This window comes from Monodon monoceros, unplaced genomic scaffold (genome assembly GCF_005190385.1).
Source record: "Monodon monoceros isolate NGI ecotype Baffin Bay Population unplaced genomic scaffold, NGI_Narwhal_1 Contig174_ctg1, whole genome shotgun sequence".
Taxonomy (NCBI): Eukaryota; Metazoa; Chordata; class Mammalia; order Artiodactyla; family Monodontidae; genus Monodon; species Monodon monoceros.
This window is the reverse complement of record NW_021697627.1, coordinates 1,499,385-1,643,563: the sequence shown is the minus strand read 5'-3', so window position 1 is coordinate 1,643,563 and position 144,179 is coordinate 1,499,385. Positions and strand designations below refer to the sequence as shown.

The 144,179-nt window shown below is 38.5% G+C and overlaps 3 protein-coding genes and 2 pseudogenes across 11 annotated transcripts in view; 3 read left to right on the top strand and 2 right to left on the bottom strand.

Moving 5' to 3' along the window:
• The window catches only part of LOC114891678 (BCL-6 corepressor-like), a 43,791-nt gene extending 12,090 nt beyond the window's left edge, over window positions 1-31,701 (top strand). The window contains exons 7-11 of the mRNA XM_029215926.1: window positions 8,321-8,487; window positions 27,942-28,087; window positions 29,827-29,904; window positions 30,132-30,288; window positions 31,413-31,701. Of these exons, the coding sequence (XP_029071759.1) occupies window positions 8,321-8,487; window positions 27,942-28,087; window positions 29,827-29,904; window positions 30,132-30,288; window positions 31,413-31,701 (837 nt within the window). The remainder of the gene's footprint in view (window positions 1-8,320; window positions 8,488-27,941; window positions 28,088-29,826; window positions 29,905-30,131; window positions 30,289-31,412) is intronic.
• A 15,954-nt stretch (window positions 31,702-47,655) lies between these two features.
• LOC114891740 (lysine-specific demethylase 5D-like) lies at window positions 47,656-92,015 on the bottom strand. 9 transcript variants are annotated; one of them, XM_029216128.1, is made up of 28 exons: window positions 91,766-92,015; window positions 91,480-91,647; window positions 90,213-90,290; window positions 89,079-89,201; window positions 88,461-88,631; window positions 87,501-87,635; window positions 83,951-84,074; window positions 83,661-83,845; window positions 81,982-82,140; window positions 81,466-81,585; window positions 81,192-81,350; window positions 80,475-80,591; window positions 69,829-70,010; window positions 69,572-69,734; window positions 56,768-56,887; window positions 56,451-56,645; window positions 55,998-56,179; window positions 55,791-55,915; window positions 55,518-55,665; window positions 54,265-54,361; window positions 53,345-53,703; window positions 52,781-52,919; window positions 51,934-52,113; window positions 51,645-51,779; window positions 50,876-51,466; window positions 50,519-50,597; window positions 50,190-50,389; window positions 47,656-50,078 (listed from the first exon to the last, which is right to left on the bottom strand). In XM_029216128.1, the coding sequence occupies exons 2-28, from the start codon at window positions 91,627-91,629 to the stop codon at window positions 49,674-49,676; spliced, it is 4,821 nt and encodes a 1,606-aa protein (XP_029071961.1). In that variant the 5' UTR covers window positions 91,630-91,647; window positions 91,766-92,015; the 3' UTR covers window positions 47,656-49,673. The 9 variants fall into 9 exon arrangements, with proteins under 9 accessions (XP_029071961.1, XP_029071884.1, XP_029072135.1 ...); XM_029216051.1 differs by having other exon boundaries at window positions 91,774-92,015; XM_029216302.1 differs by having other exon boundaries at window positions 83,661-83,824; window positions 91,774-92,015.
• An 80-nt stretch (window positions 92,016-92,095) lies between these two features.
• LOC114891607 (solute carrier family 10 member 6-like) lies at window positions 92,096-109,614 on the bottom strand. Its single transcript, XM_029215840.1, has 5 exons — window positions 109,207-109,614; window positions 99,629-99,747; window positions 97,974-98,062; window positions 93,551-93,719; window positions 92,096-92,199 (listed from the first exon to the last, which is right to left on the bottom strand). Exons 1-5 carry the CDS (start codon window positions 109,581-109,583, stop codon window positions 92,096-92,098), a joined length of 858 nt encoding a protein of 285 aa, XP_029071673.1. The 5' UTR covers window positions 109,584-109,614.
• Window positions 109,615-113,230: 3,616 nt separating this feature from the next.
• Window positions 113,231-113,986, top strand: LOC114891536 (annotated as a pseudogene).
• A 2,595-nt stretch (window positions 113,987-116,581) lies between these two features.
• LOC114892406 lies at window positions 116,582-117,451 on the top strand (annotated as a pseudogene).
• The last annotated feature ends 26,728 nt before the right edge of the window (window positions 117,452-144,179 follow it).

Here is a 144,179-nt window from a genome sequence, read left to right as displayed (position 1 = left end):
TTTTAGCAGCTTTAGGTTTTTAGAATTGAGCAAAAATACAGAGTTCCCTGTATTTGTACAAACTTCTCCCCCCCCCAAATTCCTATTATTAATGTTTTGTTACAGTTGATATGTTGATAATGACACATTATTAGTAACTAAAGTTCATAGTTTACATTAAAGTTCACTCTGTTTTCTACAGGCTCTGGTTTTGATTACTGATATTATACCAAAGAAATGAAATTAGTAACAGTGATTCTAATACAAACTCTTTATATTCTGTTCACATTCTGAAAAGTAGGAGGAATACACTTTTACTTAATGCCTGAAATGCATAGGTTGATTCCTGTCACCAACATAAGTAAATATGAAATATTACATTGATTCAACCCCAACTGGGATGGAGAATGAAGCAAAATACAGCACTTTATGTAGTCCATGGGAAGAGCCTCTTCTTTTTTTTCTGTATTTTTTTATTGCAGTATACTTGCTTTACAATATTGTGTTAGTTTCTGCTGTACAGCAAAGTGAATCAGTTATACATACACATATATCCGTTGTTTTAGATTTCCTTCCCATTAAGGTCACCACAGAGCATTGAGTAGAGTTCCCTGTGCTATACAGTATGTTCTCGCTAATTACCTGTTTTATACGTAGTAGTGTATATATGTCAGTCCCAAACTCCCAGTTCATCCCACTCACCCCCCATCCCCCTTGGCATCCCGTATGTTTGTTCTCTACGTCGGTGTCTCTATTTCTGCTTTGTAAATAAGATCGTCTATACCAGTTTTCTCAGATGCCACATATATGAGTTAATATACGATACTTATTTTTCTCTTTCTGACTGACTTCATTCTGTATGACAGCCTCTAGGTCCATCCACGTCTCTACAAATGACCCACTTCTTTTTATGGCTGAGTAATATTCCATTGTATATATGTGCCACATCTTCTTGATCCATTCGTCTGTCTGTGGACACTTAGGTTGCTTCCATATACTGTCTATGGTAAATAGAGCTGCAATAAACATTGTGGTACATGACTCTTTTTGAATTATGGTCTTCTCAGGGTATATGCCCAGTAGTGGGATTGCTCGGTCGTATGGTAGTTCTATTTTCAGTTTTTATAGGAACCTCAATACTGTTCTCCATAGTGGCTGTATCAGTTTACATTCCCACCAGGAGTGCAAGAGGGTTCCCTTTTCTCCACATCCTCTCCAACATTTATTGTTTGTAGATTTTTTGATGATGGCCATTCTGACTGATGGGAGGTGATATACCTCCTTGTAGTTTTGATTTGCATTTCTCTAATAATTAGTGACGATGAGCATCTTTTCATGTGCCTCTTGGCCATCTGTATGTCTTCTTCAGAGAAATTTAGGTCTTCTCCATTTAGGTCTTCCACCCATTTTTTGATTGGGTTGTTTGTTTGCTCCATGAACTGTTTGTATATTTTGAAGGTTAATCCTTTGTCCATTGCTTTGTTTGCAAATATTTTCTCCCATTCTGGAGCATTGTCTCTTTGTCTTGTTTATGGTTTCCTTTGCTGTGCAAAAGCTTTTAAGTGTAATTAGGTCCAATTTCTTTACTTTTGCTTTTATTTTCATTACTTTAGGAGCTGGGCAAAAAAGATCTTGCTGTGGTTTATGTTAAAGAGTGTTTTTCCTATGTTTTCCTCTAAGAGTTTATAGTGTTCTAATTTACATTTAGGTCTTTAATCCATTTTGAGTTTATTTTTGTGTATGATGTTAGGGAGTGTTCTAATTTCATTCTTTTACATGTAGATGTTCAGTTTTCTCAGCATCACTTATTGAAGCGGCTGTCTTTTCTCCATTGTATATTCTGGCCTCCTTTGTCATAGATTAGGTGACCATAGGTGTGTGGGTTTATCTCTGGGCTTTCTGTCCTGTACCATGGATGTATCTTTCTCTTTTTCTGCCAGTACCATACTGTCTTGATTACTGTAGCTTCATAGTATAGTCTGAAGTCAGGGAGCCTGATTACTGCAGCTCCATTTTTCTTTCTCAGGTTTGCTTTTGCTATTTGAGGTATTTTGTGGTTCTATACAAGTTGTAAAATTTTTTGTTCTAATTCTGTGAGAAATCCCATTGGTAACTTGATAAGGATTACATTGATTCTGTAGATTGCTTTGGGTGGTACAGTCATTTTCACAATGTTGATTCGTCCAATCCAAGAACATGGTATATCTCTCCATCTGTTTCTGTCGTCTTTGACTTCTTTCATCAGTATCTTGTAGTTTTCTGTGTACTGGTCTTTTGCCTCCTTAGGTAGATTTATTCCTAGGTATTTTATTCTTTTTGTTGCATTGGTAAATGGGAATGTTCCCTTGATTTCTCTTTCTGATCTTCCATTGTTAGTGTACAGGAATGCAAGAGATTTCTGCACATTACTTTTGTATCCTGCAACTTTACCAAATTCATGGATGAGCTCTAATTGTTTTCTGGTGGCATCTTTAGGATTTTCTAGGTATAGTATCATGTCATCTGCAAACAGTGACAGCTTTTCCAATTTGGATCCCTTTTATTTTTCTTCTCTGATTGCCACGGCTAGGACTTCCAAAACTATGTTGAATAACAGTAGCGAGAGTGGACACCTTTTTGTTTCTGATTTTATAGGAAATGCTTTCAGTTTCTCACCACTGCGAATAGTGTTTGCTGTGGGTTTGTCATATCTGGCCTTTATTATGTTGAGGAATGTTCCCCCTATGCCCACTTTCTGGAGAGATTTTATCATAAATTGCTGTTGAATTTTGTCAAAAAATTTTCCTGCATCTATTGAGATGATCATATGGTTTTTGGGTTTTTTTTTTTTTTGATCATATGTTTTTTATCCTTCAGTTTGTTACCATGGTGCATCACAGTGATTGATTTGCATATATTGAAGAATCCTTGCATCCCTGGGATAAATCCTACTTGATCATGGTGTATGATATTTTTAATGTGTTGTTGGATTTATTTTGTTGAGGATTTTTGCATCAGTGTTCAAAAATTTGATATTGGTCTGTAATTTTCTGTTTTTTGTGCTTTCTTTGTCTGGTTTTGGTACCAAGGTGATGGTGGCCTTGTAGAATGAGTTTGGGAGTGCTCCTCTGTGTAATTTTTTCCAGAGTTTTAGAAGGATAGGTGTTAGCTCTTCTGTAAATGTTTGATAGAACTAGCCTGTGAAGCCATCTGGTCCTGGACTTTTGTTTGTTGGAATATTTTTAATCACAGCTTCAGTTTCATTACTTGTGATTGGTCTGTTCCTATGTTCTATTTCTTCCTGGTTCAGTCTTGGAAGGTTGTACTTTTCTAAGAATTTGTCCATTTCTTCCAGATTGTCCATTTTATTGACATACAGCTGCTTGTAGTAGCCTTTGATCCTTTGTATTTCCTTTGTATTTCTGCGGTATCAGTTGTAAGTTTTTTTTCATTTCTAATTTTGTTGATTTGAGTCCTCTCCCTCTTTTTCTTGATGAGTATGGCTAAAGGTTTATCAATTTTGTTTATCTTCTCAAAGAACCAGCTTTTCGTTTTACTGATCATTGCTATTGTTTTTTTTTCATTTCTATTTTATTTATTTCTGCTCTGATCTTTATGATCTGATCTTCTGATCTTTATGATCTTTCCTCTACTAAATTTGGGTTTTATTTGTTCTTTTTTCCCTAGTTGTGTTAGGTGTAAGTTCAGTTTGTTTGAGACTTTTCTTGTTTCTTTCTTTTTTTTTTTTTTTGCGGTACACAGGCCTCTCACTGTTGTGGCCTCTCCCGTTGTAGAGCACAGGCTGTGGATGCGCAGTCTCAGCGGCCATGGCTCACGGGCCTAGGCCGTTCCACAGCATGTGGGATCTTCCCAGAATGGGGCACAAACCTGCTTCCCCTGCATCGGCAGGCGGACTCTCAACCACTGTGCCACGAGGGAAGCCCTTTTCTTGTTTCTTGAATTAAGAGTGTGTTGCTATAAACTTCCCAGTTAGAACTGCTTTTGTTGTGTCCCATAGATTTTGGGTTGTCATGTTTTCATTGTCATTTGTTTGTAGGTATTTTTTTGATTTCCTCTTTGATTTCTTCAGTGATCTCATTGGTTATTTAGTAGCATATTATTTATCCTCCATGTGTTTGTATTTTTTACAGTTTTTTTCCTGTAATTTATTTCTAATATCATAGCATTGTGGTTAGAAAAGATGTATGATATGATTTCAGTTTTCTTAAATTTACCAAGGCTTGATTTGTGACCCAGGATGTGATCTGTCCTGAAGAATGTTCTATTGCACTTGAGAAGAAAGTGTATTGTGCCATTTTTGGAAGGAATGTCCTATAAATATCAATTAAGTCCATCTTTTTAATGTGTCGTTTAAAGCTTGTGTTTCCTTATTTATTTTCATTTTGGATGATCTGTCCATTGGTGTTAGTGGGTTGTTAGAGTCCCCCAGTCTTATTGTTTTACTGTCAATTTCCCCTTTTATGGCTGTTATCATTTGCCTTATGTACTGAGGTGCTCCTATGTTGGATGCGTATATATTTATAATTGTTATATCTTCTTCTTGCATTGATCCGTTGATCATTATATAGTGTCCTTCCTTATCTCTTGTTACAGTCTTTATTTTAAAGTCTATTTTTCGTGAAACGAGTATTGCTACTCCAGTTTTCTTTTGATTTCCATTTGGATGGAATATCTTTTTCCGTCCCTTCACTTTCAGTCTGTATGTGTTCCTGAGTGAAGTGGGTCTTTTGTAGACAACATATCTAAGGTCTTGTTTTTGTATCCATTCAGCCAGTCTGTGTCTTTTGGTTGGAGCATTTAATCTATTTACATTTAAGGTAATTATTGATAAGTTTGTTTCTATTACCATTTTCTTAATTGTTTGGGGTTTGCTTTTGTAGGTCTTTTCCTTCTCTTGTGTTTCCTGCCTAGAGAAGTTCCTTTATTATTTGTTGTAAAGCTGGTTTGGTGGTGCTGATTTCTCTTAGCTTTTGCTTGTCTGTAAACCTTTTGATTTCTCCATCGAATCTGAATGAGATGCTTGCTGGGTAGAGTAATCTTGGCTGTAAGCTTTTCTCTTTCATCACTTGAAGTATATTCTGCCACTCCCATCTGGCCTGCAGAGTTTCTGCTGAAAAATCAGCTGATAACCTTACGGGGATTCCTTTGTATAGTATTTTTTGCTTTTCATTTGCTGCTTTTAATATGTTTTCTTTTAATTTAATTTTTGTTAATTTGATTAATATGTGTCTCGGCATGTTTCTCCTTGGGTTTGTCCTGTATGGGACTCTCTGCACTTCCTGGACTTGATTGACTATTTCCTTTCCCATGTTAGGGAAGTTTTTGACTATAGCCTCCAAATATTTTCAGACCCTTTCTCTCTTTCTTCTTCTGGGACACCTATGATTCGAATATGGTGCATTTAAGGTTGTCCCGGAGGTCTCTGAGATTGTCCTCATTTATTTTCTTTCTTTTTTCTTTGTTCTGCTCTGCAGCAGTTATTTCCACCATTCTGTCTTTCAGCTCACTTACTCATTTCTTCTGCTTCAGTTATTCTGCTATTGATTCCTTCTAGAATAGTTTTAATTTCAGTTATTGTTTTGTTCATCTCTGTTTGTTCTTTAGTTGGTGTGTTTTGGGGTGTCTGTGGGCTTAGTACTTTAGGCAGCCTGTCTGCTGGTGAGTGGGTTTGTGTTCCTGTCTTGCTTGTTGTTTGGCGTGGGCCGTTCAGCACTGGAGCCTGCAGGCAGTTGGGTGGAGCTGGGTCTTGGAGTTGAGATGGAGACCTGCAGGAGAGCTCTAGGAGAGCTGTTTAATATTCCCTGGGGCTGGGAATTGTCTAGTGTTCCAGCATCCTGGACTTGGTTCTCCCACCCCAGAGGCTCAGGCTCGACCTCCAGCCTGGGAACTAAGACCCAGCAAGCCACACAGCTTGGCATAAAAGGGGAAAAAAAAAGAAAGGGTTGAATGAAAGCAAACATTCAACCCCAAGACAAATAGCAATGACAAAACAAGCAAACAGCAACAACAATTAAGAACAAACAAATGAACAGACAGACAAGACCCCAGACAGATGGTAAAAGCAGAACCAAACAAGAACAACAAAAAAAGAAACACGCAAACATACAAAAAAAGAGAAACAAAAACAGGGAAACCAAAAAACAAGAGAAAAAACAGAAACAAAAGAACCCCAAAATGAAATCAGACAATTAAAAACAAAACTGACAAAAACAAAAAAGAAAAAATGGCAGAATGCAAACTGAAGGAAAAAGGAAAGAAAACAAAGCAAACAGAAAAATGAGTAAACAAAAAATAAAGATGAGAACAAATAGAACATAGAAAAAAAATAACAAAATAGAACAAAGGAAAGGAAAAAAACAAGGCAGAAAAACAGAGTGAGAAAAAAGTAACAGAGAAATAGAAATATAAAAACAATTTTAAGAATCTGAAAAAATTTTAAAAGCTAAGTGAAAATAAAAACAAATAATTTTTTAAAAAACCAACAGAACAGAACAAAACATACACACATACAAAATAAGAAACAAAAACAGAGAAAACAAAAAACAAGAGGACAACTAGACAAACAAAAGTATCCCAATATGAAATCAAACAATTAAAAACGGAACTAAGAAATACAAAAAACAAAAAATACAAAAGCAGAATGCAAACTGAAGTAAAAAGCAAAAAAACAAACACACAAATGATAAAAGTAAGAAAAGATAAGAACAAATTGAAAAAAGGAAAAAGATAGAAAGTAGAACAAAGAAAAAGAAAAAACACAAGGAAGAAACAGAACAAGGAAAAAGTAACAGAGAAATAGAAACATAAAAAATTAAAAATATATGGAAAATATAAACAATAGAAATAAAAATAAAAACAAACAAAAAACAAGGGAACAGAACAAAACATAAAAAATAGTAATAATAGTATTTTCCTGGGTCTCAGATGTCAGTGTCCTTGCCTCCACCATGAGGCACGGCGAACCTCCGCCTCCCCAGGAGGCCCTCCAAAACCTCTCAGTAGGTCTCTGTTTCCCCTGTGGGCACGGTGGAGGCAGCTCGGACTCTGTCCTGGCCCAACTCCTGCATGTACTAGTACCCAGAGTCCACAACTGCTTAGAGCTAGACCAGTGTCATTTGTGTGAACACTAATCCATTCAGTTATTCCATAGATGCAGGGTTTACCAAGCTGATTGTAGGGACTTAATCTGCGGCTTGTGCATTTGCTCAGAAAGATTTTTGTTCTTGTTCCTTAGTTGCCCTGCTCCTGGGGCTCAGCTGTGGTTTTAGCCCCACCTCTGTGTGTGGGCCACCCACAGGGTTCTGCTTCTGAGGCTGCCCTGGAGCACTCGGGTTTGCCCCTGTGAGGGCAGGTTGTGGAGGTGGCACAACTCCCTGGGTTGCGGGAACCCTGGCAGTGACAGGTGCATGAGAAAGATGGAGGCCATGGGCACAATAGATGTAGCCCTAATACCTGGCTGTCTGTGCGAGAAGGTTAGCCCTGGAGGGGGCTTTTCTTAGCCCTAGCTTCAGGCACAAGAAGCTCAGCCCTGGTGGGGGCTTTTCCTTGTGCCTGTGGCAGGTGTGACAAAGTCAGCCCTGGAGGAGGCTTTTCTTAGCCTTGGCCGCAAGCATGAGAAGACCAGCCCTGGAGGGGGCTTTTCCTAGTTCCTGGTAGCAGGCATGAGAAGGTCAGCCCTGGAGGGGGCTTTTCCTAGTTCCTGGTAGCAGGCATGAAAAGGTCAGCCCTGGTGGGGGCTTTCGTAGTGCCTGGTGGGGCATGGGGCCAGCACATGGAGAAAGAGGCTGTGATAACAGGCTCCACTCCTGCGTGTCACTCAATGGTGGCTCCTTGCTTCTGTGACAGTCTGGGTTTTCTCTACGATCATTCTCGAGAGAGACTCTTCTTTAATATAAATACAGAAGCATTTGCTTCCCAGGTTCTGATCTTTACAGGAGCGTGAGGACCTGGCTAACCTCCTGGGTTTCCCTCCCTCTTTAAGGTTAGGGACGTTCTTTACCTCATTTACTCTCTTCTTGTGTGTTGGTTTTCTATATTTTTATCTAAACTTGTATTGTCATCCACTACCACCTACCAAGTATACCCATCAAATGGGAGTGCTTTTGTACTTACCAATGCATCGTCTAAGGTGTTAGCAGCCCTTGACAACACTGTCTCCATCATCAAGACTTTCACACACACACCTTCCACCAAGATGGGTATTGCCTGCCCATGCTACAGTGGGTTCTCAGGCCTGAGGGTGGACGTCTTTGAAAATGGATACTACCAAGCTATGGAGAGATCATTATTATGAGGTTTATTGTGTGCAATCTGATGGCATCCCCTTTTCTCCTGCACGTAGGAATTGGTCTTGTACTGCCTGAAAAACAAGATTTGTGACATTAATCATCAGGACAATGCAGGTTACTGTGCTCTACATGAAGCTTGTGCAGGAGGGTGGCTCCATATTGCTGAACATCTTCTTAAATACGGTGCTGACGTCAACTGCAGTGCCCAGGATGGAACCAGGTTAGTGTTGTGTCTTGGTAGGGCACTAGCAGTGGTCCTCAGGTATGTGGGAAACACTTAAGGAAATATGAGTAGTCACATTGATGACAAAGTACTCCAGAATTGAATCAAATGTATATTTCTGGCCAAGTTGAGTATTACTTCAATTTTTCTTATGTTTTTCAATTGAAGTATATAGGTGATTTACAGTGTTGTGTTAGCTTCAAGTATACAGCAAGGTGATTCAGTTATACCTATAAATATATGTATATTTTTCTGATTCTTTTCCATTCCAGTTTATTGCAAGATATATATATAGTTCTTTGTGCTATACATTAAATCCTTGTTGATTATCTATTTTATATATAATAGTGTGTATATGTTCATCCCAAACTCCTAATTAATCCCTTCCCCCCTTTCCCTTTTGGTAACAATAAGTTTGTTTTCTATGTCTTTGAGTCTATTTCTGTTCTATAAATAAGTTCATTTGTATCATTTTTTAGATTCTACATATAAGTGGTATCATATGGTATTTGTCTTTGACTTCACTTACTATGACAATCTTGAAGGTCCATCCATGTTGCTGCAAATAACATTATTTCATTCTTTTTTATGGCTGAGTAATATTCCATTATATATATGTGTCTCATTTTCTCTATCCATTCATCTGTCAGTGGGACATTTAGCTTGCTTCAGTGTCTTGACTATTGTAAAAGTGCTGCTGTGAACATTGGGGTGCATGTATCGTTACTAATTAGAGTTTTCTCCTTATACATGCCCAGGAGTGGGATTGCAGGATCATGTGGTAGTTCTGTTTTTAGTTATTTTTAGAAACCTCCATACTGTTTTCCACAGTGGCTATACCAATTTACATTCCCACCAATGTGCACAAAAGTTGTCCTTTAATTTTGTGGTTGGCTTCCTGTACTGTACTAAAGTCTAATTACGTTCTGCTTGTTAATTGTTGCTGTTGTTTCCTTTACTTTAGGAGATAGAACCAAAACGATATTGCTGCAATTATGTCAAAGAGTGTTCTCCCTATGTTTTTCTCAAGGAGTTTTATACTGTCCCACCTTACATTTAGGTGTTTAATCCATTTTGAGTTTATATTTGTATATGGTGATAGACACTACTCTAATTATATTCTTTTACATGGAGCTCTCCAGTTCTTCCACCATGCCTTATTGAAGAGGCTATCTTTTCCCTAGTACATATTCTTGTCTCCTTTGTCATAGAGTAGGTGACCATAAGTGCATGAGTTAATTTCTGGGCTTCCTACCCTGTTCTGTTGATCTCTTTATCTGTTTTATGCCAATACCATACTGTTTGGGTTTGTTTTTTTTTGGGGGGGGGTTAAATTTTTATTTATTTTTATTGGAGTAAAATTGCTTTACAATGTTCTGTTCGTTTCTGCTGTACAAGGAAGTGAACCATCTATGTGTATACGTATATCCCCTCCCTCTTGGACCTCCCTCCCACCCCGCTCATCTCACCATCTCAGTTGTCACAGAGCACCCAGCTTAGCCATGTGCTATATACAGCACGACCCACTAGCTGTTTTACACATCTGTTTTACACATGGTAGTGTATTTATGTCAAACCAAATCTCCCAGTTTGTCCCACCCTCCCCTTCCCCGCTGTGTCCACATGTCCATTCTCTATGTCTGTGTCTCTATTCCTGCCCTACAAATAGGTCCATCTGTATCATTTTTTTAGATTCCACATACATGCATTAATATATGATATTTGTTTTTCTTTTTCTGGTTAACCTCACTCTGTGTGACAGACTCTAGGTCCATCCATGTCTCTGCAAATGACCCAGTTCATTCCTTTTTATGGCTGAGTAATATTCCATTGTATATATGTACCACATCTTTATCTATTCATCTGTTGTTGGACATTTAGGTTGTTTCCATGTCCTGGCTATAGTAAATAATGCTGCAATGAACATTGGGCTATATGTGTCCTTTTGAATTATGGTTTTCTCAGGGTATATGCCCAGTAGTAGGATTGCTCGGTCCTATGGTAGTTCTATTTGTAGTATTTTAAGAAACCTCCATACTGTTCTCCAGAGAGAACTGTATCAATTTACATTCCCACCAACAGTGCAAGAGGGTTCCCTTTTCTCTGCAGCATTTATTGTTTGTAGAATTTTTGACGATGGCCATTCTGACTGGTGTAAGGAGATACCTCATTGTAGTTTTGATTTACATTTCTCTAATAATTAGTGATGTTGCACATCTTTTCTTGTGCCTCTTGGCCATCTGTGTGTCTGCTTTGGAGAAGTGTCTGTTTAGGTCTTCTGCCCATTTTTGGATTGGGTTGTTTGCTTTTTTTTGATATTGAGCTTCATGAGCTGCTTATGTATTTTGGAGATTAATCCTTTGTCAGTTGCTTTCTTGGCAAATATTTTCTCCCATTCTGAGAGTTGTCTTTTTGTCTTGTTTATGGTTTCCTTTGCTGTGCAAAAGCTTTTAAATTTCATTAGGTACCATTTGTTTATTTTTTTTTTATTTTCATTACTCTAGGAGGCAATCTCCCAGCACCACTTATTGAAGAGGCTCTGTTTTCTCCATTGTATGTTCCTGCCTCCTTTGTCATAAATCCATGCACATATGGTCACCTAATCTATCTCTGGGCTTTCTGTCCTGTACCATGGATCTGTATTTCTGTTTTCGTGCCAGTACCATACCATCTTGATTATTGTAGCTTTGTAGTATAGTCTAAAGTTGGGGTGCCTGATTCCTCCACCTCCATTTTTCTTTCTCAAGATTGCCTTGGCTATTCGGGGTGTTTTGTATTTCCATGCAAATTGTAAAATTTTTGTTATAATTCATGAAGAATTCCATTGGTAATTTCTGTAGATGGCTTTGGGCACAATAGTCATTTTCACAATATTGAATCTTCCAATCAAAGAACATGGTATATTTCTCCATCTGTTTATGTCATCTTTGATTTCTTTCATCAGTGTTTTATAGTTTTCTGAGTACAGGTCTTTTGCTTCCTTGAGTAGCTTTATTCCTAGGTATTTTATTCTTTTTGTTGTGATAGTAAATGGGATTGTTTCCTTGATTTCTCTTTCTGATTTTCCATTGTTAGTGTATAGGAATGCCAGAGGTTTCTGTGCATTAATTTTGAATCCTGCAACTTTACCCAATTCATTGATTAGCTCTAGTAGTTTTCTGATGGCATCTTTAGGATTTTCTATGTGTAGTATTATGTCATCTGCAAACAGTGACAATTTTACTTCTTCTTTTCCAATTTGTATTCCTTTTATTTCTTTTTCTTCTCTGATTGCCGTGGCTAGGACTTCCAAAACTGTGTTGAATAAGAGTGGCGAGATTGGACATCCTTGTCTTGTACCTGATCTTAGTGGAAATGCTTTCAGTTTCTCACCACTGAGAATAGTGTTTGCTGTGGGTTTGTCATATATGGCCTTTATTATGTTGAAGTAGGTTCCCTGTATGCCCAGTTTCTGGAGAGTTTTTATCATAAATGGATGTCGAATTTTGTCAGAAGCTTTTTCTGCATCTATTGAGATGATCATATGGTTTTTATTCAGTTTTCTTTCGGGGGGGGCGGGGGCGGTACGTGGGCCTCTCACTGTTGTGGCCTCTCCCATTGCGGAGCACAGGCTCCGGACGCGCAGGCTCAGCAGCCATGGCTCACAGACCTAGCCGCTCCGCAGCATGTGGGATCTTCCTGGACCAGGGCATGAACCCGTGTCCCCTGCATCGGCAGGCGGACTCTCAACCACTGCGCCACCAGGGAAGCCCCTTCAAAGTTTTAATATGGTGTATCACATTGATTGATTTGCATATTGAAGAATCCTTGCATTTCTGGGATAAATTCCACTTGATCATGGTGTATTATGCTTTTAATGTGTTGTTGGAGTCTGTTTGCTAGTATTTTGTTGAGGATTTTTGCATCTACATTCATCAGTGATGTTGGTCTGTAATTTTCTTTTTTTGTGATATTTTGTCTGGTTTTGGTATATCAGGTGGTTGGTGGTTTCGCAGAATGAATTTGGGAGTGTTTCTCCCTTTGCAGTTTTTTGGGAAGGGTTTGGGAAGGATCTCTGTTAGCTCTTCTGTAAATATTTGATAGAATTCACCTGTGAAGCCATATCTGGTCCTGGACTTTTGTTTGGTGGAAGATTTTAAATTATGTTTTCAATTTTATTACTTGTGATAGGTCTGTTTATATTTTCTAATTCTTCCTGGTTCAGTATTGGAAAATTGTGCCTTTGCAAGAATTTGTCCATTTCTTCGTGGTTGTCCTTTTTATTGGCATATACATGTTTGTAGTAGTCTCTTATAATCCTTTGTATTTCTGCATTGTCAGGTGTGATTTTTCATCTTTCATTCCTAATTTTATTGATTTGTGTCCTCTCCCTGTTTTTCTTGATGAGTCTGGCTAAAGGATTATCGATTTTATCTTCTCAGAAAACCAACTTTTAGTTTTATTGACCTTTGCTATTGTTTTCTTCATTTCTATTTCATTTATTCCTGTTCTGATCTTTATGATTTCTTTCCTTCTGCTGACTTTGGGTTCTCTGGTTGCTTTACATGTAGGGTTAGATAGTTTATTTGATATTTTTCTTGTTTCTTGAGGTGAGATTGAATTGCTATAAACTTCCCTCTTAGAACTGCTTTTGCTGCATCCCATAGGTTTTGCGTTGTTGTGTTTTCTTTGTCATTTGTTTCTATGTATTTTTTTATTTCTTCTTTGATTTCTTCAGTGATCTCTTGGTTATTTAGTAGCGCACTGTTGAGCCTCCATGTATTTATGTTTTTTAGTTTTTTTCCTGTAATTGATTTTCAGTCTCATAGCATTGTGGTCAGAAAAGATGCTTGGTACAGTTTCAGTTTTCTTAAATTTTCCAAGGCTTGATTAGTGACTCAAGATGTGATCTTCCTGGAGAATGTTCCGTGTGCACTTGAGAAGAAAGTGTGTTCTCACACCTTTGGGTGGAATATCCTATAGATATCAATTAAATTTATCTGGTCTATCATGTCATTTAAAGCTTGTGTTTCCTTACTTAGGTTCTGTTTGAATAATCTGCGCATTGTTGTAGATGGTATTAAAGTCTCCTAATATTATTGTGTTACTGTTAATTTCCTCTTTTATGGTTGATAGTATTTGCTTTATGTATTGAGGTGCTCCTTTGTTGGTGCATAAATATTTATAATTGGTATATCTTCTTCCTGGATTGATCCCTTGAGCATTATATAGTGTCCTTCCTTATCTCTTGTAACAGTCTTTATTTTAGAGTCTATTCTGATACAAGTATTGTAGCTCCAGCTTTCTTGATTTCCATTTGCATGGAATCTTTTTCCATCCCTTCACTTTCAGTCTTTATGTGTCCCTAGGTCTGAAGTGGGTCTGTTGCAGACAGCATATATATGGGTCTTATTTTTGTATCCATTCAACCAGTCTGCGTCTTTTGGTTGGAGGTTTAACCCATTTACATTTAAGGTAGTTATCGATATGTATGTTCCTGTTACCATTTTCTTAATTGTTTTGGGTTTGTTTTTGTAGGTGTTTTCCTTCTCTTGTGTTTCCTGCCTAGAGAAGTTCCTTTAGCATTTGTTGTAAAGCTGGTTTGGTGGTGCTGAATTTGCTTAGCTTTTGCTTTTTTGTAAAGGTTTTAGTTTCCCTGTGAAATGTGAATGAGATCCTTGCTGCGTAGAGTGCGGTAAGTTTTTCTCTTTCATCACTTTAAGTCTATCCTGCCTCTCCATTCTGGCCTGCAGAGTGTCTGCTGAAAAATCAGCTGATAACCTTATGGGGATTCCTTTGTATGTTATTTTTCACTTTTCCTTTGCTGCTTTTAATGTTTTTTCTTTTTATTTAATTTTGATAGTTTGATTAATATGTGTCTAGGAGTGTTTTTTCTTGGATTTATCCTGTATGGGACTCTCTGCGCTTCCCTGACTTGATTGACTATTTTCTTTCCCATGTTAGGGAAGTTTTCCACTGTAATCTCTTCAAATATTTTCTCAGACCCTTTGTTTTTCTGTTCTTCTCTGGGACCCTTATGATTCGAATGTTGGCATGTTTAGTGTTGTCCCAGAGGTCTGTGAGATTGTTCTCAATTCTTTTCATTCTTTTTTCTTTATTCTGCTTCTCGGAAGTTATTTCCACCATTCTGTCTTCCAGCTCACTTACTCGTTTTTCTGCCTCAGTTATTCTGTTATTGATTCCTTGTAGTGTATTTTTCATTTGTTATTTTGTTGCTCATCTCTGTTGGTTTGTTCTTTAGTCCTTCTAGATCATTATTAAACATTTCTTGTATTTTCTCAATCCGTGTCTCCATTCTGTTTCTGAGATTCTGGGTCTTTATTGTCATTACTCTATATTCTTTTTTCAGGTTGGTTGCCTATTTCCTCTTCATTTATTTGGTCTTGTAGGTTTTTGTCGTCTAATTTTTTTTTTTTTTTGGATGGGTGAGACTGTGTTCCTGTCTTACTGTTTGGCCTGAGGCTTCTAGAACTGGAGTTTGTAGGCTGTTGGGTGGAGCTGGGTCTTTGTACCGAGATTAGGATTTCTGGGAGACCTCACTCTGAGGAATATTCCTTGGAGTCTGAGGTTCTCTGTTAGTCCAGTGGTTCATACTCAGTGCTTCTACTACAGGAGCTCTGGCTTGATCCCCGGCTCATGAACCAAGATCCCAGAAGCCACATGGGGTGGGGAAAAAAAAAAAGAAATAAAGGAGCAGAAGAATAACAAATAGTAAAAAAATAAAATAAGATTAGATAACTAACAGATATGTTACAAAGAATTAAAAAATAAAAATATAGATGACAAAATAACCGTAAGATAAAACAGAACCACAATAGTGAAAAAAAGAGGAGTAAAACCAAACCAAACAAAACAAAAAGCCGGAAAAGACCTTGGCTGTGTGGGGCGGGGCTTAGGCAGGGGCGGGGTTTAGGCCATTGTGGGGAGTCTATGCTTAGGACCCGCAGGGCCGGAAAAGGTCCTGGGGGGCTGTTGGGGGTGCGGCTTAGGCTCAGTGCAGGAAGAGGGTCCCAGGAGTGCCTCTGGCCTTGGAGGGCAGAGGACCAGGTCCAGGACCCAACAGGCTCATCACTGGGCCCAAGCGGGCATGGGAAACACTAGGTGCGTTCCCCCCGATCCTCCGATCCTAGAGGGCCTCTTCCCCTTGGGCTCTCTTCTTGCTCCTTCCTCCTATGCCCCCAGGACCCATGCAGCTAGAGGGGGCCCCAGAAGGCAGAGGACCAGACCTGGAAGCCCAAGAGGGTTCCTGGAGCTGAGTGGGTGGGGGAGCGCCCGCTCCACCTCCTCTGGTTCTCTGGTCTTGGAGGGTTTCCCCTACACTGTCTGCCTCTGCTCCCCATCCTCCTCCTGCCTCCCTCCCTCCCATGCCCTTATGACCCAAGAGGCCAGAGGGGGCCATGGAGAACCGAGGACCAGGTCTGGGCACCCAGCATCCTTCCCTGGGCCCAAGTGAGCAGGAGAGACTCCCTCCATGTCTCCCCTGATGCTCTCCGGTCCTGGACGGTTCTGCCCCAACCATCCCCCTCTGCTCCTCTTCCCCCCTCCTTCCTCCCGCCCACGCCTCTAGAACCCACGAGGCCGGAGGGGGCCCCAGAGAATGGAGGACCAGGCCCAAGAGCCCGGCAGGCCTCCTGGGGCCCCAGTGGGTGGGAGAAATGCCTGCTGCACCTCCCCTGATCCTCCAGTCCTGGAAGACCCCTCCCACCACCTCTTCTCTTCTCCTCCCCCTTCCCTCCTATGCCCTAGGATCAACACGGCCTGGAGGAGGCTTTGGAGGGGGGGAGTACCTGGCCCAGGAGCCCCGCAGACTTCCCGGGCCCGATTGGGCAGGGGAAATGCCTGATTCTCCAAGCCCCTGAGGGTCCCTCCAGGCCTGGGAACCCCTCCCCCTCCCAGCCACCCCTCAGGGGCACTGGTGCTGTCTGGTCTCCACTTTTCTCCTACCCCTGCATCCTACCCAGGCACTCGGGGGTTCCTCCTGTCTCCTTGGGCGTCGAGGGCACCCACCAATGTCCAGCAGGTGCCCTATTTGTGGGGAGACGCAAACTCTGCGTCTTCCCCGACTGCCGTCTTGACTCTGCCCTACCATACTGTTTCGATGAGTAGCTTTGTAGTATATTCTGAAGTCAGGGAGCCTGATTCCTTCAGTTCCATTCTTTTTCATGATTGTGTTGCCTATTCCATGTCTTTGTGGTTCCATACAAATCTAAACATTTTTTGTTCCAGTTCTGTGAAAAATTCTATTAGTAATTTGGTAGGCATTGCATTGAATCTGTACATTGTTTTGGGTAGTATAGTCATTTTGACGGGATTGATTCTTCCAATCCAAGAACATTGTATATTTTTCCATGTGTTTGTGTGGTCTTCAGTTTCTTTCATCAGAGTCTTACAGTTTTCTGAGTACAAGTCTTTTGCCTCCTCGGTAGGTTTATTCCTACCAAGGAGGCAAAAGGTGTTTTATTCTTTTTGATGCTATGGTAGACGGTATTGTTTTCTTAATTTCTCTTTCAGATAGTTTGTTGTCAGTGTATAGAAATGCAGCAAATTTCTGTGTATTAATTTTGTATCCTGAAACTTCACCAGATATATCTCAACATAATAAAAGTCATATGTGACAGATTGATAGCTGATATCATACTCAACAGTGAAAAGCTGAAAGCCTTCCCTCTAAGATCAGGAACAAGAGAAGGGTGTGCCCACTCTTGCCACTTTAATTCAATGTATTCTGCTGCTTTTGGATGGAATGTATATATCTCTGTTAGGTTCATTTGATCTCATGTATGATTCAAGTCCAATGTTTTCTTGAGGATTTTCCATCTGGATTTCTGTCCATTGCCAAATGTGTTGTTTTGAAGTCCTCTGATCTTACTGTATTGTCTATTTCTTCTTTCAGATGTTAGTATTTGGTTAATGTATTTTGGTACTCTTATGTTAGGTGCACATGTATTTACCATTGTTATGTTTCCTTGATAGGTTGACCCTTTATCATTATATCGTGACTTGCTTTGTCTCTGCTTACCCCTTTTGGCTTAAAATCTGTTTTTTTCTTATATGAGTATAGCTACCACTACTCTCTTTTTCATTTGTATGGAATTCTCTTTTAATCCCTTAACTATGAGCCTGTGTATGTCCTTAAAACTGAAGTTACTCTCTTGTAGATAGCATACAGTAGAGTCTTGTTTTTTTTTTTTATGCATCCAGCCACTTTGTACCTTTTGATTGGACAACTCAGTCCATGTAAATTTAGAGTAGTTATTGATACGTAGGGACTTACTATTGCCATATAACTGTTTTCTGGCTGTTTTGTAGTCATCTTGTTACTTTCTTATTCTTTCAGTATGTTTCTTTGAACTATTGATTTTCTGTGATAGTTTGCTATGATTTCCTGTCTTTATTTTTGTGACTCTATAGTTAGTCTTTGCTCTGTAGTTACCGTGAGACTTACATTAAACATCTTTTAGGTATAACAGTCTATTTTATGTGGTTGGCAACATCATGTCTATGCCTTACAAACACATTATCCTTTTATGCACTCCTTCAAGTGCTTAGAGTTGCAATTTGATTTTTATATTATGTATTCTTCAACAGATTATAGTAGCCTGAGTAATTTTTGATACCTTTAACCTTTTTAATACAGTTAATTGGTTTAACACACCCTCATGTTACAGTATTAGAGTTTCACAATTTGACTATGTATTTGCATTTACCAGTGTGTTGTATATTTTCATATGTTTTCATTACTAGTTAGCATCCTTTCGTATCAGCCTGAAGAACTCCTTTCAGCATTTCTTTTAAGACAGGTCTGGTGGTGATGAATTCTCTCATGTCTGTTTCTAAAGGATAAGTTGGCAGCTTTTCTGTTTTAACACTATGAGTATATTATCCTATTTTTTTCCCTGGCCTATAATTGTGCTCAGAAATCTGTTGGTAGCCTAATGGGATTTTCTTGTAGGTTACAATATTTTTTTCTCTTGCTTCATTTAGAATCTTTGATTTTTGACAGTTTGCTAGAATGTTTCTCAGATAAGAACATTTTGAACTGAAATAATGGGGTGATATATATCTTCACGATTTTTGGATTCCAAGTCTCTCCCCAGGTTTGGGAAGTTCTTGGCCTTCCATTCATTCATTCATTCATTCATTGAATTATAGTTGATTTACAATATTGTATTAGTTTCAGGTGTACAGCATAGTGATTCAATATTCAACTTTTCTGTTCCCTTCTCCCTCTCTTTTCCTTTTGGATTTTCGGTGATTTGGATGTTGTTGTTGTTGTTAGCTTTATGGTATCTCTTTTCCTTTCATTGACTCTATCTCACTGATTCTGTATTCTGTTTGGTCTGTTCTGATATTGGTGCTGTCTGTTGCATTTTTCATTTCATTTATTGAATTCTTCAGATCCAGAATTTCCCTATGACTCTTTTTATGATTTCTGTCTCTGTTAAATTTCACATTTGGATTGTGTTTTGTTTTCTTTATTTCATTGAATTGTTTTTCCGTATTTTCTTGTAGCTTATTGAGTTTCCTTAAATAGCTCATTTGAATTCTATAATTAGTAAGTATAGATGTCTGTGTCTTTGGGTTGGTTACTGGAAGATTATTGAAATCCTTTGGTGATTTTATGTTTCCTTGAGTTTTCAAGTTCCTTGGAATTTTGTGTTGCGGTTTTCATGTTGGCACAGTCACCACCTCCATTTTTTAGCTAATTTCCTTCAGGGTGGAAATACATTTAACTCAGTCCTGCTACAGATTCTGAGGCTTTCTTAGACCTTGTATAGATAGGCCATACCTGATCCATGCTTCTAGCGCTGTCTTGAGGCAGAATTCTTAAGCTTGTATGCATTCTCCTGATCCTGCAAAGCTGGGCCATGAAGTTTGGAAGTGATCCTGCTTTCCATTTTTTTAGAAGGAGTTGAGGGGTATGTTGTTAATTTGACTTTAAATGTTTGGTATTTACCAGTGAAGTCATTTGACCCTGGGGTTTTCTTTGTTGGGAAACTTTTGACTGCTTACTCATTACTCGTTCAGATTTCCTGTCTCTTCACGATTCAGCTTTGAAGTGTTTCATGTTTCTAGGAACTTATCTTTTTTTCCAGGTTATCCAATTTGTGGAAATTTAACTGTTTATATTAAATAATTACAGAGCAAATTATTTCTTTTTATTTCTATAGCATCAGTTGTAACATTTCCTCTTTCATTTCTGATGTTATTTGAGTCTTGTTAAAGGTTTGACAGTTTTGTTGATCTTTTCAAACAACTAGCTCATTTCATCCATTTTTCATATAGTATAAATTGAAGAGGTAAATAATTCACATGGTAACCACGAAGAAAAAACAATACGACATGAATAAAAGGAACTGAGGTCATAAGAGTAGGACCCTAATACAATAGGCCTGTGGCCTTCTTAAAAGAGGAATCTCTTTTTCTTTCTATCATATGAGAACACAGTGAGAAGGTAGCCACCTGCAAATCAGGAGGTGAGTCAATCACTAGGAATCTTAATCTTGTACTTGCCAACTTCCAGAGCTGTAAGAAATAAATTTATCTTATTTAAGCCACCCATTTTGCTTTATTAATTTACGGTAGCCTGAACAGACTAATATAGCATCCAAAGAATACCTCTGTTCACTTCAGTGTTCTGAGTCAGGCATATAGACTCAGTCCCTCAGGTAGACCCACTGCAATGCTAGAACATTTGCTACACATTCCATTCTTGCCTTTCCCTCTCTAGGAAGAAGCTGAGAACTTTTTCCTGATTGTTCCTGCATTGTGGTAAGTGTAGGGGGTGGGAGTCCCCTCACATGTAAATGGAACAAATATTCTTACCTGCTTCATTGCAGCTCTTCTTGATTTTGCACTTGCTTGGGTTGCTACAGCTTCTTAACCAGTTTCTGGTATTATCATAAAGACAATTTAGTCTGTATATTGTTGTTAAGTCAGTGTCTCTTGGTTGGGGAATGATAGCCTAAGGCTTCTGATTCCTTTGTCTTGTCAATGTTACTCAGTTCTATGATTTTAGTGCAGTCTTATGAAAGTACCAACAGTATTTATTGAAGAGAGAGAAAAATCCATCTTACAATTCATATTGAATTTCAAGGAGCCCTGAATAATTTTAAAAATCTGTTTTAAAAGGCAAGGTTTGTTTTTTTTGTCTTGATTTGTCCTATTTCAACATTTAGTACAAAGCCACACTAATGAAAGCGGCATGTGAGTAGCATAAAGACAGCCATATTGTCCAATGGAATAAAATAGAGAAATAAACCATTGTGTATATAGTCAAATGAGGCTCTGCAGGTGTGGCCAGATTGCTCATGGGATGGACAAATTTCTTCATCCACAGTTGCAAGTAAACCTACACGTCCGCATGCAAAGCAGTGAAGTTGAATCCCTACCTTACTCCATATACAAAAGTTAATTTATGATGGATTAGGTATGTAAATGTAAGACGTAAAACTATAAAACTGCTAGAGGAAAACTAGGGATAAAGCTTTATGACATTTGACTTGGTATTGATTTGTTGGATATGACATCAAAAGCAGAAGCAGTAAAAGCAAAAACAGATAAATGGGATTATCTAAATTTCTACTTGTCAAAGGATACATTCAGTAAGAGGGAAAACAACGGGAGAAATTATTTGAAAATTTGTACCTAAGAAGGTGTTAATAAAAAGGGTTCGACAAACCTCTTAGATAGCCTCATCCACCAGAGGGCAGACAGAAGAAGCAAGAAGAACTACAGTCCTGCAGCCTGTGGAACAAAAATCACATTCACAGAAAGATAGACAAGATGAAAAGGCAGAGGGCTGTGTACCAGATGAAGGAACAAGATAAAACCCCGGGAAAACAACTAAATGAAGCGGAGATAGGCAACCTTTCAGAAAAAGAATTCAGAATAACGATAGTGAAGATGATCCAGGACCTCGGAGAAAGAATAGAGGCAAAGATCGAGAAGATGCAAGAAATATTTAACAAAGACCTAGAAGAATTAAAGAACAAACAAACAGAGATGAACAATACAATAACTGAAATGAAAAATATTCTAGAAGGAGTCAATAGCAGAATAACTGAGGCAGAAGAACAGATGAATAACTTGGAAGACAAAACGGTAGAATTCACTGCTGCGGAACAAAATAAAGAAAAAAGAATGAAAAGAAATGAAGACAGCCTAAGAGACCTCTGGGACAACATTAAACGCACCGACATTCGCATTATAGGGGTCCCAGAAGGAAAAGAGAGAGAGAAAGGACCCAGGAAGATATTTGAAGAGCGTATAGTCGAAAACTTCCCTAACATGGGAAAGGAAATAGCCACCCAAGTCCAGGAAACAGAGAGAGTCCCATACAGGATAAACCCAAGGAGAAACATGCCGAGGCACATAGTAATCAAATGGGCAAAAATTAAAGACAAAGAAAAATTATTGAAAGCAGCAAGGGAAAAACAACAAATAACATACAAGGGAACTCCCATAAGCTTAACAACTGATTTCTCAGCAGAAACTCTACAGTCTAGAAGGAAATGGCATGACATATTTAAAGTGATGAAAGGGAAGAACCTACAGCCAAGATTACTCTACCCGGCAAGGATCTCATTCAGATTTGATGGAGAAATCAAAAGCTTTACAGACAAGCAAAGCTAAGAGAATTCAGCACCACCAAACCAGCTCTACAACAAATGCTAAAGAAACTTCTCTAAGTGGGAAACACAAGAGAAGACAAGGACCTACAAAAACAAACCCAAAACAATTAAGAAAATGGTAATATCGATAATTATCTTAAATGTGAATGGATGAAATGCTCCAACCAAAAAGACACAGGCTTGCTGAATGGATACAAAAACAAGGCCAATATATATGCTGTCTACAAGAGACCCACTTCAGACCTAGGGACACATGCAGACTGAAAGTGAGGGGATGGAAATGATACTCCATGCAAATGGAAATCAAAAGAAAGCTGGAGTAGCAATACTCATATCAGGGAAAATAGACTTTAAAATAACAAATGTTAAAAGAGACAAGGAGGGACACTACATAACGATCAAGGGATCAATCCAAGAAGAAGATATAACAATTAAAAATATATATGCATCCAACATAGGAGCACCTCAATACATAAGGCAACTGCTAACAGCTGTAAAAGAGGAAATCGACAGTAACACAATCATAGTGGGGGACTTTAACACCTCACACCAATGGACAGATCATCCAAACAGAAAATTAATAAGGAAACACAAGCTTTAAATGACACAGTAGACCAGATAGAATTAATTGATATTTATAGGACATTCCATCCAAAAACAGCAGATTACACTTTCTTCTCAAGTGCGCACGGAACATTCTCCAGGATAGATCACATCTTGGGTCACAAATCAAGCCTCAGTAAATTTAAGAAAATTGAAATCATATCAAGCATCTTTTCTGACCACAAGGCTATGAGATTAGAAATGAATTACAGGGGAAAAAAGTCAAAAACACAAACACATGGACGCTAAACAAGACGTTACTAAATAACCAAGAGATCACTGGAGAAATCAAAGAGGAAATCAAAAAATACCCAGAGACAAATGACAATGAAAACATGATGATCCAAAACCTATGGGATGCAGCAAAAGCAGTTCTAAGAGGGAAGTTTATAGCTATACAAGCCTACCTCAAGAAACAAGAAACATCTCAAGTAAACAATCTAATGTTAAACCTAAAGGAACTAGAGAAAGAAGAACAAACAAAACCCAAAGTTAGCAGAAGGAAAGAAATCATAAAGATCGGAGCAGAAATAAATGAAATAGAAACAAAGAAAACAATAGCAAAGGTCAGTAAAACTAAAAGCTGGTTCTTTGAGAAGACAAACAAAATTGACAAACCATTAGCCAGACTCATCAAGAAAAAGAGGGAGAGGACTCAAATCAATAAATTTAGAAATGAAAAAGGAGAAGTTATAACAGACACCGCAGAAATACAAAGCATCCTAAGAGACTACTAAAAGCAACTCTGTGCCAATAAAATGGAAAACCTGAAAGAAATGGACAAATTCTTACAAAGGTATAACCTTCCAAGACTGAACCAGGAAGAAATAGAAAATATGAACATACCAGTCACAAGTAATGACATTGAAACTGTGATTAAAAATCTTCCAACAAACAAAAGTCCAGGACCAGATGGCTTCACAGGTGAATTCTGTCAAACATTTAGAGAAGAGCTAACACCCATCCTTCTCAAACTCTTCCAAAAAATTGCAGAGGAAGGAACACTCCCAATCTCATTCTACGAGGCCACCATCACCCTGATATCAAAACCAGACAGAAATACTACAAAAAGAGAAAATTACAGACCAATATCACTGATGAACATAGATGCAGAAATCCTCAACAAAATACTAGCAAACAGAATGTAACAAAACATTAAAAGGATCATACACCATGATCAAGTGGGATTTATCCCAGGGATGCAAAGGATTCTTCAGTATACGCAAATCAATCAGTGTGATACACCGTATTAACAAATTAAGGAATAAAAACCATACGATCATCTGAATACATGAAGAAAAAGCTTTTGACAAAATTCAACACCAATTTATGATAAAAACTCTCCAGAAAGTGGGCATAGAAGGGACTACCTCAGCATAATAAAGCCCATGTATGACAAACCCACAGCAAACAACATTCTCAGTGGTGACAAACTGAAAGCATTTCCACTAAGATCAGGAACAAGACAAGGTTGTCCACTCTCACCACTCTTATTCAACATAGTTTTGGAAGTTTTAGCCACAGCCATCAGAGAATAAAAGTAGATAAAAGGAATCCAAGTCGGAAAAGAAGAAGTAAAGCTGTCACTGTTTGCAGATGACATGATACTATACGTAGAGAATCCTAAAGATGGTACCAGAAAACTACTAGAGCTAATCAATGAATTTGGTAAAGTAGCAGGATATAAAATTAATGCACAGAAATCTCTGTCATTCCTATACACTAATGATGAAAAATCTGAAAGTGAAAGAAATCAAGAAAACACTCCCGTTTACCATTGCAAGAAAAAGAATAAAATATCTAGGAATAAACCTACCTAAGGAGACAAAAGACCTGTATGAAGAAAATTATAAGACACTGATGAAAGAAATTAAAGATAATACAAGATGGAGAGATATACCATGTTCTTGGATTGGAAGAATCAACATTGTGAAAATGACTCTACTACCCAAAGCAATCTACAGATTCAATGCAATCCCTATCAAACTACCACTGGCATTTTTCACAGAACTAGAACAAAAAATTTCACACTTTGTATGAAAACACAAAGACCCCGAATAGCCAAAGCAGTCTTGAGAACGAAAAATGGAGCTGGAGGAATCAGGGTCTCTGACTTCAGACTATACTCCAAAGCTACAGTAATCAAGAGAGTATGGTACTGCCAAAAAAACCAGAAAGATAGATGAATGGAACAGGAAAGAAAGCCCAGAGATAAACCCACGCACGTATGGTCACCTTATTTTTGATAAAGGAGGCAAGAACATACAATGAAGAAAAGATAACCTCTTCAATAAGTGGTGCTGGGAAAACTGGACAGCTACATGTAAAAGAATGAGATTAGAACACTCCCTAACACTATACACAAAAATAAACTCAAAATGGATTAGAGACCTAAATGTAAGACCAGACACTATAAATCTCTTAGAGGAAAACATAGGAAGAGCAATCTTTGACATGAATCACAGCAAGATCTTTTTTGATCAACCTCCTAGAGTAATGCAAATAAAAACAAAAATAAACAAATGGGACCTAATGAAACTTAAAAGTTTTTGCACAGCAAAGGAAACCATAAACAAGACAAAAGGACAGCCCTCGGGATGGGAGGAAATATTGGCAAATGAAGCCACTGACAAAGGATTAATCTCCAAAATTTACAAGCGGCTCATGCATCTCGATATGACAAAAATAAACAACTCAATCCAAAAATGGACAGAAGACCTAAATAGACATTTCTCCAAAGAAGATAACACAGATTGCCAACGAATACATGAAAGGACGCTCAACATCACTAATCATTAGAGAAATGCAAATCAAAACTACAATGAGATATCATCTCACACCAGTGAGAATGGCCATCATCAAAAAATCTACAAACAATAAATGCTGGAGAGGGTGTGAAGAAAAGGGGAAGCGTCTTGCATTGTTGGTGGGAATGTAAATTGATACAGCCACTATGGAGAACAGTATGGAGGTTCCTTAAAAAGCTAAAAATAGAATTACCATATGACCCAGTAATCCCACTACTGGGCATATACCCAGAGAGAACCATAATTCAAAAAGACACACGCCCCCCAGTGTTCACTGCAGCACTGTTTACAATAGCCAGGACATGGAAGCATCCTAAATGCGCATCGACAGATGAATGGGTAAAGAGGATTTGGTACATATATACAATGGAACATTACTCAGCCATAAAAACGAACAAAATTGAGTTATTTGTAGAGACGTGGATGGAACTAGCACCTGTCATACAGAGTGAAGTAAGTCAGAAAGAGAAAAACAAATATCGTATATTAATGCATATATGTGGAACCTAGAAAAATGGTACAGATGAACTGGTTTGTAGGGCAGGAATTGAGACACAGATGTAGAGAACAAACATATGGACACCAAGGTGGGAAAGCAGCCCGGGGGATGGGGGTGGTGGTGGGATGAATTGGGAGACTGGGATTGACATGTATACACTAATATGTATACAATGGATAAGTAATAAGGACTTGCTGTATTAAAAAATACAATAAAATTCAAAAATTGAAAGAAAAAAAAGCATTCTGTAAGTAGTTACCCTCATAGGATTGATTGTGGTTTCTAAGTTAAGTGTATTTGTGTATTCATGTGTGCACGTGTGTGCTTGTTCAGGCCAGTTAGGGATGCTTCAGTGATGGACTCTTAATTTTATTGTTCTGATTTTATAATATTATTACTTACTGTTGTTTTTAAAAACCTTGATCATTTCCACTTTAGTTCTTGGCCTTTCAGTTTTTTTCTTTCCAAAAGTCAGTAACTAAATTATTTCACTGTTCAAAACCAATAAAAAGTAAGATACAGTTCAGTTCAGGGCAACGAGACATTATTTTGACCACTTTCCCGCCCCCCCACCCTGAATTTACGTACCTTTCCGCTGTGTCCAGCAGAAGAAACTTTCTGCTCCATGAGGTATGCTTGGCCTCCATAATCCTTCTCCACACTTTATGCCTGCTCTCAGTAATTGCAAGCTCCTACTCCAACGTTCAGTACCAGCCTTTGTTTTGGGGCCTCCTCTTGCACATTATTGGCAATTTGCACTATTGTTTCTTCTTAATTTTCTGTGTGTTTATTTCTTCTCCTCAGATGGCTTATTAGAGTCAAGGCATAAAACATTGGTCAGTCGTACAACGCCCCCGTAGGTTAGTCCCTGAAATAATCAAGGGCTATATGAATAAATAGTAGTGCTAAGTTTTAAGACACTGAACTCTTTAATCATTTCTTTAAATCACTGTGTTCAAAATATATATGATCTTCAAGTGCCAATAGTACAGAGTATAGACCTGTGTTGGCTTTGTGTACAACCTGATGTCATAACCCACATCCTCAGACCTGGCCCCATCCCCAACATGATCACAATTTATTGGCCTGAGGACCAAGTTTGTGCTTGTGTCCACGAAATGCTACCAAGAGGCAATGTACTAGGGCTCTCCTCACAGTTATAAGCAAAATTGAAATGTTTGTGGTATTTTATAGTTTCAAATTACTACCCATTCAGGTTGGGAATGCAGGCAATGTTTCATCCCCTAGTGCAAATGGATGGAGGAGTCTGTATCCTCATGAGAACTCACCATAATGACTCTGGTTCTGGGCTGACTCTGGACCCTGTTTCTTCTCTCCCCTTCAGTCACTGAGGTTCTGAGGCAGAGAGTTCATCATTAATGTCTATAAGTTCCTAGAGCCCAGCTTCCAAGAGAAATTTTCACTGATCACTGATACTTGTACCCTGGTTCTTTTTAAAATGGAGTAGGTATTTTAAAAAATTGTGTAACAATTGATACTTCTGTTGGCTTCCATAACGATGGGATTTTTTTCTCTCTGATTTATCTTTATACAGTCTGTCATTAGTTAAATTCCTTCAAAATATTTTCATCTTTGTCTTGAATTAGGTCTTGGACTAGAATAGATTTTCATTTGAGAATTATTTCTGAAATTGTTTGTTCACCTGTCTTATAAATGACTGATACAGAACTAATAGTAATTTATCATTTCATCTTGGGTCAGTTATCATGCCTCAGTTTCCCTTTGTGTAGAATGGTTTGAAAGTACATACTTTCTTGGTGAAATATTCCATGTAGGAGGTTTATCACACATAGTACACACACCGTATTTTTGCTTATTGTTAAATGAAACTACTCCAGAAGCAAGTATGTGTACACAAGGTTAATCCCACTGCGCATCTCTTCCTAGGCCTCTTCATGATGCAGTTGAGAGTGATTTCTTGGATATTGTTCGCCTGCTTCTCTCCTATGGTGCTGACCCCACTTTGGCCACGTATTCCGGTAGAACTGTCATGAGTATGACTCACAGCAAACTTATGGAAATGTTTCTGGCAGGTAGGTAACTTCAAAGAATAGGAATGACAAAGTTTAACAAATGTTTTAAATTAAAAATTAGATGGTAATTTGCAACACTTCTAATTTCTCTAGATCCTCACTCTCACTCACTGTTTTTTGTTCTAATTGATGTGAGGTGGTATCTTACTATAGATTTTATTTGCTAATTAATGAAAATGTGCTTATTGGCCATTTATAGATCTTCTTTGGAGAGATGTTTATTCAGGTTCTTTGCCCATTTTAATATTAGATTATTTGTTTTTTGTTGACTTGCAGGAGTTCCTTTTATATTCTGGCTATAAACCCCTGTCAGACTTGCAGTATTTTCTCCCATTCGGTAGATTGTCTTTTCACTGTATTTCCTTTGATACGGAGAAATTTTTTAGTTTGATGTAGTCAGATTTATCTGATTTTGCTCTTGTTGCCTGTGTTTTGGTGTCATATCCAAGAAATGTTGGTCAAATTCAATTTCCTGAACCTTTCCTCCTATGTTTTTATGGCGATAGGTATTTATTATATCCATTTTGAGTTAATTTTTGCATTTGGTGTAAGGTAAGGGTCCAGCTTCATTCTTTCCCCAACATCGTTTTTTTGTTGCTGTTGTTTTGTTTTCTTGGCCACACCACATGGCTCGTGGGATCTTAGTTCCCTGACCATGGATTGAATCGGGGCCACCGCAGTGAAATCACGAAGTCCTAACCACTAGACCATCAGGGAGTTCCCGCAGCACCCTTTGTTGAAGAGACTTTCTCCACGTGTAGCCTTGGCACTCTTGTCAAAGATTATTTGACAGTGTATTGTCTTTATGTCAGTGCTGTATTGTTTTGATTACTTTGTTTTGTGGTGTGTTTTGAAATCAGGGAGTGTGAGGCCACCAACTTTGTTCTTTTTCAAGATTACTCAGGCTATTCAGAATCCCTCGAGATTCCACGTGAATTTAGAATTAGACTTTTCTAATTTTGCAAAAAAATAAAAAATAAAAGGCTGGGATTTTGAGAAAGATTGCCTTGAATCTGTAGACTGCATTGGGTAGTATGGACATTTTTAACAATGAAGTCTGCTTAATCTGTGAACATGGGATATCTTTCCATTTATCTGAATCTTCTTAGATTCCTTTTAGCTAAGTTTTGTAGATTTTAGTGTACAAGTCTTTGTCTCTTTTTTTTTTTACATCTTTATTGGGGTATAATTGCTTTACAATGGTGTGTTAGTTTCTGCTTTGTAACAAAGTAAATCAGTTATACATATACACATGTTCCCATATCTCTTTCCTCTTGTATCTCCCTCCCTCCCATTCTCCCTATCTCACCCTTCTAGGTGGTCACAAAGCACTGAGCTGATCTCCCTGTGCTATGCGGCTGCTTCCCACTAGCTATCTATTTTACATTTGGTAGTGTATATATGTCCATGCCACTCTCTAACTTTGTCACAGCTTACCCTTCCCCCTCCCCATAACCTCAAGTCCATTCTCTAGTAGGTCTGTGTCTTTATTCCTGTCTTACCCCTAGGTTCTTCAGAACCATTTTTTTTTAGGTGCCCCTTCGTTATTAAGTTTATTCTTAAGTATTTTTTCAGTGCTACTGTGAGATTGTTTTATTTCCCTTTTGAATTGTTTGTTGTTAGTATATAAAATTGCAACTCATTTTTGTATGTTGACTATGTATCATGCAACTCTGCTGAAATCATTTATTACTTTTAACATTTTTTTAAAAAACCCTTTTATTTTGTCATCTCTCTAGATTATTTAAAGGACCTACAGGGTCACAATGATGATAAACTTGGTGGCCCTTGGGAGTTCTATGGAAGCTCTGTATGTGGTGAGAAACATTTTTCCTCCACATTTTTCTTTCAGTGGGAAGTGAATGAGGAAGTGAATGAGTTACAGAATATTTCTCCCTGGTATGGGTGAGGGGATGATGGGTGATGGGTACTGTAAGCAGGGATCATTAGGAAATTGTCTGTTTTTATTTAGAATTGTTTAATTATTGAGAGCTGAAATGTGGTAGAGCCTACTGACTCCTTTCTTTCTTTTTACCTGCATTAGAACCAGATAAAAAGGCTGTATTTAATGTTTTGACAGATCCTCCAGGACCAGAGGATGAGGATGATGAGGATAAGGCTTTCAGCGATGTGTTTGAATTTGAATTTTCAGATAGTCCTCTCTTACCTTGTTATAACATCCAAGTGTCTGTTGCTCAGAGGTAAGGATGTATATATCATGTAGTTGAAAAATAGCTTGCAGTAGTTTTCTTGGGGAAGCAGGACCTAAAACCCCTTTTAAGCAGATGAGGGTGGGTGAATGATTTCTAATTCTCCATGAACCTCACTTAATGAAAATTTCTGGAAAAGATTAATTATACACAGTGGGGATCAGATTCATAGCACAGTATAAACTATCTTCAATAGAACACCACCAACGCAAATAAGACCCTGGGCCCAAAGTGTTGAAGTTGTCATTCAGTGGAATTTCACAGAATAGTTGCTCCCTTGGAGACTTCGGTCACGAAATCTTTGGGAAAGAGTCCTAGGAGCTCCCAACATAGGGGACTCCTTAGGCACACGAAGTGTGTAACAGTGTATTGATAATCTGCCTTCTCGTGTAGGATTAGAAAAATCATGTATTCATGGGCTTTTATATACCATATACACATAAGAGATTAATCCTTTGCTGTGTAAACAAAGGTACTTAATAAATAAAAGTATATATGCCATTAAAACAGTGAAATTTTATAGTAACAGAAAACATAAAGTTGTGTTGCACTGTGCATGTAAAGAATGTCACAGTTTGCTTCTAAAAACCATCAATCCCGAAAGAGATGAAATTTAGTGTGTGGCATGTGTGAAAAGAAATGTGGTGTAATGTGTGTTTAAAATGTGTTCTATTGTTGGGGTAGGAAGAGGGATCAGAAAAGGTGTTTGTAATCAATCCTCTTGGGTTGGGATACAGACTTCCCTCAGTGAATATAGTGGAACACATAGAGAGTTATAACTTGAATTGTGATAAGAGCTGAGTGAATAGGAATTAACCCGTTTGTTAGCAGTGAGAGTAGTGAGAAGCACATTTGATGAATCTCATTAAGATGTTCCTTCTGCTTTCTAAAAATCAGATGGCCTTCTCTAGATGTTCTCTTAAAACCAGATGAGTTCTGAGTTACTCATACTAGAAGTAAATACTTTCCCTTACTTTGATAAGAGAGCATTGGTCAATGATGGGTATAGTTAGAAAAAGCTATTGGCTCTTGTTATGGCTGTAGATGGGTTTATTCAGGATAGTAGTCAGTAATTTTTGCCAGAAACTTGAACCACTTTCTTTTTTATTTTGTAGGCCACGAAACTGGTTATTGCTTTCAGATGTGCTTAAAAAATTGAAAATGTCCTCCTGTGTATTCCGCTGCAATTTTCCCAATATTGAAATTGTCACAGTCGCAGAGTCAGAGTTTTACAGGCAGGTTTCTGCAAGTCTCTTGTTCTCTTGCCCCAAAGACCTGGAAGCCTTCAATCCTGAAAGCAAAGAGCTACTAGATTTGGTTGAATTATCAAATGAACTTCAGACTCTGCTCGGCTCCTCTGTGGAGTGGTTAAATCCCAGTGATGTGGCCCTGGAAGAATGCTGAGCAGTTTAGTTTCACTGTATACAAAATGTGTTGTGGTGTTAATCCTGTGCATTATTGTTTAAATACAGCTTTGTCTGTAAAGAAGGGACATTATTACATATGAAAATATATATCTGCTTTATCTAAAGCACGATTTGGAAAACGTACAAGCTTGTCTTTCTTTTTAGTTTTTATGAAGTTGAAGTGTTTTACCTTTATTTTTTTATTATTATTTTTTTACATCTTTATTGGAGTATAATTGCTTTACAATGGTGTGTTAGTTTCTGCTTTATAACAAAGTGAATCAGTTTTACAGATACATATGTTCCCATATCTCCTCCCTCTTGCATCTCCCTCCCTCCCACCCTCCCTATCCCACCCCTCTAGGTGGCTGCTTCCCACTAGCTATCTAGTTTACGTTTGGTAGTGTATATATGTCCATGCCACTCTCTTACTTTGTCCCAGCTTTTTGTTGTTTTTATACAGCAGGTTCTTATTAGTTATCCATTTTATACATATTAGTGTATATATGTCAATCCCAATCTCCCATTCATCCCACCACCCTCCCCCCAGCCCTGCTTTCCCACGTTGGTGTCCATGTTTGTTCTCTACATCTGTGTCTCTATTTCTGCCTTGCAAACTGGCTCACCTGTACCATTTTTCTAGATTCCACATATATGCGATGATAAAAATAGGTTTCACTACATGCAGGAAAGTAAGCTGTTAATTCTACTGGATGCTTTCCCATGCTTTTCTCTCAATTGCCTCCAATTTTATTCCAATTTATGCTCACTCTTGGTATCCCATCTTCATCTCTTTATACACTATCTTTAGTCTATAATCAGCTCCATACAAACTCAGATGTTAAACGTGAATGGTGAACCAAACACACTTCTTCAAAAGTTTTCCTCTAGTACCATTTTTTTTAACATCTTTATTGGGGTTTAATTGCTTTACAATGGTGTGTTAGTTCTGCTTTATAACAAAGTGAATCAGTTATACATACACATATGTTCCCATATCTCTTCCCTCTTGCGTCTCCCTCCCTCCCACCCTCCCTATCCCACCCCTCCAGGCGGTCACAAAGCACCGAGCTGATATCCCTGTGCTATGCGGTTGCTTCCCGCTAGCTATCTACCTTACGTTTGTTAGTGTAGTACCCACTATTTTTAAATAGTTTTGAAAAGCATACTTCTGCACCTATTTTAAAGTCGCCACGCAAAATGTTCATATGCTGAGCCCTGGCAAATCATTTCATTATCAGCATATTATGTATGGATTATACATATATCAGGTATATTTCTGCAGAAGTACTGGACCAGCAGATTCAGATATATTGATGGAAAAATGTGCAGTATATAATGAAACTTGTAAAAACCAATCCCTAGTCCCCATGGTCTGATCCAAAATCCAGATTAGACCTATTGTCTACCAAAATATGGGATTCCATTTTTCAGTTCAAATAAAGGTGTTGATATTGTGAGGGAGCAGTGTCATTCTAAATTCTGAAAGGTGTTTGATCAATAAGGTGTTTTATCCTTGGATGAAATAAAACACTGCCATGAGGAGGGTGGAGCAAAATGAAGATAATGAGTTGCTTGGAGAATGATGACCAGGTGTTGATGCCCTTTCCATAGTCTGCATGGCACTTGGGAGGTGACTAGAGTGAGTATCTGTCACAGATCTTTCCCCTGAAAGACGAACCTCCATTGCCACTGATTCCATCTGGATGTCCCATTGGCCCTTCAACCTACATCGTCCCCTGGGCATTCCTACCATCCTCTGGCCACCCTGACATCAACAAGAATAGCCCAAGCATTACCTTGGCTAGATAGTCAAGGTCAAGTACAAGATCAAGGTCATTACCAGTGATAAGTCAGGTTGCTCTTCTGTCCCCCATGGTATGAAGTGACCAGAAAGACCCTTCATCTGTGGTCTTCACCCCGAAGCCCTAAAACCCTGTCTAATGATGAGAAAAACTTCAGGAAAACTCAAAATAAAAAATGTTCTACACGATACCTGCACATTACTTCTCAAGTCTGTCAAAAGTATGAAAAACAAGGAAAGTTAGAGAAATGGTCACAGAGCAGAGGAGACTAAGGACAGAAATACGGAATTAGGGCTCCCCTGGTGGTGCAGTGGTTGAGAGTCCGCCTGCCGATGCGGTGGGCGCGGGGCGTGCCCCGGTCCGGGAGGATCCCACGTGCTGCGGAGTGGCTGGTCGCTGAGCCATGGCCGCTGAACCTGCACGTCGGGAGCCTGTGCTGCGCAACAGGAGAGGCCACAACAGTGAGAGACCCGCGTAATGCAAAAAAAAAAAAAAAAAAGAAATACGGAATTAGTGAAATCCCAATGTACAGAATTTAGTTAGCACGAATATACAGTGTTGGTTTTTTAGTTGTGACAAATGCACCATAGCTATGTAAGGTGCTGACACTAGAGAAATGGGTGACAAGTACACGCACTATCTTTGTAACTTTCCCATAAATCTAAATGTATTCCAAAATTAAAAGTTCATTTAAAAAATCCAAAAAAACCGAATAGGAAACCTTGACTCTGAGGCTTTTGCATCAATTTTGCAGCTGTCGCATTACTTCTGTTTGGGAGGTGTTTCTCTGGCCAGGTCATCAAAGCCCCAGTTGAATTCCCACCCATCCCTTAGGATATTCTCAAGATTTATTGCCACTCTAAGCTCCATGAATGCAAGGATAAGTGGGATTTTTTTTTTTAATTTTGCATGTGCATCCAAGGATATGCTCTTTTTCTAAAAATTAACACCCAAAGTCCATAGTTCATGTTGCATTCACCTTGCTATTATACCTTGTATTATACCTAGGACAAATGTATAATGACATGTATCCACCATTATAGTATCATATAGAGTAATTTCACTGCCCTAAAAATTCTCTGTGCTCCACTGATTCATCCCTCTTTCCCCCCTAGACCGCTAGCAACCACTGAGCTCTTCACTGTCTCCATAGTTTTGCCTTTTCCAGAATGTCATCTAGTTGGAATCGTACAGTGTGTATCCTTTACAGATGGGTTTCTTTGCTTAGGAATATGCATTAAGGTTCCTCCATGTCTTTTCCTGGCTTGACAGCTCATTTCTTTTCAGTGCTGCATAATATTCCATTGTCCAGATGCTTTACAGCTTATTTATCCATTCAGCTCCTGAGGGACATCTTAGTTGCTTTCAAGTCTTGGCAATTAGGAATAAAGCTGCTGCAAGCATCCACATGGATGTAAGTTTTCATCTCCTTTGGGTAAATATTAAGGAATGAGATTGCTGGATCATCTGGTAAGAGTATGTGTAGTTTTGCAAGAAACCACCAAACTGTCTTCCAAAGTGTCTGTACCATTTTGCATCCTCTTTGCTGTTTTATACACTTTTATCTTTAGGACCTTGAATGGCATCTGGTGCACAGAGGATACTAATAAATATTTGTTAAGTACTGAATGATAAGAAGCACCTGGGCCGTGTATTTAAAATGTGCATTTTCCCAGCCAAGTCCCTAGAGACTCTGATTCAGTGGGTCTGGAGTGGGTCCCAGGAATCTGCCTGTGTATCAGTGCCGGAGGATGCTGGTGTGCCTGGTCTGAAAACCACACTTTGAGTATCACTGCTTTCCGAGCTCATTCTGGAGAACTTCCTTCTGCTGCCTAGTCGAAGAGGAAGGTTTTCCCCACTTCTGAAAAAGGTTCTTTCCTGGTTTATGCCATTCATACGTCACTGTGTTCTGAAGTTGCTGCTAGGTTGTCTTGAAAATAAACCAGGCTGCTATGATGGGAGATGGTACTGTGCTTCACTACCAAAAAATATTTAGTTGAATGAGAATCATTGCACATAAATGTAAATTCAGAATCGAGAACTCTGGGAAAGCATGGGAGACTGCAAAGTTAGAAGGGATACATTTTTCAGACATAATATAGACAGTTGAATCCTACAGAAGTATTCAACAGCACTTTCCTGCAACACGTTCAAAACTTGAGCAGATACAACACGTTCAAAACTTGCACAGAGGGCTTCCCTGGTGGCGCAGTGGTTGAGAGTCCGCCTGCCGATGCAGGGGACACGGGTTCGTGCCCCGGTCCGGGAAGACCCCACATGCTGCGGAGCGGCCGGGCCCGTGAGCCATGGCCGCTGAGCCTGCGCGTCCGGAGCCTGTGCTCTGCAATGGGAGAGGCCACAACAGTGAGAGGCCCGCATACCGCAAACATAAAAAAAAATTAAAAAAAAAAAAAAAACTTGCACAGATAAGAGCAGTAGGAATAGTACACTAAAACGAGGCCTTGTGTTACGTAACCACAGTGCAATGATCAAAATCGGTAACCTAACATGGATCTAATACTATTGTCTCTGTGGAGACTTACTCAGATACTGCCAATTGTAAGAGTAATGTCCAAGTTATCCTTCAGCTGTCCTGTCTTTTAATCTGGAATAACTCCTGAATCTTTCCTGGTAATGTAGGACTTTGACACTTTTGAAGAGAGCAGGTTAACTCTTTTGCAGAATGTCTTTAATTTAGGCTTTTTTGATCTCTCTTTAGGTTCAGGTTAGACTTATTTTTTTTAAATAAAAATTTTAAGTTTACAGGGGATATACTTATCTCCATAGTGCAAGATCCCAATCTTAATGGAAGATGGGTGGCCAAAAAATGTTGGAAAGCTTTCAAGATGAAATTCTGATTTTCTATAAGATGAAAGATTTCCATGAGGAATAAGAACTTTCTTCATTTTATCTGTTTTCCAAACTGGGAGCACAGAGATGAACACATTGCTGAAATGTATCTTTTTGTTATTTAAACTTTTATTCCCTCCCCCTCTGCCTTTTTCCGTGCCACCCATTTGTTGGGGAAGCCAAGCCATTTGCTGTAGAATATCCACATTCTAGGTTTTGAAGGATGTATTTTCCTGGTATCTTTTCACATGGAATTCCTCTCCATAGACTAAATAGTACATGAGTGACACAAGTATCAAATTCTGCGCCAGATTCTAGAACAGTTACTTAAGCAATTGTCTTGTAAGCATTTAGCAACAGTTAGACACTGGCCAAACGTTAGCATGGGTTCATTAAGGACATATTTTGTGCGAAGTTTCTGTCCATTTCTTTTTCTTGATGCAAGACTAGGTAAGTCTTTAGTTACATGGTTTCTGGTGATCCTGGGAAATCCTGTAGTTATGTTATTTCTGGATTTCAGGAAAGTGGCATAATTTTCCTTTTTTTAAAATTGGGATATAGTTGCTTTACAATGTTGTGTTAGTTTCTGTTGTACAGTGAAGTGAATCAGCTATAGGTATACATATATCCCCTCCCTCTTGGACCTCCCTCCCATCCCCCCCCATACCACCCATCTAGGTCATCACAGAGCACTGAGCTGAGCTCCCTGTGCTTTACAGCAGGTTCCCACTATCTGTTTGACACATGGAAGTGCACATACTTCAATCCCAATCTCCTAAATCATTACCCACACCCTCCCCAGGTCCACACGCCTGTTCTCTACATCTGTGTCTCTATTCCTGCCCTGCAGATAGGTTCTTCTGTACCATTTTTCTACATGCCACATTCATGTGTTAATATATGTTTTTCTTTTCTCTGACTTGCTTCACTCTGTATGACAGACTCTAGGTCCATCCACATCTCTGCAATTGACCCAATTTCGTTCCTTTTATGGCTGAGTAATATTCCATTGTATATATGTACTTTGTAATGATAACATCCATTCTCTCGAGCACCTCCCCTATGTCAAGAACTTTGTAAATACCATCTGAATCTCATGATTCTGAAAATTAGAATTCAGGAATCAGGCAAATTTACATTCACATCTCAGCTCTGACTCTTTCTACTATGAGAGCTTGGGTGTGTGACTTAACCCCCAAGTCTCAGTTTTCCTATCTGTAAGGTAGTGATAATGATAAGACCTGTTTCAGTTAGTATTTGTGAAGATTAAATACTTTGAAAATTAAATGCAGGTGAAAATCTTAATATGGTGCCTCACACGTAGTAAGTTCTCAGTGACTGCTTTCTGTTAGCATTGCTATCACACAGCTGAGGAGACTGAGGGTCAGAGAAGCTACATATCTAGGATAAGGTCTCCAGTACCAAGGTCATTACTGTAATGCCTTCTTGCTTCCTTGCAGACAAGCCAAAAGAAAACGTGAGCTGGGAAACAATACAGATTTGTTTCAAGTAGAATAACCCTCTGAGGTTATAAAACAAGAGGAATCAATGCCAAAAATAGAGTGTGGTGTCTATATCATTGCTATTGGACCTTACCACCATTTCACCCTTCTGAAAATGTGGCTTCATGGAAGGTTTTACAAATGGAAGATGAAAAGAAACTACTCCAGATAATGCTATAAATTAAGATTTTAAAAAAAGAACATATACAATACAAATTTGAGTTATGTTTTAATTAAGAAAACATGCATATTTCTGACTTATTCTCCAAAGAGAAAAACTTTACAAAAACCAGGTCAGTAAAAAACCACCACAACAACAAAACACCAGGTAAGTTATTGTTAGGTTTTGAACTTGCTATGAAAAGTAATACGGGATTTTTGTTCAACTGTCTGAACCCCTGTCTGCTCTTCTGTGAGATTATGGTTTCTGCATGTGCTAAAGGCCCAGGTTCAGGAATTCAACAAGACTGGGTAACACCGAGGCCCTCCATCTTTATGGTCATCGTATGGAACTGAGGGAGAAAGACATGCAACCTCGAAGTATGAGCTATGATGTCACCAGCTGGTGATCAAACAGAAAATATGGTCCAGTTCTGCTATGGAGAGAACCCCTTGGGGCTTCTTGGTGCCACCTGCATCCTGGTGAAGTAGAATACCCTACACAGCCAATCAAGGGGAATGCAGCTTCACCATGGCCATCCAGTGAAGGTACATCTGAGTGCTTCTCTCCTGCCTTTCTGTCTGGACATCAGAAGAACTATTAATAGTATTGGACCTGAAAGTCCTCCTTGATTATCACGGTGGTGCTCTGGGTGGAGACAGATAAGTTGTTCCAACACTGGTAGTCCTGCAAAATATGGAATTATACTGAGATGTTGTTATAAGGGAAAATTCTGTGATGGGCTGAATAGTTTTCCCCAAAACCCAGACATTGAAGCCCTGATGCCCAGTACAGTCATCTCTCTACCCACATTGGGATTGTCTTCAGAATCCCCTCGGACACCATAATCCATGGATGCGCAAGTCCCTAATATAAAATGTCATGTACAGGACCTCAGAGTGTGACTGTATTTGGAGATGAAGCCTTTAGAGAGGTGATTAAGGTACGATGAGGTTACTGGGTGGACACTACTCCAATCTGACTGGTGTCCTTATGAGAAGAGAAAATTGAGACACACAAAGAGACACCACGGGCACTTTGCATAGAGTAAAGACCATGTGAGGACAGAGGCAGAAGACAGCTGTCTGCAAGCCAAGGAGAGAGGCCTCAGGACAAACTAACCTTGATCTTAGACTTGTGGCCTGCAGAACTGTGAGAAAAGAGATTTCTGTTGTGTAAGCCCCCCAGGCTGTGGTATTTTGTTATAGCAGCCCGAGCTAATTCACCTTCCCAGTTTGTGTAAACACAGAATGATTTCATGTTGAAACCCTGTGATGGTTAACTTTAGGTCAACCTGAGTAGGCTAAGAGATGCTCAGATCGCTGCTAAAACATGATTTCTGAGTGTGTCTGTGACGGTGTCTTTGAAAGAATCAGGCTAAAGGCACTTTGAAGGGCATAGAGGCTGCCCCTCCCACCTCCCCATCCGCCTTTTCTCCACACCTGGGGCCTTACTGAGAGCAGGCGGCCACGAAGTACAGTCTGCAGGTTTAATCTGGCCCCTCATTTTTAAGAAGGCTGCCTGCTATCCACTTCAGGATATCTGCTTCGATTTCAGGATCCACTAAGGTTTGAGGTCCACATAGGGAAAATTACTACTCTGAATTATCTGAGGAAAGGAAGCCTGTACAGCCCAGATCCACGACTGAGAAATCCCCATCATTATACGTGGCAGACAGTACTGTGCATTTCGACAAACCGGAGTTTTTCCCAGAGTGGGTGCTCTGTGGTGGGTGACCCCTCGCATGAATGAGGGTCACACCAGATCCAAGATTCTGAGAGCCCCGCCATGTGTAGTCTTCCATTCACGACGCTGGAGCCTTCCTCCTGCCAGCAAATCCCAGTGCAGACATCTGAGGACCACCTCTTCTGAGCCAGAAGCATCTCCTCTATTGTTGGGTCGTATCGTGCAATGTGATTATGGTTGCTGAAATTCGGCCTCTGTATTACCGGTGCTGGATTAAGACTTGGAGATAGAGGTTTGGGTGAAGTAGAAAGAAACAGCTTTATTGCTTTGCTAGGCAGAGGGGGCCACAGTGGGCTAATGCCCACAAGACTGGTGTGTCCCGCCCTGGAGGGTGTAGCGTGGAGTCTTACAGTGTTCGAGGAGCAGGGCGTGGTCAGCTTACGGACACTCTTCTGATTGGTTGGTGGTGAGGTCATCGGGGGTCGGCATCATCAACCTAATGGCTCCATCTGGTCTGGGGTCTGCGTGCTGGTGGGCAGCATGCAGTTAACTTCTCCCGCCTTCCACCTGGTGGGGCTTTCAGTAGCTGCAAAACAGCTCAGAGGACATGGCTCAGAATATGATCTATGGTCCTTGAGATAGAACTCAACGTCCTTGATTTTGTTTAGTGGCTAAGTATTAACATTTTGTCTTGCTTGGCTGTCCTCCTTTCTTTCTGCATTTTCTCACTTCTCTGATTAAATGTATTATGTTTGAATTAATTAATTATGTTCACTATTTTATATTGGAGTATAGTAGGTTAGCAGAGTTGTGGTAGTTCCAGGTATGCAGCCAAATGATTCAGTTATATAATACATATACATGTGTGTCTTCTTTTTCTTGTTATTTTCCCATTTAGGTTGTTAGGTAATATTGAGCAGAGTTCCCTGTGCTATGCAGTAGGTCCTTGTTGCTTATCCATCTTAAAGATAGCAGTGTGTGCCTGTCAATCCCAAACTCCCAACCTATCCCTTCTTTGACTGAAGTTTTTCTACAGACAAAGGCAGGCAGAGGTGGGTGGGGCCCCATTCTGAGGAGGCCTCACAGGGTCCTGCTCAGGTTCAGCGTCAGCAGGAGAGCCATCGGTAAGGGAACTCGGACCCTTGACAGTAGACTAGACGCTTAGAATAGCTAGTGCCCCATGTGGCTGGGATAGGACCTTGATATCTGTGCCAGCCGCCTGCTCCCTAGCACACTGGCTAGCCATGAGTATTTCTCAAAGGAAGTCTCATACCAGCACGGTGAGGAGTTATCCACTGGGTATTTTTCTATCTCAGTCCCCTGGAAGGAAGAGCATGCCGTGTGTAGATCCTCAGGGAAGCCCTATATTTCCTCGTGAAACCTCCACGGGGATCAAATTCTAACTCTCAGCTGTCACATGGGTGGGCTCCTTTTATGACAGTAATGGCAGCCCTGAGTTCCTGGTGAAATAACGCATCACCTGCAAAAGGACAGCGGAGGTGGACTCCATGGTGGCTCTTCTTAGGTGTGCCCGCTCACAACGCGAGGCAGAAAGTCATACAGAGATTACGGAGATTGGTCTGCGGCAGCGGCCCTATAATGAGCCTTGTAGAACAATCCCTTCCGCCTTTTGGGTCTGAGCGAAGCACCCAAGTACTTGAACTCAACACTCCCGGCTGAACTCCATCTCCCATCAAAGCCGTTGGAGAGTGCATTTCATTTGCTCCCATTTTGCCAAAAGGTCTCGCTGTCAAGGTAGCTCTGATGTCTTTGCACTTCTTGTGCTAAGATACGGGCGTGACTTCAGATGAAAAGTCACAGTTATATCCATTCGGGGGTAGAATCGGAACGAGGGTAAAGAGAGATGGGGAGAAATTTCTGCTTTAAAATGTTGCCTTTGTGCTATCTTACTTATCTTTGAGACGATGGTGAAAAAGTGAGATGACGGAAATGGACATTAGTTTTATCATTCAGTGAAAAATTTTAGAGATTCTGGAAATGCATACTTAATAAGAAATAAACCCATAAAATGATATTTCTCCTTTCTTTAAATGCCGGTGACCAAATTTGTTAATTTAAATTTTTGTCTATTTCTAGACCTATTTTTCCCTAGGCAGGTAGTGCTGAGAAGAAGAAAAGAAAATGATGACTTTGAGGTAGTCCTTTTTGTCTGATATTTTTAATGTTTTCTTAGATAATGTCATGCTATATCTTGTAGATGACTTGGAAACAGACACACACACACAACCCCATGTTTATTTTATCCGTATAGCATTAATGGAAAGATAAAGTATAAGGGAAAACAAGATCACAACTTGTTTTAAATCCTAGGAAAGCTATAATTCAATTCACTCTTTTAAGTATTTTGAGAGGATGTCATAGCTGTGTCAATATATGCAATTAAGTGCTGTTTCAGTGACTCTATAATTCATTTATACTCTGAAATCTCTGATGTTTCCTTAATTGATCAATCTTGTAGTCACTTGAAATATACATGAATTACTTTTATTTATATTTGAACTGCCACCAACTGGGTTTGGATTTTCATTTCCTTAAGTGGAAATCTAACATTTTATTACAAGAAAAGTGTGTGGGTTTGTACTAGTGATTGCCTGTAGGGGTGAATCACTTAGACTTTATCTCTAGCTGTGGTAGATTGAAGATATGGTCACACATTTTTGGCAGTTCCCAAGAGATGGAAGCTCTTTCCCTACCCCTTCCATTGGGACTGGCCTAATGGTTTGCTTCCACCAATAGAATGCAACAAGTGATGTTGTTAAAAATCCAAGCCTGAACTTCTAGAAGGTACATAGCCTCCCCTTCTGCTCTTTGACCCTGTAGTAACGTGAACAAGCCCGGGCTACCCTCCTGGAGGAAGCGACACCCTAAGGACAAGGGGCAGAGCTATTTTACCTGTCCCAGCCGAGGCCCCAGAAATAAGATGCAGAGATCCCACAAGCCACAGAGTTGAGCCATCTCCTCTGCGCCCCACCCAAATGATCACCCCACAGTATCACGAGAAAAATAAACAATGGCTGTTTTGAGCCATTACATTTCGAATGTATGATTCTGCATCTCTACAGAAATGAGACAGTATCCCTCACCAAACATGCCCAAAGAGTTCACTACAAAATAAATGTAGGCAAAGGCTGATCAAAGATAACAGCGTTAATTCAGACCTCAGTTGCTGTAGAAACTGTAGTTATGTGCTAATATTTGCTCTGTTCTTTTTGCAGTAAGGTAAGGCACACAATTATCTTTTTTTATAAGTTTGATCAAGGAAGGAAACAAGGTTGTCAGATAAATTTTTCTTTCTGATGCCACATTTTAAGAGGGATTTGTCTCATGGGCAGTTTATATAGTAGCTATGTTGAAAATACAAAAAAAATGTTTTTATATGTCTCATTCTAAAAACATATGCTTAATAATCAAAGGGAGATAGTCTAATCTGAGAGGGGTGAATATTTCTGAGGACATATTTCGGTAAAGGAACTACTTAGAAAGTATAAAGGTTATGTGTGATAATATGCCACTTAAAATACTTTCTCCCACAGATGCATAATTTCAGTTGTGTTTTTGTAAGAAGTTGTATACTAAATTCCACATTGTCCAGTTTGTCCCTGGATTAATGCCTCTAATAGACTTATTCTGTGGGTGATGGACTTGATGTTTTATTATTGAAAGAAAGATCTTTACTTACATGGTTGTCAAGAAAGAGAATCAATCCCAGTTTTGTCCACACACCCGATTTTTATCAATATGTATCTCATGAAACGGTAACCGTTCAACAGTGCGTGCACTTATTCACTTGAGACTTCTCATTTCTGTGACTTAGAGCAAGAAGGTACTATTTTGGCTTAGATAGTATTGTGCGTGGGTTACCCGTGGATCGTTACAAATGTAGAAGCGCAACTGCGTCGTGCTTTGGTGGTTCCGGTTTTGTGCATCACAGTGTCCCAAGGCAACTGCCAGGATGAATTAGGTATGGGGTCCGCCCTGGCTTGCCTGCACTCCTGTTGAATTAAACTGTGAGAAGCATCTGCTCTAAACGACGTTTTGTAGGGTCTACATAGCTGTTCTAACAGTTATTTTGCACCATATTCAACTGTTCCTTGAGGTATAGAGATTGCATGAGCGCCCTGATCCGTCATCCTTTCCTGCCGACACACCCTTCACAATGGGAGTTTGTGGCTCCTTCTAGCACAAGGTGGGAGAGAGTTCCGCACCCCTTGGTAATAAGTTTGCCCCTGTTTACTTGCTTTAGCCGGTGGGTGTCCACACTTGTGATATAAGCAGAGGTTTTGAAAGGGCTTGTGCTTTTCGGTTTGCTGCCACTGCTCACCCCAGTCCTGAGAGCGTGCCTGAGCAAGCTTGTTGGAAATAAGACATCTATGGTGACATTTCTCAGCTGACAACCAGACCTAGGTAGACCCTGTGAGTGAAGTCAGTAGACAGCAAAGAACCCAACTGAACGCAATCTAAAGATCCACCCTTCTGCCTCTTTAGCTAAATAACTGTACTTTAAGCCACTGAGCTAAGGGAGGTTTGTTATGCGGCTTTATGGTGCTACTAGATAAGTGATCTTTTCTTCAGCATGCTCTTGTTTGATTGGCAATACACTGAAATCACCCCCCCTAGAATAGAGTATGTGCATCTTATTTTTTGCCATGTATGCGGGCATGCGGTCAGTCCATCTTTTGGTTAAATCAATAAACTTAAGTTATTATGAGTTAATATAACATCCTCCAGCCCTCATATATTAACATAATGTGTTAATAATTATAACAATTATGTTACTACAAGAGGGGCAGAGTTCCATCGTTTCACACCATTATGAGGTTAACAGCTGTGTCACTGAGATGAAAAGTGGGTTTAGAGGTTATCACTTTTGAGGCATGCTGGTACTACTGCGTCCTGGTGTCCTATGGAGGAAATCAACTAATAAAGGGGGAAAATCTTCAAGATATATTCAGATATCCTTAAGAACACCAGGAAATTTGCTGCTTAATCAAAGCCGATAGAGAACCTGCATTTATGGAACTTACATTCTTGCCCGAAAGATAAAGCAATAAAATGGACATTGGCTGTCGAATCCCACGGCAGTGTGGCCTGCCTTTCTCTGCAGCAAAGGAGCCCTGGGTTCAAATCCTAGCATGATCATTACTTGGTTTGGGGAAGGTGGATAAGATTCTTAGATTCTCTACGCATCCACTTTCTCATAAAAAAAAAAAAAATCAGGCTATTAATATCGCTTCCATAAGAGTTGCTTTGGGAAATGAATCGAACGGCATATTCAGAATGCTTAGCAGGCACCTGGCAGATACTTAACTGTTCAGTAAGTTGTAGTTATTATTACTAAGATGGCTCGCTGCTCCTATGAACCTGAAAATTCAGGAGCAACAGTTTATTTGGAACGAAATTCGTGTAGCATTCTGATGAGCTGTGCAGAAAAGCAGTGAATCACACTATTTGTAATATAGAGAGTTGCCTCTCTTTGAAAATGGGGCAGATTTTTAAAAAAATATTTCATCCTAAGGGACCCAGGCCCAAGGGGTTAGAAGAAGCACGGCAAGGATTGAGGTGTCTCGTTGGAAACCAGATGTGGACACATCTGGAGAAAAGGGATCATCCAGAGCAGTGCTCAGGTAGGTTATTCATCATACAGATTAGAACGGACCCTGCAGACAAAGTTACTGACGCTCCCATATCATTAGGGATTTTTGGAATCCCACGAAGACTTTAGGAACTATGGAATCACCAACTTTGGTATATATTAAATAATCACAATGATAAAAATAATTATCCATTAGGAGAAATGCAGATGTAGAAAAGTGAAAACAAGAAGAAAAAAACCCCAGAAATCTTTTTTCAGAGCATCAACGTTATGGTGTATTGTCTCCCAATCTTTATTCTTCTTGACATTTAAAGGAGAGCTACAAACTAAATTGGAAATTATTTCACAGAAACAGAACACTTTTTTCCCCCGAAAACAAAACAGGTGTTATTTCATTGTCTCTGACAGAGAAAGCTGAACAACGAATCTCAGACTCCAAACAAAGCATTTCAGAAAATTATCAGAGTTACCGTTTGTGCCCTTAAAATTGCTGTAATAGACCTCGGCATTTTTGAATCTTTGTTCTACTAAAAGGTGAGAGGAAAATGTGCACAGGTGTCTGACATAAGCAAGATGGTATTAAACGGCCCTATATTAGTGGGTTGGAAATATGCTGATGAAATAGAACTAACACAATACCTTGACTAAAAAAGAAAAGTACTTACTCGGGTCTCTGTTAGAAACAATGCACAACTCTGAAATATGCTTCCGTTTTGAGTTTATGGGCACTCCAGCTAATGTCTTTTCTTCCTTAGGGTGTTTAAAAATGATCCGAGAATGCTTCCCATCAGCATAATCCATGGATCGTAGTGGTAGAAGTTTATTCGATTCCCTAATAGCCGTTCTAATTAGGCACATGAGACTATACTGGTTGCCTCAAAGTTCTGTCCGGATCCCTCATAGGTTATGGATCCAAAAGGAGGTGGGATGCAGTACAGACTGACCCGAGCTGGGAAAGCTGTTGGAAAGCTAACGGGGCAATTGCTCTTTTAGGATTTGAGACTAACTCAGTGGATATTGGGTGGAAATAGATGTCCTGAGCTGCAGTGACTCGCTGGGACCTTATAAAAACAGCATCTTGCCCCGGAGTGATGTAATTTGGGTCATGCCGTATACTCCTAGGTCTCCAGCTTGATGGACATCCGCCCAGCATCTCGATTAGCCAGCTCTGCATGGGCACACGTGCTTCTGTTGTTCTGAGTGCACAGCCCAGAACACTGAGGACCAAACAAACCTTCCAGTACATACGGAAAATTGCTAGTGAGCCACTTCTGTGACCGAAGATTTAAGCCATATGAAGGCAAGAGAGGCCTATTCATCATCCCCACCCCTGCCTCCTGCAGAGGCAACGCAACAACTGAAGAGAACTTTTCAGTGCATGTGCTGAAGACGTGAATTTCTCTTTTCATTCTCTGTAGGATTAATTTCCAAAGATATAGCAGAATGTAACAGAACAATGAATCAGTGCCTGGAAGATCTGTAAGTCTTAACGAAGAGGCCTGACTGGTCACCTGCCAGATGACAGAGGAATCCCTCTTCCAGTCATTGCCTCAACTCAGATTTACAAACAGCTATTAAAAGTACTGAAGGGAGGTTCCAAGTCACCAGCTTTAAAAGGGATTATTCGGAGCACTCATAATCCTATTTTTTTCTAGCCAATACCTTTTTACCATATATTAACTGAGTATCTACTTGAGTCCTTCTGTGTCTTTTCTATCAACACACCATGGTTTTGGCACTTCTTAATCTGTGTCAATAAATTTGTTTTTCATTGGGGTATAGTTGCTTTACAATGTTGTGTTAGTTCCTGTTGTACAACAAAGTGAATCAGCTATATATGTACACATATCCCCTCCCTTTTAGACCTCCCTCCCATCCCCCGTCCCACCCATCTAGGTCACCATAGAGCACCGAGCTGAGCTCCCTGTGCTATAGAGCAGGCTCCCACTAGCTATCTGTTTCACGCGTGGTAGTGTATACGTCAAACCTAATCTCCGTATTCGTCCCACCCTCCCCTTCCCGCACTGTGTTCACATGTCCGTTCCCTACATCTGCGTCTCTATTCCTGTCACGCAAATAAGCTCATCTGTACCATTTTTCTAGGTTCCACATACGAGATAACGTAGTTTCTTTTTCAAAAAAATTTAATTGGGGTATAGCTGTTTTACAATGTTGTGTTAGTTTCTACTGTACAGTGGAGTTCCTCATGCTACACAGTAGGTTGTTATCTATTTTATATTAGTGTATATATGTCAATCCCAATCTCCCAATTCATCCCACCCCTCACTTTCCCACCTTGGTGTCCATACATTTGTTCTCTACACCTGTCTCTATGCCTTGCAAACTGGTTCATCTGTACCACTTTTCCAGATTCCACATATATGTGTTAATATATTGGTTTTCTCTCACTTTCCTCTGTACGACAGTCTCTAGGTCCGTCCACATCTCTACAACTGAGCCAATTTCATTCCTGTTTATGGCTGAGTAACATTTCATTGTGTGTATACACCGCATCTTCTTTATCCATTCGTCTGTCAATGGACACAGACATTAGGTTGCTTCCATGTCCTGGCGATTGTAAATAGAGCTGCAATGAACCCTGGGATACATGTGACTTTTTGAATTATGGTTTTCTCAGGGCATTCCCAGCAGTGGGATTGCTGGGTTGTATAGTTCTACTCTGCAGGCAGAAGCTCAACTCTTTCACTACATTATCAGTATTTTCCATTAAATGGTAATTCTCAAAACGGTGAGCTGCATATGTAAACTGTGAGAGAACAAATACAGGGAGCAGATGCTGTATTTAGAAGACACTCTTTAGAAAATACAAAATTTCTGAGGCCCATGGGGAGTCATAGGTCCTTTTGCCACATTGCAGAGGAAGAGGAAAGACACAAAAGCTTAAGAAATAATTCTTTTACTTCGATAAAATATCACAAGACATTCTATTTTACCTGATCCTTATGCTGCAAGAGGATATCACTTTTTTTTTTTTTTTGGACAAGTGAAAAAGGTAAAACTGGGGGAAGGAGACTATGATTAGGTTTCCCAGTAACAAAGCTATACTTTAGGATCACCTGCTGGAATAAAGAAAAGGGAAGAGAATAAAGAGGGTGGCAGTGATTACAGGCATGGAATTTCATAGAAAAACAAGTCTACACTGGCTGGGGTCAGCAGGAAGAGAGGGAGCAGCATTGACTTAAGACATTCAAACCAGGTTGACAGAATTAGATTACTGGAAAGGAGTAATAGTACAACAGCATCTATATGACTAGACCCCTTAGAAAGAAACACGAAAAACAAACTGATTAAAGGTCTTGTACTGGTGTTGCCCGAGATATTTACACATTGAAATCTTACAAAAAATACTATTAGATGAGATGTTATATTTATCATTTGAAAGCACAGGAAAAGCTTAACAAGTAGTATTCTCAACTTCAAATCTATATGAAACAGAACTCATAGCCAACTGTATATGGAAAAACAGATTGGTTCTAGGCTACTACAACGATTTGAAAAAGAAAGAAGTGGGAGGAACCACTCTACCTTAATGTAAAACTTTCTAAAATCTACATTAATCAAGACAATGGAATATTGCCAAAGGGACAGACAAAATGGAATAGGTCAAAACACAGACACACAGTAGAAGCAACATTTTTGACATAATGATAATAAAGCAAGCAAGAAAATAACTTTTCAGTAAATGGTGCTGAAACTGGCATCCATGAGAAAAAATCCTTGACCAAAGTCTAACACCTTATACAATTAACAGTCCTCCACCCCTACCAAGAAAGACATTATGCATTTTAAAACTAAATTTTTACATTTCCAAACCTCAGCCCTTCACTTTTCTTGTATTCCCAAAAGTGCTAAAAAAAAATCTGCAGTTTCAAAACACACCTGGTGATGTTTTATTTCTAAGTAAATAAATTAAACATAGACAACAGCTCTAACCAACAATTTGTTTTGCTCTATTCTTTTTTGCCTTACCAAATAATTACATCATAAATGTCTCTTATTACAATGTGAACTAAGGTGAGAAAATAAAAGGAGGTAGAATGAAGTTGGAAAAAGACTTCAAGCACCAAAATATTTTAAAGATATAAGAGGAAAAAAAGAGGAATACAGGAAGAGAAAAAAAAAAAAGAGACATTTGCCTTTCTCAAGTTTTATCTGCACCAGTCTAGGAAAAAAAGTGGCTTGGGAAATATCTCCTTATATGCTAGTCACAGTAACGTTGCTGGGAAAAGGTGCTATCCATAGGGACAGAGCTTAAAAAACATCACCTTTAGGAGTTAAGATTTGAAAACTATCTGAAGTGACAAATCCTAGATAGAAAAGAACATATAGGACCTACAAAGGTCCAGGAGGCAGTGGTATTAAATAAAAATCTTTTGTGTTACTGTCACACTCTTGCTGCTCAGGGTATGACAGGTGTACCAAAGGTGTTGAAGAAGGAAATGGTGTTGTAGGAGCTGAATCCTTCCCTTGTAAGTTATTTTGGTTCCCTTTCAAGATAGGGTTATGCTCTGCAGAAAGTGTCATGAATATATTTTCACAAACTGTTCCCTCTTCAAACTCTTCTTCCTCTTGGCCCTCCTCAGGCTTTATCTGTGAACTCCGGGCCTTTTTTGACTCCAGCTCTTCTTGAACAATACGCTCACTCTTTCTACCCAGATCTACTTTCCGCTGCCGCCGCTGTCGCTTCTCAAGTACCTGGCCCCTTATCTGACTTCCTTGATGCTCAGGCTTCTCCAGCTAGAATAATACACAGACAAGCAGAAAGGAGTTTTGGGTCAATGGCCAGGCCTGGAATTTCGGCCTACTTGGTCTGATCTCCTGGCCCTGGCCATCACCCCACCACATCACCTCCAGAAGTGTGCGGATCCGTGCTAGGTCTGGAGGCTGCCCAGCTTGCAACAGCTGCCAGATGCTGTGGTTCTCATCCAGAGTCACCTCAAGGAGATCCCCCTCCAACATGAGCTCCTCCAGCAGGGCCCTAGTTGCCTCAGGCAGTTCCAATACGGGGCCAATCAACTGAGGCAGTACTGAGGAGAGCTGTTCCAAGTCTGGGGCATGTGGAGACAGGCTGCATTAGAGTGTGCCCCTGTCTGATCCACAACACCTTGACAAAGCCAAGGACCACATGGATTACTCTGGTAGTATCTATTCAACAGCTTACCCACACTTAGACATACCTGTCTTATGTGAGTCATAACCGGCAGCTACCTTCTCAGGACTGCTTACACTGTCTCTGTTCTCCAGCAACCCCTGGACCTGCAAATGAGAGCAAGGATGAATCACAATAACAGAAGAACCAGGCCCTATTGTTCCTCCCCCAACACCAAGCATGGGATCCTCCACCTCCTGGAACAGGAAAGCAGACACAAGTTTATAAAAGTGGGAAGTCTAGGGATCTGCACAACATGAATGGGGCAGGGAGGCTAGACCAAGGGAGACTGAAAATTCAAGAACAAAAACAGGGATGAATAGTAAATATGGGTAGTGAGAGGAGACTGAAATTTAAGAACAAGAGCTGGCACACAGCTGCTAACCTTGGTCATCTCCTTGCCATTGTCTTTTCTGAGATAGTCAGAGACAGCAGCTGAAGAGCAAGTATGGGGATCCTTGGGTGCGGGTTCAAGCTGCAGCTGCTGGCGAAGCTCAGCCAGCCGTTCCAACAGAGCAGTCACATCCTTAGACGCCAGAGCTTCTCTGGCACGGCCTTGCCACCAAATGGCCCTCTCTGTGAGGCACTGCAGGGCCTCACCCTCAGGCAGCCGCACAGGCAGTCTCTGCAGTGCTACCAGCAGTGCCAGTATGGTCTCCAGGCGTGGGCGCCGTGAGCGCATGCACAGTGGACACAAGAATTTGGTGTCCCACTCCCACCAGGCCAGCAGTGGTGATGAGGTGGCACTGGGTCTCAGGGAGCTGAAGAGGTGGGGTACTGACACACATCGCCCATGGAACCAGTCCTGACATAGGTCACACTGCAGAGCTCCCACCCCGGCTGGCACCTGCCCACACACACAGATGGAGGTTGCAGAAGAGGCTGTAGCTGATGGACTGAGCTTGGCGGAGTTGGTGTGACGAAGCTGCAGGATTCCCTCCTTCTCCTTCTGTTCCCCCTCCTTGAAGGCCATAATCTGCCAGGCCCAGGACAGAAGAATGGTAGATCAGCACTCTACTCCCTCCCTCTTCTGGTGCCATTAACACCACAAACCATGAGTACTAATGCTCAGGGAGCAAGTGGTCTACCTACAGTCACACAGCTGAGACACTTGCAGGCAGGTTCTTCACCCCATCTGTGCCCAAGTTCCTTACCACGGATCCTGGGTCCCTGAGGTCCTTCGCAGAAAGTCCCAGCAGCTCTGTATCAGATTTATATAACCCCATCTCCTTCTCCATCCACCGGCGCTTGGTCCTGTCTGAACCAGTGTCTGCACATGGGCAAAGCACCTGAGGCACACAGCAGAGAAGTCAGGATTTCCCCACCTCACACTCACTTTCCTCTCCTCCCAGGACCCTCCAAGGTCCCATGTTCTCATGTGAGTCATGTCACAATAGCAAGGCCAGGGATATGACTGGTGTGGTTCACGGTCACAGGACGCACCTCCAGCAGCGTGTAGCATGAATTCTTCTTCAGGAATATCTTGGAAGCCTTCTCTCTCCAGGAGTGTGCTGTCAGTACCTGCAACTCTAGCTGTCTCAGCTCTTCCAGCCCTACCGGTAGGTCCCGGCCCACAGCTACCAAGCCCTCCAAATCATCCAAGCATGGGTAGTGGTCACCATTCTGGGACAGGGGCAAGAGAAAAGCTCACGTGAGTAATGTCAAAAACTACTAAGTGCATGGGGGCTTCCCTGGTGGCACAGTGGTTGAGAGTCCACCTGCCGATGCAGGGGACACGGGTTCGCGCCCCGGTCCAAGAAGATCCCACGTGCCGTGGAGCAGCTGGGCCCGTGAGCCATGGCCGCTGAGCCTGTGCGTCCGGAGCCTGTGCTCTGCAACAGGAGAGGCCGCAACAGTGAAAGGCCCGCGTACCGCAAAAAAAACAAAAGAAAACAAAAAAAAAACTAGTAAGTGCAGACATGCTGACCAATGTTTAGTTTCAAGCTGCATAGTCATGATAAGACTCTATAGACTATTCTGGAGGAAAAAGAGGGATAGCAACAACTTTTCTAACAGAGCTCCTAGTTTCACCAGTTCAGGAAAAAACACCTACTTAACAGGCCACTTGTTCTGTTCTGCTTTGCTTTGTCTGGCACTTTCCACACTGATACTCTCTGCTCTAGGCCCATGCACGTTCTTCCCTTTCACCTGTTCTCATGCTGATATCCTTAGTTCCTTAAGGGTGCCCTTCAACCTGCAGCTTCCACTTTCTAGCAACTGAGTTGTCTAAGACCAAAGTGTCCTTCTTTCAGCTGAATGTTTGAGGTAGGAAAAGAAACAAAGTTCTCACTTGTATCTCATCCACATCAGCAATCCAAGCCTGTGCCTTGGTCAGAGCCTCTTTGAGTGCCTGGATGTTAGGCAGGTGAACAGGGATGTTTTCTGCCTCACGAATTATGGCTTCCAGTGTAGCTGGTGGATGCTTCTGCCTAAAAATGTTTGGGGAAAACAGAACCAATCCTTAAATGTATACATATACTGGGTTCTTTTCTGGTCCTAGATTTCTTTGGCAAAATCAGAGGTAATGAAAACTTTGACAGAGAAAGTGAGCAACAATTCTCCAATTCTTAGGAACTCTCTAAACACTGAAGTAAACATGTGACTCTTTTAGAAGTCATGTCCAGTGTCTCTCATCCGAGAACAAACTCAGGCCAGGAGTATTTCCTCAATTATTGCCTTTAAACAGTAAAGTATCTATAGGACTGTATGACATGTCATATTAATCGTTTATAGTTTACTGGATGGGTAACTGGGACTCTGGTACCAGAGTCGTGCATTAGAAGCCATACTTAGGATCATCCCCAAACTACAAAGACTTCGAATCATAGTAATATGAAAAAAGTGTGGGCTCCACCTGGCCTCCAGGCAGAAATGAGCCTTTTCTTCCCAGCGCTCTGCAATGGTCAGCAGTTCCTGAAGCTCAGCCCGGGCCTTGTCCACAGAAGGGCTGGAAGCTACTTTGGCACCTGTAACCAACAGACCCTGCATGATGACCAAGGAGCCCCTTTGGGCCGAAGGGTCCAGTGCTTGCTTTACTTCATCTAGCCATCGTGCTTGCTCCACTTGCTGCTGGAGCTGACGGGCTTCAGGTACTTCCACACCCAGCTGCTGCCCCCTTTCCAACAGGGACCGCAGTTGCCCCAGACTGGCTGGCAGTGAGGCCAGGGTTTTCCGGGCCTCAGCTTGGTAGTCCTCCACCTGCTGCAGGAAATCCTGCAGAGAAATTGAATAACAAACATTCTTTATTCATCCTGATAGTCAACCAGCTGGCCTTGTTGTGCTCCCACTTATCTTCAGTGATGTCCTAAGACATGGCCTGCTTGATATCAACTCATTTATTTACCATAAATACTCCTGCTTCTCCTTTAATTATTTGAAATTTTGTTTGGCCTTTGTTTGTTTGGCCTACTTTAATAGCTACTTTTGTTTGGCCTACTTTAATACCATCTTACTCTTCTAGAAAGCTTCCTGATACTTTAAAGTAAAAAAAAAAAAAAAAAAATCTTCCCACCCCCTTCAGGTTCTCCAATGCCAGGAGTAAGACTTTCATGTAGCCCTCTGCTTAGTATGTATAGTAACTTTTGTTTGGAGGATATCACCTTGTACTGTAAGCTATCAGGATAGACATTGTTGGACCAGCCATCTCCATAGCTTCTAAGAAAGATGTATTATAAGGAGCTACTTAGAACAATCAGTTCTCACACCTTCCTATAGCATCTTAGACTTTGCTAGTATCTGATGTTAACAAGGATGCCACGCCGCGTCCCTCTTCACCTTGACAAGCCCCATCTGACGCATGGCACAAGGGAGGCTGCCCATCTGCTCAAGAAGGACCCGGAGCTCAGTCAGGGTCAGTTGTGGTGTTTCAATCCTGCAGGAGTCAGGCAGAAAAAATTCACTCAATAAACCTGTGAAGTCCATACTTCATGCATTCATGAGAAACCCATCATCCTTATTTCTCTTCCATGTAATAGTAATGCTTCCAAAGTCATTTTCTAAATTGGTACTGTGAACCAATAAGTTAAGATAAAAAAGACTTGAGGACAACTGACAGCTGACAGAAACTGTTAACGAAGAGACTGGAGATAACCTAAGTAAGAGAATCTAACTTTTTGAGGATATTTAATAGTTTGGGGTCTAGGGTAAGTGTCATTAGTTAGAAGAGTGAAAATAAATACAGAGTTTTTCTGGACATAACAAAAATATGAGATGGTCCCTAGATAACTTATTTGCTGTAGTATTCAGTTAAGACATATAAGGAGACCTAAATGTGGAATAAGTAAGACATAAAAGTAAATAGCCAGCAGGATATGAGCAGTAGTCAAGGCCACTGACCATGAGTATCCCTTGTCAAGGTGCGAAAGTTTTTATTTCTTTTGAAGTAGAAAAAGAAAACAAGTTATCTACAAGAGGGAATCACCTCTACTACTTTAACTGTTTAAAAACTTCAAGTTAAAAAAAAATGACTCTGACATTCTGATTAATAGCTCCTATTTTTCCTTTACTTAAAATTTATAAAGCATATGTATATAAATAATCACTAAGTTAATTTTTCAGAGAAGCAGGTGTATATCAGTTAATCATATACTTCTGCAACCAATTATGTAAACACAATGTGAGGATTTCTTCCAAATTCTCAAATTTTATCTACCTACATAGAAAAACATAAATTTTGTGGAAATTCCAGTGGTTGAATATCTTTATGAAATTTGCTGATAGGTCAGGACTATAATTTTTCCATTCATGACATATTATGTTTGAAGTTGCCTATTTTCAATGGTTTGTTGTTCATATCCCATTGTTTTCATGTCTTAATAAGTTCTCACTGTAAGTTACCCTATGTTGAATCCATGCCTTGTCAACTAGATTATTAACTATTGGTCACCAATAAATATAACTGATTATATATACACAGATATAGAACATATTAACTTCTGTTACATGGATTCTTCACTTACAGTCTACCCATTTTTCCTTACCGATTTTCACATATTGCCCATCCTTTTTGGGTCTCTTCTCTAACATACCTGACCTCTTGGCCACTGACCAGACCCAACACTTGGGTGACACAAGCCTCTGCTTCATTCAGGCAATTCGTCAATCGCTGAAGCAGCTCACTGTTAGGGAACCTTCTTTCACGGGCCTCAGACTCCAGTGCCCTTAGCTCTTCAAAGCCTGGAGAGACAGTTAAAGTTTCAAGAGGTAGGCAGTATTATGAACAGCTGGAGAAGAGGGATTGGGAGTACTGAAGAAAAAGAAACAGCGCTTGCCCTTGGGTTGTTCCACCTCTTATCACTTACTCCGCTTCCGGCCATCCTCTACCTCTAGGGCCTCTCGCACTTTGTTAGCCCAGGTGTCAAAGGACTCGGCGCGAACCTTCAGCTTATGTAGCATGGCGGGGAGCTCATCCAAGGTGTAACGATACCTGGGGGAATGGTGCAAAGAAAAGCACATCTGGCCCAGTTCTATAAACTCCTCTGTGTCCTCCAAGTAGGCCCCATGCTCACCGCAGGTACTGCCGGCTACTGGAACACTTGCAGAGGTCATTGATGTGGGAAAGGCAGACGAGGCCATCTGGGCAGTCATAGCAGGCCAGGGCTGATAGGAAGCATGTGGTCTTGCACTTGATGCACTGGCGTTCATCATCTGGGAGCAGCTCAAAAGCCTCTCGCTCAGCCTCCGTGATGCCCTGGGGGTGTTCAACCCACATATACTGTAAAGACTAGGAGCAGGGTTGTGGACACCCCACCTCAGCCAACACCGAGCCCTGCTGTGGGCTCAACCGTGTAAGGACAGCTGTAGAGAAATCGGAAGAAAAAAATATAAACAAATATAGTTTTTCTTCATCTTCAAAATGTGTGACTTAGAGATGAGGAACAGAATTCTTACTCAATTTCTGTCATGTCTCCCATCCATAGTCTACTTCACTGAATCCCTGAGTTCTGTTCTCCACCACGCACCTTGTCCAATAGGGACTTCCGTAAATGTCGCTCCTCCTGCACCATAATGAACATCTCCTTGTACACAGCCACAGCCAGGTTCAAGTCTAACTTCTCTGGAAAAGCAGCCATTTTGCATATGAGCTCCTCATGGGAGAAGACACAGTAGCGCCGAAGTCGGCGGTAGTGTTCGATGCACTGGCGTCCAGAAGGCAGCTGTAAGCAGTTCAAGTCTATGTTAGAGAATCTGGAGACCAGAGTGCTTACCTTCTCCACAATAACCTCTACTCATATGCTTTACACTTTTCTATCTGCAAACCCATCCATTCCAGACTCACCCAATCAGCAGTACAAAAGTTGACAGCCTCTGCAAAGTTGTAGCCTTGGTTAAAGCCGCTGTGGTAAGCTCGAGGGAAAGTGATGACAAATTCTCCTGCACACTGATTTGTACGCACAACCTGAAAAGAAGAGACAGGAGGGTGTGGGTCAGGACTAAGGATGGGATGTAGAGTCAAGAATGCCTTTCACATAAACTCTACTTCAGCATTTATGTGCCCTAAAAGAGAAAATGAAGAGTGTGATGGTTAAAAGTGATATTCAGACAAAAGTACAGACGAAAATAATGCACAATTCAAGAATTAAATACATCAGTCATCCATGAACGTGAAGAAAATTCGTAACATCAACAAATAAAGAAATGTCAATTTCAAAGGTTGGGAAATAATATCAGCACAAATGATGGAATGGGAACTCCAAACTTTTGTCCCTCTACCAATGACTAGGCTGGCAAAAAGTTTCCTAAGCATTTTCAAAATTCTGCATTAAAATCACAAACTACAAAAACCATAAATTAAAAAAAGGAAGAAACAAAGAAGAAATTTTTAAACTGTCACAAGTATACCATGGTGTCATAACTTCTCAGTCTATGACCCCTTCACCCAATCTCAACAGCTACCTTGAGGACAGCAGTTTTAAGATCCTGGTGCAGCCTGCTGGTGCCTGCAGCACAATGTAAATCTTGTTTTCAAAACACTGATGTGTATTTTGACCCGTCACATGGCTCCCTGAAAAATCAGCTCAAGTATCTCCCCTTATTTCATCTGCCTGAGGGTTTCCCCTCAAGAGTAGAAGCAGCTTCACATATTCTGTTTGTTGAAAGCATGCAAAGAAAAATGTATTACCCGCTGTCACCTTTACTATGATAAAAAAGACTGACCAAAAAATAAATTCTAAAATGCCTGGGAAGTAAAAGGCAAGGGAAAGAGATATTTGGGGAAATAAGGGCTCTGAAAAGCTCCTACTTATTTCTGAAAATTGAGAAGCCTATATGAATACTAAGGAAAAAAACCTGTGAAGACCCTAAACTCCAACCTCTGGCTGATTTTTTGGCTACAATCAGGTGATGACAGTTTTAAACAGCTTTCACTAAGCACTGAAAGAGAGCCCCCAACCAGAGCCAACCTGGGAAGACTGGGAGGATATATTTTTCTTTCTCTCTTCTTGGTTTAAGGAAAAGTCTCACTGATAGATGACTACCACTCTAATGGAACAGAGAAAAACAACAGACTTTACAAGATTACTTCAAGCCCATAAAAAAGACACTCAAAGTCATTAGTCATTAGGGAAATACACATCAAAATCACATGAGATACTTCTTTTTACCACTGTGATGGCCAAAGATTTTTTTTTAAAGAAAATAACAAGATGGGAAAGATGTAGAAAAAAATGGAACCTGTCAGTAGGAAAATATACTGGTGGATCCACTATGGAACACAGTATGGAGGTTCCTTAGAAAGATAAACGTTGAATCATATGATGCAGCATTTCTGGCTATATAACAAAGAATTGAAAGCAAGCGCTCAAGAACTTCCCTGGCGGTCCAGTGGTTAAGACTTCGCCTTCAAGGAAGACCTTCAAGATAGCGGAGAAGTAAGACATGGAGACCACCTTCCTCTCCACAAATACATCAAAAATACATCTACACGTGGAACAACTCCTACAGAACACCTACTGAATGCGGGCAGAAGACCTCAGAATTCCCAAAAGGCAAGAAACTCCCCACGTACCTGGGTAGGGCAAAAGAAGAAAAAAACAGAGACAAAAGAATAGGGATGGGACCCACACCTCTGGGAAGAAGCTGGGAAGGAGGAAAAGTTTCCACACACTAGGAAGTCCCTTCACTGGTGGAGATGGGGGTGGCGGTGGGGAAGCTTTGGAGCCACGGAGGAGAGCACAGCAACAGGGGTGCGGAGGGCAAAGTGGAGAGATTCCCACACAGAGGATCAGGGCCGACCGGCACTCACCAGCCTGAGGCGCTTGTCGGCTCACCTGCTGCGGCAGGTGGTGGATGGGAGCTGAGGTTCGGGCTTTGGAGGTCAGATCCCAGGGAAAGGACTGGGGTTCATTGCGTGAACACAGCCTGAAGGGGGCTAGTATGCCACAGCTACCTGGGAGAGAGTCAGGGAAACAGCATGGAACTGCCTAAGAGTTAAGAGACCACTGTTTCAGGGTGCGTGAGGAGAGGGGATTCAGAACACCACCTAAACGAGCTCCAGAAATGGGCATGAGCCGCGGCTATCAGCACAGACCCCAGAGATGGGCATGAGATGCTAAGGTCGCTGCTGCTGCCACCAAGAAGCCTGTTGCGAGCACAGGTCACTATCCACACCCCTCTTCCAGGGAGCCCGTGCAGCCCGCCACTGCCAGGTTCCCGGGATCCAGGGACAACTTCCCCGGGAGAACGCACGGCGGGCCCCAGGCAGGTGCAACATACCGCCAGCCTCTGCCGCCGCAGGCTCGCCCCGCACTCCAATCCCCTCCCACCCCCCCACCCCCGGCCTGAGTGAGCCGGAGCCCCCGAATCAGCGGCTCCTTTAACCCCGTCCTGTCTGAGCGAAGAACAGACGCCCTCCGGCGACCTACACGCAAAGGTGGGGCCAAATCCAAAGCTGAGCCCCTGGGAGCTGTGAGAACAAAGGAGAGAAAGGGAAATCTCTCCCAGCAGCCTCAGGAGCAGTGGATTAAATCTCCACAACCAACTTGATGTACCTGCATCTGTGGAATACCTGATAGACAACGAATCACCCCAAAATTGAGGTGGTGGGGGTGGGGAGGGGTTGTAGACTTGGGGTTTGCTTCCTGCACCTAATTTCTTTCTGGTTTTATGTTTATTTTAGTTTAGTTTTTATCATTGTGGATTAGTTTATTGGTTTGGTTGCTCTCTTCCTCTTTATTTTTTTTTTCCTTTTTTCTCTTTTTGTGAATGTGTGTATGTTTCTTTATGTGATTTTGTCTGTTTAGGTTTGCTTTTACCACTTGTCCTAGAGTGTTTTTGGTTTTTTTTACACTTTTTGTTTTGTTTCTTTTTATGAGTGTGTGTGTGTTTCTTTGTGTGATTTTGTCTGTTTAGTTTTGCTTTACCATTTGTTTTGGGATTCTTTTTTTTTTTTTCTTCCTTTTCTTCCGAGCTGTGCAGCTGGCAGGATATTGGTGCTTACGAACAGGTGTTGGGCCTGAGCCTCCAAGGTGGTAGAGCCAAGTCCAGGACACTGGACCACCAGAGACCTTCCAGCCCCACGTAATAACAATCAGTGAGAGCTCTTCCAGAGATCTCCGTCTCAACACTAAGACTGAGCTCCACCCAACAGCAAGCAAGCTGCAGTGCTGGATGACTCATGACAAACAACAAGCAAGAGAGCAGCAACCCCACCCATTAAGCAGAGGCTGCCTAAAGTCATAATAAGTTCACAGACACCCCAAAACACACCACCAGACATGGAGCTGCCCACCGGAAAGACAAGATCCAGCCTCATCCACCAAAACACAGGCACCAGTCCCCTCCACCAGGAAGCCTACACAGCCATTGAACCAACCTCACCCACTGGGGGAAGACACCAAAAAAAAACCCAGGAACTACGAACCAGCCTGAGAAAAGGAAACCCCAAACACAGTAAGGTAAGCAAAATTAAGGAGACAGAGAAACACAGAGAAGATGAAGGAACAAGGCAAAAACCCACCTGACCAAACAAATGAGAGGAAATAGGCAGTCTACCTGAAAAAAAATTCAGAGTAATCATAGTAAAGATGATCCAAAATCTGTGAAACAGAATGGAGAAATTAACAAGGACCTAGAAGAACTAAAGAGCAAACAAACAATAATGAATGACACAATAAATGAAATTAAATATTGTCTAGAAGGAATCAATAGCAGAAAACTGAGGGGAAGAATGGATAAGTGACCTGGAAGATAAAATAGTGGAAATAACTACCATAGAACAAAATAAAGAAAAAAGAATGAAAAGAATTGAGAACAGTCTCACTCAGAGACCTCTGGGACATTAAACACACCAACATTTGAATTATAGGGGTCCCACAAGAAGAAGAGAAAAAGAAAACGTCTGAGAAAATATATGAAGAGATTACAACAGTAAGCTTCCCTGACATCGGAAAGGAAGTAGTCAATCAACTTCAGGAAGCACACAGAGTCCCATACAGGATAAATCCAAGGAGAAACATGCCAAGACACACATTAATCAAACTATCAAAACTGAAGAAAAGAAAGAATATTAAAAGCAGTAAGGGAAAAGCAACAATAACATACAAGGGAAACACCATAAAAATAACAGCTAATCTTTGAGCAGAAACTTTGCAGGCCAGAAGGGAGTGGCAGGACATATTAAAAGTGATGAAAGGGAAAAACCTCCAACCAAGATTACTCTACCCAGCAAGGATCTCATTCAGATTCGACAGAGAAATCAAAACCTTTACAGACAAGCAAAAGCTAAGAGAATTCAGCACCACCACAATAGCTTTACAGCAAATGCCAAAGGGACTTCTCCAGGCAGGAAACACAAGAGAAGGAAAAGACCTACAATAACAAACCCAAAACAATTAAGAAAATGGTAATAGGAACATACGTATCAATAATTACCTTAAATGTAAATGGATAAAATGCTCCAATCAAAAGGTAGAGACTGGCTGAATGGATACAAAAACAAGACCCATATATATGCTGTCTACAAGAGACACATTTCAAACCTAGGAAAACAAACAGACTAAAATTGGGGGAATGGAAAAAGATATTCCATGCAAATGGAAATCAAAAGAAAGGTGGAGTAGTAATACTCCTGTCAGACAAAACAGACTCTAAAAGATTATTATAAGAGACAAAGAAGGACACCACATAATGATCAAAGGATGAATCTAAGAAGAAGATACAACAATTAAATATTTATGCACCCAACACAGGCGACCCTTAATAGATAAGGCAAATGCTAACAGCCTAAAAGGGGAAATTGACAGTAACAGAGTAATAGTAGGGGACTTTATACCCCACTTTCACCAGTGGACAGATCATCCAAGTGAATATAAATAAGGAAACACAAGTTTTAAATGACACAGATGGACTTAACTGATATTTATAGGATATTCTATCCCAAAACAACAGAATACATTTTCTTCTCAAGTGCACATGGAATATTCTCCAGAAGAGACCATTTATCTTGGGTCACAAATCAAGCCTCAGTATTTAAGAAAACTGAAATCATATCAAGTATCTTTTCTGGCCACAATGCTATGAGACCAGGTATCAACTACAGGAAAAAAACTGCAAAAAAATACAAAAACATGGAGGCGAAACAATACACTACGTAACAACCAATGGATCACTTACAAAATCAAAGAGGAAAACAAAAAATACCTAGAGAGAAAGGAAAATGAAAGCATAATGATCCAAAACCTATGGGAAACAGCAAAAGCAGTTCTAAGAGGGAAGTTTACAGCAATACAACCCTACCACAAGAAACATCTCAAATAAACAACATAACCTTACACCTAAAGCAATTAGAGAAAAAAGAACCAAAAAAGCCTGAAGTTAGCAGAAAGAAAATAATCATAAAGATCAGATCAGAAATAAATGAAAAAGAAATAAAAGAAACATTAGCAAAGACTGATAAAACTAAAAGCTGGCTCTTTGAGAAGATAAACAAAATTAATAAACCATTAGCCAGACTCATCCAGAAAAAAAGGGAGAAGACTCAAATCATCAGAATTAGAAATGAAAAAGAAGTAACACTGACACTGCAGAAATACAAAGGATCATGAGAGTCTACTACAAGCAACTTTATGCCAATAAAATGGACAACCTGGAAGAAATGGACAAATTCTTAGAAAGATATAACCTTCTAAGACTGAACCATGAAGAAACAGAAAACATGAACAGACCAGTCGCAAGTAATGAAATTGAAACTGTGCTTAACAATCTTCCAGCCAACAAAATTCGAGGACCAGACAGCTTCACAGGTGAATTCTATCAAACATTTAGAGAAAAGCTAATAACCATCCTTCTCAAACTCTTCACAGCAGAGGGAGGAACACTCCCAAAGTCATTCTACAAGGCCACCAATGCCTTGATACCAAAACCAGACAAGATGTCACAAAGAAAGAAAACTACAGGCCAATATCACTGATGAACACAGATGCAAAAATCCTCAAAAAAATACTAGCAAACAGAATCTGACAGCACATTAAAAGGATCATACACCATGACCAAGTGGGGTTTCTTCCAGGAATGCAAAGATTCTTCAATATGTGCAAATCAATGTGATACACCATATTAACAAACTGATGGAGCAAAACCATGTGATCTCAACAGATGCAGAAAAAGCTTTTGAAAAAATAACCATTGCAACAAAAAGAATAAAATATCTAGGAATAAACCTACCTAAGGAGACAAAAGACCTGTATGCAGAAAACTATAAGACACTGATGAAAGAAATTAAAGTGTAAATAGATGGAGAGATATACCATGTTCTTGGATTGGAAGAATCAACATTGTGAAAATGACTCTACTACCCAAAGCAATCTACAGATTCAATGCAATCCCTATCAAACTACCACTGGCATTTTTCACAGAACTATAACAAAAAAATGTCACAATTTGTATGGAAATATGAAAGACCCCAAATAGCCAAAGCAATCTTGAGAAAGAAAAACAGAGCTGGAGGAATCAGGCTCCTGGACTTCAGACTATATTACAAAGCTACAGTAATCAAGACCATATGGTACTGGCACAATAAAAGAAATATAGATCAATGCAACAGGATAGAAAGCCCAGAGATAAACCCATGCATCTTTGGTCACCTTATGTACGACAAAGGAGGCAAGAATACAAAGTGGAGAAAAGACAGTCTCTTCAATAACTGGTGCTGGGAAAACTGCACAGCTACATGTAAAAGAACGAAGTTAGAACTCTTCCTAACACCATACACAAAAACTCAAAATGGATTAAAGACCTAAATGTAAGGCCAGACACTGCAAAACTCTTAGAGGGAAACACAGGCAGCACTCTATGACATAAATCACAGCAAGATCCTTTTTGACCCACCTCCTAGAGAAATGGCAATAAAAACAAAATAAACAAATTGGGCCTGATGAAACCTAAAAGCTTTTCCACAGCAAAGGAAACCATAAACAAGACACAAAGACAACCCTGAGAATGGGAGAAAGTATTTGCAAATGAAGCAATTCACAAAGGATTAATTTCTGAAATACACAATCAGCTCATGCAGCTCAATATCAAAAAAACAATCAACCCAATCCAAAAATGGGCAGAAGACCTAAACAGACATTTCTCCAAAGAAGACATACAGATGGCCAACAAACACATGAAAGAATGCTCAACATCATTAATCATTAGAGAAATGTAAATCAAAACTACAATGAGATATCATCTCACACCAGTCAGAATGGCCATCATGAAAAAATCTACAAACAATAAATGCCAGAAAGGGTGGTGGGAATGTAAACTGATACAGCCACTATGGAGAACAGTATGGAGGTTCCTCAAAAAACTACAAATAGAACTACCATATGACCCAGCAATCCCACTACTGGGTATATAGTGTGAGAAAACCATAATTCAAAAAGAGACATGTACCACAATATTCATTGCAGGTCTATTTACAATAGCCAGAACACTCTATGACATAAATCACAGCAAGATCCTTTTTGATCCTGTTGCAGTTTATCTTATGACAGGGTTTCCGAAAGCAAGCTCATCACATGGGATGAATTGTGCCGAAGCACAGCAGTAGAGGGCTGCCGCTCGCTCAGGCAAAACAGCGCCATCTGTCCTGCTGTGGTAGTTTTTATTTAAGCATTATCTATGTTTACACCTTAAGACTTGTTTTCTTAACATTCCAGAAATGCCAAAGCAGCAACATATGTTTTTATTGATTATACAAGCAACAATGGGCTTTCCTGAAGACATGCCGTGCTTCGTCCTTGAGCTCATAAGCAGCACAAGGACATCTTGTGTTCCCATCATTCTGATTATACTAAAGTAGCACAAGGACGTTTCCTTGTGTTCTGATTATACTGAAGTCATTTCATGGATCAGTGCCCAAAGTATCCAGGACTGCCTGCAGTCCTGGCTTATTCGCCCGCCCTCGGTTTGCCGAGGGCTGCCAGCCCCTTGCTCTGCAGAGGGGTTCTGGCTTATGGGTCACATCTCCTTTCCATGTCCTCAGTTATTCCACTACAGATCCAACTCCTAGATTAATGAAAATAAAAACAAAAGTAAACAAATGGGACCTAATGAAACTTAAAAGGTTTTGACAGCAAAGGAAACCATAAACAAGACAAAAAGACAACCCTCAGAATGGGAGAAAATATTTGCAAATGAAGCAACTGACAAAGGATTAATCTCCAAAATATACAAGAAACCAAACTGAGTTATTTGTAGTGAGGTGGATGGACCTACAGTGTGTCATACAGAGTGAAGTAAGCCAGAAAGAGAAAAACAAATACCATATGCTAATACATATATATGGAACCTAAAATAAATGGATGTGATGAACCTAGGGGCTCAACGGGAATAAAGATGGAGACGTAGAGAATGGACCTGAGGACATGGAGGGGCGTGGGAAGAGTAAGCTGGGACGAAGTAAGAGAGTAGCATGACATATATACACTACCAGATGTAAAATGGATGGCTAGTGGGAAGCTGCTGCATAGCACAGGGAGATCAGCTCAGTGCTTTGTGACCACCTAGTGGGGGGGATAGGAAGGGTGGGAGGGAGGTTTAAGAGAGAGGGGATATGCGGACGTATGTATACATATAGCTGATTTGCTTTGTTATACGGCAGAAACTAACACAACATTGTAAAGAAATTATACTCCAATAAAGATGTTAAAAAAACTTCTTTGCCTTCCAATGCAGGGGTGCGGGTTTCATCTCTGGTCCAGGAGCTAAGATCCCAAATGCCTCTAGTCCAGAAAACCGAAACATAAAACATAAAAGCATAAAACATAAAAAGAGGTAATATTGTAACAAATTTAATAAAAAAACTTAAAAGAAAATGGTCCACATCAAAAAAATCCTTAAAGAAAAAACTGCTCAAACATTTTTATAGACAAATGTTGAAAAGCATTATTATTCACAATAGTCAAAAAGTGGAAAAAACCTAAATGTCTATGGAGAGAAGAATGGATAAACAAAATGTGGCATATATATACAATGGAATACTTTTAGGCCAAAAAATCATGACAAACTGACATGCTACAACATGGATAAACCCTGGAATTATAGTAAGTGAAAGAAAGTGAGACACAAAGACCACATACTGTACAATTACATTTACAGGAAATATCCAGAATAGGTAATCTGTACAGACCAAAAATAAGTCTTTGGCTCAAGGACTAGGAGAAAGGGGTGAATGGAGACTGACTAGATGGCAAAAGATTTGTTTTTGGAACTACACAGAGGTGGTAGTTGCACAACACTGTGGATGTACTTAACCCACTGAATTATTCACTTTTAAATCATTTATTTTCTACTGTGTATTTTGTATTATGTATTTGTATTATGCATTATCTCAAATGACAACCCCCAAATTAGTTCAGAAAAGTCACTAAACAACAACGCTACCACAAAAGCAGTAATAACAAATACTGAGAGGAGGTGGTAATGACACAATCTGATTTCTGGAGCTGCCACAATACAATACTCAGAAGTCCTATTTTCAAGAAAATATGTATAACTGATTCACTTTGTTATAAAGCAGAAACTAACACACCATTGTAAAGCAATTATACCCCAATAAAGATGTAAAAAAAAAAAGAAAATATTAGAAGGCAAATGAAAAAATAGGAAAGTATGGCCTATTCAACAAAACTATCCCTGAAAACTGGACCTGACAAAATCTGAAAATCAACTGTCTTAAATAAGCATAGTTAAAATACTGTTCAAAGAACTGAAGAAAAACAGGGGAATGGTGTCCCCTGCAAATAGAGAATTTCAATAAAGAAAAAAATTACAAAAAGGAGACAGAAAAGTATTCTTAAGCCATAAATGAAAATAATTAAGGGGAGAAAGTCACTGGATGGTTTCAACAGATTTGGGTAGGCTAAAGAAAAAATCAGCAAGCTTTAAAATAGGTTGACTGAGATTATTCAGTCTGAGAAGCACTGGAGAAAAAAGAATAAAGAAAAATAACCTAAAACACCTGTGGGACACCAATAACAACATCAATACATGCATTATGGAAGTCCAGAGAAAGAGGACAGAAATAAAATGGCAGAAAGACATTTGAAGAAATAGTGGCTGAACAATTCCCAAATTTTAGGAAAAAATGTGCACATCCAAGAAGCTCAATCCACTCTAAATAGAATAAATTTTAAAAGACAAAGTATAACCAAACTCTCAAAAGCCAAAACCAAAGACAGAATCTTGAGAGTAGCAAAGGAGAAGCAATTCATCATATATAATGAATCCTCAATAAGACTATCAGCAGATTTCTCATCAGAAATCAGGGATGTCAGAAGTTTGTGATAACACAGAGTGATGAAAGAAAAAAGAATGAAGAAGAAATAAAGATAACATTGCTTATATGTGGAATCTAGAAAAATGATACAGATGAATTTATTTGCAAAGCAGAAACAGAGACACAGATGTAGAGAACAAAACATAAGGACACCAAGGCGGGAAAGGAGGGGTGGGATGAATTGGGAGATTGGGATTGACATAGATACACTACTATGTATACTGCACAGCACAGGGAATTTTATACTCAGTGCTCTGTTGTGACCTAAATGGGAAGGAAATCCAAAAAAGAAGGGGTATATTTCTATGTATAACTGATTCACTTTGCTGTACAGCAGAAACTAACACAACACTGTAAAGCAACTATACTCCAATAAAAATTAATTTAAAAAAAAGAGAGCTATTCCTAGAGAATCAAAAGCTGAGGAAGTTTGTGTCTAGCAGATATGTGTGCTCTGTAAGAAATGTTAAAGGGAGTCCTTCAGACTGAAATTAAAGGACCCTAGAGTATAACCAGAATCCATACAAAGAAAGTAAGAACACTGAAAAAGGTATCTAAATTGGCAAACACAAAAACCAGTGGTGCATTTTTTATGACTCCTATTTTCTTTATAAATGACAAGTGCATGGAATGAAAATTTTAATACCATGTCCAAGGGCAAACAAGTAATTTGTGACAATAATAATATAAAAGAAGAGAGACAGACCTACATAGGAACGAAGAATTTTTTTTGAAACTCACTATTGAAAATAAATTGGTATTAATTCAGACCAGATTGTTATAAATTAAAACAGTAATTGTAATCACCAAGGTAACCATTAAGAAAATAACTAGAAAATAAACACCAGATAAGGGCATTAAGTAGAATTAAACTGGAATAAACCAATTAATCACAAAGAAGGAAGTAATGGAATAACTGAGGAATAAAAAAGATTCAGGACATGCACAAAACAACAAATGGCAGAAAGAAGTAAAGTCCTTCCTTACTGACAATTATATTAAGTTTAAAATTAAAGTTTCAAAAAGCAAAGACTGGCAGAATTAATAAAAAACTTCATTCAACTATTATCTTCTTTATAAGAAACTCACCTACACATAAGACACAAGTGGACTCAAAGTAAAACAATGAAAAAATACACTACAGGTAAATAGTGATGAAAAGAGAGTAGGAGTGGTTGTAGGAATATGAGATGAAATTAGACTTCAAGTAAAAAATTGTCATGCAATGAAGACGGGCATGATATATTTATAAAAGGGTCAATTTCTTAACAAAATAAGTAAAATAGAGAATAGAAAACCAACAGAGAATCACCAAAACCATAACCTAGTTGCTTGAAATGATTAACAAAATTGAGAAACCTTTAAGAAGAGTATGACAAAAAGAGACAAGACAAATTATTAAAATCAGAAATGAAAGTGGGTTACTGCTAAATTTACATAAATAAAAAGGATAATAAGAAAATACTATGAATAACTACATCAGCAAATTAGATTACAAAAAAAAAGATGATGCACAAATTCTAGTCCCGAATATGAATGGTAGTCCCCAATATATGTGGGGGAAAAAAAGTAAGAATCATGAGGCAAGAGAAATGGTAAAACTAGATTAGCTGTATGATCTCATTATAATCAATATTCAGGGCTATGTTTTTTAATGAAACTATAGTGATGTTATTAGGAAGAAAGGAAAAAAATTCAAGAACTTGTAAAATGTCAGAACTGGAAGAGAGTACTGGACGTGTCAAGTCCATTTTATGTGGATGGAAAAACTGAGGGAGATGGACATAAAAGTTATGAAAATGTTTTGTGGAGGTTAATCTAAATCTAAAAGTTGTTCAAATGAGAAAATGTGTAGTGTGTTGCAGACAGAGAGAGTGTGCTATTTTATCTCCTAGAAATTCCTGGCTTAGTAACCTTTGCAAAACAGGGATATATAAATGAATCCTGAAAAACTTGAAGTCTGAAACCACCCCTCCCACCTCTGTTTAAGCATTATAAAATTAGAATCTATATCCAGTAATGTTATCAGAAAATCTATTACAGACTATGAGGCAGATTAAAAGGCCAGAAACAAGGTTTTAGGTTTTACGCTGTTCAATAATTTTCTGATTTCTCTTTTCTCTTCGTCGTAAGGATACCCCACACCCTGGTGGTCTACACAGGATTGCAGCTTGAAATAGCATATAAAGGGAAAGAGAGATGCACTGCTAAACCCAGTCTCCAAAACTTTTATTTCCTCCAAAACTAAGTTTTTCATTCACTGCCATTCACTTCATGGCAAACATTAAATCCATTTGTCCCCTATTTCCAGGTACTTACTGGCACACCATGAGACATGAGGGTGTTGGGATTCATGAGGGTGACGAGCTGGTGTAGGAGGTCAGGCTGGCTATCAAAGAGCTCAGGTGTTAGCCTCTTCATCACCTCCTCCAAATGCTCTGCTGCCAGTGAGGGTACACCATACCAGGTCTTCGGCTCACCCCTGCTCAGGTAAAGAGAGACACATAAAGACTGGAAATATCCTTGCATACTGAGGGAATCTTGATATCCATCCCAGCCATTTGGAGCCCGCTCACCAGTGTAGGTAGTTAATGGAGTAACTCCAGTGATCCTCAATATGCCAACAAAATGCTGAGAATACCATGCCTACATAGAGCCAGGGAACCTTCATGCCTGAGATATCTGCATTAATGTGGCAGAGAACAGATTGATCCAGCACTGGCATCACATTCAGGTTCCATCCACTGTTTGCATACTCCTGTCAGGTCAGAGATTTACCAGAGTGAGTAGGGAGCAGGTGGGTGAAGAAAGATAACTGCTTGCTCTAGTTTGGGAATAAAAACCTAGTTTTCATGGGCCCACAGGAGGTCCACTGTGTTTTCTGAATGCAAATCATTTTTCTGCATAGAGAGGGAAGACTATGACTCAAAATATTAATTATCTATAATCCAGATTAAGATTTATCTGCCCCTGAAATTAACAAACACTCTTCATAAATGTTCTTTAAAATCACTTTATCTCAGTTACACTCCAGGTATGCTGTGCCCCAATGAAAATTTACAGACGATGTTACTCCTTAAATTACTTACATCTTCTAAATATCATTATCATATTTTTCTTTTCTTTATGCCTTTCTATTACTTGTCCAAAACAAACACACACAGATATTTTATTCTGGAAGTCTTGCCCAAACCTTAGTACTACTCTGGGTAGTTTCCATAGGATATTTTAGGCTGTCTCTTACTTCCAAACTACTAAATTATTAAGTAAATTATTTATACCATCTCATTTATTTCTTGCTTATGTTTGACACATTGTTATTAATTCATTTTTTGGAGTATCAAAGTCACTGGTGAAATCTCAGAGTAGGAAAAAGCGGTTGGGTGAAACAACAGATACTGCAGTACACTTGGGAGGAAAAACTCCAAAACTCCTGCTTTTGAAAGCTTCCTTATATTTCAAGGAATACCACCTCTTGCTATACCTCCAAGCTGTGCTTAAGTGATGAGTTGTAAATATCTATGCATTGAAAGGTCATACACAGAGCCAATCTGCAAAGAATTTAATAAGAGTATTCAGAGATCTAACAAAAAATTTTTCTTTGCAAAATCCTTTAAAAAAAGTCATATAAAACATACACACTACACAATCCCAAAAAATAGCAACAAAAAACCCCAAGGGAAGGAGAATATGATTTCCAGAGCTGTCACATTAAAATACTCAAAATGTTCAGCTGTCAATAAAAAATTATGATGCATGCAAAAAAAAAAAAAACCCCAGAAAATATGACCCATTCAATGACAGGGGGAAAAAAAAAAAGAGAAACTGTCACTGAGAGAGCAGAGACACTGGACTCGCTAGAAAAAGGCTTTCAGCATCTTAAATATGCTCAAAAAGCTAAAGGAAACCATTGACAAAGGAAACCAGGAGAACAATGTCTCCTCAAAAAACTCGAGAGACAGAAGAAAAAAAAGGTCTCAAATAGAAATTCTGGAGCTGAAAAGTATCATATTTGAAGCAAAAAATTCACTGGAGCAGTTCAATAGAATGAAAAGTCAGAATTTAATATCAGGAAATCAGAAGACAGGTCAATTGAGATTATTTACACTGAGGAGCATAAAGAATAAAGGAAAATGAACAGAGCCTTTAAGTCAGCTGTGGGAAACATTGAAGCAAACCAACATACTCTTAATAAGAGTCCTAAAAGGAGAGAAGATAAAACAAGAAATAGAATATTTCAAGAAATAACAGCTGAAAACTTCCCTAAAGATATTAATCTACACATCCAACAAGCCTAATGCAATCCAAGCATAGCCAAACTGTTGGAAGCTGATAGAGATTCTTACAAGCAGCAAGAGAGAAGTGCTATCTCTCCTACAAAGTATTCTCAATATGATTAACAGCCTATTTCTCACTAGAAACGATGGAGAAACCACAGACAGTAGGCTGACATATTGTAAGTTATAAAAGAAAAAAAAATAAGTCAAGAGTTCTATAACTGATAAAAACTATCCTTCAAAGCTGAAGGACAAATTGACATTCCCAAACAAAAACTGAGGGATCTGCACCACAAGAAATAGTAAAGAGAGTTATCTAGGCAAAAGTTCAAAAATCACTAGATGGTAACTCAAAGATTTATGAGAAAATATGATACAGGTAACTACACGTGTAAATGTAAAAGCTCAATACTATTGTATTTCTGATTTGTGACTCTTTTTACCCTTATGATATAAACACAAATGTATTAATATAAAATAATAAGTCTATGTTAATGGGCACACAATTTATGAAGATATAATTTACCATAATAACAAAGGGATAGAGAAGACTCTGTGTAGGAACAATGTTTAAAACTAAGGTGGTATTAACTCAACCAAGTGTAATATATATTAGTTGTATAAGGTAACCACCAAGAAAATAACTAAAAAATATACAAAAAGGGAAATGACATACTGAGGAAAAAAGTCAATTAAACAATCAATTAAACACAAAAGAGCAATGATAAATGAGTAATAAAGGAGAAAAATAATCAATTAAAAATTAAACACAAAATGAAGGAGTAATGTGGGAACTGAGAAGAAAAATGATTAACGATGTAAGAAAAAAAGAGCAGAATTAAGTTCTTCATTATCAGTAAATACCTTAAATGTAAATGGATTGAAGAGGAATGCCTCTTCAATTAAAAGGCAGAAACTGGCAGAAGAAAAAGACCTGATCTATTATGTCTTGAAAAGACTCAAAGCCTTAAACACAAATTAAAAGGGAAAAAATCTGAAGAACTTATTTTGTGCAAATAGTAACCAAAGGAGAGATGGGGTCATTGTATCACTATCAGACAAGATAGATTTTGAGAATTATTCAAGATAAAAAGACATTATACATTGATAAGAATGGTCAATCCATCAAGAAGACAAAACAACACACACCTAAAAACTAGCCACAATATAAATGAAGCAAAAATTGACAAAGTTGAAGGGAGAAATAGAAAATTCTATAAAAATAATTGAAGATTTTAATATTGCTAAGACAATAATGGCCAGAACACCACCAGAGCAGATATGAATATGAAAATAGGAAATGTGAACAACACTATAAATCAGCTCAAGGTAGACACAGACAATCCCATCCAGTAACAGCAGAATTCATATTTTTCACAAGTGTAAAACAGACCATTCCCCAGGATAAAACATGTTAGGCCATAAAACAAATCCCAATGAAGTATAAAAAAACTAAAATAATAAAATCTTTCTGCACCACAAACAAATGAAACTAGAGATCAATATCCAATGAAAAACCAGAAAATTTACAGATATGTGAAAATTAAACTACACACTTTTAAAAACCATGGGTCAAAGATGAACTCACAAAGGAAAAATTAAAAGATACTTTGAGACAGATGAATAACAACTGAAAAAGCTTAATCTAAGAGAAAGAAGTTCAAATGACTAAAATCACAAATGAAAATGGGTATAACTGAAAACTTCACAGAAAAAGGTATTATATAAGAGAACAATGTAAAAACTGTACACCAACAAATCATATAATCTAGATGAAATGAACAATCTACTAAAAACAATCTCCCCAAACTGACTCAAGAAATAAAAAATGTGAAGACTGATAACACATAAAGAGATTTAATCAGTAATCTAAAACCTTTGAACAAAGAAATGCTAGAATGAGATGGCTTCACTGGTGAATTCTACCAGTGAAAGAAAAATTACAATAAAAACTGCAATCTGACTCAAACTCTTTGAAAAACAGAAAAGGAATGAATCCTTAACTCACTTTATGACATCAAGTCAGGCAAAGACAGCACACAAGAACTACAAACCACTATACATTATACACTGATACAAGGCACTTCAGCAAATACTAACAAACCAAGTCTAGCTGCTTATTAAAGGGATTATACATCATGATCCAGTGAAATTGTCCCAGGAATATAGAGGATGGTTCAAATATAAAAACCAGCCAATGTACTACCCTGTATCAGTAAAATAAAAAGGGTTAAAAAACTCATGATCATCCTAACTGATGCATTTAACAATAATCAGCACCCTTTCATGGTAACTATCCTCAACAGTCTCAGATTAAAAGAGAACTTTCTCAACCTACTAAAAGCACTTGTGAAAAACCCACAGCTAATATCATACTCAATGATTAAAGACTGAAAGCTTTCCTCTAAGATCAAGAACAAGACAAGAATTCCAACATTTTGCCACTTCCATTCAGTACTGTAGTGTAAGTTCTATGCAAAGCAATACAGCAGAAAAATTTTTAAATATTAAGTAGATGTATAGCTATATTTGCATACCACATGATCTAATACATAGAAAATCCTGAAGAATGTACCCATAAAAAACCGAGCTAGTCAAGGAATTCAGCTAAGTTGCACAACACACAATCACACAAAATTCAATTGTGCTTCTTTACCTGAAAGGAAAATTTAAAAAACAAGTCTGTTAAAAACAGCATTATAAAGAATAAAATATTTAGGAATAAATTTAACCAGAGATGAAAAACTAATACAATGAAAACCACAAAGCTCTGCTGACAAAATTAAACAAAACAAAGAAATGGAAAGAGATATGTGTTCATAGGTTAAAAGTCTTTATTTATTTATTTATCTTTGGCTGCCTTGGGTCCTCGTTTCTGTGCGAGGGCTTTCTCTAGTTGCGGCGAGCGGGGGCCACTCTTCATCGTGGTGCGCGGGCCTCTCACTGTCGCGGCTTCTCCTGCTGTGGAGCACAAGCTCCAGACTTGCAGGCTCAGTAGTTGTGGCTCACTGGCCAAGTTGCGGCATGTGGGATCCTCCCAGACCAGGGCTCGAACCCGTGTCCCCCGCATTGGCAGGCAGACTCTCAAACACTGTGCTACCAGGGAAGCCCTGGTTAGAAGTCTTAATATCATTAACATGGCAAAAGTACTCAAAGCAATCTACACATTCAATGCAACCCTTATCAAAATTGCAATGACCTTCTTAGCAGTACTGGTAAGGCAATCTTAATATTCAAATACAATTGCAAGTGATCCAAAACAGCCAGTCTTGAAAAAGAACAAAGTTGAAGGATTCACAGTTTCAAATTTCTAAATTTACCACAAAGCTAGAGTAACCAAAACAGGGTAGCATTTAGACTAATGGAGTAAAATGAGAGATCATAAACAAAGCCACATTTCTATGTCAATTTTGACAAGGATGCCAAAACTACTCAGTGGAGAAAGAGCAGTCTCTTCGAGAAATGGTGCTATGACTACTGGATATTTAACTTCAAAAGAATGAAGCTGAAACTTTATTTCACATTGTAAGGGAAAAGTAAAACAAAATGGGTCCAAGACCTAACTAGAAAAAGAAAACACAGAGGTAAATCTTCACTGCTTTGGATTTGGTGGATTCTGAAAATAACACAAAAAGTACAGGCGACAAAAAAAAAAAAAAAATTGCACTTCTTTAAAATGAGCACTTTTCAGAACACTATCAAAATTATTTTTAATCCTGTAATACGACAAAAAACTCTTTTAAGTCACGTTAAGTCATGTATCTGATAAGGGTCTTTTATTCCAAACATACATAAGAACTCAAAGTCAACAATAACCTCAACAAAGTATAATATGAGCAAATCTAATTCAGCAACACATTAGGATACTACACCACTTATAAGTGGAAGTGGAAATTCCACTTGTAACTGGAATTTATTCCCGAAATGCAAAAATGGTTCAACATACAAAAATTAATGCATGTAAACTTTTCATTAATAAAATGTAAGGGAAAAAGACACACAATCATCTTAAGTTATTCAGAAAAAGCACATCTGACAAAATTCTACAACTTTTCCTAATACAAACAAGAAATGGAAGGAAACAGAAATTTCTTCAGGACGATAAAGACTACATATGAAAAACCTCTAGATGACATTATACTCAATTCAATATTAAAAGACTGAAGCTTTGCCCCTAAGATCAGAAACAAGTCAAATGCCTACTTTCACCATTTCTGTTCAACACGGAAGTGCAAGTTACAGTCACAACAATTAGTCAAGAAAAAAAAAATGCAATCAAAATTGAAAAGGAAGAAGTAAAATCATCTGCTTGCAGATGACATTATCCTATACGTAAAGAACCCTAAAAAATCTACCAAAAACCTGTTACAACAAATAAACTTAGTGAAGTTGCACGCTACAGAAATCAACCTACAAAAAACAGTTGCATTTTTAAAAACTGACAATTAACAATCCAAAAAGAAAATTAAGAAAATAATTCTACTAACAACAGTATCAAAATGAATACCAGGCAGTAAAAGTATACAAACACTAAAAACTACAAAACATCGCTGAAAGATATTAAAGACATAATTAACGGAAACACATCTGTGTTCATGAATTCTAAGACTTAAGATGTCAATACTACCGAAGTATTCTACAGACTCAATCTTTATCAAAATTCAAACAACAATGGAGAAGTGAAAAAATCCATCTAAAATTTTCCTGAAATAGAAAAATCCACCCTAAAATTCACATGGAATCTCAAGGACACCAAATAGCCACAAAGTACAGTTGAAGGTATTACGTTTCAAGAAGCTACAGAAATCAGTGTGGTACTGGCATAGGATACATTAGAGACCAATGGAATAGAACAGAAAGCCCAGAAATAAATTACTGCAAATACAGTCAACTGATTTCGACAAGGGTGTCAACACCACTTAATGGGGAAGGACAACCTTTCCAATAAATAGGAAACTTAGATATCCACTACAAAAGAATGAGGCTGGCCCACATACAAAATTTCAACTCCAAGTAAGTCAAAGAGATATACATAAGAGCTAAAGCTGTAAGACTCCAAAGTTGGCAACAAGTACATGAGAAGATTCTCAGCGCCTCATCATTTAGGGAAATGCAAATCCAGATGGAAGATAATAGTTTACTTTCACACATTAGGAAACTGCTATTACCAAAACAAAAAACCAGCCCACAAACTGACCAAAAGACAAATAGCAGAAAATATGTGTTGACCTATACATGGAGAAATTAGAAACCTGGTGCACTGCTGGACAGAATGTAAAATGGAATCACTGCTGTTGGGGTTTCAATTTATATAATCTAGTAATTCTAATCTAAGCCTATACCCAATAAAAGCAGGAAGTCAAAAAGAAATTTGCTACACCAATATTCACAAAAGCATTATTCACAATGGCAAAAAGATACAAACAATCCAAATGTCCAACAACAGAAGAATTAATGAACAAAATGTGCTATATATACATATATTATTCAGTTTTAGAAAGGAATGAAATTCTGTTATATGCTACAATATTGATGAATCTTTAAGACACTATGCTAAATGCAATAAGCAAGACACAAAAGTATGACTCCATTTACATGACATATCTAGGGCAGTCAAATTCATAGGCAGAAAACAACAGTGGTTACTAGAGGCTGGAGGGAAAGGAGAATGGGAAATTATTTAATGAGTACAAAGTTTGTGTTTGGGGTGATAAGAAAGGATGGTGGTGATGGTTGCATGACCTTGTGACTGTACTTAATGCCACTCAAGTATATAATTAAAAATGATTAATACAGTAAATTTTATATTATGCATATTTTACCATAATTTGAAAAATATCAACTACAAAAGTCAAAAACTTCAATTAAAATATGAAAAGGACCTAAATAGGTATTTCTCCAAAGGAGTTACATAAATGGTCAACATACACATGAAAAGATGCTTTACATTAGTTATTATAATGAGATGACTACAACCATGTAACAGTCAATAACAAGCATTAGTAGGCATGTGGAAAGCGGAACCCTCATTTGCTACTAGTGGTGTGGTAAACAGTTTAACAAATTAAACATAGATTATCACGCAATCCAGTAATTCCATTCCTAAATACATACTCAAGAAAAATGGAAACTGGTGTTCAAACCAAAAGTGTACAGGAATGTCCACTTAACAAATTCAATACTCTTTCATGATAAAAACATTAACAAACAAGGAAAAGAAGGAAAATACCTCAACATAATAAAGGATATACATAAAAAGCCCACAGCTAACTTCACAATCAATAATGAAAGATTGAAAGCTCTTCCTCTAAAGAATAAGAAACAAGAAGAATAAGGAATAAGCCTGATCATTCTTCACAGTACTATTCAGAAAAAGGTACTGGATTGCCTTTCTGGTGGGAGTGTAAAATGACAGAACCACTGTGAAAAATGACATGGTTGTTCTTCAAAAGATTAAACTTTATGTTTCAGGAATTCCACCTCTGGGAATACTATATGCAAAAGAACTGAAAAAGGGTCTTGCACAGATATCTGTACATCTGTATTCATGAAAGCATTATTCAATATAGCCAAAAGGCAGAAGCAACCCAAATATCCATCAACCAATGAAAAGAAGATCAAATGTAGGAAATTATGACACATGCTACAAGATATAAACCTTGAAGTTTATAAACTTTGAAAACAGTACACCAAGTGAAAGAAGCCAGCCACAAAGGACAAATACATATAAGGTACCTAAGCAGTCAAATTTAGAGAAAGTAAAATTAGAATCATAGTTGTCAAGAGCTGGAGGAAACACTCCCATTCACCACGGCAACAAAAAGAATAAAATACCTAGGAATAAACCTACCTAAGGAGGCAAAAGACTGTATGCAGAAAACTGTAAGAGACTGATGAAAGAAATTAAAGATGATACAAACGGATGGAGAGATAGATATACCATGTTCTTGGACTGGAAGAATCAACACTAAAATGACTATAGTAAAAATGACTATACTACCTAAAAGCAATCTACAGATTCAATGCAATCCTTAACAAATTACCAATGGCATTTTTTACAGAACTAGAACAAAAAAATGTTAAAATTTGTATGGAGACACAAGAGACCCTGAATAGCCAAAGCAATTTTGAGGGAAAATGTAAACAGAGCTGGAGGAATCAGACTCCCTGACTTCAGACTACACTACAAAGTTACAGTAATCAAGACAATAGGGTACTGGCACAAAAACAGAAATACAGATCAATGGAACAGGATAGAAAGCCCAGAGATAAACCCATGCACCTATGGTCAACTAATCTATGACAAAGGAGGCCAGAATATACAAGGGAGTAAAGACAGTCTCTTCAATAAGTGGTGCCAGGAAAACTGGACAGCTACATGTAAAAGAATGAAATTAGAACACTTCCCAACACCATACACAAAAATAAACTCAAAATGGACTAAAGACCTAAATGTGAGACTGGACACTATAAAACTCTTAGAGGAAAATACAGAAAGAACACTCTTTGACATAAACCACAGCAAGATCTTTTTTGACCAACCTCCTAGAATACTGGAAATAAAAACAAAAATAAACAAATGGGACCTAATGTAACTTAAAAGCTTTTGCACAGCAATGGAAATTACAAAGAAGATGAAAAGGCAACCCTCAGAATGGGAGATAATATTTGCAAATGAAATCAATGGACAAAGGATTAATCTCCAAAGTATATAACCAGCACATGCAGTTCAGTATTAAAAAAACAAACAACCCAATGAAAAAATGGGTGGAAGACCTAAAGAGACATTTCTCTAAAGAAGACATACAAATGCTCAAGGAGTACATGAAAAGATGCTCAACATCACAAATTATTAAACAAATGACAATCAAACTTAAAATTAGGTTATCACCTCACACCGGTTAGAATGGGCATCATCAGAAAATCTACAAACAGCAAATGCTGGGGAGGGTCTGGAGAAAAGGGAACCCTCCTGCACTGCTGGTGGGAATGTAAATTGACACAGCCACTGTGGAGAACAGTATGCAGGTTCCTTAAAAATCTAAAAACAGAATTACTATATGACCCAGCAATCCCACTACTGGGCATATATCCAGAGAAAACCATAATGGAAAAAGACACACGCACCCCAATGTTCATTGCAGCACTATTTACAATAGCCAGGTCATGGAAGCAACCTAAATGCCCATCGACAGATGAACAGATCAAGATGTGGTACATATATACAATGGAATATTACTCAGCCATAAAAGGGAACAAAATTGGGTCATTTGTAGAGACGTGGATGGATCTAGAGACTCATACAGAGTGAAGTAAGTCAGAAAGAGAAAAACAAATACCGAATATTAATGCATATATGTGGAACCTAGAAAAATGGTAGAGATGAACCGGTTTGCAGGGCAGAAATTGAGACACAGATGTAGAGAACAAACGTTTGGACACCAATGGGGGAAAGTGGCTGGGGGGTGGGGTGGTGGTGGTGGGATGAATTGAGAGATTGGGATTGACATGGATACAGTAATATGTATAAAATGGATAACTAATAAGAACCTGCTGTATAAAAAAATAATTTTCAAAAAATAAATAAAAATAGAAAAAAAAAGTAGAACATGTTGCCACTTCTCCTGTGATAGTAAATGCTGCTGAAACATCTGCAAAATGGAGGGAAAAAAAAAGAGAGAAAGATCCCGCATGCTGCAACTAAAGATCCCACATGCAGCAATGGAGATCCTGTGTGCCAAAATGAATATCTGGCACAGCCAAATAAATAAATAAACAAATAAATAATTTTTTTTTTTTTTAAAAAAGAGAAGCTCTGGGTGATTTTCTTCCTTTTCATTTATATTTTTCAATTTGCCACAAATTAAAAAAAACTGGGGGGAAACAGACTCTTCAAGTGTTTCTACATACACACACACATATATACAGTAACACAGTATACATACACAAAAACTGAATGTGCCTTGCTGAATCTCTATCTTCTTAGAATCAGTACTTCTTAGAATCCAGACTTTTTTGCGGTCTGGATCAATTGTCACATAAGGCTTAACATGTAGGACAATCTATATAAAAAAACCAAACACTAATTTTCTTGGTTGTAACTAGCATGGCAAAACAACAGTTATTATAGGGATAATTCATCAATAACACATGAGATGGATTATTTTTTTAGCTCCTTCACCCCAAATAAGGTTGCTTCATCCATCGTATTTTTTGGTTCTGCACTGAGGGAGAGATTGCTAACAAGATTTAGTCAGAATTTAGGACATCTAAACTGACCTCTGAGTAGGTAAGAGATCTCCTTGTATTAAAGAATAAAATGAAGCCATTTCTTGATGCCTTCCTAGTTCTTTCAAATCATAAATGTGTGAACAAGTTAGTTGTAGCATTTGTGTTTTTCTATTATGCAGATAACCAAAAGATGGTAAACTTCCAACAATTACATGTGGGGAAAAAGGAAGGACTACTGTGGATTCTAACAGATAACTGCAAGGTATCATACTATACCTTGTGCCTATCCCCAGGAAAATACCAAAGAGGAAAATCTGGTAGTAATAGTGGCTATCCAAATTCTGGGTCACTGACAAGATTTTCCAATGGCATTAAATTTTATTGGCCTGCTCCCCAGTCACAGTGTAAATATGAATTACCAACCACATTACCTCCTCCTCAGGGGACAGGTTTCCTTTGCTACTGCTGACAGGAAAACCACTGCCAAATTCTTTGGAATGAATGTCTGCTCCATACTCAACTGTCACATCCTCCTCAATGCTGCTCACCAGCCTCCAGAATTCCTTCTCCACACGTTCCGTAGGTACCATCTGTGATAACAGGTGTAAAAGATGATCGTAGCCCACTATATTTTGGCCCCACGTGTCCATGAGCACTAAGACTATCAGACACCAATCCCTACATCCGCATTCCACAATCACATACGTGAACAGGCATGTTGAAGTAGTCCACCTTGAAGGAATCAGCCATTTCACCAAAGCTCTGCAAAGTGTACTCCTGGGTAGCCTGCTCAAAGCCAAAGGCTTCTGGGGGTCTCTTACACTCCTGAAATAGAAAATATTTCAGTAAGACAGAGTCAACAGACAACAAACCCCTTCAAAAAAACCAGCTAGAGATATATCTTATGCTATTCCTCCACTTTAATTTTCCAGGTAGAATAGTTTCTTTAATATCTACTAAACTTATTTCCTTTTGTTCCTTTGGTTCACATCATCTGGATTACAGTCCTTCCTGTCTGTCTTAAATTTCTACCATCCTACAGCTACTCTACCCAGCCATTCTCTCATCTACTGTGTCACTGATAGCTAATTATAACCTAACAAAAGTTATTAACTTAGAAAAATGGAGGAACCTACTTTACTCTTCCCTAAAACCAGGAGTCTGTATTAAAAACAATTACCAAGAACTAAATTTAAAACATCTATGGTGGACAGCCCTTACCGCCATGATACACTTTGGGCACCTCCAGACCCCTCTGGGGATTTCAGGAAGGGGTGGCAATAGGCAAAAGATGTGATAATTGTCATCACAGACATCACAAAGAAGAAGTTTATCATCTTCATCCCCTCTAGAGCACATTCGGCAAACATATGAGTCAATCTACCAGGAAAAATAAAATAATATAAGCTGCTTGTTCAAGGAAACTTTATCCTAGGCTTCCAGACCATTCATTCTGAACAGCCACCACCAGTCAATGACTATGCATTGTTCCACTCATGACTTCACTGTCTGGTGAAAAATATGACAACATAAATAATTACTATGCACGTTAAGAAATGAACCATAATTAAGGTGTGTTGGAAGAAACATAGATCATTCAGAGAATTACCTATGTTAGTAATAGCTGGTATAGACTGCAAGTTGAATATAAATAGGTCAAATGACCCACTATCCAGTTATACCTGCTATTCTAATGTGAAGTTTAATAGGTTTCCATTTCATTTAACTGCCTTCAGTTTAGATAATGAATTAGATAGGTCATAAGGAGAGGAAGATTAAGGCAAGGTCTAACAACTTGGATTCTTAGCTACTACAGAAATAATTTATTATTAAGTACACTTTAAAAAGAAGAGACACTAGTAGACTTTTACCAGGAAGGATTCATTACTAAAAAATTACTTGCAGTGAGGATAGGCTACATTGGGAGAATGCAGAAGTAACAAGATCAGTAAAGGGCAGAAAGACACAACTGAGAGTGGGAGAAAAAAATCTGCTGAGTGTATGGAGGTAGACACACACACATAAATTCTCTTATTAATCTGTAGATATAATAATTTGTCAAGAACATGTATATGTAAATATATGTATTTACACACATATGTAAATATATGTAAATTTATAAAATATACACGTTTATACACAGATATATACATTGGCATATACTTACATATATGTATGTAGGCAGTTACCCTCAGTCACAGCAATTCCAATACTATATATATACACCACGTAAGTGTCTACATAGCTTACCTAAAGTCATGTAATTTAATAGTAGTATTATCTATAGTAGCCCCAATCTGGAAAGTACTAAAAACACAGGGTTAAGTGGGGACACAATCCCAATGGTGGTAGTAATGATAATCTCTCGGTGGACATGATTATGAGGAAGGAGAAAGCAAATTTGTCAGTTTATAAAAATGTAGCAACTCTAGCGTACTAAAGAGATTATAAAATCTTTCAGGTGAGGTGGAGGAAAAGGTGAAAAGAAAGATTTATATACATAAAAGACTTAAGTAAAGCAAGATCACAGGAGAGGCACTACTATGTAAAATGTGATTTTTAGAGCCCTGAAGCATTTGCCAGACAACAGCTCTTTCACATAATTTATATTTAATCACACTGTCTCCTACTACATTAAGATGTAAAAGTTAAGAATGTGCTTATCACTGGAGTTGAAAAGACACAAAAGTTTGGAGGAAAGTTCTGATATAGAACATAGGGTATGAACTTTGCTCCCAACTATAATACTTGAGTATGTTCTTTCTCCCTCCTGGCCGTCAGTGTCTTCATATTTAAAGGGCTCAGAAGTAAACTGAAGGAAGGAGAAAGTAAGGTGTGATAAAATAATTTTAGCTTCCACCTCGTCCTGATAGCTCATAAACAGTGTTAAGAGTCCTTACAAACTGGGTATTGCTTTGATTCTTCCGCAGCTGCATGGTCATCTTGGTGCAGGGCTCTAAGCTGTTACTCGAATCCTCCTTGGGCAGTGCTGACATCACTTTCCAGTTCCCACTCGGTTCCTCCTTCATTGTAACAGTTGAGGGGCATATGACCCCTTCTTTATCTAGGGGAGTCAGAAACAAACCTGAAAACAAACAAATCCATCTGCCATCAGGATTAACAAACTGTCTCCCCCATGGTACTTTAGTACTTTACCCTTCACTTTGCCTCATAGCCTATTAGGCTTCACCTTTCTTCCGTAAAGTCTTATCCTTGGCTACAAGGCCCAAGCCCATCATCTTGGGACCTGCCCCATAGATTTGTAGCTTCTTCAGCTCTGGGTTTTTCTCAATGTCTTCTTCTGTGGGTTCTGGCTGTTGAAAGAAGGTTCAGAGAAGGAAGTGAGTTTTATATAAACGGGCATTATACTTAAGATCTAGACTTGCAATTTGCAAAATATTCCAGCAGTATAAATGGAAAAGAGGTCATAAAAATTCAAGTCAGTCAACAGCCTCCACCTTGTTTACTGATGGATGTATTTTTATCCGTGGGTAAGGGGTGACCAGGGATGGACAAACGAAGACAGAAATTTGAGAGGTAATAGTCTCGATTTTTTTCACACTATAAAGGATATGGTAGAGTACTCCAGTATGTTAAGCTTAAGTATCACAAAATATATAACTTATACCAAAGAGTGCAATAAATAAATTATAAAAAAGCCCCTTTCTGCAACTCAGTTGATGACACAAATGGGAAAATAAGAGGACTCCTACTATTCTACTGTTCTGTTTGAACTCAGATAATGAGAAATAATTCCCTTCTCCTGACAATGTACTTAAAGACCTAGGAAAGTAGAAATGTTATGTGTCAAAAAACACACACATTATATGCCATTTTCAGCACATCTCTTTTTAGTGAACACCACGAAATGTATTTTATCGACTGTATCAGTTTTGAACAAAAACTTAAATTTAAGCTCTATTACATTTCTTCTTTCCATCTAAAATCTGACGTTATCTAACTTTTATTCTACATATATATATAAACACATATGATAACCGATTTCCTGGTTTTATTTCCAAAATAATTTATGCAAACAATATATATATTGTATGACCATATTCATGACAAACACAGCATTAACTAGGGACACAGTGGTAGCAAAGATATCACTCAGTGATCAGGCAGAAATGATTAAAAGAAACTAAACACAGGAGGCTTGAGTTTAAAAGGACCATCAACATATATATCTGTCCCCTAGCTTATTATTCTATTATTATGGCATCAGGAAAGATTCAACCTACTCTTTTATTTTATTTTTTTTTGGTATTATAAACAAATGATGTAATTAATTATACTAATCATGTTCTAAATTTTTTATATTTTATGTTTTGACATCTTTTGAAGGGCCTTGCTGACTGGGGAGACTGTTCCTCCCAGGTCTAGCTAATTTCTAGAGGCAACAAACAACTGTCATATACAAACTAACTAATCCCAAGTCCATACCCCCAACCACCTCCTTATCTAACACTTACAAATGACGACCATGGTTTGGTTCCTGGCCAAATCAACCTCTGGCCAGGAACCAAACAACTAGGAAAATTCCCTAGGCCCCAAAGCTTGCTGGGATTATTCAAACCAGCCAGTTAGTTCTAAGATGTTTACCCTACTTTGCCTTGCTTTCCCTGAGGATACGCTGATAAAGGCTGTGGCCTATGCCTTCTCCCTACTCTTTTCTGCCCCCCACAGACACTAATGTTTCCTTCCTCCTGTCGCCCCATGTGGCATGGTATTCCTCTTGCTTCTAGGGGCACTGTGAGTAACATTAAAACTTTTCTTTCAAAGGCACTGAGATCTCCCTGTTGGCATTCAGGCATTTTTATAAATTAAGACCTGGGAACAAATTATAATACTCATATAATGGCTGCATGCTATTATGAAAGATTGAGTTAAAACAGGAGTGCATGCACATCTAAAATTTTAATTAAAAATTTTAATTTTAGTACAATCTTTCACCCTACCAACAATATACTAAGATCCCTAGTTCCTTATCCTTGACACATTTTCGCTTTTTGGCCAATTCGTTATTGTAAAAAGAAATATGTAACTATTTTATATTTTCAATTTGTTAGTAAGGTAAAACATTTAATTATTTAGTAAGGTTAATGTAAGAGGAATCTTGAAAACACACTGTGAAAGACAACTGCATCAGTTTGTAGGCATGGGACTCCTAGGTGCCTCGTACATTTATAATTTCCCCTTATATCATATTAACTATACCATGACATATTCCCTTAATATACTCTATAGGTGATTGCTGGCAAAGCAAATACCTTTTAAAAGACCTAATACCTGCTTGTCTTAAAATATGAACTAACACAGTACTACTCTTAATCTTTCAGACATCTTACTATTAATTCCTATATTACATACACTTATGTATGAAGTGGAAAAACGATGCACATGTCAGTCCTCACAATTTCTTTGTCACTAGATTTACTTGTTTTCTTTTCTGCTTTACTTAGAATTTATTTGTATTTTTTCCCTGGTAATAATGTTTTGGAAATACAACCCCTTTCTTTATTTTAGTAACCATATGGTTTTCAAGAATTTTTGAAACCTTTCCAGCACAGTGGACAATCCCATTCGACTAAAGATCATTTGATTGTGAAAATTTTTTTGCTCTTGACTGGCACTGACAACTTTCAAACATATCTGTTTCCAAGTTATTACCTGCTCAGTTTTTCTTATTCAACTCATTTTCAGACACTTGTCTCTATAAAGAACTAAAGTATTAATGCAGAATCCACTTCAATTTCAATAATCTGAACATCACTATTACTCATTTCTTCATTCTACATTACAGTGTTAAGTATTTTAAAACTTAATAGTACTAGGATTATTCACAACATAACTAGATACACACAACCTTATGCTAAGATATTTCAGAAGTAGACACATTCAAAATTTTATGAAAATATACGCATACAAAACAGGCTAAGCAAAACAGGCTAAAACAAATAATAAGACTGTACTGTTCATATTTTAAATTTTCTGTACATTATGATGTGTGACATCTTGAAAGGTTTTCTGGCAGTGGAGAGACTGCCCCTTCCAGGCTAGCAAATTCTTCAAGATTGGACTCACCAGAGAGCACACCTTGATAAGCAAACTAACCAGCCCAGAGCCATATGTCCTGTGTCTGGCTCTTGGACCCCAGGAGGCAACATTTCTCTGCCATAATCATGCAGGGTCAGGTGTCAGGAAAGTAGGGACCACCCTGCAAGTCAAAGCTCACTGAAATTGTTCAAAGTAGCCAATCCCAACCTGCCCTTCCCTTGGAAACCTAAATAAAGGCTGTGGTTTAGGCTCACCCTTCTCTCCTGCCCCACACTCATGTTTCTACTATATTTTGTTTTCCTGAGCCTTTCTTATGTCACCTCTCAGGGCAGCATCTGACTGCCCATCTCATAAAAGAACACATAATGAAAACCAATGGTTTAAAAAATAAACTATATAGTATGCTTAATAAAAACGATCACAAGATTCATAAAAGTTCACCCTTAAGACAACAATAGAAGAATACACGTTTGCTTTTAAAATGTACAAAAGGAAAACTACAAAAGAAAAATACTGCACACCACACCTATGAAACAACTCATTCACTTTCAATTAATTCAACCGTGAACCAGCTATAGGTTAAAAAAAAAAAAAGAATGTCTTATACAAATGGACTGTCCCTAAAAGGGAGTCCTAGATAAACTTTGGCAGTTTGTAGGGAAAAACAACCAGGCACTCACATCAGGCTGTAGTCTTTTTGCCCGCCGACTATAGCTGCTGAACTTGGAAGGCTGCACAGACTGTCTAAGGGGAATGCTGTGGGGTTTGTACTCCTTGTCTTTCTCCTCAGTGTCAAATGGTTGAGTGTTACACTGCTGGGGATATACGGAAAAGTGAAGTATCAGGAAATGAGTAATATTCACAATCAGCAAATAACTAAGTGGTTCTCTCATCCTAAATCTCTGGCAAGAAAAGCTGTACTTCTTGGTAAATTATAGAAATCTACCCTTCTGTTCTTTGGAATGACAGAACACATCATGAAAATTCCTCTACATCTTTGCATACATATAAGCAGTAGAGCCTAGTGAAGACCCACAGTCTTGGACCAAGGTTTGAACCTGGACTTCCCCCCTTACTTTCTGTGTGCCTTATGCACTTCAAATCTAATAAAACCAGGTAAGCTAAATTTAATATGTTTGCACACATACATGATACACACGTAGTTTTAAAAAGTGTTCTGGAGGTAATAAAACCTAAAAAGTTATTATTTAAGATAACCAGCTAAATCAGTTGCCACTCCTTGTTAAGCCCAAGTCACACCATGGTTTTATTCCTAAACTCTTTTTACATGAACTATCCTCCGAAAGTTTAATAACTCTGAAGAATTATCTTTTTCACGGAGGATGACTAAAATAAGAACTGCTTTTCTCTAACTCCTACTTTAAGACCTTGTCCATGAAAACCCTAAGACAGAGGGAAAGGACACTCCACTTCCCATGATCTAACCTAGAAGGTGTAAAACCTCTTCACACATGCTACAAAATATTTTATAGGGCCAATTCTTGGAATTTCTAATTTTGTCAATGAGCTTAAGACTCTCGAAACCTTGACTATTCAGAAGAAATCCCAACCAGAAAAGGGAAGGTAAGAGGAAAAACAGCAAAATCACATTAGGCTCCAAACCAGCTAAGGGACCTCACCAGAAGGTTAGCTCCAGACTGAAACATTTCATAAGGATAAATGATACGTTCATAGTGAGATCGTAACAGGGAGCCAATGTTTTTGCCTGGTGGGTAGTTGAGGCGCTGGGCAACTCGGGCCCATCGTCGGTCCTTACAGATGGCTTCATAGCCACCTTCCTCCATCACAATCTGAAAGGATAAGAAAGGGTATAGATTAACTGTGAACACACTGGAAAAACCTAAAAAATTGCAATGAGGCTTAAAATGAGTGCTCTCTGCCCCCCAGTACCAATGATTCCAGGTCTCAAAGATTGTGTCAAGCAATGTTGGCAGGACTACGTCCCAAGTGAAAGTTCAAATAGGGTTTTCGTCTTGAAGACTGCGCCCTAGTTTACCTGCTCTAGTACTAGTTGGTACAGGAAGTCCCATCAGACTGAAAATCTGCATACAAGTGGCTCTCTCTAGGTCCTGGTTTCTATGAAAATCTAATAAATCACTGCTGGAGCACTGAGGGAAAAAATGTTGGCGGACTCTTGTGTTCTTTCCTTTCCTGTCCAAAGACAATGTTCAACAACAGATGTGTCCAAAGTAAGGTTTTTTATTTGTTTTTCCTCTTAAAAGCAGAAGTACTCTTACCTTACTAAGACTGTAGAGGTCCAAGATCCTCCGCTCCACATTGGGAATTTTTAAAGAAGAACCTTGAATTTCCCAGAATTTTGCAATCTGGTCCAAATAATTCAGTTTCACTCTGGTCTGAGCCTAGAGAATAGAGACCCCTATGAGTTTGTCTTACTCCTTATCTGAACTTTGGTGCAGTAAGAAATGGATGCGCAAGTATCGTTCTGTATTTTCTATGGTTTTCTACTAGGCTAGAATCTAGGCTTCACTGCCTTTAACGCCACTGTTGTCCATAAAAAGCTCAAATAAACTAATTCTTTCATGTGAGAGGAGGAACTCAGAAAGTGATGCCTCAAAGTCAAAACATTTCGTGCCTAAGTTTAAAGCGTTATCTTTGGGCTTAATGAATGCTGAATAAGAGTATTTAGGCTCAATCTAATATCTTCCTCCAGATAGCCATCTAGAGTCTACAGAAACACAAGTGAAGGAAATAAAGTAGTTTTCCTTTCCATGTCAAAAACTTAAGACACGAGACCAGTTTATGAATTATCATTCTCTTACCCTAAGTCATTTTGGAGCTTTTAGTCACCAACCACAGTCAAAACTTCTAACAGACAATGCCAAACCATTCATATGCTTTCCAAAAATAATACTAAACCGAATATGGACACTCTTGAGTACTTTAAAAAACAAGATTTTCCTCTCCTACTTACTCTAACCCATTCTTAAATACAGTCATACATATACCACCACCAGCCTTAAGGTAGAAATTCAGGAGGCCAGATTTTTGCTCTGTACTTTGCTTTTGTTAAAGAAATCAGGGAAAATCCAAAATAATAAAATACGAAGGTATTCGGGAAAAAATGGGAAAGACAGTATCTCTTTTCTTGATAGGTCTAGTTTTAGCCCATTTATGGCAGAAAAAAATATGTGATTCATCTCCCTAAATTTAAACCCTCTATATGTCCTGCCATTCTGCACAAGACTTTTTGCAGGATCAATATTCTTGGAAATAATGAAGCTGGTGTTACAATCAAAATATATTTACTTCAAAACCTAACCTCTTAAATGCATTGTTATCAAACTACAAGCAAAACAAGATTACAACTGAGATTCCACTCTAAGAGGGTGACTTAAATATTAAAGAAATACCTCTAGTTCATTTAGCCTCTGGATGCGTGGAGTAAATTTGAAGTTGTCGACTTCTACTGCGAACGGAGGCTGCCAGTCCTAAAAGAAAGAGAAACAACTTGGTTATTATGGCATAGCAAAGGATAAAGATAGAACTAGAACCACCTGTTTCTATCTTAATATCCCTCACTTTTAAGACATTACTATTTTTGCCTCTAAAAGCCTCAAGCTGTTGCATCTTTAACGCTAGGTCACTGGGAAAAAAAAATCTACTAATCCAAAGGTCTGCTTGGTATGTCTCCTCCAAAAAAAGACAACAAACAGAAACAAAAGAAAAAAGTCCCAAATTCTGACAAAATGAGGCCTAAAGCTCACTTTAAGAACAAAGGACAAAAAGGCTGTGAGAAAGGTCCTTACTGAAATGAGGATAACCCAATTATGAACAAGAAACTGTTTAATTTTCAAACTTAGACCATTATCTTTTCCTACTCTTGGTGGTCTGGAAAAGATGAACCAAAGCATAACTACTATACCGAGAAAAGTATTGCCATTGAAATAGAAAAACAGAGAATCTGGGAGTCTGGCTCAGTATGTAACTAATGAGCAGCATGCTGTGCAGTAAGTGGACATCTACTCTGGATGTCATATTAGTTGTTTAAACTGATGGCCTAGGTTCATTTCAATTTGCATTCAAAATTCAGTCAAATAACAGTTTCAATTAGCAGTTTTAAGTATCCCAAAACAGAAGAGAAGACTCTAAGTGAAATAACAGTACTTCGGTTGGTAGTAGGTGCTCCATATCCCTTCCCATTTTTTTTTTTTTTTTTTTCCCCTTCCCATTTTTAGGTATGTTTATTATACACATCGCAGGTCATATGAGAAAATGTAAACAACGGAGGCCCAGTGGCACAAATTCAGGCAACTTTTCATCGGTTCAATTACATATCAAATAACTTGGAATGAATTAAATGTCATTTAAAGAAAGTATAAAAGACACATATCCCTATAACAGAGATGAGTGTAACACTGGCACAGTTGAGAATTGGTACCGATTCAGGTTTTTTAGTTATTCACATAAATTTTTTGTTACTCCACGAAGTCTAGTGATAGGATATTAGTTTTCCAACACCAGCGCGTTTTAGTCAAACATTTACAAGGGGAGAAACTAGGAGCTACCTGGAGGATTCAATTAACTGGTTCCGAATCTAAGGCGTTGTTAAAGTAGCACAGTGGTCCTGCGGTCACTGCAAAAGTCACCTTCAGGCCAAATTCTGCTTTAGAGGCTTACCGCGGGTGGGCGAATCTTGCAAATACCCGATTTCTCGGCAATGGGCCTGATTTTCGCGATGTAGCCAAGGGGGTCTCGAAATTCTGCCCAACTAGGCTCGAACACGGGACACTCTGGCGGCGGTAGGAAGTCGTCCGTCCCCGGTTGCATGTCGGGCCCGAACGCTATCTGTAAAATACGATTTTGCTGTTTTTTTCAATAGCGCATGGTTCCTTACTACATAAAAAGTAAGTGCCACACAGCCTTTATTTTCTAGTAAACTCCAGAGTTATTTTAACGCATGTACCTGCTTACCAATCGTCAGGGATGCGTTTCAACAACCACCATCTTGCCCGCCAGCCTTTCCGGTCTCTTTGCGTGTCGTGTCACTCCGCGCACCGATTCTTCAGCAGTTATCTACAAACCTGAACGACGTTCTGAACGCCAGGTAGAAGCTGAGATTGCAAAAGCAAGTTCACCACCGTAAAATCACCATAAATTAGCCGCTAGCGTGATATTAAGTAGTTCTTTAACGGAACAGAGGGGTAGAGTTACGACTAGAAGCACCGGATCTTTTTTTAATGTGCCATTGCGCATGTTACGCCTGCGCATTAGCGAGGAAAAAAAATCTGAAAAATCACCAGTGTGGCTGAACACTGAAACTGCAGCCCGAACGCTCCTCCGTTACTTTACCAGTGTAAACCACAGCAACGTGCATGCGTTTGCGAAAACGCAGTTTCTCTAGACCGTCACCGAATTATCTGTGACAGGCCAGGCTTTATGGGAAAAGAACCCGTTGCAGGAGTTTTACAAACCTGGAACCATGATAGAATATAAATTATTTACGTTCATGTATAGTACTTCACTCACGACCCACTTTCCATGCGCACGTTTATTATTCCTTTTTTGCAAACTGCAGATTGGATTCTTAATAGCAAAAAAAAAAAAGCAAAAAACAAAAGTACCGTGAAAACACTCTGACTACAACTTGTCCCGCTTATTTCTACGTTATTCTTTCAGTGGATGGAATAACTATGCTCAATTTTGCGGTTTCGAACACTTCACTGTTTTCTCAAAACAAATTCTATTTGTTCGTGAGGTTTTATGTTAAAACAAGCTGTTAACACTTTGCTGTCCATAACATTATTTAGTTTTTTACGTGTTTGTTAATGAGTGAAATTTCCCATAATTGGTGTTCTCCACTTAGCTTGAAGTCAATTTTACATTTGTAAAATTTATTTCATGGTATCTTCTTAGCGCTATATTTTTTTAACATTTTGCAAAATTTAGGAAGTATCCATTCCTTTTAAAAAATGCTTTAAAAAATCAACTGTTAGGCCCTGTTTTAAAGGGAACTGGAAATAAATCTTTGATTCAAAGTTTGTTAGTTTGACTTGAATATTGTTTTATTTAATTCTATTCTTACCATTTATGTTTTTCCAGAACTTTATCCACTTGATCTGTGTTATCAACATTATTTTATTATGCTAGATTAAACATTATTTATATTTAAATGTTTTTATGTTTATTTTGTTTCTATCGTGTGGGACTTTTACTTTTTTTTGTTTCATAAAATCAGATTTGCCATAGTTTACCCAGTATTATTAATCTTTCAAATGATTAGGTCTTTCAAATGGTTAGATCTACTCCTACTCCACAATTTTTTAATACATATATTTATTGTGTATTGAATTTGTTAATTTAAAGAGTGTTTGCACTGCCAAACCATGCCTGAGAATTCAAACAAAGAAATGGTACAATGGACAGCCTTATCCACCCATCATACAGCATGTTAAAACTTCATTCATGTGCATTTTGACAATATCACAATCTTCTTTAAAAAGTTACAACAAGGGTTGGAATTTTTAAATCTCCTGCAGGTCTTCAGATTTCTAGGATATTATGCCATTAAATACCATATTCATATCAGTTCATTCCTCAATAACATAAACCCCAACAAAATTTTGCTGGAAAAAAAGGCATACTTTTCAGGGGAAATATGTGGCTAAGGTCCAAGACATTATTAAGAGTTTTGGTTGCCAAATGAAGTCTTCATATTAACCAAGAATGCTTTGTTTCTCAATCATCCAACCTCTCCTTGGCTGGCTCAAACAGTCACCCAAGTATATCAGAACGTAGGCATCCTCCCTGTCACCTCGAATAATGCCAACATTATTGCCCAGATGTTTTTTGCAGGTCCTGTCAGGTGATTCTGTAACCCTCCTAGGAGTAGTATTGACACTTTTATCAAGACTGAACTCCTAGAGGAAAACATTCCCACATCAGGATAGTTTTGCTTACCCATTTGCTTCACTCTTGCCAGTAGCAAGTCTGCAACTCCAACATTTGACAAACAGATTTATTATGGACACACCCAGACTCTGAATCAAGTGGTCACATGACACTTTGAAATATTTCTACTGAACCAAAGATACAGAACTAGGAAACTACCAGACTATCTCATTAGATGGAAAGACTTTTCGGTAATCCTGGGTAGCCTTTACATCAAAGGCTGTTTGGTTCCACTCTAGAGATTGGCAAACTCACGAGGCATTTCATAATTCCAATGCATATTTCATGTTACTTAACCAAGCAATATGCTTTGCCAAAAACTATTCCAAGTCAAAGAAAAAAAAAAGCCTTAACATGGAACACAGAAAAGCACTACCAAATTAAAAAATTGCTAAAAGAAATAAGATTATTTCCTCCCCCACCCCTTTTCCCACTTGGTGGACTCAAGTTTGGTTGAATTTAATTTGTGGTTACCTCAGGAGACAACTCAAAGTTTAAATTATGAATCACAGCCCTACACAGATTATCTGAACACATCAGTTCTTTTGAGAGTAGCATGGTCCAGGAAGTCTAATAAAGCCACCGCCCACTACAGAGTATTCCTTAGGGATGGAGCACAGGACAGGGTAATTAAGGTCACTTAAATTTACATATTTTATAGCAGATCAGAGCCAAGATGTCTGACTTTCTGCAGGATTTCTGATAGGAATCCAGTAGAGCTAGTTTCAAATTTCACTTCGACACAATAGCTGTAAACTTCTTATCTAGAAGTTGTGATCCACAATGAGTGCAGCAAATCTGAGGTAGTCAACCCTTATGAAGGCTCAGTATCTGAATATAAAAAGATTTTGAAATGATCACAGGCTGCAGTTTTTTATTTTTTTGTATATGCAGAGTAATTATGAAAGAACTCTGCTGAATATAGTTTCACACATTTATAAAACAAAGAAAATCTCCCTAAATCCATGAAGAGCAGTTTTGACACTTTAAAATAGTTTTTTATATAACAGCTTTATTGAGATAAACATAAAATTCTCCATTTTTAAAGTACACAACCTAGTGGTTTTAGTATATTTAGAGTTGTGCAACTCTCACAGAGTTGTGTCAAATATCAGAACTTTTTTTTTTGGATGGGCTTACAGATAATTTTTTTTCTTCAGAATTTTCTAATTTAAAAAAATTTCTACAGTGAACATATGTTGTATTTATAATAAGAAAAAATGCTTGAAATAAATTGAGAGGCATGAAACAAAATATAGTGAAACTTCTTTTCCTAGAAGAGTACAGGTGCCTGAACCTCATCCAAAGTATTAATTACTATATTAAAATTACTATTATTATAATATATTATTATTTCTCCATTGACTGTTCTTGGCACATTTGATGACAATCAATTGTCCATAAATATATTTTGCTCTATTTCCAGAGTCTCAATTCTTTTTTTTTTTTCTTTGCAGTACGCGGGCCTCTCACTGTTGTGACCTCTCCCGTTGCAGAGCACAGGCCTCCGGCGCAAGCCCAGCGGCCATGGCTCACAGGCCCAGCCTCTCTGCGGCATGTGGGATCTTTGCAGACTGGGGCACGAACCCGTGTCCCCTGCATCAACAGGCGGACTCTCAACAACTGCGCCACCAGGGAAGCCCCCAGAATCTCAATTCTTTTCCATCAATCTATACATATATCTTCATGTCAATATCACACTGAGGTCCAAAATGGTCAAGTGACTTTCACAAATCTAAGTCTTCTTATTTTATGATCAGAATATATTCCTTTCAAGGGGAGGATTTTGCCAGAAGGATTGGGTAGTGGCGTTTTTCGTGGATAGGACAAATTTGTGAAATCGGTGAAAAATCTGGTAATAAGCATCCAACACCTCTTATGCAACCTCACAGGCCCTGTGCTGGTAAGCTCTTGTCTGAGATCTGCCCTGCCTGACCATCCTCCACTCTCTTCCCACCACCCCTTCAAACACCAACAATTTCTTACTGCTTTGTTCCCTGTTCTTCTCTCCTTCAAATGAAATTTACCCATTCTTCATTAGAAAACCTGAGCTGATATTAATGGAAAATGAGATAGTACTGAATATACTGATATCTTCTCCCAAATGAAGACTGTCTCTTACTTTTGTTAACAGAAACAAACAAACAAAAATCAACCAAAAATTTTCCTAGTGGTCTGAGTTTTAAACCAGAGAGAGAGGAAGCAAGACCCAGAATATTTGGGAGAAAATCAGGATGTTGGCAAGCTCCCATTCACATCATGTAAACAGCAAACTATGCACCCAGTTCAGCATCAACCTTGATTTGAAGTGATTCAGGGTATGGAAGAAGATGGTCATGGGGAACCAAAACAAAATAAAAACAACCCAATGTACCATAGATGTGTTCTGGGATCATTTTTACTGCTCAAATATAGGGAAAGACGGCCTCTGCCTAACAGGAAGATGCTGGAACACACAAAGGCCTCTGATTGTAAAAATCCTCCTTTAACTTTCTACCAAGAAAGGGATATCAAAGTTTAAAATTTACCAAAAGCAACTGATTCAGAAAATAAATCAGATCTAAAATTAAAAGAGGACTAGGAATAGAAAATGAAGACATCCCAAAATAATGATAAAAGTGTCCTAGTTTTAACTAAGGTGCTCTAGACTGTTTATACATATTACTAAATATTTTCTGCCACAGCACCTATGGAATAGCCAAATGGTTTTTAATTTGCCTATGGTTTTCATTTACTCTTTACAGACATACAGAAAATTTATCTGATTTCTCCATTGACAATGATGGCCTAGTAGAGGATATGGAAACACCAAAATCATAATTTTTTTGTTAGATGCCCTTTTTATAAAGTAATGCAAGGTAGAGTACTTGAAAAGTAAGAGGTTCCCATGATCATACTCTCTCTTGTTTTGTAAACAAAATTATAACCACACGCTGACACAGTGGAAATTTTCTCCTACTGAAATAACAGTAAAGTCACCATGAGCAATCCGAATCCACAGCATCTAAGCCTTCCTCCAGCTGCCTGTGCTCAACTGATTTGTCTGCTTGTCAACCCTTCTTCCCATTCTCCATCTCACTGGAGGAATAGCGAGAGTTTTTCAGTCTTGTGCCAAGCTGGGGAAGCATCACCTATTCGCACAGGCAAATGGAGTGGCATGTTTTGTCAGGTAGAGCCAAACATCAAGAGCTTAAACTGAACCAAACCATAAAGCCCAAACTAAAATAAACTGAGATTTATTTGCTGAACCTCCAGTTAGCTCCAAATGTCTTTCTTTATAAATGTAGAAATAAAAACATTTTTAAAATCTTCATGAAAGCATGTAATCTTCATGAAAGTATGTAATAAAAGTCTGTATCGTCTAAAACAATGCATAACTGGAAAAATGGACAAACCCTATAGGAGATGGACACCATTGTTGGGAATGCCTCCACTCAAGCCACATAATACGTGCAGGCCCAGCGGCCATGGCCCACGGGCGCAGCTGCTCCACGGCATGTGGGACCCTCCCGGACCGGGGCACGAACCTGCGTGCCCTGCATCGGCAGGTGGACCCCCAACCACTGCGCCACCAGGGAAGCCCAAGCCACATAATTTTAAAAGCTATTTAACAAGGACATTGGCTTGTTTCTCTAGCACATAAAAGACAACCCTGTAAAGTTAAGAGGAGGCAGGGTGTTCCACCTCCCATCATTCCGAGGCCAGACTCCTTAGTGCGTTCTGGATGATTTCATTTTGACAGTTATTCGTGTGGTCAGCAGCCCTTGCTCGTGTGTACAAACTCTATCTTTAGAGGCTCCCCTAGGAATGCTTCCGAAAGACATCCCTTCATTCTGCTGTTCCAGGAAATCAGCCACACTCCTAAACGCTGAGTCCCATTTCATACAGACTTGGACAGCCTTCACTTGAGAGCACCGGTGTGAAGCCTTGTGAACAAATTGGTGCTCTCTGGCCACACGCAGGCCTAAGCTTTTCTGTCACTAAAGCATGAGTTCCACGGTTTGCAGGGTGTCATAAGCCTCAGTGTAGGGTCCCGTGGGAGTGGAGCAAGGCTTAGTGTGGAGGAAATATGGTGGTTGGATCCAAAAATGCAGGACATGTAAAGAAAACAGTGCTAGGTGTGGGGTTGTATTTGATTGGCCCATTTGTTCTGGTCATTGCCTACCTCTATTTGTCAAGTCTCTGATTCTGAAATGTGCTAATTGTCCCATGGAGTTGCTTACCTTAAGAATAATTTTGGATTGTTTTGGCCACCTATAATTCCCATAGACACCAAGGGCCACAGGAATGGTCAGGCACACAAGGGTAACTCCTGAAGAGAAGAAAAATCTGTCAGATGGTATCCCCTCTCACCCTGACTGCCCAGTCCTCAACAAGTTATGTCTATTTCAATTAGATAAAAGCTTTAATTAAAGATGCATTTTATTTCTGCATCCACCTCCAAAATAATTTTTTTAAATCTTTATAAGACAATCTTTGAAGGGTATATGATACCACTGAATGCCAACACACACAGTCTATCATTTCTCTCAGAATCCCTCAACAATCACATGGAATTTTAGACACAACTGAAAATGTAAGGATTAGAAAAAAGGAGGACCCTTTTATGTCTGCAAAATTCTCTGGTTGCTATGTATGGGGTTACCACTCTACAACTATAGCTATTATTTCTCTATTTGAAGCCAATGGGTGATTTGCTTCGCAAAGTAAAGAATATCTATTACAAGACAAAGATGGCATTTGCTACAGAAACCAAAGCAAGTTCTCATATTTCCAAGCGTAGCCAGGTAACCCAAAGGCAGGTAGAGAAATACATCTTTTAATTAACATAAGAGAATAAGGACAGGCTCAACAGAGCAGAAGTCTACTTGCCAATAGGATCCATACACTGACATTTTCCAGTGCCACTTTCCAAACCTGCTCACTTGCAATACTAGCTCCAAAGTCATATGAGGTGTTCATATTTGGGGCTTTAATTGTTTACAAGTGACTTTTAGAGTATATTATTAAAACAGAATATGGTAATAACTTAGTGATAAGAAAAAGTTGCACATAAAATCATGATTTCTAAATTAAGATTTCACTCAAACTTTACAAACTAATGGGCTTCAGCTGTTATCAGGACATGGCTCTATTCATGGCTCTGAACTATGGGCCATGGGTTGTAAGCTCTGTAAGTAATTACTTGAGACTCCAGATTGACACTTCGGAGTTTACGAATCATAGTTTCTACCAATTCTCCAAAGACTCTGATCAAGCCAGAATAGACATCATCTCACCAAGTTTTTCTTCCAAGCCTAGTAAGTTCACAGAGCTCTCAGAGTTTAAGGAGATAATGAAAGAGATATGGGTGTGGTTGTGACATGTGGATATGCTTTTAATACTCAATAGGAATCATTATGTTGATCAGTAAAGAAGTCAAGGCTCACAGGTGATGTAAAAGGTGGAGCTGAGGGAACTAAGGTCTCATTAGAGGCACTGTGATTCAGTTAACCTGTGGGTCATGATGAGTCTAATTGCTTTCTAGTGAATTATATAAGGGTTATTTGTTTTTTTAATAAGTAAGTTTTCTGGCTTTGTTTTCAAAAGTGGATACTTGTAGGGGTTCACTGCTTGGACTTCACAGTCAGATTCACGAGTCAGAATTCTAGTCTGCACTTACCAGCTGCACGACCTTGGTCGAATTACTTCACCTCCCTAATTCTGAAAATGCAGGATATGGAACTGGTAATAGAATCTATATTGTAGGGTTATATGGAAAATTAAATTAGATAATATATTAAAACCCCTGTATAAATGAGACACATAGTAAACAACAGCTATTATTATTACCATCTCCATTACTATTACTATTTCATGTCACAAGTCCAATACAGACCTATGCTTTGATATGAAATGGTGAGATTCTGCTCAAGATTCCAGTACAAGGGGTAGAGATAAAGGAGGAGTGGCATCATTCTCAGGGCAGCCACTGTGGAACAGGTTGTCATACTGATGCTGAAAGTAAAATTAAAGTAGATGCTTAAGATGGAGAGTTTGAAATGAAGAATTTAGTCCTTACAAAAACAATTTCTGGGGTACAACTTCTTAGAGATTATGTAGGGCAAGCTACTTGAAACTCCCTCCTGTTTTATTATTCAACAAATGATGACTGTATTTGTGGCCTAGAAAAAAGTTTCTTGCAGTTCTTGCCATCTATCAATTAACTAATATTTTATGAGCATTTACTCGTCCTAAACATTCTGCTAGTCACTATAAGATTCATATTTTTCCTTATACGGTTCTCCTTTATTGATATATAATTCATAGACGATAAAATTCATTCATTTTAAAGTATCTTTTAGTATATGTGACTGTACTATTCTATTTCCAGAATCTTTTCATCACCCCAAAAAGAAGCTCCGCCCCATTAGCAGTCCCTCCCCATAACCTTCTTCCCCCAGTCCCAGACAACCAGGAATTGATTTTCTTCCTTATAGGATTTTGTCCCTATCTGATAAAACCAGCAACAAAATCAATCAGTAAAATTAAGGGATATAAGGTAAATGGAAATGAGATATTCTTCAGGCCAACAAAATACTTTATCTTTAAATCACTGAGAAAATTACACAATCTGTTTAAGCACATACAAACTGTTTATAGACACGATTAATGCTGCTCTACAGATGAGGCGAGGCACGGGGAACATCATACAACACAACCCAGTGGTAAAGCAAGAGTTTGTTCCCTTCAACACTAGGCTTCAAGAGTCTGGGATTGTTTTAATATTCATTGTTTAAGTTCTCACAACAGACTGCCTTGCACATAGTATATGCCCAACCTGTGTTTATGGTGCAAATGGCCGAGAGACTGAGGCTCACTACCTCCCAGCCCACCAAGGAGGGGAAGGAGACCCTTCGTAGGACTAAGGTCTCTTCCAGAGACAGCAAATGTCCTCCAGCACTTGATCAGGCCTGCAAGTCATCCATCATTCTTCCTCATAATATGAATCACCAATGTTTCCATCTAATTATCCTGGCTATAAAATAATCTGTCTGTGATAACTTTGACATTTTCTATCAGAACAATGTTTATACTCCCAGCAAAGCAGTAACCATTATACTTCAATGATATTGAAAATACTCCTTCTGTACTCTCAGTCATTGCTGGTGAAAATGCAAAATGGCACAAGTCCTGGAGGGAGTTTTGCAATATCTAGCAAAATTACATATGTGTTAATTCTTTGGCCCAACGATCGCCCATCTGGGAATCTAGCCCAAAGATGCACTGTCAAATATTTAACTGATTGGTGACCCCTTCAGAAAACCAGACTTAGGTAATTCACAAGTATTTGTATATATCTCTCTTCCTCCTTGTTTTCATTTGAACAATCCTGTTTCATAGCTGCTTGTTCAGGGAATAGAGGTTTATTCTTTGTTGCTTTCTTTTTAAAAAATCAAACGATACAACTTACTCTGCAGCTTTGCTGCTTTTGTTTTATTATCCACTTAATATCATAGGCATTTTTCGGGACAAAAGATATAACAAATTTATATTTTTTAAGGAACTGCAAGTACAATATAAATATGCCGTAATTTCTTTAATCACTCCATTAATGATAAAAAACTTGAGTTTTCTTCCATTATAAACAATGTTATAATAAACATTCTTATACATATTTCACTTTAAATAATTCTTTTCTTTCTGTAGAATAGATTCTCCAAAGTGGAATCACTGTGTCAAAAGTCTATGTTTTTATTTTAATAGATACTACTGATTACTTTCAAGAAAAGCTTGTTGCATTTCACAATCTTGCCTACACAGGAGGCCATCAATCCCTTTTAACTCTCATGAGAACACTGAAAACTGCATCTCACTCTTCTTTTGTTATACACCTGACTCTCTACAAGGTTGTGCTTTCTGTCAAGTTTATTAACCTCTTGGATACCCCCTCTCAACAGCCTTGCTTGTCTGATTATTTTCTCAACTTGTAGGAGCTGTTTTAAAATTAGGGTACATATAATCAAATGTAATACAAATATTTTTGCCAAGCTTATTTTATATTTTTATTATGCTTATGACTTTTGTCATGGTAAATAACTCTGAGATAGTCAAATCTGTCCATCTGTCAATTTTTTTTTCCTGGCTTCTGAGTTCCTTGTCTTGTTAAACATTCCCCTCTCTCCTGAGGTTATTCAAATATTTCCACCACTTTTTACTTTTTCATAGGTTTATATTTTACATTTATATCTTTAACCTATCTAAAATCTATATTTTATATTGTGTAAGGTATGAAACTGATCTATTGTCTTCTATATTGTGAGGCAAGTGTGTTAAATTTTCCAGATAAACACTTTTCCACTAAACTGAAGTTCCAGCTTCATTATACATTAAATATATGTTCAAGTATGTTCAAAATGTCATTTTTTCCTAAGCAAATACCAGACTTTTAATTACGGTGTTTTCATAGTGTATTTTGGTATACGATAGAGCAGACACTTCCACGTAAGTCTTTCTTTTCAAGCTTTACTGAGCAGTTCTTGCAAATATTTTACTCCATATGAGATTTAAAATTATGTTATCTTATCTCAATGCTTACTTTGAGCAAAGTCTTCCTCCTAACTAGAGAGCAGGTGAAGGAAGAAAAGCGGCTTGCCACAGCTCTCAAACCTCTGTATCCAGGAAGAGTGTGTTTGGAATGCTTCTCCAAGTTCCTAGTCTATGATAGTGCTACATTCCTGGCTCTTCATATCACCACATCCTGAAAGGAATTCCATATTATGTCACTTTGAGCTTGAACTTCTGTTGAACTAGCAGAGCATTTTCCTCCTGTATGGCTTTGGATCAAACACCAGAAAGGTAAGATTCATGACTGTGAGAAGCAAAGTGTAAGATTATATCAGACTGATTCTATATCCTTGATTACACAGGTTACTACTTCCATCCTTTATACAACTTCATACCCATAACGTTCACAGTAATGGTCAAGGAAGGCAACAGATGACCCTGGTGCTCTGCTGACAGTTATAAATACCAACAAAGCTGGAAAAGCAAACAGTGAATGTGCCGGAGTACATTGGATAGTCACACCTTTTGTTTTAATGCCATGAAATCCCAATGTAGCATAAACAGAGGATGTGGTCAACTGAGTCTCTTGGCTGTTCACATATTGGAAAATTGTTGGCAAAATCTAACTTCAATATAACAAGATTCCACTTGCACTTAGAAGAATGGCATAACTATCTGCAAACTACTACAGAGAATAATGAGACAGATTCAGCAAGTGTGCAAAAACATAGAAATCCTGAATCTCCTTTAAAACATGAAAATTATACATATATGCATTATATTAAAATGTAGTATTGATGAGTATACCATTTTGCAATTGGGATTTAAATTATACACATGTTGTTTTAGTTTGAAACCAATAAACTCAGGAACTCTGACACTCAAAATTACAAAAGTACACACTTGCTTCCCCACTGAAAAAAATCTTTAAAATTACCTAGCTAGTCAGATGGACACGGAATATGCTATAAGATCAGATCAACAGACTTGGTCCTACAGAAGAATTAAAGGCCAGGTTTTCCACCCTCAAATATAAATGTTACTGCTATCTGCTCCATCTCAAGAACAGTAACCAGCATTTATTGAGTACCACCTGCTAAGTATCAGACCTCATTACATACATTTTCTCTTTTCATCTAAAAGACAACCCTATGGGTGAGTATTATTTTCATTTTTATAGACAAGATGCATAGCATTATAGAAACACACTAAGTCACATGGATTCAATCTAAGTTCTGTCTCACAAGATGATCTTCAGTTCTCCACCAGGCCCTGTCAGACAGACCTGAAGAATCTGAAGTCCTATTTTCAGGGTTTCTGCTGAGGATCAGGAGCTCTTTTAAAGTTCAAAAGTCAAAATTGGCCATTGAATCCTTCAGGCTCTACCACTACCAGTGGTCTTTCTCTGCTGTAGAGGACACAAATATGTCCTCAGGGATGAATAGACCTCACATATCAAAAGTTATGAAACTAGAGTTCCCTGGTGGCCTAGTGTTAGGATTCCAGGCTTTCAATGTTGGGGCCAGAGTTTAATCCCTGGTTGGGGAACTGAGATCCTGCAAGCCACACAGTATGGCCAGAAAAAAAAAAAAAAGTTATCAGACTAAAGACAGTGCAAGCTATCCTGAGTTGTGCCAATAAACTGATCGCATTTCAAAAGAAGCTTTCGTAACACACAGGCAATCAGAAACTTTCCTTCAGTCATTCACTCTCATCTATCAAGCACCTGCCACCACCAGACTAGCACTAAGCATGCAGAGGAACAAGCCCTGGAGGAGCTCAGAGATCTAGTGAGGCTGAAAGTAGCCCAACTACTGCAGTGTCCTCCGATAGATGACAAGAAAGCATTGCATATTTAGTGCTATAGGACAGAGGAGAGGCATCTCTGTTGAATAGTTTCAGAAGAAACACTAAAAACTGGGGTGGGAGGGGGGATGCTTAGACTTTATAATTTGCTTTTCTTTTCCTATTGTTACAAAATACTTAAAAGAGCCTCAGATCCATTTCTGGTTTATACCCAAAAGAATTGATAGCAATGACTCCAACTGACATTTGCACACCCATGTTCATGGCAGTATTACTTACAGTAGCCAAAATGTAGAAACAACCCAAGTGTCCATCAATGGATGAATGGATAAACAAAATGTCTTATATACATACAATGGATTATTATTCAGCCTTAAAAAGAAAGGAAATTCTGACACAATCTACAATATAGGTGCACTTTGAAGACATTATGCTAAGTGAAATAAGCCAGACAAAAAAGGACAAGTGTTTTATGATTTCACTAATATGAGATAACTAAAGCAGTCAAATTCATAGAAACAGAAAGTAGAATAGCAGTTGCCAGGGCCTGAAGAGAAGGAGAAATTATTGTTTAATGGATACAGAGTTTCAATTTGGAAAGATGAAAAAGTTCTAGAGATGGATGATTGTACATCAATATGAACGTATTTAATGCCACTGAACTGTACCTTTAAAAATGTTAAAATGGTAAATGCTATGTTATGTATATTTAACCACAATATAAAAAAGGACCTCATATGACACAAATGAACTTATCTACGAAACAGAAACGGACTCACAGACATAGAGAACAGACTTGTGATTGCCAAGGGGCAAGTGGGCAGGGGAGGATGGATTGGGAGTTTGGGATTAGTAGATGCAAACTATTATATGTAGAATGGATAAACAATAAGGTCCTACTGTATGGCATAGGGAACTATATTCAATATCCTCTAATAAACCATAAGGGAAAAGAAAAGAAAAAGAAAAAGGGACCTCAGAATGTCTAACCCAATGATTTTACAAATGAGGACAAAGGTCCAGAAAGGTAAATTGCTCAAAGGCACATGGCTCCTTGAGCAGAGACTAAAACACAGACCCCTGATACAGTGCTCTTTTGCCTGACCCATATAATAATAACTCATAGAGAATTTTGTACCAGTAAGACTGTAAGCACTTTATATATATTAACTAATTCAATCCTTACAACAACCCATTTATGTTTCTCCCTATTTTAGTAGTGAGGAAACTAAAGCATAGAGAATTTATATAACCTACTGAGATGACCCAGTTAGTAAGTGATAGGTCTACTTTCTGGTGCACTTAACTATGACACTGTACTGCCAGATCTCAGTTTTCATGTCCTACTGTCCAAGGCAAGAATTCTGTCCATCCTTAGTACAGTAGATTGCAAAAAATGTCCCCAGTTCCTTTACCCCCACTTTTCCGTGCCCTCTGCATTATGACTTTGCAGTTCATCCCATTGAGAGGCAGAATCTACTTCTCCAGTCCTTGTAACTGGGCTGGCCTTGCAATCTGCATTAGCCACTGGAATGTAGTGGAAGTTATGATGAAATGCCTTCAAGCTCAGGCCTCAAGAGACCTTATAAGCTTTCCAGACACTGTCATTTGGTTAGGTCTAGGCTAGCCTGCCAGAGAATGAAAGAACACATGGAGGAGAGCCCGGTTGTCCCAGCTGAGGCCATCTGAGATCAGTCTACATTTAGCCAGTCCTGGACATGTAAGAGAGCCCTGCCAAGATGAGCAGAGCTCAGTCCATAGGCAGGATAATTTTAAGGCTCTTCATACATGTGGGCCAACTGCTTTCCAGAACAGTTATATTGAAGGATGATTGGAGGAGACAGATCAGGCCAGTTGTCATTGCAGGCTGTGAGGACAATGAGCAAAAGAAAGTTGGAAAAGTGCTGGGTATGTTTAAAAACAGTTAATAGGGACTTCCCTGGTGGTCCAGTGGGTAAGACTCTGCACTCCCAATGCAGGGAGCCTGGGTTCAATCCTTAGTCAGGGAACTAGATCCCACACACATGCCGTAACAAACATCCCACGTGCCACAACTAAGACCCAGCGCAGCCAAAATAAATAAATAAATAAAACTAAAATCTATTAAAAAAAAAAAAGAACAGTTAATAGCTCATTTGACTAAAGACCAGTTGTGCTTAAGGGCTTAATGGTAAATAAACTTGCAGGAGTTTGTTAGACCCAGCTTAGGTTCTACCCAATTTAGCAGGTGTTGAGAAGCCTTTACACGTGTAATAACGTTCCTTTTCACCTCACAACCCCATACAGGAAGTACTATGATTTGCACTTACAGAAAAGAGGTCCCAAGTCAGGATATAAAGACAGGCAGCCTGACCCCGGAGCCTGCCTTATCCACTTACTACAAAACCATGAAGCAGAGACTGAAGGTAGATGAGAACATTGTGAAGATACTTCAATTGACCAAGAAAGAAATTGTGGTGTCTGACCTGAGGTGATGGCAGTGGACAGATAGGAAGCAATAGCTATGGGTGACATCAAGAGGGTGGGCTACATACTAGCCAGAGAACTAACTAAAGAAAATGAAGCATGAAGGGAATCACGGGGTGGGGGTGCAGGACTGCTAAGATGATGAGCCCAGGTGACTGGGAGGATGACTGGTATCAGCATCAGATACTCAGAATGCAGAAACTGGTTCACGCATGTTCATTCTGAAACACCTTGGTTGGTGTGAATGCATGGAGAACTGCAAATAGATTGAATGAAGCACGGAGTTAAGGCATGAGAAACACACTTAGATTTAGTGCTCATCTCAAGAGCGCTAAATCTAAATTTCCCCATTTGTAAAATGAAGACGTTTTACTAAATGCTCTTGGATTTTTTCTGGTATGAAAAATAGAATTTTTATCAATGACTGTCTATTGAATTTTGCTTAAAAGTTTGCTTTGTTGGTAATTAAGTCAGAAAAACATAATGAACTTGGATATTGTTTCACTCAATAGTACTGAATTTCCTATTTGCAATTTTTACTGAGAATTAAGATATATTACTCTTGTATCTATAAGCTTTTGAAAATCTAATATTTAGTCCCCATTTTAAAATTTCATTTCTTAGAATTTAAATTTTATGCTTGTTTTTGTTTGTGAGACTCAAAATCAAAATTTTAAGAAAAATGGGAAAGTAGCTAATATATACTACATACCTACTCTGTGCCTGGCATCCTGCATATATCTTTCCCCCTTAAAATACATCCTTGTGAGGAACAGGTAATTTTAACCCTGTTTTACTAATAAGGCGTATAGGTTAAATAATTTGACCAAAGTTAAAAGCTAATTAAGGGAAGTAAAATGAGCTTTATCTTTTATAGACTTCCTATTAATTGGTGTTTTTATTATAATTTTGGCTAATAAGAGATGAAGGTAATAAATGTTCTCTTTTCTAGAACAGAAGTGTTTGAGAACACTGTTTAAAGATTTATGTTCCTACTCAGAAGATCTAGTTGTGTTAATAAATGGCATTGAAGAAAGTAGCTAAATTGCTGACTGATGAGAAACAGATGTGCCTTTAAATCTGAGTTCTGCCATACTCATTTGTAGGATTTGGCAACATACTTAACCGATCTGAGGCACAATTTTCTCAGCTGTAAAATTCAGAATAATAAAAGGTCATTTACAAGGTTATTTTGAGAGCCAAGAAAGGAGAGAAAGAAAATACATGAAAGCATAAACCTCCTGACTATCAGGATACTTAATAAATGTCTTTCCTTCTTCTTTCCCAAAACTTTCAGGCCCTGGAATTTATCACTGTTATATGGACTTTGTGTAAAGAATATTTGTTATTTCCTAATTATTATGTTAATGGTCAACTTTACTGAATTTGAATTAGCAGTGCACATTAAGGAGGTTTTTTAAATTAGCAATGCAAGTGATTCATTTCAAATCTTTGATAAGTGGGTAACTAAAAACATATGCCATATGAAAATTAATTATTGGCCTGCTTGGCATGAACTCATTAAAATTAATAGGTGAAATAAGTTCCATATGCTGAACATGCAGCACATGCAGGAAACTAGAAACCCATATCTGCAGCTGACTCAGTAACATCAACTCCCAGCACAGTCAGCACCTCTGATTCATTCATTCATTGTAGAATAAATCTCAACCAAATGACATACACATCAAACAAAGATTTAAATTTGTAAGTAGTTCTTTCCCTGGGCAAAATGTGAAAGAGGTCTTTTGGAAGTAAGCGAAGATTCTAGAAAGACCACTGTCATTTTCTCCAATTGTGACTCCTCTATTCTTTATTCAAATGCCCTTTTTTCCCCATCAAAACAAGTACTGCAAAATACATGTGATTAATTCAATCTCATTAAAATGTAAATGAATGATAAAGCTTAATGTTTCCCAGGCGTATTTATCCACACCATAATTGTAAATAAGGTCACTGGCTTAAATGAAAGGAGTGAGATTCTAGTAATGAATGTTAAACATCTGCAAAGCAACAAGAAAGAACAGTTTTAGTCATAAGTCTTTATGTTGCTCTCCAAGTCAACTCAATAGGCCACTTAAAACAGGATGCATCTATCGCATACCACTAAAGCTCCCTTATCCAGTTCCCCAAAATACTGATCTCATAAAGTAGGTGTTCAGGCATCACTTGCTGATTTGAGCCATGAGGCCCTCATTCTGGTTATGCTGCTGCCACCACCACTACTACAATAGCTACCAACAAGTATCCTTAGCTTCCTGGGCTTCTGCCCTGGGAGACCGTGCAACCAGGACTGTTGCTAAAGTCATCAGTGTGAATGAGAATGAGTTCATGCCTGGGAAGGGCCACTGGGTGAGGAAGGAGACCTGCCTTCATTGTTGCATATTAACCAAACCCCTCTATTCAGAAAAGCAGTTGCCAGTAAAACAGAGGACAATCACAGCAAAGTAAATTCTAAGCTCAGAAAAGGAAAGTCCTTCTAGGACTGAACAAGTCTCTGTAACATGTTTCTCACTGGAATCTCTACCTAGATTGGCAAAGTTTTTAACGTGAAGGTGTCAGTCCCCCCATTCCCACCCCCACCCCCGACAGAGTGCTATCAGGGGAAGACAGCTGAGCTTCCCTAGTGTAACTTACCTGAGATCCATATCTCCATCAACCCAGTAGGTGAAAATGTTCGAGATGGTTGCCCCTGGGCAGCACCCCACGATGAGGATAACCATAGCTTGGACTGGCTTAAGAGAGAAGCTGATGACCAGGAGATAGGCAGCAAGAGGCATGAGCCCAAATTGGCAGAGCAGTCGCACAGCAATTCCCCAGGGTCCCCTGATGTGTGACCAGAGCCTCCGGATCTCCACAGAGCATCCCAAGGAGAACATGAGCAGGCCGATCATCACAGCTGACACCACTGTGAAAACAAGTTCCAGGTTCCCATAGGTCTCCAGTCCCACTGGCAACTTCTCCTCCGAACTATTGGCAAGGCAGGCTGAGCTGCTGGAAAAATTTGCTCTCATCTCCTTATCTCCTTAAGGCAGCATTACAAATGAACAACTGCTGCGATGCTGGGCAGGTCTATCCAGCCACATTTTGTAACAATTCCACCAGGTCACACATGGAGGATCATTCCAATAGTTGTTGGCCAGTCAAGTGATTCACCCTAATCTGATCAATTTATTCATGAGTGGCATTATAAAAGTAATTACCATGGGCATGAAACATATAATAAACTGTGATAAGTAAGGCTTTCCACTTCTGTTCTTACTCACCAGTGAATATTCAAGTGAAATGAGATGACAAGCAAACATTGTCAAGTGGAACAACTGGTATGTCATCAGCAATCACATTGTGTTCCAGGAAAGAGGTTGGATGGCAAGGCATAATTTCTCCAAACTCAGTGGAGATTTGCAAAAGCCAGGATGCAATGTTTTTCAGAGAGCAAGGCTAACTCTGGAAAAAACAAAGGCAGCTAAGCCAAAACCACGCCTCAGAGCATTAGCAAAACTTTTCTGCTGAAGACATTAAAACAAAAGGCCAGTTAAGGAAATGTCAGCAGGGACTAAGGATAATTTCAAGAGAGCTTTGGAATTAGTCTCACTTTTTCTTCTTTCTATTTCTATTAGAATTTGTGTCTAAAGCCAATAATTAAACACCTGTAAGACTAATATGGTATTAAGCACCTGATTTGTCTCATGAAACATGTGGTGACTCACTACTGAACCCAAAATAATTCAAGGGAACTGTCACTTTCTTTTGAAGAATAGAGTCAGCTTTGAGATGCCACACCCCTGGGTCTTGTAGTGAGGTCTGGGAATTCAGCTATAAATGTAGTAAAGAGCTTGTCTGGAAAGCTGAAGACAGAGTGTGAGGTTAGCCTCTGACTGCAATGACCCGGGGCCCCTCTGTGTGCCTTAACCACACAGACACAGGTTTTGTTGGCAAAACCAGACAAGGAAAATATGGTTCCACTAAACTGAAGCTTCAAAACACCAGATGCCACACTCTTTCTCACAGAAAGCTATGTGTTCCCACCTAAATGATGCAGATGGGTGGTCAAGATGAGGGGGAATTGAGAAAGGAGAGAACTAACATTTTTTGAGCACCTAATAAATAACAGAGGCATGCTAGGTACTTTACACATATGTGGCTCTGTGGGGTGAAGCAGAACTTTTTTTTAACCTTATTTAGTAAGAAGGTATCAGATTATTTCTGTCTGGATATTGTCAAAAAGTCCCTTGGTTAAAAAAAATAAGTCCCTTGGTAGTCCTTCCTTGTTCCCAAATCACCTGAAAGACCCTTCTTAATAATACAAATTTAAGTTTAGTAAGCCATTCCTGATAAAGTGATATGAACTTTGGTGATTTGCTTGGTACTCAGCTCTGATAGCTGGGAGGAGTGGGCTAAATCTGCAAAGTGGACTTAAGGAGTCTCCAAAGGTGAAGTTGTTCTTGGCCTTGCCTTTTGAAATTCAGCGTTATCAGAATTTCTCAAATGAATTAGGATGATTCCAACTGAGGTCCACTGGTAGGAAAATATATTAAAATCTAATTACACATCAAGAAAATAAGTGATGTCTGGACTGGTGACAAGTTCCTCTGGATCCAGTTGTCTTGACACAGATGTCACAGGGTGATACAGGACACAATAACTGAGTAGATGAATGTAACCAGTAGACAAGTAACCTTGAGAGGCCAAGCTTGGGCACCACCAAGTTGTGTGCGAGGACCTGGACCAGAAGGGGCATGCCAGCAGTGGGTGAGCACTCAATGGCCTCAGTAGAACCAATTTATTCAAAAGGTCTCAACAAAACAATAGCATTTGAGACCAGGACCTACCAGTGGACTGGTCACGCTTTTCTGAGTTTCTCTCCATTTGGGGTTGACAAGAGGCTCCTTTGGAAGAGTAAGCACCTAGAGTTCTTAGTAAATTTGTAAAGGAGATTTTAAATAGGGGACCCCAAACTGATTTACATGTAGAGATTCTAGTGATTAATTAGAAAAATTTAAAATCCAAACTTACAACCCACGCTAGCAAGGTGGATTGTGAGATACCATTTAATCTTCATATCCAAACTAAGAGGTAAGTATTATCATTCCCCACTTCACATATAAGGAAACAAAGGCCTAGTAAGGCTTTTGTGATTTGTCCAAGGTTATTAGGCAAGTTACTTGTAACCCTGGGGTATTAAATCCCAGTCTAATTCTCAGTTTACATTTCCCTGAACCACACTGAAGTGGAAACAACGAAAGTAGTTGGTAGCATGATCATGCAGAAAATCCTGGCAACCCTTAGAAATAGCTCAGGGATAAAACACTGCTATTTGGCATAAAGATGAAGAAACCAAATAATCCCTAATCTCTAAATTTATCTCATATGCTCACAAGCTTAAAATGCACTTGAATATGTTCAACATACATGTACCTTAATTTTGAGATCTAATTCTACAAACCACAGGAAATGCTTCATGTATTTCTATTCTCTGCAGATAGAATTAGAGGTTAAAGATTTTCTTCAGGAAAACCAACTAAACAGCCTGCCTTCTTCAGGTTGAGAATGTAAAGGCAGAGTGAAAGTGCCAAAAAGAAAGGTGATTAAATATGGCTAAGGAATTGTTTACAAAACTCTGAAAATTAGCACAACACGAAACTTCTAGAAGCTTGAAGAACATAAAAAATCCTATAGGTTGGGCTCCCCTGGTGGTGCAGTGGTTGAGAATCTGTCTGCTTAATGTAGGGGACATGGGTTCGAGCCCTGGTCTGGGAAGATCCCACATGCCGCGGAGCAACTAGGCCCGTGAGCCACAACTACTGAGCCTGCGCGTCTGGAGCCTGTGCTCGGCAACAAGAGAGGCTGCGATAGTGAGAGGCCCGCGCACCGCGATGAAGAGTGGCCCCCACTTGCCACAGCTAGGGAAAGCCCTCGCACAGAAACGAAGACCCAACACAGCAAAAGTAAATAAATTAATTTAAAAAGGGTAGAATTCTTTAAAAAAAAAATCCTATAGGTTCCACCTCCTATACTGTTGATGGGAATGTAAATTGGTGCGGCCACTGTGGAAAATAGTATGGAGGTTCCTCAAAAAACTAAAAATAGAGTTACCATAGGATCCAGTAATCCCAGTCCTGAACATATATCTGGACAAAACTATAATTTGAAAAGACACAGGCACCCCTTTGCTCACAACAGCACTATTCACGATAGTCAAGACATAGAAACAACCTAAATCTCCACTGACAGATGAATGGATAAAGATGTAAAATGGAATATTACTCAGCCATAAAAAGAATGAAATAATGCCACTTGCAACATGGATGGCCCTAGAGATTATCATACTAAATGAAGTAAGTCAGAAAGAGAAAGACAAATACCATATGGTATCACTTATATGTAGAATCTAAAATATGACACAAGCGAACCTACCTATGAAATAGAAATATAGATCAATGGAACAGAATAGAAAGTCCAGAGATAAACCCACGCACCTATGGCCACCTAATCTAGACAAAGAAAGCCAGAATATACAATGGAGAAATGACAGTCTTTTCAAAAGTGGTGCTGGGAAAACTGGATGGCTACATGTAAAAGAATGAAATTAGAACACTCCCACCCTTTGCTACTCCACACGTGACGTCACAGGGGGTGCCAGCCTCTGCCCGGCTCCAAGTGGCTCTTCCTGGATGCCCAGACCCCTCTGCTCCCCATGGGCAGCTGCCAGGCAGGGCACAACCTGTATCTCTGCCTGGCCCACCACCCACCTCTGGTCTGTATCACTTTGATCCTGCTGCTTCTGGGCCTTTCTGGCCTGGGCCTTGGTTGCTTCCTCCTCACCCACAAGACTGGCCTGTGCAGCTCTGACATCCCTCAGGACTAGGTCTCCTTCTTGAGATCTTTTGGCTAGCTGACCCTTTGCCCTGTGAATGGGACAGTCACAGGGAAGTGGCGTGGCTCACCTTGTGGGCTTACTGACTACCTTGAACTTCGGAGATGGTCTAGACAGGAACAAGACCCAGACATTCCAAGCCGAGGTCCAGGGTAGTCGGATGGGATTGAAAGGATCTTCTGCAGGAGAGCTGGTCCTCATTACAGCCAGGGTGACCAAAGAAAGGACCCCAGGAACCTGCCTATATTTTAGTGGTGCTCCAGTAATCCTGCCCTCCAGCCAGCCTCCCATGTCCTGCTTGGAGGAGGGAACAGGAAATTCTACCCTGAGCCCTAGGATGACTGAGGAGTATGTCAGCATCTGAAACCACAGAGGTCTTGTGCTCAGCAAGTTGCTCACCTCCGAGGAGCTGGCTCTGTGTAGCTCTAGGCTGCTGGTTTTGGGCTCCTTCCTTCTTCTCTTCTGTGGCTTTCTCTGCTGTCTCACTGCTGTGTGCTTCCAGCTGCGCCAGAGTCCTACTGGTCTAGAACCTGGTTCTGAGGGCACTGGCCTAGTTCCCGTCTCATTCTCAGGTGTGAGTCAACTTCTTGGGCCTTGATTCTGAGTTGGAAGAGATGTTACAAAAAGTGGAGAGCTGGAATGTGGGGGGGAAATAAAAGGATTTTTTGCCCCCCCTCAAAAAAAGAACACTCCCTAACAGCATACACAAAAATAAACACAAAATGAATTAAAGACCTAAATGTAAGGCTGGATACTGTAAAACTCTCAGAGGAAAATATAGGCAGAACACTCTCTGACATAAATCACAGCAAGATCTTTTTTTGATCCACTGCCTAGAGTAATGAAAATAAAAACAAAAATAAACAAATGGGATCTAATGAAACTTAAAAGCTTTTGCACAGCAAAGGAAACCATACACTATACAAAAAGATAACGCTCAGAATGGGAGAAAATATTTCAAATGAAGCAACTGATTAATCTCCCAAATATACAAGCAGCTGATGCAGCTCAATATCAAAAAAACAAACAACCCAATCCATAAATGGGCAGAAGACCTAAATAGACATTTCTCCAAAGAAGACATAGAGATGGCCAAGTGACACAAGAAAAGATGTGCAACACCACTAATTATTAGAGAAATCAAAACTACAATGAGGTATCACTTCACACTGGTCAGAATGGCCATCATCAAAAAATATACAAACAATAAATGCTGGAGAGGGTGCAGAGAAAAGGGAACACTCTTGCACTGTTAGTGGGAATATAAATTGATACAGCCACTATGGAGAACAGTATGGAGGTTCCTTAAAAAACTAAAAATAGAATTACCATATGCCCCAGCAATCCCACTACTGGGCATATACCCTGAGAAAACCATAATTCAAAAGGATGCAAAGCAGAAGTAGAGACATAGATGTAGAGAACAGATGAATGGTTACCAAGGAGGGTAGGGGGGTGGATGAATTGGGAGACTGGGACTGACATATATACACTACTATGTATAAAATAGATAACTAATGAAAGCCTGCTGTATAGCACAGGAAACTCTACTCAGTGCTCTGTGGTGACCTAAATGGGAAGGAAATCTAAAAAAGAGGGGATATATGTATACGTACAGCTGATTCACTTTGTTGTACAGCAAGAAACTAATACAACCATACTCCAATAAAGCTTAATTAAAAAAAAAAACTAAAAATAGAGTTACCATATGATCCAGCAATCCCACTCCTGGGTGTATATCTGGACAAAACTCTAATTTGAAAAGACACATGCACCCCTATGTCCATAGCAGTGCTATCTACAATAGCCAAGACATCAAAACAACCTAAATGTCCATTGACAAATGAACGGATAAAGAAGATGTGGTACATATATACAATGGAATATTACTCAGCCATAAAAAAACAACGAAATAATGCCATTAGCAGCAACATGGATGACCCTAGAGATTATCCTACTAAGTAAAGTCAGCCAGAAAGACAAGGACAAATACCATATGCTATCACTTATATGTGAAATCTAAAATATGACACAAACGAATTTATCTATGAAACAGACTCGCAGACCTGGAGAACAGAGTTGTTCTTGCCCAGGGGAAGGGAGAGTGGGGGAGGGATGGATTTGGAGTTGGGATTAGCAGTTGCAAACTATTAGGTCCTACTATATAGCACAGGGAACTGTATTCAGTATCCTGAATGAAAAAGAATATATATATATATTTTATATATGTAATATATATATATATATAACTGAATCACTTTGCTGTACATCAGAAACCAACACAACATTGTAAATCAACTATATTTTAATAAAATCAATTTTGGGGATTTCCTTGGCTATCCAGTTAAGACTCTGCACTTCCACTGCAGGTGGCATGGGTTCCATCCCTGGCTGAGGAACTAAGATCCCACATGCTGCATGCAGCGCAACCAAAAATAAAATAAATTTTTAAAAAATCCTATAGGGAGTTCCCTGGCGGCCTAGTGGTTAGCATTCCAGGCCCAGGTTCAATCCCTGGTCAGGGAACTGTGATCTCACAAGCCATGGTGCAGTGTGGCCAAAAAAAAAAAAAGAAAAAAAAAAAGAATCCGATAGGTTCCAAAAGAGTTTAGGTAAACTCATGAGAGATATCTCAAAAGCAAAATTATTTATTTAATCCAAAATTAAAATAAATTGGTGGTAAGGAAACAGACTGTTAAATGACACAAGATAAAAAGCCTAATTCTATATTTAAAAAAAATCAAACCTTGGGAAGTCCCTGGTGGTCCAGTGCTTAGGACTCTGCACTATCACTGTCCAGGGCCTAGGTTCAGTCTCTGGCTGGGGAACTAAGATCCCACAAGCCGGTGGGTGCAGCCAAAAAAAAAAATATCACACCTTTTGATAGTATTCAAAAATACTATCACCTCACATAATGTGCATTAGCACCGTAGGGTCAGCTATGCAGCAGCTGTCGGGTGCGCAGGGTGGAGGCCGAGGCCACAGCTTGAGGGATGCCTTGGCCCCTCTGCACCTGTGTAAAGTCGGTGTGAGATGCAGAAACTACCCTTCCCAGTAGCCTGGAAAATGAAGGGTTTGTGCTGGACCTTTGAGCACATACTGAGATAGTGAGGAGCCAGACAAAAAGCACAGACTATGGTGCTGAAACGAATTCATAAGGAACTTAGTGATTTGGCCCATGATCCTCTGGCACAATGTTCTGCAGGTCCAATTGGGAATGATATGTTTCATTGGCAAGTCACAATTATGGGACCTAATGACAGTCCATGTCAAAGTGGTGTATTCTTTTTTTTTAATAGGTAAATATAAAATTCAGTATTATTTTATTATTGGTTCTTATGACCCAGCAATCCCACTACTGGGCATATAACCTGAGAAAACCTTAATTCAGAAAAAGACCTATACCACATGTTCACTGCAGCACTATTTACAATAGCCAGGACATGGAAGCTAATTCAGAAAAAGACCTATACCACATGTTCACTGCAGCACTATTTACAATAGCCAGGACATGGAAGCAACTTAAGTGTCCATTGACAGATGAATGGATAAAGAAGATGTGGCACATATATACAATGCAATATTACTCAGCCATAAAAAGAAATGAAATTGAGTTATTTGTAGTGAGGTGGATGGACTTTGAGTCTGTCATACAGAGTGAAGTAAGTCAGAAAGAGAAAAACAAATACCGTATGCTAACACATATATATGTATTCTTTTTGACAGTTCATCTTCCTATGGACTACCCCTTCAAACCAGGTTGCATTTACCATAAGAATTTATCATCCAAATATCAACAGGAATGGCTGCATTTGTCTTGATATTCTAAGATCACAGTGGTCACCTGCTTTAACTATTTCTAAAGTTCTTTAATCCATTTGTTCACTGCTGTGTGATCCAAACCCAGATGACTCCCTAGTACCAGAGATTGCATGGATCTATAAGACAGACAGAGCTAAGTACAACAGAATATCTCAGGAATGGACTCAGAAGTACGCCATGTGATGCTGCCTTAAGATCAGAATAACCCACGTTATAGCTGGAATAAACTTTAAATTACTATTCCTTTTTTGATTTTCTTATCCAGCTGCTCTCCTATCAGACCTTCTCTTTTTAAATTTTATTTTTTGTTTAACTCCCTCCATTCATTCACATGCTTATCTGAGAAGACTTAAGTTCTTCCAGCTTTGGACAATACTGCTTTTAGAAACTGTAAAGTGGTTACATGAGAACAATGCCCAACACTCAAAAATTTTTTTTTAAAAAATTGAGTATGTAGGGCTTCCCTGGTGGTGCAGTGGTTGAGAGTCCGCCTGCCGATGCAGGGGACGCGGGGTCGTGCCCCGGTTCGGGAAGATCCCGCATGCCACGGAGCGGCTGGGCCCGTGAGCCATGGCCGCTGAGCCTGCGCGTCCGGAGCTTGTGCTCCACAGCGGGAGAGGCCACAACAGTGAGAGGCCCGCGTACCGCAAAAAAAAAAAAAAAAAAAAAGTGTCAGGTCTTGTGATACGTCTGTTACATATGAAGGGTTATAGAATCTGCCACCCCAAAATATGCCACTTTGGCATAAGGATTATTTTGACCAGAGGCAATTAAGAAGCAGATACAAGAAGAGTTCCTTACCCTCCCCCTATTTGGCTAAAAGCAGGACATAAATTTGTAAAAGTGTTTCCTCTCCCCTCTCTACCAGGAAGGACAACAATTAATCACTGTAAACAACACGAGACCCTTGGCAGCCCAAAGGAACCTACCTAACAAAACTTAACTACAACTGTTTTCCCCACATATTTGCCTTCTCACCCCTAGAAACTCAAAGCCCTTTTCTTTTGTCTTGTCACATCTTTAAAAATGTATTGGTTTTTTTAGATTCCATGTACATGTGTTAGCATACGGTATTTGTTTTTCTCTTTCTGACTTACTTCACTCTGTATGACAGACTCTAAGTCCATCCACCTCACTACAAATAACTCAATTTCATTTCTTTTTATTGCTAAGTAATATTCCATTGTATCTATGTGCCACATCTTCTTTATCCATTCATCTGTCGATGTATATTTAGGTTGCTTCCATGTCCTGGCTATTGTAAACAGAGCTGCAATGAACATTGTGGTACATGACGCTTTTTGAATTATGGTTTTCTCAGGGTATATGCCCAGTAGTGGGATTGCTGGGTCGTATGGTAGTCCTATTTTTAATTTTTTAAGGAACCTCCATACTGTTTTCCATAGTGGATATATCAATTTACATTCCCACCAACAGTGCAAGAGGGTCCCCTTTTCTCCACACCCTCTCCAGCACTTATTGTTTGTAGATATTTTTTTAGGGGCATGAAGACACAGATGTAGAGAATGGACTTGAGTACATGGGGAGGTATAAGGGTAAGCTAGGACGAAGTGAGAGAGTGATATGGACATATATACACTACCAAACGTAAGGTAGATAGCTAGTGGGAAGCAGCCACAGAGCACAGGGAGATCAGCTCGGTGCTTTGTGACCACCTAGAGCGGTGGGATAGGGAGGGTGGGAGGGAGATGCAAGAGGGAGGAGATATAGGGATATATGTGTATGTATAGCTGATTCACCTTGTTATAAAGCAGAAACTAACACACTATTGTAAAGCAATTATACTCCAAAAAAGATGTTTAAAAAAATGTATTGTTCTTTTAAAATGGTATATAAGGTGAAGTTCTAACCACCTCTTTGAGTAACTTATTTCTGAGTGCTCCCGTATGTATGTGCGACACATAGGTCAATAAACTTGTTTTTCTCTTATTAATCTGCCTCGCCTAATTTACAAGGTCCCAGCTGGAGAACCCAAGATGGCAAGAGAAAAAGATTTTTTCTCCACTACACATATTTAATCCTTCCAACAACCCTATCATGCAGGTACCATTATTACCCTCATTTACCCATGAATGTTGAGAGCCTTATAGAGGTTAAACAACCTGCCATGGGCTACGCTAGTAAATGACAAGGCAAGATGATGAGAATCTACTTCAGGGTCCATACTATATATGAAAAATAAATAAAATAATGAAATTTCATGAGTTTCCCTTGTATAAAATATTATTTGTGCTACTCAAACTAAATATCACATCCTGCTTGCTATTATTCACCTTCCTAAACCCTTAACTCACATGCTGTATCAGGTATTGAATACAGGTGCACAGTAAACACGTGTTAACTGACATTATGAAAGAATAATATCCATGCTAAAAAAGGTAATATCCTAATTTACATGTCTGAATAACTCTTTTATTTTGAAGGAAGTACCTGATTCAAACATTCATGATCTTAAACACAAAGAATATTTCCCAGCACTTACTGTGGATTGTAAGCTACTCTACAGTGTCCTCCCTAAAAAAATACATAAATGAAATAGATACTTGACCTCAACAATCAACTAGAAAAATGGGTGGAACCAGGCAAGTTAGACATTTTACAGTCATGATGAAAGTGGCCATTTACCCCTTCCTTAATATACTTTCAACAGAGCTTTTCTAGCTACTATGCCTGGGATATTTAAATGCTCAATAAATATCAGCTATTGTGTTGTTATTAAATATTATCATTAATAACATCTGTTACATCTAACCCAGAAAAATAACTATGTCAGTATCAAATAAATAAATAAATAAATAAATGAATTCTTCTTTGCTCCTGCTTCCAATTTTCTGATTTGCTTTTCAAAGACTTTTGTTAGTAAAATTTAGTAATTTCTTTCAAATGCTAAAGAGTCATGCAATTCCATGATGAAAGGAGACCACCATTACAAAACAACCCTCCCCTTCTCTTGAAGGAAATGAAGTCAGCTACTTCCACTATGTATGTAAAGTAATTTTGACATTGTTAAACTGTCGTGATCGAGTTCTGACAGTTACACTCGTGGAAACACCCAAGGTCTGATGCAGCAGACCTCCTGGGGAAGGAGGTGGTGCAGGAAATGTTGGTCATTTGTTCGGTTCAGATTACTCTTTTCTTAACTGTTCTACATACATGATGAGAGCAAGAAAAACTAAGTTCCAACGGGAAATATCCATATGGTGAGCAATCTCTAAAACAATGAGAGAGGGAGTTTGTTATTGGCACTTGGAAGAAGTTACTTTGACAAAGTTGATTTGATGTAGGAAAAATGGCACCTACAACTGCAGTGCATGAAGGAGGTGACACCTACATTCCAATACTGTGAAAGTCTCACAGTGAAAAACAAGTCTTTTGACTAGAGGTACATGATTTGAAGAGAAGGAGAGGGATTGAAGCTAAAAGGAGCACATAAATGGAGGGTAGGAGCCTATTAGTAGAAAATTCCAAAATAGACTGAGACGCCTGGTACATTGGCTGCTTTTTCCTTCTCTAGGGATCAATTAAGACTAATAGATTATGCCCATAATTATAAATAAACTAAGCGAAGGTCACTAGGTTCTTTTCATAGGTTATATCTGTTCTGAGGGACAATGAAAACATCTCTAAGCCTCCCTGTCAATGCCTCTATTGTCTTGTTTCCTATCCCTTTAACTCCCAAATGAAGCAAAAGAAAACCGTAATTGGATTTCACCTTGGGCTCCATAATGGTGGATTGGTGGCTCAGTGAAGTCTGAATAGATTCAGCAACTCCTCTGCTGTCTGCCCCCAAATACCAAGTAAGGAATGGCAGGTTCGTGACCTAGCACCATCTATCTGCAAGACTAAAGATGGTCTTTACGTAGTTATCCTGTTCTCTCTCCATCATGGTATAACAGTTGTGTTAGAGTTAATGGCATATTATTTAGCTATTGGTTGCAAGATCCAGACGAAAGACAAGGACTGTGTATCACCCTGAAATTCTGGACTTGGAGCTGATGCATTAGCTGGATATGATTCTGAAGAATAAATGAATGAGTTTATGTATGGAAAGAAGGGTGTGAATGAATGTCAGTATTCAAAAGGTACTGGAGACATATATTCACTGCTGCCCAGCATTCATTCTCCCCCTGTCATGGTAAAATAGAATGGCATTTCTTTTGGGGAAATACCCCACCTCGTGTTTCTCAGCCATGCAGTTTGACCCCAAATTCTGTTTCAGCAATGTATCCCAAGTAGCTTAAACCAATCAGCTAAATCAGGGTTTCAGCCTTGGAACTACTGACATTTGGGGCTCTACATTGTGAGGGTCTGTCCTGTATATTGTAGAATATTCAGCAGCACCACTGGACTATACCCACTACATGCCTTTATGATACTCTACAGTTAATATAACCAAAAATACTTCTAGGCATTGCCAAATGTTCCCCAAGGAGGAGAGGGATGAGGATAAAAATCACCCCTCATAGAGAACCACTGAGCTAAATTCACCCCTCATTTTACTAATGAGTGTTCTTGATTTCAAAAAATTAGTAACAGGTATACCTTATTTAGTACTTATTATATGCGAGGAATTGCTCAAATAATCCTCAGCAGCTCCACGAGACAGTGTACTAATTAGGGTAAAGACAAGATTTGTATAACAAAGAGATCCCAAAATACAATGGCTTAGAGAACAAAGACATTTTTCTCATATTCAATGGTCTTTATATGAGTAGTGCAGGTTGGTGGAATTCTACAGTCATTTAAGGACCCAAGCCCCTTCCATTTATTGTCTATTTGGTCTACATTATCATTCTCTACATGGCCAAAGTTGGATGACCACCACATCAGGGTTCCACCTACCAAGAAAGGGAAAAGGTAATGGAGGAAGTATACACAATGCCTTTCAAGGTTGAGATTTGAAAGTGGTACCCATTAGTGTCACACATTCCATTGGCAAGAACTTAGCTGCATCCCCACACTTAATTATAAATCAACCAGTAAATAGTGCCTAACTGCACAATCGTGTGTTCAGCTACAACACAACTGTGGACTGAATGTTTGTGTCCCTCAAAATTCATGTTGAAGCCCTAATCTGCACTGTGATATTATTTGGTGGTAGGGCCTTTGGGAGGTATTTAGGTCATTATGGTGGAGCCCTCATGAATGGGATTAGTGCCCTTATGAGACACAGGAGAAATGATCTCTATCTCTGTCATGTGAAGGCAGAGCAAAAGGTGACCATCTGTAAACCAGGAAATGGGTATTCACTAAGAATCTGACAATGCTGGCACACTGATCTTGGACTTCCAGCCCCCAGAACTGTGAGAAATAAATGTTTGTTGTTTAAGCCACCCAGTCTTTGGTATTGTTATAGCAGCTTGAACTGACTTAAAAAATAACATAGCTTTGACAGAAGGGGAAATAATTTTGGTAGGAAACTAGCAGTCTCTGCATATTATCATGTTACAAATGAAGAAAGCAAGGTACAGAGCTGTAGTAATTTGCCCAAAGTCAAATGGCTGGCAAGTGGGACTGGAACACAAGCAGCTAATTCCAGAGGCCATGATCTTAAGCCCTATAACACTACTTTTCAAATCTCTGAATGATAACCTAAAACAAGAAAAGCATTTTACTTAGCAATTTAGTACATATATGTGTGTATCTGTGCATGTTTATATGTGTGTATCTGTGCATGTTTATATGTGTGTATGTTTCATGAAACAATCCCTACCCTTACCACAATCAATGAACGTCAATATTTCTATTCTATTCTATTCTATTCTATTCTATTCTATTCTATACTATTTAATTTTTTAACTGTTGGTCATACCCGCTAAATTGATTTCACAAACCTCCGATGTGTGATTATCAGTATGAAAACAGTGCACTTCACTCAGTTCTAGTAGGCGAATTGGAATTTGTTGGAAGGCTATTGGAGAGCTCATGGTATGAATAAGAAGGCTAGAAAATAAGATTCAGAAAACAGGTAGGGACTTCCGGAAACCCAGAATCACAACTAAAATCTTGTCATGGGAAGGGCCTGTCAAGATGAAACCTGAAACCATTGTTGATGTTACTTCCACCTCTGCCCCTGGACACTGGATGTCATGACACTGTCACTGAAATCAATGCCAAACCAGGTTGTCTTCTGTGTCTCTCTCACTCCAGATTCAATGTCCCAGGAGGAAGCATCCAGTTGGCACATTTTGGCCACATACTTATGCCCAGGCTCTTGGGATCAGGCAGAGCAAGAATCTGGCTTTTCAGCTCACAAAACCACAGAAATGAGGTTAGATTCTGGGCAGCCCAAAAATGAATAAACAAAAAGGCAAATGTCCAATATACTCATAAACCACTAGAAGAAGCATATATTGGTACAGCCACTTGGAGAGCAATTTGGCATTATTTTGTAGAACTAAAATATGTATCCTATGATGCAGAAATTCCATTTCTAGGCATAGAGTCTGGATTGAAATTCTCACACAATGTGTATAAAGAGACATGTTTAAGTATGTTCACTGAAACATTATCTATAATAATGAAAACTGGAAACAAGCTAAAGGTTTATCATTTTAAAAATGAACAAGACTGGCTCTTGTTCATCTTTAAATCCTAGCACCAAGCACTGCTGACAGATTATCAGGACCACATAAATACTTGTTGAAATGAACAACAATTGAAAGAACTGTCAATCAGAAATTATCCAGTGAGTGATATGCAGGGATGGACCGAAATATTCAGAGATCCTTTAGAAGAAACCACCATGTGGTGCAAAAAAATGTGGGTTTTAGGTTATGAAAAAGCTTGGTATGATACCAAGTTATGGTTGTGCAACCTAGGGCAAGCTGCTTAACCCCTGGGCCTCAATCTCCTTGTCTATAAATGAGAGGATTAATGGAATAAGGGATCCTGGATATGTAGTGCAGGGCCTCCCAACAATTAGGTTCAATGCTGCACTGTGACTAAATGATGGGCATGGCAAGAAGTTGATCCCTCAGCCTTTAGGTTGCCTAGAGCCCCTGGGCCAGTCACCTCTGGCCTTGAGCATCCTCATTCATCTTTTATTCCAGTATAAAATATTAGAATTTTCTACATGTGCCATGACATGAAAACTGATCAGAAGCACTAGCATCTTGCAGTCCCTGGCACATAGAATATACTCAGTGAATGTTAGTTCCCACCACTTCCTGATGGAATGTGAAGCTCTCTCAGGATTTACTATCTACCAGGGTCACATGTGATCTGAAATCATGTAGGTCTTGCCAGATCTCCTGGAAGTGGCTCTCCTAAAAGTCACAAAGGATTTAAGAATGGCCTCAATATGTTCTTCACACAGGAGACCACCTGGGAACTTTCCAAATATACAGAACAAAAGTCATGGGGTCTAGAGTGAGTCAAACGAAGGATGGAAAAGAAATGTTCTTCAATCTTACCTCCTAAACTTCACCTTGACTCAGACCATCTTTTTTCCTATTCTATCTCAAGATCTTATCTGTCTTGTATGTTATCACACATAAAGGTGTTGAGAAGGAGCACTTTTCTATTCTGGGTGTCTCCTTCCATGTGAATAGGGTTCCAAAAGTATTACACTCCTGGCTTCTTTCTGCCCCCTTATTCCACCTCAAGGGAAATGGAGCTAACTGATAAGTTTGGAGGGAGAAACTAGTCACATGTGGCCCAACTTCTTAATTCTTTCTTCCCCATGGAAGCTAACATCCTAGAGAAACCATGTGTTCTTAACTTCGCACACAGTACGCTTATTGGAAATCAGCCTGCTGCCCAGAAAGCCTGCTGTGGCCCAGGGCTGTCAGTAATGAAATGAGGAAATCTATCGTATTCCAAACTCCTACTTGTCCCATACCAGCCATATTCTCTGATATCAGCTTTCTCAATAGGTCACACAGGCAGCCAGGCCAAACCAGACCAAGCAGATGGCTTAACAGCATAGGTTTATGGAAAAGGTTGGACTTAGAATCCCACGAATCTAAAACCACATCTCAGTTCCACTCCTTGAAAAGCTGTGTCATTTTGGGGAAGTTACAAATCGTTCATCTAGCCCTCTGATTCCTTCAAAACTAAAATAGGGATTCGAAAATGGGTCAGTTAAACATATACCTACTATAGAACCAAGCCATTCATCTCCTTGAAGTATCCATCCAAGATAAGTTAAAACATATGCCCATACAATGCTCGGAGCAGCTTCATTTGTAAACACTCAGAACTGGAAACAACCCACATGTTTATCAATGAGTTCATGGATAAACAAAGTGGTATATTCATACAATAGAATACCACTCTGCAATAAAAAGGACCATATACACAACAACATGGATGAATCTTAAACTAATTATGCTGAGCAAAAGAAGCCAGGCTAAAGAAAGTACATATTTTATTACTGCATTTATATAAAATTTTCAAAAATACAAATCAATCTATCATACCAGAAAGCAGCTAGATCAGTGGTTCCCTAGGGGAGGCTGGGGATGGGAAAAGAGCAGTGAGAAAGAACGAATTAAGAGGGGCACAAGAAAACTCTTGAGGGGGTGAATGTGTTCATTACCTTAATTGTGATGATGATCTTACAGGTGTCAAAACATCAAATTGTACTTTAAATATGTACAGTTTATGGTATAGCCAGTGACACACCAATAAAACTGCAAAAAAATATGTGTCAAATCATATATAGGGAAGAAACAGCAGGAATCAAATCCCCTGATCACTCTTCAAGTGGCACCTTTTTAATAAACTAGACTTCAGTAAAAAAATTTTTTTTTGATTACTGGACAGGCTCACCAAGAAGAAAAGAGACAGGACCCAAATAAACAAAATAAGAAATAAAAGGTGAGAAATAAAAAGCAATACCACAGAAATATAAAAAATCATAAGAAAACACTATGAACATTTAAATGCCAACAAACTGGACAATCAAGAAGAAATGGACAGGTTTCTAGAAACATACAGCCCACCAAAACTGAATCAAGAACAAATAGATAATTTGAACACACCAATCACTAGAAATAATATAGAATCTGTAATTTTAAAAGTCCTTACAAAACCATTTTTTTAGATTCCATATATATTGTACCAAGAAAAAAACAAAACAAAAGACTCCTTACAAACAAAAGTCCAGGACCAGATGGCTTCACAGGCAAATTCTACCAAACATACAGAGAAAAACTTATACCTATCCTTCTCAAACTCTTCCAAAAGATTGCAGAGGAGGGAGCACACCCAAAGTCATTCTATGAAGCTATCATCACCTTAATACTAAAACCAGACAAAGACACTACCAAAAAAGAAAAGTATAGGCCAATAGGATCATACACGATGATCAAGTTGGATTCATTCCAGGGTCACAAGGATGGTTCAACATATGCAAATCAATCAATGTGATACACCACATCCACAAAAGAAAAGGCAAAACCCATCTCAATAGACGTAGAAAAAGCTTTTGAAAAAATTCAAAATCCATTCATAATATAAACTCTCACTAAAGTTGGTACAGCAGGAACATATCTCAACATAATATAAAAATTATTTATGACAAACCCACAACCAACATAATACTCTGGTGAAAAGCCGAAAGCCTTCCTACGAAATTCTTGAACAAGACAAGGATGCCCACTCTCATCACTTCTATTGAACATAGTATTGGAAGTCCTAGTCACAGCTATCAAATAAGAAAAAAAAAAAAAAGGTATCTGAGTAGGAAGAGAAGAGGTAAAATTGTCATTATATGCAGATGACATGATATTCTATTTAGAAATCCTTAATGACTCCATACAAAAATTATTAGAACTGATAAATGAATTCAGCAAGGTAGCAGGCTACAAGATTAATATACAAAAATCTGTTGCATTTCTTTACACTAACAATGAAATATCAGAAAGAGAAAGTTTTAAAAATCCCATTTAAAAATCACATAAAAAATAAAATAAAATACTTAGGAATAAATGTAACCAAGGAGTTTTAAGACTTATATGTTGAGAACTATAAAACTCTGATAAAGGAAACTGAAGATGATTCAAAGAAATGGAAAGATATTCCATGCTGTTGGATTGGAAGAATTAATATTGTTAAAATGATCATACTACCCAAAGCAAGATACAGATTCAATGCAATCCCTATCAAATTACCCTTGACATTTTTCACAACTAGAACAAATAATCCTAAAATTTATATGGAACCACAAAAGACCCAGAATTGCCAAAGTAATCCTGAGGAAAAGGCAAAAGAGCTGGGAGCATAACCCTCCCGGACTTCAGACAATACTATAAAGCTAAAGTAATCAAAAAAGCATGGTATTGGCACAACAACAAACATATAGATCAATGGAACAGAATAGAGAGCCCAGAAATAAACCCACACACCTACGGTTAACTAATCTTTGACAAAGGAGGCAAGAATGTACAAGGGAAATAGACAGTCTCTTCAGCAAGTGGTGTTTGCAAAGTTGGACAGCCACATGTAAATCAATGAGAGAACACTCCCTCACACCATACCCCAAAATAAAATTAAAATTAAAATGGCTTAAATATAAGACATGACTCCATAAAACTAGAAGAGAACATAGGCAAGACATTTTCTGACATAAATCATAGCAATATTTTCTTAGATCAGTCTCCCAAGACAAAATAAATAAATAAATAAAAAAGACAAATGGGGGCACTGCCCTGGTGGTGCAGTGGTTAGGGATCCACCTGCCAGTGCAGGGGACATGGGTTCAGGCCCTGGTCTGGGAAGATTCCACATGTCGCAGAGCAAGTAAGCCCATGCACCAAAACTACTAAGCCTGCACTCTAGAGCCTGCAAGCCACAACTAATGAAGTCCACACACCTAGAGCCAGCGCTGTGCAACAAGAGAAACCACCACAATGAGAAGCCTGCGCACCGCAATGAAGAGCAACCCCTGCTCGCTGCAACTACAGAAAGCCTGCATGCAGCAACAAAGACCCAACACAGACAAAAATAGGTAAATAAATAAATTTATAAAAAAACAAATGGGATCTAGTCAAACTTAAAAGCTTTTGCACAGCAAAGGAAACCATAAACAAAACAAAAAAACAACCTATGGATTGGGAGGAAAAATTTGCAAACAATGTGACCAACAATGGATTAGTTTCCAAAATATACAGCAGCTTATACAGCAGAATATCAAAAAAAAAAAAAAACCCTAAACCAAACAACCCAATCAAAAACATGGGCAGAAGACCTAAATAAACATTTCTTCAAAGAAGACACACAGGTGGGCAACAGGCACATGAAAAGATGCTCAACATCGCTAATTATTAGAGAAATGCGAATCAACACTACAATAAGGTGTCACCATCACTGTAGTCAGAATGGCCATCATTAAAATTCAACAGATAACAAAGGCTGGAGATGGTGTGGAGAAAAGGGAACCCTCTTACACTGTTGGTACAAATGTAACTTGTTTAGGCCACTATGGAAAACACTATGGAGTTTCCTCAAAAAACTAAAAATACAGTTGCCACATGATCCAGCAATCCCACTCCTGGGCATGCGTCAAGCAAAGCTATAATTCGAAAAGATACATGCACCCCTATGTTCATAGAAGCATTATTTACAATAGCCAAAGCATGGAAATGACCTAAATGTCCATTGACAGGTGAATGGATAAGGAAGATGGCGTGCATATACATACAGTGGAATACTACTCAGCTTAAAAAGAATGAAATAATGCCATCTGCAGCAACATGGATGGATTATCATACTGAGCAAATTCAGAAAGAGAAAGACAAATACCGTTTAATATCACTTACATGTGAAACTAAAATACAACACAAATGAACATCTCTACAGAACAGAAACAGATTCACAGACATAGAGAACAGACTTGTGGTGGCCAAGGGAGAGGGGAGGTGAGGAAGGGAAGGATTGGGAGTTTGGGATTAGCAGATGCAAACTAATATATACAGGATAGATAAACAACAGGGTCCTACTGTATAGCACAGAGAACTATAGTCAGTACTCTGTGATAAACCATAATAGAAAAAAATGTGAAAAAAATATATATGTATAACTGAAAAAAAGAAAATGTTATATATTTATGTATATATATATGTAAGGGGAAGACAAATACTGCACAATTTCACTTATATGTGGAATCTAAAAAAGTCAAACTCATAGAAACAGGGTGGTTACCAGGCACTGGGTTAATGGGAAGATATTTGTTGAAGGGTACAAAGTTACAGTTATAAGATGAATAAGTTCTGGGGATCAAATGTACAGCATGTACAGTACAGGGACTTCCCTGGTGGCGCAGTGGTTGAAAATCCACCTGCCAATGCAGGGTACACGGGTTCGAGCCCTGGTCTGGGAAGATCCCACATGCCATGGAGCAACTAAGCCTGTGCGCCACAACTACTGAGTCTGCACTCTAGAACCCATGAGCCACAACTACTGAGCTCGCATGCCACAACTACTGAAGCCCACGCACCTAGAGCCTCTCAACAAGAGAAGCCACTGCAATGAGAAGCCCACACACTGCAACAAAGAGCAGCCCCCACTGGCCACAACTAGAGAAAGCCCACGCACAGTAACGAAGACCCAACACAGCCAAAAATAAAAATAAATAAACAAATAAATAAATAAATAATTTTAAAAAATGTACAGCACAGTGACTATAGTTAACACTGTACTGTATACTTAAAAATTGCTGAGAGTAGATCTTACATGTTAGAACCACATATACACACACACAAAAAGGTAAATATGTGAGATGAATCTGTTAACTAACCTAAGTGTGGTAATCATTTCACAATATATATTTATATCAAATCACTTAAACTTATACAATGTTATTTGTCAATTATATCTCAATAAAGCTGAAAAAAAAGAAATGCAAATCAAAACTACAATGAAGTATCACCTCACACTGGTCAGAATGGCTAGCATCAAAAAGTCTGTAGATAAATGCTGGAGAGGGCATGGAGAAAAGGGAACCCTCCTATACTATTGATGGGAATGCATAAGATGGTTCAACCACTATGGAAAACAGTATGGAGGTTCCTTTAAAAACTAAAAATAGAGTTACTATATGATCCAGCAATCCCACTCCTGGGTATATATCCAGAAGAGATGAAAACACTAATTTGAAAAGATACATGTACCCTTATGTTCATAGCAGCATTATTTACAATAGCCAAGAAATGAAAGCAACCTAAGTGTCCAGCAACAGATGAATGGATGAAGAACATGTGGTATGTATATATAATGAATATTACTCAGCCATAAGAAAGAATGAAATACTGCCATTTGCATGTATGGATGGAAATGCATGGATCTAGAGATTATCATACTAACTGAAGTTAAGTCAAAGCCAAATATTATATGATATCATATATGTGGAATCTAAAAAATAATACAAATGAAGTTATTTACAAAGCAGAAACAGATTCACAGACATAGAAAATAAATTTATGGTTACCAAAGGGGAAAGGAGGGGAGGGATAAATTAGGATTTTGGGATTAACAGATACACACTACCATATATAAAACAGATAAACAACGAAGACCTATGGTATAGCAGAGAGAGTTATGTTCAATATCTTGTAATAACCTATAATGGAAAAAAAACCTATAATGGAAAAGTATCTGAAATAATTGTAAAGGCATTAGGGGAAAAATGTAATTTGTTAGCAGTAGTGGGAAAGGCAAATACTTTTGTGCAACTGGTCAGGTGAGTACAATTTATAAAGTTGTTTCACATATTTGAAAAAAAAAAGAAATAGTCGTATTTGCAAATGTTGAGTCAGTGAGTTTTCAGTGGCAGTTATTACTAGTTGTTGAAATAAATCTATCTTATGAGTTTTAAATGTTCCAGAAGGGATATATGTACCAATTAATAAAATTATACTGCTACTACATTGTAACAAAGTGAAGAATTTTTGCTGCAGTGGAAATAATTTTTGTTAAATCCCGAGAGACCTTCAAATCCCTCATATTAAGTTGTTCAGTCCAAATTAACATAAGCTTTTAACTGTGTCAAGGCAAAGGAGAAAATAAAATAAAATGTACATGTTCTATCCTGTGGCAATCAACACACTTGATAGAACTTCCATGATGTTATTGATTTGATAAAAATAGATTAGTAAATGGACATTAAAACTAAGAACAGCAAAATGGCAATGGCTTAGATATTACACCAGCATTGATAAATATTTCACACAAAATGAAAAAATAAGGTTAAAAACAGCCAGAAAAATTATAGAGAAAATAATAAATATGAAATCAGAAAGACTAGTAAAGTTAGGAAAATAGTCTTGGTGAGAGATGTTAGTCAAAGAAAATGAAATTGGGAAGATTCTACTAAAAACATTCTGCGTCATCACCATTATTTCTTGCCTGGATTATTGGAGCTGTCTTTACACTCTGCCATATCTGCATTTATTTCCCTATGGTTTATTCCCCAAACAATAGCCACAGGAATTCTGTTAAAATCTAAGTCAAATCCTGCAATTTTGTCAGAATCATTCAGTTTGTCTCCGCGTAATGCAGTCAGTCTCTAAAAATAACCTAAAAATCCTTCACTGTTATGGGTAGAATTACAGTCCCTCAAAATAGACATATTGAACCTCTAACCACCAGTACTTTAGAAAGTAACCTTATTTACAGATGATATTATGTTAAAATGAGATCATGAGAGGGTGAGCTCTCATCCAATATGACTAGTGTTCTTATAAAAGGGAAATTTGGACACACACACAAACATGCATGGAAGGAAGCGTTGTGAAGTTAACAGAACAGTATGAGATGAGAGAGGCACACACTGCAGTAATGCAGCTGCAAACTAAAAAAGGCCAAGGATTGCCAGCTACCTCCAGAAGCTAGAAGAGTCAAGAAAGGATTCCTTCCTAGAGTGTTCAGAGGGAGCATTGCCCTGCCACTATCCTATTTCAGACTTCTAGCATCCAGAACTGTGAAAGATTCAATTTCTGTTGTTTGAAGCCCCAATTTATGATAATTCGTTGTGGTACTCTTGGGAAATTGAGTCACCATACTTCCTGATTTCATGTTCTACTATTCATACTGTTTCATTTTCTACTACTAAGGGAATAGGGGTACTACTATTTCATGTGTTCTGATCCTGCCAAACTGACTGCATTAATATTTTTTTAACATGTTAGACATCTCCTTCTTCAGCACCTGTATGTGCCTTTCCTCTAGTTTTCCTCAAGGATGAGTTATGATTTAGATGTCTACAAAAAGAGTATGTCCTTAGAAAGGCATTTTTTGAACCTCTATATCTAAAATGCCATCCCCCTGCCCCCCAAACCTCTCACCTGGCTTTGTTGACTTTTTAAAGTCACATTCACTTCCCTCTGCTCTCCAGTACCTTCCTTGCCTTTGATGATCACTAATCTGTCCTCCATTCTTATACTGTTTCATTTTGAGAGTGTTTTTAGATGAAATCAAACTGTATGTGACCTTTTGAGGTTAACGTTTTAAACTCAGTATCATTTCCTGGAGATTCATCCAATTATAGCCTGTCTTAATAGTTCCTTTTACTTGCTGTGTAGTACCGATGCTATGACTACACGACAGTCTGTTTGCCAGTTCACAACTGAAGTTCATATAAGATAGTTTCTGTTTTTAGTTATTAGGAATAAAGCTACTGTAAACCTTCATGTACAGGCTTTTCCAAAAACAAGTTTTCACAAATGTCCAAGAGTACAATTGCAGGGATTTGTTGTAACTGCATGTTTATTTTTATAAGAAACTGCCAAACTCTTTTGCAGAGTGAATGTATTATTTTACATGCTGACCAGCAATGTATAAGTGATCAAATTTTGCTGCCTCCTCACCAGCATTTGCTATTGTCACTACTTTTTATATTAGTGTTTTAATATGTTTGCAGTGATATGACTAATAATGTTGAATGTCTTTTCATGTGTTTATTTCCCATGTGACTATCCTCTTTGGTCAAACGTCTCTTTTAATTGGCTAATTGGATTGGTTGTCTTTTTAATTTTGAGTTTTAAGGATTCTTCTTCTTTTTTTTTTTTTTTTGTGGTACACGGGCATCTCACTGTTGTGGCCTCTCCCGTTGCGGAGCACAGGCTCCGGACGCACAGGCTCAGCGGCCATGGTGCACGGGCTGAGCCGCTCCGCAGCATGTGGGATCTTCCCGGACTGCACCACGAACCCGTGTCCCCTGCATCAGCAGGCGGACTCTCAATCACTGCGCCACCAGGGAAGCCCCTACTTTTTTTTTTTGTAAATTATTGGGAAAGCAATAGCCATTTGGGATTAAGAACTCTAAGGAGTAATATAATTTGAAAATCCAATAATTTTATGTTTTTTTCCTTCTAATAACTTTACCCAAAATTTGAGAAAATAACTTTTTTGTTTTTTAAAGTTTTTTTCAGTTTTATTGAAATATACTACATAAGTTAAGGTGTATAATGTGATGATTTGATACATCTGTATACTGCAAAATAACTACCATGAAAGGTTAATTAACACATTCCTCACCTCACATCATTACAATTTTGTGTGTGTGGTGAGAATACTCATGATTTACTCTCTGCAGTTTTCAAATACAGGCATATTTTACTTTATCGTACTTAAAAGATATTGTGTGTTTTTACAAATTGAAGTTTATGGCAATCCATAAACATGAAGCAAGTTTATTGGTACTACTTTTGCAACAGCATTTACTCACTTCACGTCTCTGTCACATTTTGGTAATTATCACATTATGTCATATTTTTTCATTATTATTTTATTTGTTATAGTGATCTGTGATCAGTGACTTTTGATGTTACTATTGTAACTATACCCTTGAGGGAAGGAATTGAATGTAGGCCAATTCAAATAAAAAGGAAGAGTTGCATGTCTTTCAATTTAAATCAAAAGTTAGAAATGATTAAGCTTAGTGAGGAAGACATGTTGAAAGACAAGAAAGAATGAAAGCTAGGCCTCTTGTGCCAAGTAATTAGCCAAGTTGTTAATGTAAAGGAAAAGTTCTTGAAGGAAATTAAAAGTGCTGCTCCAGCAAACACAAATTATAAGAAACCAAAGCAGCATTCTTGGTGATGTGGAGAAAGTTTGAGTGGTCTGGATAGAAGATCAAACCAGCCACAACATTCCCTTAAGCCAAAGTCCAATCCAGAGCAAGGCCTTAACTCTCCTCTATGAACCCTGAAAGAAATGAGGAAGCTGCAGAAGAAAAGTCTGAATCTAGCAGAGGTTGGTTCATGAAGTTTAAGGAAAGACACTGTCTCCATAACATCAAAACTACCAGCTGAAGCAGCAAGTACTGATATAGAAGCTGCAGAAAGTTATCCAGAAGATCTAGCTAAAATCATTAATGATCGTGGATACACTAAACAACAGATTTTCAGTGTAGATGAAACAGCCTTCTACTGGAAGAAGATGCCATCTAGAACTTTCCTAGCTAGAGAGGAGGAGTCAATGACTGGCTTCAAAGCCTCAAAGGACAGGCTGACTCTTGTTAGGGGCTAATGCAGCTGGTGAATTTAAGATGAAGATGAAGCTCACTTACCATTCTGAAAATCCTAGGGCCCTGAAGAATTATGCTATATCTATTCTGCCTGTGCTCTGTAAATGTGACAGCAAAGCCTAAGGACAGTACATCCTTTTATAATATATATTTAATTTTTTTAGACTGCTGTTGGACCTGCTCCTCAGGTAAAAAGATTCCTTCCAAAATATTACTGCTCATTGACAATGCACTTGGTTACCTGAGAGCTCTGATGAAGATGTACAATGAGATAAATGTTTTCATGCCTGCTTACACAACATCCATTCTGCAGCCAAAGGGTCAAGGAGTCACTTTGACTTTCAAGGCTTTGTTAAAAAATACACATTATAAGACTATAGCTTATGAGATAATGTTTGCTCTGAGAGTTCTGGATAAAATCAATTGTAAACCTTCAGGAAAGGATTCACCATTCTAGCTGCCATAAGAGCATTCATGATTCATAGGAAGAACTCAAAATATCAACACTAATAGGAGTTTGGAAAAAGTTGATTCCAACCCTCATGGATAAAATTGAGGGGTTCATGACTTCGGTGGAGAAAGTCTCTGCCGATTTAGTGGAAACAGTGAGAGAACCAGAATTACAAGTGGAGCCTGAAGTTGTGACTGAATTGCTGCAGTCTCATGATAAAACTTTAAAAGATGCAGAGTTGCTTCTTATGGGTGAGCCAAAACAGTGGTTTCTCGAGATGGAATCTACTCCTGGTGAAGATGCTGTGAAGGTTGTTGAAATGACAATAAAGGATTTAGAATATTACCTAAACTCATTTGATGCAGCAAATTTCATTGTCTGATATTATGAAATTCCCACCCCAACCTTCAGCAACCAACATGAAACTAGTCAGCAGCCATCAAGATCAAGGCAAGAGCCTCCACCATCCAAAATGTAATGACTCACTGAAAGTTCAGATGATGGTTAGCATTTTTTAGCAAAAAAGTATTTCAAAATTAAGGTATGTACAGTGTTTTTTAGACATAATACTATTGCATAAAAATTAATACACTACAGTAGTGTTTAAACAACTTTTATATGCACTGGAAAACCAAATAAATTGTGTGACTTATTTTTTCGATATTTGCTTTACTGCAGTGGTCGGGAACCAAACCGGAAACATCACCAAGTTATGCCTGTATGCAATACAGTATTGTTAACTACTGTCATTATGCTGATTATTAGATCCGCAGCACTTATATACCTGGATGAATATCTTTCCATTGCCCTCAAACCTCAGCTGCTGGCAAACACAATATTTTGTTTCTATATGTTTGGCTTGTTTTTTTGATATAAGTGAGATCACACCGTGTTTGTTTTTATATGTCTGACTTACCTCACTTAACATAATGCCCTCAAGGTCAACCCATTTTGTTACAAAAGACAGCATTTTCCCTCTACTATGACTGAATAACATTTTATTGCCACAATTTTTTTTCTGCCACACAAAATACCTTTCTGTGCCGTATTTCCTTTATCCATCTATTCAACCTAAGTGTGTTGTTTTCCTGTGTTGGCATTTGAGAATGATGGTGCAGTGTACATTGGATGCAGATATGTTTTTGAGTCGGTGTTTTTGCTTCCTTTATATAAATACCCAAAGAGGTTTTTCTGGATGACTTGGTAGTTCTATTTTTTACCTTTTTGAGCAACCTCCAAACCGTTTTCTACAGTGGCTGCACCAATCTGCATTCCCACCAACAGTGTAGGAGTGTTCCCTTTTGTCACGCCTGCTATCTTCTCTTTTTTGAAAATAGCCAATCTAATAGGTATGAGGTGATATTCCACTACTGAGTTTTTGCACTTTCTTAATGTATGTTGGATATTAGCCCCTTATCAGGTATGTGTTTGTAAATATTTTATACTATTCTGTAGATTGCCTGTTAATTCTGTTGTTTCCTTTAGTATGTAGGAATGTTTCATTTCAATTTCACTTCACTTTACTTGTGATTTTGTTGCCTGCTCTTTTGCTGTCATAGCCAAGAAATTATTGCCAAAGCCAATCTTGAGAAGTTTGTTCCTTTTCTCAAGGGCTTTGAAACTTTTGGGTCTTATCTTTAAATCATTTTTCCCAACATTATTGAGATATAATTGACATATAACCTTGGTGATTTTAAGGTACACAGCATGATGATTAGATTTACATCTATGCTGTGAAATAATACCACAATAATGTTAGTTAATACTTCTGTCACTTCACATAGTTACCAATTTTGTGTGTGTGCTGTAAGAACATTTAAGATCTACTTTCCTAGTAACTTTGAAATATTCAATAAAGTATTGTTAACTAAGTCACTATGCTGTACTTTAGATCCCAAGAACTTACACATTTTATAACAGGAAATATGTACTCTTTGACCATCATCTCCCTATTTCTCCCAACCCCACACCTATTAAATACATATATACTCTATTTTTATGACCTCAGCACTTTAGATTTCATAAATAAGTGGGACCACACAGTTTGTCTTTATCTCTCTGATTTTTTCACTAAGCATAATGCCTGCAAGTTTATTCCATGTGGTCACAAATTACAGGATTTCCTTTATATGGCTCTATAATATCCATTATGGTAATATATACATTTCTTAATCCATTTAACCATTGATAAACACTTAGTGACTATGCCTTGCATATTTTAGGTAGATATTAATACAGTGGACATGGGAGTGAAAATATCTCTGTAAAGTAACTGATTTCATTTCCTTGAAATATGTATATTCAGAAATGGAATTGCTAGGTTATATGGTGGTACTATTTTTAGTATTTTGAGGAACATCCGAATTATTTTCCATAGTGGTTGTACTAAGTTACTTGCCCACCAACAGTCTGTAAGTGTTCCCTTTTTTCTACATGCTTGACAACACTTTTATGTCTTGTCTTTTTCATAATACCCATTCTGAAATGTGTGAGTTGATATCTCATTGTGGTTTTATTTTGCATTTCTCTTACTATTAGAGATGTTGAGCATATTTTCATGTGTCTGTTGGTCATTTGTAGGTCTCCTATGGGGGGAATATGTCTGCTAAGGTCTTCAGCCCACTTTTTAATTAGATTATTCAACTTTTTAAAAAAGATTGAGTCCTTTGTGTTTGGACATTAGTCCCTTAGCTGGCACGTAGTTGGCAAATCTTTTATCCCATTCCATAGGAGAATTCTTATGCCTCCTATTCCATTGTCTCTTCACTCTGTTCAAGTTTCTTTTTGTACAGAGGCTTTTTAATTTGATGTTGTCACACATGTTGATTTTTCTTTTTGTTCCTTGTACTTTTGGTATCATATCCAAAAAAGTCATTGCTGAGACAAATGTCAGGGAGATTTTTTTCTGTTTTATTCTAGGGATTTTCTGATTTCTGTTCATTTTGTGTTAATTTTTGAGTGGTCTAAGATGGGTGTTCAGTTTTATTCTTTTCCATGAGGATATCCAGTTTTTCCAACACCACTTAGTGTAAAGACTATTCTTTCTCCATTGTTTATTCTTGACATTCTTGTCAAATATTAGTAACTGTACATGCATGAGTTTATTTCTGAGCTCTCAGTCCTGTTCTATTGGTCTATTGTCTGTTTTTATGCTAGTCTCACACTATTTTGATTACTGTAACTTTGTATTATAGTTTGAAACCAGGAAGTGAGATGCATCCAGCTTTGCTTATCTTGCTCAAAATTGCTTTGGCTATTTTCAGGGTCCTTTGTTGTTTTGTACAATTTTTTAGGATTGTTATTCTATTTCTAGGAAAATTGTCATTGAAAGTTTGATTGGGATTCTATTGAATCTATAGATAGCTTTAGGTAGCATGAACATTTTAACAGTATCCATTCTTTCAATTCATAAACATGCGATAGCTTTCTATTTATTTGTGTCTTCTTCAGTTTTTGTAAATGTCCTATTTTTTAGTGTACAGATTTTTTATCTCCTTGCTTAACTGTATTCCTAAGATTTTATTGTTTTTGGTGCTGTTGTAAATGGAAGCATTTTATTTTCTGTCAGCTATTTTCTTGTTAGTGTATAGAAATGCAACTAATTTTGTATTTCATATCCAACAACATTACTGAATTCATTTATTAGTTCTAACAGTTTCATGGGGTTTTTGGTGGAGTCTTTAGGATTTCCTGCATACAGAATATGTCATCTTCAAACAGAGACAGTTTTACTTCTTCCTTTCCACTTTTGATCCCTTTTATTTCTTTTTCTTGCCTAATGGTTCTGGCTAAGGATTCTAATACTATGTTGAAGAGGAATGGTGCGAGTGGGCATTTTTTATTTGTTCCTGTCTTAGAGGAAAAGTTTTCAGCTTTTCCCCATCAATATGATGTTAGCTGTGGGCTTGTTAATATATGACCTTTATTACATTTAAAATGTTTCTTCTCTACCCAGTTAGTTGAGAGCTTTAATCAAGAAAGTTTAAAAAATTCTTTCAAACACTTCTTCTGCATGTTATTCATGTGGTTAATTAAATTTATTGATTTGAAAATGTTAACTCCCCTTGCATCCCCAGGAATTATCCCACCTTATCATGTTGATCCTTTTAGTGTGCTATTGAATTTGGTTTGCTAGAATTTTGTTGAGAATTTTTGTATCTATATGTACAAAGATATTAGCCTGTAAGTTCTGGGTTTGTTGTTGTTGTTGTTGTTTTTCCCTTATTGTGTCCTTATCTAGCTTTGTTAATCAGGAAAATGCTGGTTTTATAAAATGAGTTTTGAAATGTTGCCTCTTTTTTAGTTATTTGAGAGAGTTTGGGAAGGACTGGCAATAAATCTTCATTAAATGTTCGGTGGAATTCACCCATGAAACTATCTGATCCTGGGTTTCTCTTTGTTGGGAGAGTTTTGAATACTACATCAATTTCATAAGTCATTATTTGTATGATCAAGATTTTTTTTGTTTTTTGACTTCTTCATGATTCCATCTTGGTACATTGTATATTGGTGTTGGTGGAGATTTATCCATTTTTGTCACCCTGTTTATTAGCATTCTTTATAATGATTTGTATGCTATGGTGTCAGTTGCAATTTCTCCTCTTTCATTTAAAGTTTTATTTATTAAGTTCTATTTTTCTCTTTGTTAGTCTAGCTAAAGCTTTGTCAATTTTATTATCCTTTCCAAATACCAACTCTTGTATTCAGTTTTTTCGTAATTATCTGATTTTTATTTTATTCATTTCCATTTGAAACTTTCTTATTTTTTCCTTTTATTCTTGGAGCTTAATTTTTTTTTTAAAAGCTTAACTCTTTTTTCCTAGTCCTTCAGGTATAAGGATAAGTTGTTTATTTTATATCATTCTTTTCTCTTAATATAAGAATTTATGATTGCTAAAAAAAAAATCATTCCTTAGACTGATTTTGCTACCTCCCCAAAGTTCTGGTATGTTGTCATTTTTGTCTGTCTGAAGATAGTTTCAGATTTCCCTTTTGAATTCTTCCTTGACCCATTGATTTTCCCAGTGTGTGCTGTATAATTTTACATATTAGGAATTTTCACTTTCTCTCTTGTTATTGATTTCTAGCTTCATAACGTTATGATCAAAAAGGATGCTCAATGTAGTTTTGATCTTAAATTTGTTAAGGCTTGCTTTATGTCCCAAGACAGGGTCTATCCTGGGGAATGTTCCATCAGCACTTAAGAAGAATGTGTATTCTGGTACTGTTGGATGGAAGTTCTATATAAGTTTATTAGGTCCATTCTGTGTCTTTATTAATTTTCTAAGGTAGAAAGTGGGATAACATAGTTCCTTACTATTATTACTGTTGATTTCTCCTATCAGATCTGTTAATGATTTAAATATTTATTTAATCCTTCAACATTCAGTACGTATATATTTATAATTATTATATCCTCTTGATAAATTGACCCATTATCACTGTATAACGATCTTCTTTATCTCTTGTGAACTATTTTGACTGAAAGTCTGTATTACCTGCAACTGGGAGAGCCAATCCTGCTCTTGTTTGGAAACTGTTTGGACTATCAGTTTCTATTCCCTCACCTTCAGCTTATGTGTGTCCTTAAAGTTAAAATGGCTCTTGTAGACAGCATATTCTTTTTTTTTTTAACATCTATATTGGAGTATACTTGCTTTACAATGTTGTGTTAGTTTCTGTTGTATAACAAAGTGAATCAGCTGTACATATACATATATCCCCATATCCACTCCCTCTTGCATCTCCCTCCCACCCTCCCTATCCCACCCAACTAGGAGGTCACAAAGCACTGAACTATCTCCCTATGCTATACAGCTGCTTTCCACTAGCTATCTATTTTACATTTGGTAGTGTATATATGTCCATGCGACTCTCTCACTTCATGCCAGATTACCCTTTCCCCTCCCCATCTTCTCAAGTCCATTCTCTACATCTGCATCTTTGTTCCTGTCCTGCCCCTAGGTTCATCAGAATCTTTTTTTTTTAGATGCCATATATATGTGTTAGCATATAGTATTTGTTTTTCTCTTTATGACATACTTCACACAGTATGACAGACTCTAAGTCCATCCACCTCACTACAAATAACTCAATTTCATTTTTATTTATGGCTGAGTAATATTCCATTGTATATATATGCCACACCTTCTTTATCCGTTCATCTGTTGATGGACACTTAGGTTGCTTCCGTGTCCTGGCTATTGTAAATAGACCTGTAATGAACATTGTGGTCCATGACTATTTTTGAATTATGGTTTTCTCGGGGTATATGCACAGTAGTGGGGTTGCTGTGTCATATGGTAGTTCTATTTTTAGTTTCTTAATGACCTCCATACTGTTCTCCATAGTGGCTGTAACAATTTACATTCCCACCAACAGTGCCAGAGGGTTCCCTTTTCTCCACACCCTCTCCAGCATTTATTGTTTGTAGATTTTTTGATGATGGCCATTCTGACTGGTGTGAGGTGATACCTCATTGTAGTTTTGATTTGCATTTCTTTAATGATTCATGATGTTGAGCAACCTTTCATGTGTTTTCTGGCAATCTGTATATCATCTTTGGAGAAATGTGTATTTAGGTCTTCTGCCCATTTTTGGATTGTTGTTTGTGTTTTTGGTTTTGAGCTGCATGAGCTGTTTGTAAATTTTGGGGATTAATCCTTTGTCAGTTGCTTCATTTGGAAATATTTTCTCCCATTAGAAGGGTTGTCTTTTCATCCTGTTTATGGTTTCCTATGCTGTGCAAAACTTTTAAGTTTCATTAGGCCCCATTTGTTTATTTTTGTTTTTATTTCCATTTCTCCAGAAGGTGGGTCAAAAAGAATCTTGCTGTGATTTATGTCATAGAGTGTTCTGCCTATGTTTTTCTCTAAGTGTTTGATAGTGTCTGACCTTACATTTATGTCTTTAATCCATTTGAGTTTATTTTTGTGTTTGGTGTTAGGGAGTGTTCTAATTTCATTCTTGTACATGTAGCCGTCCAGTTTTCCCAGCACCACTTGTTGAAGAGGCTGTCTTTTCTCCATTGTATATTCTTCCTCCTTTATCAAAAATAAGGTCACCATATGTGCGTGGGTTTACATCTGGGCTTTCTATCCTGTTCCATTGATCTATACTTCTGTTTTTGTGCCAGTACCATACTGTCTTGATTACTGTAGCTTTGTAGTATAGTCTGAATTCCAGAAGCCTGATTCATCTAGCTCTGTTTTTCGTTCTCAAGATTGCTTTGGTTATTCGGTGTCCTTTTTGTTTCCATACACATTGTGCAATTTTTTCTTCTACCTCTGTGGAAAATGACATTGGTAATTTGTTAGGGATTGCATTGACTCTGTAGATTGCTTTGGGTAGCAGAGTCATTTTCACAATGTTGATTCTTCCAACCCAAGTACATGGTATACCTCTCCATCTGTTTGTATCCTCTTTCATTTCTTTCATCAGTGTCTTATAGTTTTCTTCATACAGGTCTTTTGTCTCCCTGGGTAGTCTTATTCCTATTCTTTTTGTTGCAATGGTAAATGGGAGTGTTTCCTTAATTTCTCTTTCAGATTTTTCATCATTGGCATATAGGAATGCAAGAGATTTCTGTGCTTTCATTTTGTATCCTGTTACTTTTCCAAATTCATTGATTAGCTCTAGTAGTTTTCTGGTAGCATCTTTAGGATTCTCTATGTATAGTATCATGTCATCTGCAAACAGTGACAGTTTTACTCCTTTTCCAATATGGATTCTTTTATTATTTTTCTTTCTCTGATTACTGTGGCTAAATCTTCCAACACTATGTTGAATAACAGTGGTGAGAGTGGGCAACCTTGTATTCTTCCTGATCTTAGTTAAATGGTTTCAGTTTTACACCTTTGAGAAGGGTGTTGTCTGTGGGTTTGTCATATATAGCCTTTATTATGTTGAGGTAAGTTCCCTCTATGCCTACTTTCTGTAGAGTTTCTACCGTAAATGGGTGTGGAATTTTATTGAAAGCTTTTTATGCGTGTATTGAAATTATGTGGCTTTTAACCTTCAATTTGTTAATATGGTGTATCACATTGAATGATTTGCGTATATTGAGGAATCCTTGCATTCCTGGGATAAACCCTACTTTATCATAATGTATGATCCTTTTAATGGATTCTGTTTGCTAGTATTTTGTTGAGGATTTTACACCTATATTCATCAGTGATATTGGCTTTTCTTTGTGACATCTTTGTCTGGTTTTTGTATCAGGGTAATGGTGGCCTCGTAGAATGAGTTTGAGAGTGTTCCTACCTCTGCTATATTTTGGAAGAGTTTGAGAAAGACACGTGTTAGCTATTCTCAATGTTTTGTAGAATTATCCTGTGAAGCCATCTGGTCTTGAGTTTTGGTTTGTTGGAAGATATTTAACCGTAGTTTCAATTTTGTGGTTGTGATTGTTCTGTTTATATTTTCTATTTCTTCCTGGTTGAGTCTCGGAAGGTTGTGAATTTCTAAGAATTTATCCATTTCTTCTAGGTTGTCCATTTTATTGGCATATAGTCGCTTGTAGTAATCTCTCATGATCTGTTGTATTTCTACAGTGTCAGTCGCTTACTTCACCTTTTTCATTTCTAATGTTGATATGAGTCTTCTCCCCTTTTTTCTTGATAAGTCTGGCTAATGGTTTATCAATTTTATTTACTTTTTCAAAGAACTAGCTTTTAGTTTTATCGATCTTTGCTATCATTTCATTAATTTCTTTTTCATTTATTTCTGATCTGATATTTATGATTTCTTTAATTCTGCTAACTTTGCTTGTTTTTGTTCTTCTTTCTCTAATTGCTTTAGGTGTAAGTTTAGGTTGTTTATTTGAGATGTTTCTTGTTTCTTGAGAGAGGATTGTATTGTGATAAATTTCCCTTTTGGAACTGCTTTTGCTGCATCCCATAGGTTTTGGGTCATCGTGTTTCATTGTCATTTGCTTCTAAGTATTTTTTGATTTCCTGTTTGACTTCTTC

Coding starts and splice junctions, on each gene's coding strand:
- LOC114891740 (XM_029216128.1), bottom strand. CDS start 91,629: ATGCAACCGGGGACGGACGACTTCCTACCGCCGCCAGAGTGTCCCGTG. Junction 83,846..83,950: donor TAAGACTTTACGGAAGAAAG/GTGAAGCCTAAT, acceptor GTTTGTTTTCAG/GTTTGTTTCTGACTCCCCTA. Junction 82,141..83,660: donor ATCAAAGCAATACCCAGTTT/GTAAGGACTCTT, acceptor TTTTCCTGGTAG/ATTGACTCATATGTTTGCCG.
- LOC114891607 (XM_029215840.1), bottom strand. CDS start 109,583: ATGAGAGCAAATTTTTCCAGCAGCTCAGCCTGCCTTGCCAATAGTTCG. Junction 99,748..109,206: donor GATGGAGATATGGATCTCAG/GTAAGTTACACT, acceptor TTTTACTTTCAG/CATCAGTATGACAACCTGTT. Junction 98,063..99,628: donor CATTTCATATCAAAGCATAG/GTCTGTATTGGA, acceptor TCTTCTCTTCAG/GAGTTACCCTTGTGTGCCTG.